Raw genomic sequence first — 108,200 nt, 5'->3', positions numbered from 1 at the left:
TGAACAATTAATTTCTTTCTTGGCAGAAAATTTCTCCTAACAATTATCTGGAGCACCACATAACTACATGTATCAGTGCGTGACAGAAGTAAAAAAGTATGCTGATATCAAAACTTCTTCTGCATGTGCAGGCATAAGTATACATGTATATCTTTGCGAGTACACAGTAGAATATCATTATGATCTATATACTATTACTAATTAAACAAGCATTCTGTGAGTATTGCATGGCAATACATAGTCCCTACCGGTTAAAAATTCATTGTATTGGAACAAAATTCTAACTTGATCTATAACTTGTCATGTAGTAAACTACATAAAAATATCAAGTCAAAATATTCAAGCATGACGAAAAAAAACTGTTGAAAACTGATTATTTAAGTGAATTTTCTATGTCCAAAGACCATAACTCTGCACAAAATCATCATACCGAAACAAATTTCCAACTTGATTTGTAACTTGTCATGATAAAACTATATACTTATTATCAAATCAATATCTTCAAGAATGACAAACAAACCTACCACTAAATTCTTCAAACAAAAGGGAGAGGACGTCACTAATGTTGTTATAACTTGTGTCCAATCCCTTTTGCTACTTTTGCAAATAAAATATGTTTAAACTAAACTTCAAACAATTTACCAAAGAAAAGGACAAAAATCCAAAATGTCATTTTTAAAAAATGAGTTATTTCCATTTGAACAAAAATCTACTAATTAATAAGTATTTCATCAAAATCTAATTCTAGGGAAAGGGCTTTAACTGAAAGAAGAGAAAAGCTAAAATCGTGAAAATTGAACTTGACCTGTAACTTGTCATGATAAAACAATAAATCAAATATCAAATCAATATCTTCAAGCACGAAGAAAAAAAGTCTGGAAAACTGATTTGCCGCACTGACAGATGGACAGACAGACGGAGTGCAAACCTAAAGTCCCCTTCGACTTCGTCGGTAGGGGACTAAAAACTGGTGAATTTAGATTTATCTGATCCCATATCTTCATTGACATTGTAAATTATATTTTTTTGGTAGGAGAATGCGTTGGAAGACTTGCAATGTATTTTCTGGTATATTGTCATGTTTTTTAAAGTACACTGTGAATCTTCACAAAAAGTTTTTTTTATAAACACTTGAGAAGTTGCCCATTTGTCATGATAGAAAAATGTCAACCTTTAAATTTAATACTCTAATTTCGAGAATTTACCTTTGAATGCGGACTACTATCCATTGGAAATCCACACCGACCAAGGACGAAACTTCGACAGTGACCTCTTCAAGACACTGTGCGATGCACAAAACCAGAACAACTCCGTATCACCCGTCATCAAACGGCCAGGTAGAGAGATATGATACGATCGTTTTAGCAATGATAAGATGTTTTATTGAAAAAAATTGCCGAAACTGGGATAGAGACTTGCCCTTCTTGGCCATGGCAATGCACTCCATGGTAAATAGACAAACGGGATTTACGCCAAATCAGATGATGTTCGGCAGAGAGACTATCCCACTATGGCACCTGGGGTCTACCTTACATATGAGGGCAGTCTCATTTTAGACCCGGAACCATCACCATCAGAGCCGTTTATATTTGTGGATAGCCATTTTCATTTGGATCTGGTGTTGAAGCGGCTCCATTTTAAAACATTTCTACATATGAGTTCCGAAATCTCCCCAGCCGAAAACAACAACTCTTTTTATTATGGGATCGCAAACTATGTTTTTCCCAACCACTGGAATGACTGGGCTGTACAGGTTGGAGTCGCTCATTCTGTTTACGTTTACTTTGGGATCCACCCGCATATTGCAGCAAAGGGACTGGAAGATCTTGAGTACCTACTGGGAAGTTACAAATGTGTTGCTATTGGTGAGATTGGACTTGATTTTACCACCCGCTGTGACTGTAGAAGATGCAATACCCCGGAACAGTGCAAGAAGCGAATGAGGGAATGCCAAGTGCAGGCACTTATACAGATGTTGGAAATTGCACAGCGCCGACAAATGCCTGTCATATTGCATTGCCGCGATGGGGGAAGTGGAGAGGCAGCAACCTGTGTGCTTACTCTGATCCGCGGGGGCTTCGCCAACCTGAAGTACCACCGCCATTGTTTCGTAAAGTGTGGAGGAATTGAGACAGTGGCAAAGCCTTCTCGATGTAGTATTCGGGATCACCGGCAAGTTTTTAAAAGATGCAAGCGCTACATGCAACACAGAGGCGGTATCACGAATCTTGCCTCACCAGCTAGTACTCGAAACAGATGCTTCGTTTCTATCGCCATGGTCCTGTTGTGCAGTAAACCATCCATGGAATCTTCGAGAGGTGGCAATAGCCGTAAGTGAGAGGCGTAATGTCCCACTAAACATTTTGAACTGGTCAACCAATGACAACGCCCTATAATTATATGGTATCCCAAAGCCGAAACCGGAGTCAGCTATCTGGGGCCCTAGGCCCTGTTAGTTGGTTCCGCCGGACATCAATCGATTTTGTACATATTTAATTGCCACCAAGAAGATGTTGACATTCATATGTGTAAATATATATATGTATATAAAATTATTGCTTTATTTTATGACTTGCACAGGGATCGTTCAAGTTACTCAGCTAATTGACACCGAAGTGTTTACGACATTTGTTTTACCTTGTATTTGAGTTTCTTTTATAGTTTGAGAATGTGTCTGGTTCTACAGGAATGGGGCGGATGTGGTGCCGTAAGTGTGTATAGGAAGAACCAGTCCACATTCTACAGCATGCTATAGTATTCCCTATGTTGAGTGACGTCACAGGATTCCCTTAACTTCCGTCAGGCTTTCTAATATAAAAAGATATTACTACTGTTCAATTATTCGGTGTCGTACTATAGGGGCGTCGGACCATCGGGGTGTCGGAACAATGGGGCGTCGGGCTAATGGGGTGTCGGACTAATACGGAGTCGGAATATCGGGGCTGCCCCATAGAAAGGGGATAAACAAGTTTTTTTTTGTTTCACCAGCAAACCGGAAGATTACTAGATAAGTTCGGGTCAAACTTATCAACGTCGGTTCATAAATTATGACGTCGCTGATATGAGCAGAGTGATACAGACCATGGGACGGCCGATAAGTCATCATATCTATCCATCTGTTACCCAGTGATGCGTTTATATATGTGACCGCCACGACATGTCCAGGCTTCTGTAGGTAGAACGTCATTGTGAGAAAAACGCCGTTAACTATATGTGACTAGCCACTTCCAGGCTTATGAGGGTATATTGTCTAAAATTAGTTTTTGTATATTTCTCTAGAACGGGGTCGGGGCTGCCCCCTCTAGAACATTATGAAACAGAAAACACTGTCATGTTATTATGACCTATTTGTTGTAATAACAATGAAACGAGTCCTTTCGAATACCGGCATGATAATGTGCCTGTTCGATGACGACTTTTTATTATCGAAGGCACTAATTTACAAAATTGTTGTATTTTATTGGCGCTTAGTAATCTTCAACAGTGTATTTGAATTAAAATTTCAAACGCAATAAATTTGCTACAATGCAAACAATTCTTAGCCTTATTTAAAAAAAATAATTTAAACTTGTTGAAATGAAGTTAGTATAAAATCTGTCAAAGAAAGCTTTTAGAATTGCTTTTTTTATTGTCTTTTAACTTAGATTTAGGATGCATGTCTCTATACATAGTGTGCGAAGCGTAACAGTTTATAATGTTCTCATATATATGCATTTAATACGGTGCATTTATTATGGATATATTTTAGACTCCATTTATGAAAATCTATAGAGCAGAGAATTTTGATTTTTTGTATCAATTTAAAATGTAGATTAAATTATTTTTCACTTTAAACGATAACGTAAAACATCTTCAGAAATTATAGCAGCTGCTATTCAGAATTTGTAAAACGTCACAAGTGTCTAACCAGAATGTTGATGAACCAGGGTTATGTCAAAGAACGTCTCGTCCTTTTTCTAAAAAAGTTCATCAGAATATACCAAGACCTTGTGTTCTACGTACGCGAGTATTACTAGAGTTAAGTTCCTCGTTTGGGCTACCATACATAACAGTTACCTTGTCGCGTATGACGATTATATGTTTGCTAGGGAAAATCGCGATGTCGTTCGATGACATGAAAGGGATACCGGCGAGTATATCAACGTCCAAGTCGTTCACTACTAGGGCCTCTAACTGTAACTCGATTCCGTCTCTCGAAAGTGTGAAATGACATTTACCAACTATATTTAACGGGGTAACGCCGTCAGCTTGTAGAGCGGAATGGTTGCTTTTCTTGATTGTTACGCCGATGTAATCCGCGGAAGAAGCTTTTATCATACTCACCTCAGCACCCGTATCTAGTGTTAGCTCAAGCGGAAAATTTTTATAAAATGCCTTAAAGTAAGGGGACTGTTTAGTGCTCACCCGTCTTAAAGCAGATACAACTTCAAGCTTACTAGGACCTACATTAGCATTTAAAAATGAGACTTGTTCATTATCAACATTGTCCTCAGACTCACTATCAACTACTTCTGTACAATAAGATTGCCTAACTCTGGACATATATTGTTTGTCTTCATTAGGTAAATATTTACAAGTACTTAAAAAATGTTGGGACGGACGACCTGCTTGCTTACATAAAACACAACACTTTATTTGACGACCAGTTCTTATACTACCTGTCTTCTTTGCACTTCTGTCAAAATGTTTGTCTTTTATTGACGCCCGTAAAACCTTGGCATCAGTGGCTGAATGAATTTCGTCAAGTAAACTATCAAGTGCCTGTGAAATTTCAGGTTTCAAAGAAGCTAATGTTTTTGACCGTAATTCAGTTCCATATCGCTGCTTCACTAGGTTGGGTAAGTCACGATTAATAAGTCTTAACCAAGTAAGTACAATCAGGTTTTCCAAAGAAGGTGATAGTTCTTCGTCGGCTTCAGGTACTTCTCCGTGGTGATGAATATTGCCACCGGCACGAAGCAAATTGTCTTCAATAAAACTAGCCAATCGCTGAAATAAGTCCTCAGGACGCTCATTTGGTTCCAAAAAGATGCTATTAAAATCAAGAAAGTGTCCACCAGTAGACTGAAATCCGTAGTGTAGACGTATTGACTGCCAAATAAAATTAATTGATGTAGAATTTTTAATTATAGTGTTTCTTGAAATAATCGGACAGTAATTTGCTATTTGACCAAGCATAAGGTCCAAATGTGTGCACTTTTGGGCTGCTGTTCGTCGGTTAGCTTCGGCAACCTCCTCGCCATCGTCAGCAATGCCACGCAAAGGATTGGCGTTGGTTTTCTTTAGCCATGTAAATCCATCTACAAGGAACGCTGCGAAGTTTTGATCAAGGGACAAGGTATATTGTAAGTTTTGTCTCCACGCTTCAAACGATGTTATTGTTTCAACTTTTGAGAGTGACCATTGTTTTGGAGCACGTGTGCCTGCCATTTTGTAAAGATCAGTTAAGTCCAACAATAGAAAATGTTGTCGTGTTAGTCAAAATAAATGACAAATTTTCCTGCTCACCTTTTACTTCTAGAGTGGAATAATGTTCAAATTCTTGAGTTATTTGAGATGTGGGTTTCTTAAACCGCTGCCGCCACGCCAGTAAGCAGAGAAAACTATAACACATGTGATCGTTAGAAAGGCACATTTAATAATGATCGTGAGGCGGTAAACAATAAAGGGAAATAACCCATCAATAATCATACATGTATATGACACATGGAGTAAGGGAGATAATACAAATCAATACATGTAATCAATACAATACACTGGCGCAGGATGAATTTATTTTTCTCACAAAGCATTAAACTAATATTTAATGAACACTCAAACACTAATTGCCATTCTGACCCACTGTGGCCGAGTCCAAGTATAGTGAACAATTAATTTCTTTCTTGGCAGAAAATTTCTCCTAACAATTATCTGGAGCACCACATAACTACATGTATCAGTGCGTGACAGAAGTAAAAAAGTATGCTGATATCAAAACTTCTTCTGCATGTGCAGGCATAAGTATACATGTATATCTTTGCGAGTACACAGTAGAATATCATTATGATCTATATACTATTACTAATTAAACAAGCATTCTGTGAGTATTGCATGGCAATACATAGTCCCTACCGGTTAAAAATTCATTGTATTGGAACAAAATTCTAACTTGATCTATAACTTGTCATGTAGTAAACTACATAAAAATATCAAGTCAAAATATTCAAGCATGACGAAAAAAACTGTTGAAAACTGATTATTTAAGTGAATTTTCTATGTCCAAAGACCATAACTCTGCACAAAATCATCATACCGAAACAAATTTCCAACTTGATTTGTAACTTGTCATGATAAAACTATATACTTATTATCAAATCAATATCTTCAAGAATGACAAACAAACCTACCACTAAATTCTTCAAACAAAAGGGAGAGGACGTCACTAATGTTGTTATAACTTGTGTCCAATCCCTTTTGCTACTTTTGCAAATAAAATATGTTTAAACTAAACTTCAAACAATTTACCAAAGAAAAGGACAAAAATCCAAAATGTCATTTTTAAAAAATGAGTTATTTCCATTTGAACAAAAATCTACTAATTAATAAGTATTTCATCAAAAATCTAATTCTAGGGAAAGGGCTTTAACTGAAAGAAGAGAAAAGCTAAAATCGTGAAAATTGAACTTGACCTGTAACTTGTCATGATAAAACAATAAATCAAATATCAAATCAATATCTTCAAGCACGAAGAAAAAAAGACTGGAAAACTGATTTGCCGCACTGACAGATGGACAGACAGACGGAGTGCAAACCTAAAGTCCCCTTCGACTTCGTCGGTAGGGGACTAAAAACTGGTGAATTTAGATTTATCTGATCCCATATCTTCATTGACATTGTAAATTATATTTTTTTGGTAGGAGAATGCGTTGGAAGACTTGCAATGTATTTTCTGGTATATTGTCATGTTTTTTAAAGTACACTGTGAATCTTCACAAAAAGTTTTTTTTATAAACACTTGAGAAGTTGCCCATTTGTCATGATAGAAAAATGTCAACCTTTAAATTTAATACTCTAATTTCGAGAATTTACCTTTGAATGCGGACTACTATCCATTGGAAATCCACACCGACCAAGGACGAAACTTCGACAGTGACCTCTTCAAGACACTGTGCGATGCACAAAACCAGAACAACTCCGTATCACCCGTCATCAAACGGCCAGATAGAGAGATATGATACGATCGTTTTAGTAATGATAAGATGTTTTATTAAAAAAAATTGCCGAAACTGGGATAGAGACTTGCCCTTCTTGGCCATGGCAATGCACTCCATGGTAAATAGACAAACGGGATTTACGCCAAATCAGATGATGTTCGGCAGAGAGACTATCCCACTATGGCACCTGGGGTCTACCTTACATATGAGGGCAGTCTCATTTTAGACCCGGTACCATCACCATCAGAGCCGTTTATATTTGTGGATAGCCATTTTCATTTGGATCTGGTGTTGAAGCGGCTCCATTTTAAAACATTTCTACATATGAGTTCCGAAATCTCCCCAGCCGAAAACAACAACTCTTTTTATTATGGGATCGCAAACTATGTTTTTCCCAACCACTGGAATGACTGGGCTGTACAGGTTGGAGTCGCTCATTCTGTTTACGTTTACTTTGGGATCCACCCGCATATTGCAGCAAAGGGACTGGAAGATCTTGAGTACCTACTGGGAAGTTACAAATGTGTTGCTATTGGTGAGATTGGACTTGATTTTACCACCCGCTGTGACTGTAGAAGATGCAATACCCCGGAACAGTGCAATAAGCGAATGAGGGAATGCCAAGTGCAGGCACTTATACAGATGTTGGAAATTGCACAGCGCCGACAAATGCCTGTCATATTGCATTGCCGCGATGGGGGAAGTGGAGAGGCAGCAACCTGTGTGCTTACTCTGATCCGCGGGGGCTTCGCCAACCTGAAGTACCACCGCCATTGTTTCGTAAAGTGTGGAGGAATTGAGACAGTGGCAAAGCCTTCTCGATGTAGTATTCGGGATCACCGGCAAGTTTTTAAAAGATGCAAGCGCTACATGCAACACAGAGGCGGTATCACGAATCTTGCCTCACCAGCTAGTACTCGAAACAGATGCTTCGTTTCTATCGCCATGGTCCTGTTGTGCAGTAAACCATCCATGGAATCTTCGAGAGGTGGCAATAGCCGTAAGTGAGAGGCGTAATGTCCCACTTAACATTTTGAACTGGTCAACCAATGACAACGCCCTATAATTATATGGTATCCCAAAGCCGAAACCGGAGTCAGCTATCTGGGGCCCTAGGCCCTGTTAGTTGGTTCCGCCGGACATCAATCGATTTTGTACATATTTAATTGCCACCAAGAAGATGTTGACATTCATATGTGTAAATATATATATGTATATAAAATTATTGCTTTATTTTATGACTTGCACAGGGATCGTTCAAGTTACTCAGCTAATTGACACCGAAGTGTTTACGACATTTGTTTTACCTTGTATTTGAGTTTCTTTTATAGTTTGAGAATGTGTCTGGTTCTACAGGAATGGGGTGGATGTGGTGCCGTAAGTGTGTATAGGAAGAACCAGTCCACATTCTACAGCATGCTATAGTATTCCCTATGTTGAGTGACGTCACAGGATTCCCTTAACTTCCGTCAGGCTTTCTAATATAAAAAGATATTACTACTGTTCAATTATTCGGTGTCGTACTATAGGGGCGTCGGATCATCGGGGTGTCGGAACAATGGGGCGTCGGGCTAATGGGGTGTCGGACTAATACGGAGTCGGAATATCGGGGCTGCCCCATAGAAAGGGGATAAACAAGTTTTTTTTTTGTTTCACCCGCAAACCGGAAGATTACTAGATAAGTTCGGGTCAAACTTATCAACGTCGGTTCATAAATTATGACGTCGCTGATATGAGCAGAGTGATACAGACCATGGGACGGCCGATAAGTCATCATATCTATCCATCTGTTACCCAGTGATGCGTTTATATATGTGACCGCCACGACATGTCCAGGCTTCTGTAGGTAGAACGTCATTGTGAGAAAAACGCCGTTAACTATATGTGACTAGCCACTTCCAGGCTTATGAGGGTATATTGTCTAAAATTAGTTTTTGTATATTTCTCTAGAACGGGGTCGGGGCTGCCCCCTCTAGAACATTATGAAACAGAAAACACTGTCATGTTATTATGACCTATTTGTTGTAATAACAATGAAACGAGTCCTTTCGAATACCGGCATGATAATGTGCCTGTTCGATGACGACTTTTTATTATCGAAGGCACTAATTTACAAAATTATTGTATTTTATTGGCGCTTAGTAATCTTCAACAGTGTATTTGAATTAAAATTTCAAACGCAATAAATTTGCTACAATGCAAACAATTCTTAGCCTTATTTAAAAAAAATAATTTAAACTTGTTGAAATGAAGTTAGTATAAAATCTGTCAAAGAAAGCTTTTAGAATTGCTTTTTTTATTGTCTTTTAACTTAGATTTAGGATGCATGTCTCTATACATAGTGTGCGAAGCGTAACAGTTTATAATTATAATTATATTGTAAGTTTTGTCTCCACGCTTCAAACGATGTTATTGTTTCAACTTTTGAGAGTGACCATTGTTTTGGAGCACGTGTGCCTGCTTTTTTGTAAAGATCAGTTAAGTCCAACAATAGAAAATGTTGTCGTGTTAGTCAAAATAAATGACAAATTTTCCTGCTCACCTTTTACTTCTAGAGTGGAATAATGTTCAAATTCTTGAGTTATTTGAGATGTGGGTTTCTTAAACCGCTGCCGCCACGCCAGTAAGCAGAGAAAACTATAACACATGTGATCGTTAGAAAGGCACATTTAATAATGATCGTGAGGCGGTAAACAATAAAGGGAAATAACCCATCAATAATCATACATGTATATGACACATGGAGTAAGGGAGATAATACAAATCAATACATGTAATCAATACAATACACTGGCGCAGGATGAATTTATTTTTCTCACAAAGCATTAAACTAATATTTAATGAACACTCAAACACTAATTGCCATTCTGACCCACTGTGGCCGAGTCCAAGTATAGTGAACAATTAATTTCTTTCTTGGCAGAAAATTTCTTCTAACAATTATCTGGAGCACCACATAACTACATGTATCAGTGCGTGACAGAAGTAAAAAAGTATGCTGATATCAAAACTTCTTCTGCATGTGCAGGCATAAGTATACATGTATATCTTTGCGAGTACACAGTAGAATATCATTATGATTTATATACTATTACTAATTAAACAAGCATTCTGTGAGTATTGCATGGCAATACATAGTCCCTACCGGTTAAAAATTCATTGTATTGGAACAAAATTCTAACTTGATCTATAACTTGTCATGTAGTAAACTACATAAAAATATCAAGTCAAAATATTCAAGCATGACGAAAAAAAACTGTTGAAAACTGATTATTTAAGTGAATTTTCTATGTCCAAAGACCATAACTCTGCACAAAATCATCATACCGAAACAAATTTCCAACTTGATTTGTAACTTGTCATGATAAAACTATATACTTATTATCAAATCAATATCTTCAAGAATGACAAACAAACCTACCACTAAATTCTTCAAACAAAAGGGAGAGGACGTCACTAATGTTGTTATAACTTGTGTCCAATCCCTTTTGCTACTTTTGCAAATAAAATATGTTTAAACTAAACTTCAAACAATTTACCAAAGAAAAGGACAAAAATCCAAAATGTCATTTTTAAAAAATGAGTTATTTCCATTTGAACAAAAATCTACTAATTAATAAGTATTTCATAAAAAATCTAATTCTAGGGAAAGGGCTTTAACTGAAAGAAGAGAAAAGCTAAAATCGTGAAAATTGAACTTGACCTGTAACTTGTCATGATAAAACAATAAATCAAATATCAAATCAATATCTTCAAGCACGAAGAAAAAAAGTATGGAAAACTGATTTGCCGCACTGACAGATGGACAGACAGACGGAGTGCAAACCTAAAGTCCCCTTCGACTTCGTCGGTAGGGGACTAAAAACTGGTGAATTTAGATTTATCTGATCCCATATCTTCATTGACATTGTAAATTATATTTTTTTTGGTAGGAGAATGCGTTGGAAGACTTGCAATGTATTTTCTGGTATATTGTCATGTTTTTTAAAGTACACTGTAAATCTTCACAAAAAGTTTTTTTTATAAACACTTGAGAAGTTGCCCATTTGTCATGATAGAAAAATGTCAACCTTTAAATTTAATACTCTAATTTCGAGAATTTACCTTTGAATGCGGACTACTATCCATTGGAAATCCACACCGACCAAGGACGAAACTTCGACAGTGACCTCTTCAAGACACTGTGCGATGCACAAAACCAGAACAACTCCGTATCACCCGTCATCAAACGGCCAGGTAGAGAGATATGATACGATCGTTTTAGCAATGATAAGATGTTTTATTGAAAAAAATTGCCGAAACTGGGATAGAGACTTGCCCTTCTTGGCCATGGCAATGCACTCCATGGTAAATAGACAAACGGGATTTACGCCAAATCAGATGATGTTCGGCAGAGAGACTATCCCACTATGGCACCTGGGGGCTACCTTACATATGAGGGCAGTCTCATTTTAGACCCGGTACCATCACCATCAGAGCCGTTTATATTTGTGGATAGCCATTTTCATTTGGATCTGGTGTTGAAGCGGCTCCATTTTAAAACATTTCTACATATGAGTTCCGAAATCTCCCCAGCCGAAAACAACAACTCTTTTTATTATGGGATCGCAAACTATGTTTTTCCCAACCACTGGAATGACTGGGCTGTACAGGTTGGAGTCGCTCATTCTGTTTACGTTTACTTTGGGATCCACCCGCATATTGCAGCAAAGGGACTGGAAGATCTTGAGTACCTACTGGGAAGTTACAAATGTGTTGCTATTGGTGAGATTGGACTTGATTTTACCACCCGCTGTGACTGTAGAAGATGCAATACCCCGGAACGGTGCAAGAAGCGAATGAGGGAATGCCAAGTGCAGGCACTTATACAGATGTTGGAAATTGCACAGCGCCGACAAATGCCTGTCATATTGCATTGCCGCGATGGGGGAAGTGGAGAGGCAGCAACCTGTGTGCTTACTCTGATCCGCGGGGGCTTCGCCAACCTGAAGTACCACCGCCATTGTTTCGTAAAGTGTGGAGGAATTGAGACAGTGGCAAAGCCTTCTCGATGTAGTATTCGGGATCACCGGCAAGTTTTTAAAAGATGCAAGCGCTACATGCAACACAGAGGCGGTATCACGAATCTTGCCTCACCAGCTAGTACTCGAAACAGATGCTTCGTTTCTATCGCCATGGTCCTGTTGTGCAGTAAACCATCCATGGAATCTTCGAGAGGTGGCAATAGCCGTAAGTGAGAGGCGTAATGTCCCACTAAACATTTTGAACTGGTCAACCAATGACAACGCCCTATAATTATATGGTATCCCAAAGCCGAAACCGGAGTCAGCTATCTGGGGCCCTAGGCCCTGTTAGTTGGTTCCGCCGGACATCAATCGATTTTGTACATATTTAATTGCCACCAAGAAGATGTTGACATTCATATGTGTAAATATATATATGTATATAAAATTATTGCTTTATTTTATGACTTGCACAGGGATCGTTCAAGTTACTCAGCTAATTGACACCGAAGTGTTTACGACATTTGTTTTACCTTGTATTTGAGTTTCTTTTATAGTTTGAGAATGTGTCTGGTTCTACAGGAATGGGGCGGATGTGGTGCCGTAAGTGTGTATAGGAAGAACCAGTCCACATTCTACAGCATGCTATAGTATTCCCTATGTTGAGTGACGTCACAGGATTCCCTTAACTTCCGTCAGGCTTTCTAATATAAAAAGATATTACTACTGTTCAATTATTCGGTGTCGTACTATAGGGGCGTCGGATCATCGGGGTGTCGGAACAATGGGGCGTCGGGCTAATGGGGTGTCGGACTAATAGGGAGTCGGAATATCGGGGCTGCCCCATAGAAAGGGGATAAACAAGTTTTTTTTTTTGTTTCACCAGCAAACCGGAAGATTACTAGATAAGTTCGGGTCAAACTTATCAACGTCGGTTCATAAATTATGACGTCGCTGATATGAGCAGAGTGATACAGACCATGGGACGGCCGATAAGTCATCATATCTATCCATCTGTTACCCAGTGATGCGTTTATATATGTGACCGCCACGACATGTCCAGGCTTCTGTAGGTAGAACGTCATTGTGAGAAAAACGCCGTTAACTATATGTGACTAGCCACTTCCAGGCTTATGAGGGTATATTGTCTAAAATTAGTTTTTGTATATTTCTCTAGAACGGGGTCGGGGCTGCCCCCTCTAGAACATTATGAAACAGAAAACACTGTCATGTTATTATGACCTATTTGTTGTAATAACAATGAAACGAGTCCTTTCGAATACCGGCATGATAATGTGCCTGTTCGATGACGACTTTTTATTATCGAAGGCACTAATTTACAAAATTATTGTATTTTATTGGCGCTTAGTAATCTTCAACAGTGTATTTGAATTAAAATTTCAAACGCAATAAATTTGCTACAATGCAAACAATTCTTAGCCTTATTTAAAAAAAATAATTTAAACTTGTTGAAATGAAGTTAGTATAAAATCTGTCAAAGAAAGCTTTTAGAATTGCTTTTTTTATTGTCTTTTAACTTAGATTTAGGATGCATGTCTCTATACATAGTGTGCGAAGCGTAACAGTTTATAATTATAATTATATTGTAAGTTTTGTCTCCACGCTTCAAACGATGTTATTGTTTCAACTTTTGAGAGTGACCATTGTTTTGGAGCACGTGTGCCTGCTATTTTGTAAAGATCAGTTAAGTCCAACAATAGAAAATGTTGTCGTGTTAGTCAAAATAAATGACAAATTTTCCTGCTCACCTTTTACTTCTAGAGTAGAATAATGTTCAAATTCTTGAGTTATTTGAGATGTGGGTTTCTTAAACCGCTGCCGCCACGCCAGTAAGCAGAGAAAACTATAACACATGTGATCGTTAGAAAGGCACATTTAATAATGATCGTGAGGCGGTAAACAATAAAGGGAAATAACCCATCAATAATCATACATGTATATGACACATGGAGTAAGGGAGATAATACAAATCAATACATGTAATCAATACAATACACTGGCGCAGGATGAATTTATTTTTCTCACAAAGCATTAAACTAATATTTAATGAACACTCAAACACTAATTGCCATTCTGACCCACTGTGGCCGAGTCCAAGTATAGTGAACAATTAATTTCTTTCTTGGCAGAAAATTTCTCCTAACAATTATCTGGAGCACCACATAACTACATGTATCAGTGCGTGACAGAAGTAAAAAAGTATGCTGATATCAAAACTTCTTCTGCATGTGCAGGCATAAGTATACATGTATATCTTTGCGAGTACACAGTAGAATATCATTATGATCTATATACTATTACTAATTAAACAAGCATTCTGTGAGTATTGCATGGCAATACATAGTCCCTACCGGTTAAAAATTCATTGTATTGGAACAAAATTCTAACTTGATCTATAACTTGTCATGTAGTAAACTACATAAAAATATCAAGTCAAAATATTCAAGCATGACGAAAAAAAACTGTTGAAAACTGATTATTTAAGTGAATTTTCTATGTCCAAAGACCATAACTCTGCACAAAATCATCATACCGAAACAAATTTCCAACTTGATTTGTAACTTGTCATGATAAAACTATATACTTATTATCAAATCAATATCTTCAAGAATGACAAACAAACCTACCACTAAATTCTTCAAACAAAAGGGAGAGGACGTCACTAATGTTGTTATAACTTGTGTCCAATCCCTTTTGCTACTTTTGCAAATAAAATATGTTTAAACTAAACTTCAAACAATTTACCAAAGAAAAGGACAAAAATCCAAAATGTCATTCTTAAAAAATGAGTTATTTCCATTTGAACAAAAATCTACTAATTTAATAAGTATTTCATCAAAAATCTAATTCTAGGGAAAGGGCTTTAACTGAAAGAAGAGAAAAGCTAAAATCGTGAAAATTGAACTTGACCTGTAACTTGTCATGATAAAACAATAAATCAAATATCAAATCAATATCTTCAAGCACGAAGAAAAAAAGTATGGAAAACTGATTTGCCGCACTGACAGATGGACAGACAGACGGAGTGCAAACCTAAAGTCCCCTTCGACTTCGTCGGTAGGGGACTAAAAACTGGTGAATTTAGATTTGTCTGATCCCATATCTTCATTGACATTGTAAATTATATTTTTTTGGTAGGAGAATGCGTTGGAAGACTTGCAATGTATTTTCTGGTATATTGTCATGTTTTTTAAAGTACACTGTAAATCTTCACAAAAAGTTTTTTTTATAAACACTTGAGAAGTTGCCCATTTGTCATGATAGAAAAATGTCAACCTTTAAATTTAATACTCTAATTTCGAGAATTTACCTTTGAATGCGGACTACTATCCATTGGAAATCCACACCGACCAAGGACGAAACTTCGACAGTGACCTCTTCAAGACACTGTGCGATGCACAAAACCAGAACAACTCCGTATCACCCGTCATCAAACGGCCAGGTAGAGAGATATGATACGATCGTTTTAGCAATGATAAGATGTTTTATTGAAAAAAATTGCCGAAAATGGGATAGAGACTTGCCCTTCTTGGCCATGGCAATGCACTCCATGGTAAATAGACAAACGGGATTTACGCCAAATCAGATGATGTTCGGCAGAGAGACTATCCCACTATGGCACCTGGGGGCTACCTTACATATGAGGGCAGTCTCATTTTAGACCCGGTACCATCACCATCAGAGCCGTTTATATTTGTGGATAGCCATTTTCATTTGGATCTGGTGTTGAAGCGGCTCCATTTTAAAACATTTCTACATATGAGTTCCGAAATCTCCCCAGCCGAAAACAACAACTCTTTTTATTATGGGATCGCAAACTATGTTTTTCCCAACCACTGGAATGACTGGGCTGTACAGGTTGGAGTCGCTCATTCTGTTTACGTTTACTTTGGGATCCACCCGCATATTGCAGCAAAGGGACTGGAAGATCTTGAGTACCTACTGGGAAGTTACAAATGTGTTGCTATTGGTGAGATTGGACTTGATTTTACCACCCGCTGTGACTGTAGAAGATGCAATACCCCGCAACGGTGCAAGAAGCGAATGAGGGAATGCCAAGTGCAGGCACTTATACAGATGTTGGAAATTGCACAGCGCCGACAAATGCCTGTCATATTGCATTGCCGCGATGGGGGAAGTGGAGAGGCAGCAACCTGTGTGCTTACTCTGATACGCGGGGGCTTCGCCAACCTGAAGTACCACCGCCATTGTTTCGTAAAGTGTGGAGGAATTGAGACAGTGGCAAAGCCTTCTCGATGTAGTATTCGGGATCACCGGCAAGTTTTTAAAAGATGCAAGCGCTACATGCAACACAGAGGCGGTATCACGAATCTTGCCTCACCAGCTAGTACTCGAAACAGATGCTTCGTTTCTATCGCCATGGTCCTGTTGTGCAGTAAACCATCCATGGAATCTTCGAGAGGTGGCAATAGCCGTAAGTGAGAGGCGTAATGTCCCACTAAACATTTTGAACTGGTCAACCAATGACAACGCCCTATAATTATATGGTATCCCAAAGCCGAAACCGGAGTCAGCTATCTGGGGCCCTAGGCCCTGTTAGTTGGTTCCGCCGGACATCAATCGATTTTGTACATATTTAATTGCCACCAAGAAGATGTTGACATTCATATGTGTAAATATATATATGTATATAAAATTATTGCTTTATTTTATGACTTGCACAGGGATCGTTCAAGTTACTCAGCTAATTGACACCGAAGTGTTTACGACATTTGTTTTACCTTGTATTTGAGTTTCTTTTATAGTTTGAGAATGTGTCTGGTTCTACAGGAATGGGGCGGATGTGGTGCCGTAAGTGTGTATAGGAAGAACCAGTCCACATTCTACAGCATGCTATAGTATTCCCTATGTTGAGTGACGTCACAGGATTCCCTTAACTTCCGTCAGGCTTTCTAATATAAAAAGATATTACTACTGTTCAATTATTCGGTGTCGTACTATAGGGGCGTCGGACCATCGGGGTGTCGGAACAATGGGGCGTCGGGCTAATGGGGTGTCGGACTAATAGGGAGTCGGAATATCGGGGCTGCCCCATAGAAAGGGGATAAACAAGTTTTTTTTTTTGTTTCACCAGCAAACCGGAAGATTACTAGATAAGTTCGGGTCAAACTTATCAACGTCGGTTCATAAATTATGACGTCGCTGATATGAGCAGAGTGATACAGACCATGGGACGGCCGATAAGTCATCATATCTATCCATCTGTTACCCAGTGATGCGTTTATATATGTGACCGCCACGACATGTCCAGGCTTCTGTAGGTAGAACGTCATTGTGAGAAAAACGCCGTTAACTGTATGTGACTAGCCACTTCCAGGCTTATGAGGGTATATTGTCTAAAATAAGTTTTTGTATATTTCTCTAGAACGGGGTCGGGGCTGCCCCCTCTAGAACATTATGAAACAGAAAACACTGTCATGTTATTATGACCTATTTGTTGTAATAACAATGAAACGAGTCCTTTCGAATACCGGCATGATAATGTGCCTGTTCGATGACGACTTTTTATTATCGAAGGCACTAAATTACAAAATTATTGTATTTTATTGGCGCTTAGTAATCTTCAACAGTGTATTTGAATTAAAATTTCAAACGCAATAAATTTGCTACAATGCAAACAATTCTTAGCCTTATTTAAAAAAAATAATTTAAACTTGTTGAAATGAAGTTAGTATAAAATCTGTCAAAGAAAGCTTTTAGAATTGCTTTTTTTATTGTCTTTTAACTTAGATTTAGGATGCATGTCTCTATACATAGTGTGCGAAGCGTAACAGTTTATAATGTTCTCATATATATGCATTTAATACGGTGCATTTATTATGGATATATTTTAGACTCCATTTATGAAAATCTATAGAGCAGAGAATTTTGATTTTTTGTATCAATTTAAAATGTAGATTAAATTATTTTTCACTTTAAACGATAACGTAAAACATCTTCAGAAATTATAGCAGCTGCTATTCAGAATTTGTAAAACGTCACAAGTGTCTAACCAGAATGTTGATGAACCAGGGTTATGTCAAAGAACGTCTCGTCCTTTTTCTAAAAAAGTTCATCAGAATATACCAAGACCTTGTTGATAAATATTCCGTATCAACTTCACAAATAATACACGATTGTCTTGACGTAGATTCTAGGTACTGACGTTGTTTGTCATCTTAATTACGTGTTATAGTGTTCTTTTATTTGTCTTTGTAAATTTTTACTTTTATTGTTTAGTCTATTTTTGGTAATAACCCTTTGACGTGGTTCGGTACTTATACATCCTGTCATTGTGTTATTGTACAATGGTAAATTTTTGTATTCATGTCTTTCGTTTTTGCTAATGTGCTTTGTGTTATGCCTTTTTAGTTCACCTGGCCAAAGGTTTAAGTGAGCTTTTCTCATCACTTGGCGTCCGTCGTCCGTCGTCCGTCGTCCGTCGTTAACTTTTACAAAAATTTTCTCCTCTGAAACTACTCAGCCAAAGTTGGCCACAACCATCATTGGGGTATCAAGTTTAAAAAATATGTTTGATGACTCGGCACGCTAACCAAGATGGCCGCCATGGCTAAAAATAGAACATAGGGGTAAAATGTAGATTTTAACTTATTTCTCTGAAACTAAAGCATTTAGAGCAAATCTGACGAAGTAAAATAGTTCATCAGGTCAAGATCTATTTGCCCTGAAATTTCAGACAAATTAGACAACCCGTTGTTGGGTTGCTGCCCCTGAATCGGTAATTTTATGTGTCTAACGACCCCGCCAACTAACCAACATGTCCAATACGGCTAAAATTAGAACACAGGGGTAAAATGCAGATTTTGGCTTATATCTCTGAAACTAAAGCATTTAGAGCATCTGACAGTAGTAAAATGTTCATCAGGTTAAGATCTATCTGCCCTGAAATTTGCAGACAAATCAGAGAATCCGTAGTTGGGTTGCTGCCCCTGAATCGGTAATTTTAAGGAAATTTTGCAGTTTTTGGTTATTATCTTGAATATTATTATAGATAGAGATAAACTGTAAACAGCAATAATGTTCAGCAAAGTAAGATCTACAAATAAGTCAAATGACCAAAATAGTCAATTGACCCATTAAGAAGTTACTGCCCTATATAGTCAATTTTTAACAGTTTTTCTTAAATTTTTGTAATCTTTTACAAAAATCTTCTCCTCTGAAACTACTGAGACAAATTTAACCAAACTTGGCCACAATCATCATTAGGGTATCTAGTTTACAAAATGTGTTCGATGACCCCGCTTACCAACCAACATGGCCGACATGGCTAAAAATAGAACATAGGTGTAAAATGCAAATTTTATCTTTTATTTTTTGAACCGTTACAAATAGAGCAAAAATGTTCAGAATAATGAGCTCTACCAATTGTCCATTTACGTCAAAACTGTTAGACAAATTCCTATAGGAGTTATTGCCCATAAATGACAAATTTTACATTTTTTTTTTCATTTTTGCCTATTATCATGAAAACTATGATATTAAGAGAGAAACATTTTTTTTCCGTTATGCGTTATATGATTTTAATTCACAAAAATGATCAACAAGGCAAGATCTATTAAAAAGTCAAATTTTGCCGATATAGTTAGTAGACTGTCACTCTTCGTAGGAGTGATTGCCCCTTAAATGAGGGTTTTTTTTAATTTCTTTTGTGTTTTGAGCAAAAAAAAAAGAAGATAGAAAGAAACTAAACAGACTAAGAAATCAGTAATACAAGATAAACAAAATAGTGATTTTTGTCATGAAGTCTATTCTCGTCTACAATGTTGGAGAATGTCCTTTATTTGATATGCACATAGACCAAGATGAGCGACACAGGTTCTTTAGTGTCTCTAGTTTGTTTTTCTTTGTTGACATATTTGTTTATTTTTATAGTGATTAAGATTATAACACAATGTTGACTGCTGTACCCCTATTTAAGACATTTTTACCTATTATGTCTGTTTTGTAGTGGGAGGATTACCTAGCTAGAAAACCAGGTTTAATCCACCATTTTCTGCATAAGAAAATGCATGTACCAAGTCAGGAATATGACAGCTGTTATCCATTGGTTTGGTGTGTTTGAGCTTTTGATTTTGCCATTTGATTGGAGACTTTCCGTCGTGAATTTTCCTCGGAGTTCGATATTTTTGCTATTTTACCTTTTTCCATCTTCTGTTATATAAAACTGTACCCCTATTTTGGACATTTTTACCTATTATGTCTGTTTGTTTTGTTCACACAATTTTATGCGACTGTCATACAAGTGAGAGGTTTTCCTAGCTAGAAAACCAGGTTTAATCCACCATTTTCTGCATAAGGAATGCATGTACCAAGTCAGGAATATGACAGCTGTTATCCATTGGTTTGGTGTGTTTGAGCATTTGATTTTGCCATTTGATTGGGGACTTTCCGTCGTGAATTTTCCTCGGAGTTCGATATTTTTGTTATTTTACTTTTTTCCATCTTCTGTTATATAAAACTTAAGAACCATATTAACAAAAGTACCTTCGTTTTATACACTTAAAGACCATACCCTTTACCGTGTCCCTCGAGAGGTATATATTGACCATAGCTATCTACAAACTCATCCTATATCCATATAAACATCTAAACACATATTTACTGGCATTTTATGACAACGTTAACACTGAGTTTATCCATCACATATAAAACTAAAAGTCACAAACATGGACATATTTACAAATATAACTAGTACATGAACACATCTTACATTATACACAAATGCACAAAGAAAACACAAAAAATACAGATTAAAGAAGATGATATATACACAAGTAAAAGCTTCATTCACACCACAGTTCTATTATGCATGAAATGAATAAAAGTAAAAGTTGGTTATATGTCAATGAGACAATAACCAAAAAACACAAAAAAGACATCTACAGGTTTTAATAGTAGACAAAATGTATACAATATGTCGAGATCCAAATTGACAGGAGTGTAGAATAACTAGAATTTATGACAAACGTGATGATTTCAATTTTCCTATTGTCAACTTCCCATTTGTCAGCAGAATATGAAAAATAACCTCTGCTCCATCGTATGGGATTTACATATATCTCAGTTATTGAGTTAATACGTTATGCTCGTGCATGCTCACATTATGCGGACTTCGTTAATAGGGATGTGCATCTGACACAAAACCTGCTGCAACGGAGTTTTGAAGAAGAACGACTGAAATCAACCATACATAAATATTACGGTTACCATCTCGAATTTAGTTGACCGCTACGATGTGTCAGTGTCTCAACTTACTAGCGAAATGGATCTTTAGATCTTTTGGATAGTCGTCTGATTTGTAAATATACCGATTATGTCTTATTCCGGATTGTGACATTATGACTGAGTGTGGATTCACATGGCGGGTGATGCATGTATAGCAGGAGACGCACTTGGTTCTCCTCCCTTTAAAGTTCGTGCGATTTCCTCAGTTTTTGTTCGTTACCTTAATTTTGCTGTTCTTAATCAATTTACGAGATTTGAACATCGGTGAATTACTGTCGTCTAAATTTTACATTTGACTATTGAAACAAATAGGTATAAGTCGTTTCGATTTGTGAACATATATTACCCGTGTTCTCGATGTATTAGCATTTAATGTTCAATCGGAATAATTCCGTTTGAATTTGCTTTAAGACTTCAATTTCAAGAGTTAATCATTCCTGGTATTCTGTAATCAATCGATTGCGTCTTATTTTTTCGATTATTTTTTTATATAGTAGACAAAACATAGTTTTAATATTTCTGTTAGTCGTTTCAAAAATAACATTTGTGTTTCACAATTACATGTAGCATATCATTTTCTCAGAGACTATTTACATGAGATTTTCTGATTGATATTTTGACAATTACACACTTTTAAAGTCATATGAAACTTCAAATTTAAAAAAAGGTGATTATGTTCCTATTTACACCTTATGTAAGAATCCTGGGTTTTGATTGGTTGATAGCAAGTGTATTTTTCACCAATTTACTTTTATCAAATGAATATCGTTCATTTTTAAACAGCGCCGGGGTATATACAAAAAGGATATGCCTTGTTTACCCTCTCTGTCGTACGCGTGGTATTTGTCAAAAAATACTCTATCCGACTAGACGCTTGTAATGTCACGATCATCAATGCGTTTTGTACGTTAACATTCGGTGTAATTAAACAGATATAGCATGTTCTTAAAGGGTATTTGCGAAAAATACCAGTCTTGAGAATGAATTTCCCTCGCCTTACGGCTCGCGAAATTTAACATTCTCTTGACTGGTATTTTTCGCAAATACCCCTCCTTAACATGATATATCTGTTCATAATACTTGAATGGCTAAGTTTTACTATAAAACAAGTAAACGTGAACTTTCTTTTTAAAAAAATCCTTTATATTATCAAAATCTTCATAAATGTACCGATATTGAATTATTGACTTCCCAGGCACATATTCGCCGATATTTTCCCGTATGCAGTGACCTTAACTACGAGACCTCTCGTTACACCTTCGGCCACCACACAGCGCAAGTGCGAAAGGTAAAACCGTGATGAAAGAATGTAAACAAACGTGCTCTGGAAAGTAAATAGTAATGACTGATTCTTTAAAAACAAATTTAATACAACAAATCAGATACCAACTGTTAAGGAAAAGTTTGATTAACAAATGGGAACGCATGGAAAATATAAAAACAAATGTCATGGCTCTTTTAATTTACGTATTTGTCAGATTTTCCACGTGCTTTAATTTTATAGTTTATCAATGTCACGATCCGGCAATTTTTATGATTTTATTATCATTACTTTCATTTGATCATATTTTGGATTTTCTGTAATATAATATACTATATATATTTTGATATTTGGGTGCTGACAAAGGAACTGTTATTAAATAACTTGCAATATCGCTAACCCTTAATAATGTTTATCCATCTGCTAGTTTCCATAAGAAATTTGATATCCGAACATCGTTATTTAGAAAAATAAATTATATTCTACCTTTTTAAAAGAATTCTATTAGTTTTCAAAACACAAATTCTTTTTGAACAATCATGAGTATAATTGATCGCTAGATGAACCGTCTATCTCGCTTTTCCATTTCTGAATAAATTGATCACTCAGAAGTTTCCAAATAAAAGTTGTTGTATCTAAAACTGTCAAAGGGCTCTGACTCTTCCATACATACATACATAATTCTCGTTTCAAAAACTGAATCTGTACCTTTTCTATCATATCATTATTTGCAATTCCCCCAACTTGACATTAATAAAGTAATATTAAGTTAATTGCTTATTAAATGATATAGAAATATTTCTGTTCTTTTTATATAGATACATATGCATAACTTTAAAGATCTAAATATAAAGAAAAATAATCAAATAATAATATAGAAAAATAAAAATCTTAAAGAAAATTTAATAGTTGTCCTAATCTTTTCTTTTATTCATATTATCCGATTGTGCTAAACATACCCAGTATTGCTACATAGAGCTAAAGGTGATATTTAACGCGAATAAATCAATGAATCAGTAAGTTTTTTCATCACTTTCATTTTCGTTCTGATAACACTTGTCGTCTGAACACTAGATAATAATTTTTTAAGGGAACTCTGTTATTAACCAAACTTTGATATTCACTTAATTTTAAAATTTGAAAAATATACCATGGCGATTATTTAAGGTTCGTGTGGACAAATAAATGAAACTCAAATGCATTACTAGTATATGGTTTAGAAAATTAAAAACTTAACTGGATTTAGCAGTGCACATTTTTCGTCCCAGTTGAAGATGATAAAATTAACAAACAGTTGAGATTCACTTGATTATGTCCACTCAGTCATACAGTTTAAATCACCAATTATTGTCAGGTATCCATTGTCCCTCTATTGTCCCTTTCAATCAATACAGTTCACTTCAATTATTACCTACGGGGAAGTTCTGTAACCTCTTTCTCAGCTTTGGTTATATTGGCACCTTTTGTAGGAACGAAAAAAAAAGTGCATTGCAAAATCCAGTTAAGTCGTTAATTTTCTAACACATGAAATGCATTTGAATTTTATTTATCTAGGGCATGCTATGCGTTAAAACTTTTCCAGATACTCGGGTTTGTCTGTACACAGAGTAAATTTTGAGGTGAAAATGCAACCATTTTAGCCATAGGGTACACATGAACCTTGAATCTTGTATACTTGATGAGTTCTTACCGGTTTTATATCTTTGAATTTGTAAATTAGAAAATTGTGCTTGCCGTTGTTTCTATATCCTTTAATGGAGCCCCTGGTTTTTTGTCGGCGTTTTTTATTAAGTATGTCCGGTTAACGTTTAGTAAATAGAACTTCCATTTAAAAGTCTACTCCATTTCATTAAGTTCACGGTATAGCAAGTAAAAAGAAAGAACTTTCATAACATAAGATCGATTTGGGTATCTCAGATAATTATTTTGCGTTGAATAACAATGAAATCTCTGCGGAAAGTTTTGTGAAATATATTAAACTACTAGTAAAAAAATTTCAAGGTTAATATACACACATGTCATAAGATAATCTCTTTTTAAAGTTTTATACCTGTCGACATAAGCATACATTAAGTGTCTGTATTGTTTAATTTCATAACATGTCTAGTAAATGAAACTTTTCTTGTATATGCGTATCATGATTCTACAATAGGTGTTAAAGTAAGATAGAATCATGTGCAAAACAGTGTAGCCGAGACCATTGATTGGCGCGCTAAAATATCCAATTGACTGGGTCAGATTAGGTGAACGTTCGTCTGTAACGCCCACAACTCACGACGTATTTATTATAGACATTTAAACTGTGGGGTCACCAAAGGGTCTCAACGCCTAAATAAAATAATTCGAAAAACTAATCAGGAATAACCTTTGTGTTTTGATTTATATTGAATACTTAAACGTTCTTTACTTGTGTTTTTGTTATGTTTTGATAATGAATTTTTATGATATCGGACGTTCTTTCAGCAAAAAAGGATTTAACTGGCTTGAAAAGTTACAATGGATGTGTTGATTATTATCTTTTTTTCGGACGTCAAAGCGATTTAACAATTGCGGTTGTCCAATTATGTCATCTTTTAACTTTTATCTGGTCAAAATTTTATTTTAGAACGAATGCGTGATCAACTTTGAAAAGTGTGCAAACACAAAACATATAGACAAAATATACTTCTTTCCTGTCTTTTTCGTACTTGCAAGTTATTAGACAGTAAAAAGGCTATTTGGATCAAGCCTTGTGAAATTTGCATTTACGTTTTTGAATAGGTACAGTCAAGTTTAGCGATTGATAATTCATTGATAACATTCTGGCGTATCACAAACAAACAACTTGTAACGTCTCATTTCATTGGCCGAAAGATTTAAATACAACAACAATTGTAGTGTGCACGTGAATTGACACAGGTGACCGACAATGGAATGTACTACGTTACTACGAACGTAAAAAACAATGATTTTGGTCGAAATAATTAAATAAGTATTTTGTGAATTTCAAATAGTGGGGTCGAAATATTATACTAATAATTTGTGTTAAGTAATATTCTTTATGCATGCAGCACTTGTACCGCACTATGAAAAAATTAAGGATAAAATAAAATACATGTGCCGCTTTTATACGGATGAATGTATGAACCACTTTAATTTCTTTCATATTGACGCTAGGTTATTATCCTGACAATTTCGTAGTTACTTATAATAAGGATCTCATAATACTGATCCATTTCAAATTTATGATGGGTTGCACATTCCTCTTTTATTGTTTTCATGCTATAAAACGAAAATAAAGTAGCTAAGCGTTTGGTCATTCAGAAATGACGTGTCATAAACGAGCAAATTGTCCCCGAAAGATCGTATCATGTGTGCACGTGAATATAGATGTACTATGCAATGTACTATCATGGTCACCACGAAATTCAAATGAATTCAGTGAAGGCATGTTGGTGTAAAAAGGTTTGAAATGTTTCATCGGCGAAGATTTTATTTTTGCATGTGTGGAACTAAAAAATAAAAAAATACTTGTGAGAAATGTCGTAGTTTGTAAGGAACTATATAAATGTACTGTTTTCGATTTTAATTGGTTGAAAATTTATCCTTTAATTTCATACCGTAAGAATAGAGCTTTGCATAACATTGTTGAACTATCCGCCAAAGCAACGTGTGGCATACGTGCGTATTAAAATGAAATACAAAATCATACATGTATGATAAACTTATAAACGAAATATTAAGAAATTAAGGATGACTACTGTAAAAGTATGTACAAAAATGGAGTCACCTTTTATCAATACATTTAGTGAATAACCACACTGTTTAAAACTGATTGTTTTCTATGCAACTATTTAAATATTTACAATATATAATTTCCAACCGAGGATAGCAAAACAGTTAATTATAAATTAAGAAAGTATATCGCTGGAGTTTATAAAGTACATTTCCTTCCACTGTGCCATGGTTTGCCATCTCCATTTTTTCTCTAAACAAAGCATGGCTGGGTACATGTTCTGAATTTACTTAGAATTTCGGGATTTTTTTTTCAAAATCAAGTAAACTAAATCAGAAAAAATCACACTATCCTAAAACTTATGAAAGAATATGAATAATGAACATGACAGTTTATAACACAAACCCATTTACTATAAAAATCGAGCAATATCTTTAGTATGTAATTTGGTTATTTTTGTAGTTAAGTACGGTTTCATTTCAAGTACAACGTTAATTCATCAAGTCCATTGAATAAAAGATAAGGCAGGGTGAGCAACTTGACAAAAAAAAAAGGCAGGATGACGATTTATGTAAAAAAATCAGGATAAACTAATAAATATAGTCAGGACCTAACAGACTGAAAAATAGAAAGACAGGACAGAGATAACAACTAAACAAAATGCAGGACAAAATGTTTCATCCAAGTCCCCCACCCCCAATCAAAATAAATGGTAGCTCCCTTAATCCAGAACCAATTGAGAGGAGACAGTTGAATTAAATATTTCGACGTGACTGTTAAGATTAAAGTTTAAAATTTTACATGCACATGTATAAAAGCTAGAATTGCCATGGGATAATCAAGAACACAATCATGTACGTGAATACGACGATGGAAGTTTTTAACGACCTTGACCGGCTACGTGAATACTGATCAGTCCATTCAGCTTTATAGTACGCGTGTTCTATTTTCGCAGGTGTGAGGTCGAAGGTTTGAATTGACCAATGAAAACGATCGTTCCTTAACGAGTTAATCTAATAAAGTTTGTTTGACTGATTATGTTGCACAACCTTTCGCTAAGCTTGGCCGCAGTTCAGTATACAATGTATAGTTTGATGACCTTTTCTGCTAACTACTATACTTGTGAAAAACCCTTGGCAACAGAAACATATTCAGCTTTTTTTTAATCGACCCAATTTACATAGTAATGGACGACTTCGTACATTTTATGATCGCAAATAAAATATGTATATAATATACTGTGCACTGTAGTACGTATATATACTGAGACCCTTTGGCAACCCCACAGTTTAAATGTTTATAATAAATACGTCGTGAGTTGTGGGCGTTACAGACGAACGTTCACATAATCTGACCCAGTCAATGGGATATTTTAGCGCGCCAATCAATGGTCTCGGCTACACTGTTTTGCACATGATTCTATTTGTTTGATTATCTTTATTTCAAGACATATTCTTTCTAGTTTTTTGTATGTTTCAGAACGTGATCAGTTTTAAAATAAATCGAAAAGTGTGCCGTTCATTTGAACAATATCTTAATACTTCAAAAGTATAAATAAATAACATTTGATAAAGTCATTAACACTGAAGGAAGCCATTTGTTTGCCAGAATATTTGTTAAATTGAAAATGATTTATATTATATATATACGCCTAATATTGTGAACACAACAACACATTTTTTTAAATGTTTTTATAAAAAAAAGTATCAATAAATGTTTCGGTTAACCGATATCCCTCATCATTATGTAAAATAAATCTTATCAATATATGCTGTCTCATCTCAAGTAATGAAACGAACTTTTCATAAACGAGTATTCATAACTTGATGCTTATTGTAAGTGATGGGTGAATTCTTTATAAACAAAAGCCTGTTTTAATATGTATCATATTTTCTTAAATGAAACAAGAAGTATGTGTTTTAATTATTGACATTTCAGTATTCGCTAATGTCAAGTGGCTCATATTACATGCGTATTCAGGACGAAAGGATTTAAACAATTGTGTTTCTACGGAGAGATAATAAATTCTTTGTTTGGTCTGGCTGTCTTCAAATTCAAATTTATGATATATATTATAACAGAGACTACCAACACGGTGTACAAAGTACTTCGACAAAAAATGCAGTATATAATATCCAGTACGATGACGGACGACCTACAGACATAGCTATATATAGACATGGTAAGATGTTTGTTTATCTTTTTCTTATTTGTATGAAATTGTTAAGTATTACTATAAATATAACTATTTTCGATTTATATATATATTCTACATCCGTTCTAGATTAACAGAGAAAGAAGTAAAAACGCACAGCAAAATGATAGAGTAAACCTGTCAACGTATATTTGTTCCGCCTAACAGAAGTTCCCTGCACTGGAAACTTTGTTATAAACAATGTCATAATATCTGTTCCTGTTGGAACAAATATTCTATACCATTTATTCCGTTAGGAATATTTACTGTAATATTTATTCCAGTGGAACTAATATTCCAGAATATTGTTTCCATTTGGAACTTATATTACGAAGGAACTTCTATTCCGTGACGAACCTTTCATTGATTTTTCAAAATTTCTCATTAAATAGAGCTCATTGTATGAAAAAAGAACTTATGGAAAGAAGGATAAAACTGGGATGTATATACATTCAAAACCGTGTCCTTTTATTTTGACATGGCTAATGTGTTTGGCTCCATGAATATTGAAATACAAATATTTGAGGTGTAAAACGTAACTAATCTTGCAATCTCTATGTACATATCTTTCTTTTCGTACGTTTTATTTTTATAAAATGTGCACAATTTAATGATAAATTAATAAAAGTCAGCAAAAGGTTCACTCTATTTATCTTTTTGCCGTGTATTTTTACTTCTAGAACGAATGTAGAAAATATTACAGTTCATAATCAAATATAGTTATATTTGTATTTACAATATACAATTCAATACAAATAAGATATAGATAAACAGAAATCCTACCGTTTCTATGTCTGTAACTGGTCCGTCATCGTACTTGACTATCGAGTCGAAATATTTTTTGTCACTTAAGACACGGTGACCAATGATCTGTCATCAATATTGAATTTCATAACGGAACAAAAAACATAAAGAGAAGTCCTCAAACAGACAATTTTAATTTATTGAAAAATACATTTGTTTTTATATAAGAATATATAGATGTTTAAAAATATCAAGTCCTGCTGTTCTGACAAAGTCGAATAAAATTTGCTAGATTTATGATATAAATGTATCCAAGCTTAATTGTTCTTATACATTTTCAATTATCATTACAGTAAACATATTTGATTAATTAAATTTATGTTAAATAATGTACACAATTTGGCATTAACACATTAATACAACTGAATTATTGATAGGATCCGGAAACAAGATGTTAACTTATATTAATGTGTTTCCTAATTCAAATAAGATAAAATTGAGAATGGAAATAGGGAATGTGTCAAAGAGACAACAACCCGACCATAGAGCAGACAACAGCCGAAGGCCACCAATGGGTCTTAAATGCAGCGAGAAACTCCCGCACCCGGAGGCGTCCGTCAGCTGGCCCCTATACAAATATTTATACTAGTTCAGTGATAATGGACGTCATACTTAACTCCAAATTATACACAAGAAACTAAAATTAAAAATGATACAAGACTAACAAAGGCCAGAGGCTTCTGACTTGGGACAGGCGCAAAAATGCGGCGGGGTTAAACATGTTTTTTGAGATCTCAACCCTCTCCCTATACCGCTAGCCAATGTAGAAAAAAAACAAACGTACAACAGTACGCACAGTAAAACTTAGTTTAAGAGAAGTCCGAGTCCGATGTCAGAATAGGAAACAAAAGAAAATAAACAAAATGACAATAATACATAAATAACAACAGACTACTAGCAGTTACTGACATGTCAGCTCCAGACCTCAATTAAACTGATTGAAAGATTATGTCTTCATCATATGAATATCAGGCACAATCCCTCCTGTTATGGGTTTAGTATTATACCGTCATAAAATATATGAGAAGAACATAACCCGTGTCATGCCAACAACTGGTTTTAGAATAAATATGTTTAATTCCGATGCAAAGACCCTATAAGTGAATCAATATTAAAGCCAAAATATGCAATTTTTAATGACCTGACAACAGTATCGTAACTATATCCCTTCTTAATAAGCCTGTTTAAAGGTTTTATAAGCTTTTGAGGTGAATACGGACATTTTTGTGCTTTGTAAAAAATATTACCATAAAAGATTGGATGTGAAATACCCGAACATATAAGATGTCTGCATGTTGAGTTATATTTACGAATGATGTCCTTATACCGATGATAAAATTTAGTAAATGTTTTGACTAGTTTATGATATCGAATACCCTGGTTTAATAATTTTTCAGTAATATATTAATTTCTCTCGCTAAAATCTAATACGTAGTTACATACACGAGCGAATCGTACAAGTTGAGATATATAAATATACATACTGAAGTTGTCATTATTGAGAGCCAATATATCATCCAAATATCTAAAAGTATTGTTAATTTTTTGTATCAGATGTTGTTTCGATGGGTCTTTGCTGATTTTAGTCATAAATTGTAACTCATAACAATACAAAAACAGGTCCGCAATAAGTGGTGCACAGTTAGTCCCCATTGGAATTCCGATAAGTTGACGATATACGGAATCTCCAAAGCGAACAAAAATGTTATCAAGTAAAAATTCAAGGGCAGATATAGTATCAAAGCATGTCCAATTGACATAGCTCTTTTGTTTGTTGCTACTAAAAAATGACCTAAAAGAGTTTGAACATATGTATTTTCATTCCGACTTTTTAACTGCCCATTTAATTAGGTGTGTGATTTTTTTCTTAATAAGAATATGAGGCAAAGTAGTATATAGGGTAGAAAAATCAAAACTTTGAACAGATTCAAAATCACCAATATATGCATGCAATTTATCAAGTACTTCCAACGAGTTTTTGACACTCCAAAAGTAGTTAATTCCACTATTTTCAAAGGCCTTATTTGAACAATTTATTATTAGGTTTTTGATTGTACCAAGTGTACTAGAAAGTAGAATAGACAATTTAGTAGTGGAACAATGACTTGAAGACGAAATAAATCTATATTTGTAAAGTGATTTGTGTAGCTTCGGAAGCCAGTACATAGTTGGGACTTTCATTTTATTTGGTTCTGCTTGTAAAGAAGAAGCTAATAGTTTATGTTTGTTACAGATATCGTTCTCTGAAAATGAAGTCAGTTGGAATGTTGGTGAATTCGTGATTTCTTTTTGCAGAACCTCAATGTAAAATTTACGTCAAACTATAATGATATTATTAGCAGCTCTATCAGCCGGGACAAAACAAATTCCTTGGCTAGTTCTTTTAGTTTATGGTTGATACGAGAGATAGTATTTTTATGGTTGTTGTTAAGAGTAAAATGTTCTTTAAAATGTTGTATACGTATATCAACTATCTTCATTACTGAATTAAAAAAAGAGTCCACAGATTTTTTGTAAGCTTTTTCCCGTTTTATCCATTTCAAACAGTAAGCACGAAGGGAGTCGTGGATGATATTACGACACCCATTCCAATTAATAATTGACGGGGGACGATATTTAGGTCCTTTACTGAGGAATGATTTTAACTCTCGGTCGCGAACGATGTTAAGGTCTCCTGTTATAACATGGAAAATGGGACCATAAGTGTATTCGGAATTACTACAATTACATGACGGAGGTGTATTTTCACTGATATTTACATCTTTACAGACTTGGCTATGATTAAACACAAATTTTCGGGTAGATTTCTTGTAAATATAACAAATAAGAGGGAGTTCAGTATTATCAAAATATCCAGGAAATTGTTCTTTAACAGAATGGTCGTTAAAAATACCGGCAATATTTACAAAATCAAAACCTTTATTGACATATTTTATTTTAATAAAATGTGTTTTTTATGATCTTCAGGGCGATCAATTTTGGGAAACAGTTTAGAATAACAATATGCCATTATAATTTGAACGATTTCATACTTAGGACTGCAATATGAATTGTGTTGCAATCCTCTAAAATTTTATTTAATTTATTTATAGGTAAAGAACAGAGTTTGGCAAATAGATAATGTCTGCCGTTGTTTTTTGAAATAGAAATTGGGTCCGAAATATTTGTATGGTTGGTCCGAAATTTTCTTCGATTGCGATTTTTTCTACGCCCATGAGAACGGTTTTTACGAACAGTTTTAGAAACTTTATCCAAAATGTTAACAGAATCGGTTCTTGATATATTACCAATTCCCATGATATTATCATTAAGACCGAGAGGGTAGACTGTCTGTAATTTTTTAATCCAATTAAAATCAATTATTTCCCGCGATCGTACAAACTTTGAATGAGATTCACCAGGCTGCTTATTTACTACTTCTAAAGGTTGAACTGTTAAATATTTAATAGGATGATTGTGCTTTTTAAGATGTTGATAAATGATACTTTTGAACTTATTGGGTCTTTTAAAACGATACAGGTGTTCTTGCGTGCGTTTAGATAAATATCGTCCAGTTTCACCTACGTACTGAATACCGCATCCCTGTTTGCTTCATGTGAGTAAATAAATAATACTGTTTGTTTTTCAAGTTATATCAGTATCAAAATTTAAAGAAAATGTGCGACCATTAAACGTAGACCTTACCGTATTGTTGGTGGAAAGACGGGGACATGTAAGTCATTTTTTGGCATGACACTTATCGATAGAAGGGTAACCACGATTTTTATTGTTAAAAATGTTAGCGATGGTAGTAATTTTAGATAAGCGATTTTGAAGATTAAGACGTGTAGATACCCTTTGAACGAGTTTAGTATTTAATATTTTTCCATTTCTAAGCTTCATATTTGTTTTTTGTTATGTGGATTTTATTAGAAAGGAGCAAAGACTGGCGTCCAGAATATGAACCAGCACACAATAAATTGAATTATGTGAATATGATAAAACTGTTAGGCTAAAGACGTCAAACGCTATCCGTCATAAATTACTCGAAAAATAAAACAAAAGATAGGGTATATCAGGGTAGCGACTGACGTCTGACTACATAGAAGAATGGGGCTGAATGTGAAATACTACTTTTTGATAAATATTTCTAAAGTAATGAACATAGAGAAGTTCTCGCTCGGACACACACTCCATAATCTAGTATATTATAAGAGCATAAACCTGAAGCACGGGGAGGCACTATACTGTCTCCACACGGCACTAAAGACACACTCTGTAAAAAATAAAATTGAGAATGGAAATGGGGAATGTGTCAAAGAGACAACAACCCGACCATAGAGCAGACAACAGCCGAAGGCCACCAATGGGTCTTCAATGCAGCGAGAAACTCCCGCACCCGGAGGCGTCCTTCAGCTGGCCCCTAAACAAATATGTATACTAGTTCAGTGATAATGGACGTCATACTAAACTCCAAATTATACACAAGAAACTAAAATTAAAAATGATACAAGACTAACAAAGGCCAGAGGCTGAAGAACTTTTTATATGTGTAATAATCAAGGAGTAGAAATGCAGTATAACATTAAATTATCTTAAACTAGATGGAAAACAAACAAAACATATAACAATGTTGTGGACACAAGAAGAAGAAAAAAATATCAGATACATCAGCAATACAATTATAGTAAAAAGCATGTTTTTGAAAGGATACAATTATTTTAGATATAAATATGTACTATAGACCTGTTGAACAAGATGTTTATTGAATTATTATTGAAGTTGGTAAATTGAAACATGGACAACCTGATTAAGGCAGAACTACTTAAAGGACTTTTAGGAAATCCAGTGCATATTCCAGCATGGTACCCTTATGACGAAGAAGGATCTCGGTTAAATGATATTTGTATGGAACAGTGCAGATGGTACTACTTTCATCGTTTTGAAATGAAAATTCTGAATGACATTTTAACAGTACGTACTCATATGATTTTTTTTGTAAAGAAAAAACCACGTTGTTTGAATAGAAACAGATATATAATATATAGAAGTTATTATATAATATCATTGATTCCTAACTAAATATTCTTAGTTATTGTAAAAATAGTTGTTTTACAAGACAAATCTAGACAAGAAAGGATGATGTAGTATAATTCTAATGAGACTATCATCCCATGATACAGGCATTGTTAGAGACTTAAGAACACAGACGCGAACTAGATTGGGCATTGCACGGTCTTCAACAGTAAGCAAAACAAATACATAAGATATCAAAGGCCTAGGGGAAAGAACATTTGACTTTTTTATAAATTGTTTATATATTCCGTTATTGTAATTCTTATTCAATGTTATGACTTTCGGCCTCATTTAATTTTCTTGTTACCCTTAATTAATCATGATTTTACGAAATTGCAAGAAAACAATATACACCAATCCTTCAAGGATATTCACGTGCTCAAAAAACCTCATTCCCAATATAAATTCAACCGCCGTCAATCGAAATTCCCCTTCTAAATTTAGCATTTTTTACACTTGTGTCAAAGGTGGCAATGCTGCTGCAGCCAGATTATTAAATAAAAATGCACGTGGATATCCACAAATACTCCCGTGCAATGCTAGAAAATGACAAACCTGAGCTAGATTATTTTCTGATAATACTGTTAGGTCAACTGTGAACGGGAGAGCTTTTTCGCTTTCCTTTTCCTGTGACATTACATGAAAAACTCAAAGCCTCATTTATCTGGTTACTTGAACAAAATCAAAGTGCGGTATACAATATGTAGGACAAACAGGACGGGATTTTTTTAAACGAACACAGGAACATCTATACCGCTTCCGAAAACTTAAGAAATTCAAAAGCATAATTTACCAACATTTAGGTAAACACAACCACAATATTAAATTTATAAGGTTCCAACCACTCGAAACGATCCAGAAACAATAAAGGCAATCGCATAAACAATTTGAAGATTCCCGTGAAATTATCGAACTGTCTTGGATTAAACGACTTCAGACAGCTTATCCCCTGGGTCTAAATGACAATATACTTGGACAAGGGAACATATCTAAAACTTCTTCTATTGATATCATGAATATTGTTGATAAAAGACAACGTAATAATAGGTTTCATGGCAAACGTATCAATCGAAATCAACGAATTAATACATTGTATAAATTATACACTTGATAATCTCCTATCTATATTTAAAACAATGATAGGCATCAATTGTTATGTAAACTGGGTCAAATACCAATTAGTAAATTACATGATATTTTCAAGGAGTGTGACACAATCTCTTTCTTCAGCCCACTCTATGAATATTCGCGTATAATTACAGCTTTTTGCCACCATAGGCTGTTCCCGCGTATCGATAAACCTGAAGATCATAAACGGCACTTTCTAAAAATTAAATATATTAACAGAGGTATTGATTTTATCAACTTATCGAGTATATTTAATGACTCTACCATTCAAAACTTTATACCTCCCTATTTTGATAACACAGAACCACCTATTATTTCGTACACATACAAAAAAAAAACAGCAGAAGTTTAATTTTTAATTATACGTCAGTAACATCAGACGTCAATGTAGAAAATAATACTTTAACTTGAAACTGTGAATCGTCTAAGTTTAGATATGATCCCTATGGCTATGTTATTACGGGGGACCTGAATATCGTCCAAGGCAGAGAGGTTAAAAACTTTTTGAGAAAAGGTAAAAAATATCGTCCTCCATCTAAAATAGATTGGAAACAGTGTTGTCATGTCACAAAAGACGCTCTTTCCTCGTTTTGTAAAAATTGGTGTAAACGGGAAAAATCTGATAAAAAGTCTCTTGATCCTTATTTAAATAAATAGGTATAAGAAGATGTGGTATGAGTGCCAATGAGACAACTCTCCATCCAAGTCAAAATTTATAAAAGTAAACCATTATAGGTCAAAGTACGATCTTCAACACGGAGCCTTGGCTCACACCGAACAGCAAGCTATAAAGGGCCCCAAAAATTACTAGTGTAAAATCATTCAAACATGAAAACCAACGGGTCGATACCTCTGCTGATGGACTATCAGTCCCCGAGGATATCATCAGCTCAGTAGTCAGTACTTCGGTACTGACATGATTTATAACAAACTTTTCTAAAATTGCCCGTTTATAAATTTTGAAAAATATAAAGAAACTAAGGTTTCAACTCCCTCAGGCAAAGTTGACCTTAGATGGATTTGGCTATTTGTTTTAGGTATTTTTGTCATATAGCTCTTCAACTGTTTCGGTACTTATACATCCCTCGGATTTCAAATGTTTGGCTTTGAGCGTTCCTGATGAAGGTAAACCCAGAAAAGCGCTTCGGACGCATGAAATTATTAAACGTGTTGTTTTTAATTTTTTGTGGATATTCGAATATCATATTTTGAAAATAATTCAGAAATAAATAAAAGAGTACATAATACGCCTATTTCCGGAATAAGAAATAAACTTCAAGAACTTTCAAAGCGGTTTGTGTTTGTACCGGCCGACAAAGCAGCCAACAATGTGGTGGTGGTATGCCGTAAATACTACACGGACGTTCTTAAGAATGAAATGTTAAATTCATCTTCATTCAAGTCCGTGCGCTTCACAAAGAGTCATATAGTAAACAAACATATCATAACCACATCACAGCTTAAGGCCTCTTCTGAACATTTGAAGGTCCCTACTATGTATTGGGTACCTAAACTACACAAAAAAAACCCAGTAAAATATCGTTTCATTTCGGCCTCTAGTTAGTGTTCTTCAACTAATCTTTCAGTGCTTTTAACTAGTTCCTTAACTACGATCAATAATAAAATATATAAAAATAGTGGAATTAACTATTTTTGGAGTGTAAAACTATTCCTTGGATGTTTTAGATAAATTACGTGCTTTTGATGGTCCTTTTGATTCTGTTGACAGTTTTGACTTTTCAACTCTTTACACTACACTTCCACACAATCTTATCAAACAAAAGTTTTCCTATTTAATATTTCCTATATATTTGCTGCAACTCATTTAAAGCCTTCTTTTGAAATGAGAAAAGTAAATATGGTAGATATACTTACTGGTTTTCCTTTTTTGGATGGTGATGTTCCTTTGACACCATCTTACGTAACGTAATAACGTAATCTATGTATTACTGGTAAATTATTAAGTCGGAGATTTCGTTACCACAAATTACTTAAAACCTTTACGAAATTATTCCATAGATATAAAGATTTGGTTTTGAAGTTTGGTTGTACCTGTAGAAAACTTATTTCAAACGGGATAGCACATCTTCATTTTTACTGAGATGTTGTTTACCGTGCCCGGAAATTTAGAAACGATCCTAGTAAACTTATCGATCCTTTAAATAAACTTACTCTAAAAGGTTACCAATTCAACACTGTAATGAGATCTTTGAATATTGTTTTTATTGGTATTAATATTGATTTTGTTATCAGTAAATTAAAAGCAAACTAAATACCATTGTTATATATGCACTGTCATGGATCTACAATCTGTCGATACCTTTATCTTGGCATTGCACAAGGTCATGTTTTTCTCTGACTGTTTATGACGTCTTTACACTAGATCCATTGGATGTTGGATGTGTATTGATTGATAACTAGTCTTAGATGCATGACTTTGTTTATTAGTTGTTATTGGCTTTGACCTAGCTGTCAGTAACTGCGAGTACTCTCAGATCTGTACTTAGTGTCTTGTTGTTGGGATGTACAAGTACCCTGCCACGTGTTTTTGTTAGATATATTTCTATTTGTATCTATCTGATGAGTTAAGCCTTTTTCAACTGATTTTTATAGTTCGTTTTTATGTTGTACTGTTACACCACTGTCCCAGGTTAGGGGGAGGGTTGGGATCCCGCTAACATGTTTAACCCCGCCACATTCTGTATGTATGTGCCTGTCCCAAGTCAGGAGCCTATAATTCAGTGGTTGTTGTTTGTTGCTGTGTTTTTCGTTCATTTTTTTTTATATTAACATTAACTAGGCCGTTAGTTTTCTCGTTTGATTTGTTTTACAATTGTCATTTCGGGGCCTATTATAGATGACTATGCGGTATGGGCTTTGTTCATTGTTGAAGGCCGTACGGTGACCTATTGTTGTTAATTTCTGGGTCATTTGGTCTCTTGTGAAGAGTTTTCTCATTGGCAATCATACCACATCTTCTTTTTTTATATTTGAAACAATTTAGATACTAAAACAAAAGGCCTGCATTATACTTAAACAATAAACGAAGAACAAATATTGCAGACAGCAAACAATGTGTCAGGGTTAAACAGGTTTGTGGGCGCTAATCACTCCTAACCACATGAGACAGTGATGTTACAAAATAATATAAACAATTTGTAAAAAACAACCTCATTTAAACCAAATTAAAAAGAATATTGCCCTGCAAATATAATTTTGTAGATCGCTATCCTATTTCTACAAGTTCCGTCATCACATGTATGGCGTAGGGTTGAATAACATTTGCATAAATCGAATTCTGTTTTAAATGTTGAAAAATGTTTCATAAATTTAAAATTTCTTACATTCAAATTCCATTACGTTGAATTCATAAACGTTCCAACATTGAATCTTGTCATGTGAGTAAAAAGAATACAGAGGCCACATTTCTTTATAAAACCTATCTAGTTGGTAGATTAAATATTGTGTTAGGGATATGGAATAAGAGTTAGAGATAAGAAACACATAATAATTTCTTCGGCAAGAATTTTCATTATTTAGTTTAGTTGTATTTTGAAGGAATTAATAGAATATTTGAAAGATTCGAGAATGCTTGTTGACCTTGGTAGTGGAAATGCAACCAAGACAATGTTGATCTTAGATAGACTTTTAAAGACGCATGAATCTCTAACTTACGTCCCAGTAGATATTTCTACAGGTTGGTATACAAATTGCATATCTCATGTTAAGACAGCATATGAATCTTCTTTTATTTGCGTGATTCAAATTTGAGTTATATTGAAAAGAAATGCGATTTTTTTTATGCTGCAACATTTCTTGATCAGTATAAATACTACATTTTAGGCCAGATACTTAGATTCATAGTATTACAACTTCTTGTATCTGGTGATTTATTCTAAACCACAAAGTCACTTGTTTGATTTATAATTCTATAATAAAATTGGGATAAAAACGATTTTATCATATTTCTTTTAATGGAAGATATCTGCGATAGCTCCAGAAATAAATATTTAAAACGACTGCTCGGATTTTCTGTATTACTGTACACTGTATTTTCTTATATTCAATGTAATGTACGCCAGATTATATACATTTAACATTATGAATCAATATTTCATAGAATTTCTCAACAAAACCGCTGCCAACCTGAAAACAATATATGGAAATAAATTAGAAATCCAGCCAATCGGAGAGGAATACATGGTAGCACTGAGAAAAATAAAGTACGTTTTCTGTATATTCTATACTTATAAAAATGTCTATGGATAGCACTGAAAAGAGTATTGATTAAAACTGGTCTTTTAGAGATACATACTTTATATGATAATGAAAAAACGAACCTGGTTAGATTCTGTCTATTTACTGTTCGGAAACAATTTTAATTGGTTTACAAAAATAATTGTATGGTTTGGAAGTTTGCAGAGTTTATCGTATGGAAAGCAGTTAGATTATCTATTGGAAATACGAAACACTATGCAAGGTACAGATATGTGTAAATGGTAAAAAAAATTAAAAATTCCTCAAAAATATATGTCGTGGATACAAGGTTTAGATATGAACATATGTCTCTACCCCCTGAAATGTGTTCACTTGCATTGGAGACAGTTGCTAAATCTTTAAAACAGTAGAAGATAATATTTGTCAAATATCGATTTTTAACAGGATTTCCAAAGGAAAATATCGGTTATAAATTTGTTTATGTACGGCGGGGGCCGGCTGCCAAACAGTGTCCGTGCAAAAAAACGCTTTGACGAAATCTTTTAAAATTTAGATATGTTGTTTCCTGTGACTAAACGAAGGTCAAATTTGATTGTCTTGCAACTAATAAAATATCATTTGCTGGTGCTGCTGTATATGATGATCTACGCGTTGCTTAAACATCTGCAAAACAACAGCATCGAGTTGTTCTGACCAGAATGTCGAAAATTGCATTGTCAACCGAAAGACTCTGCACATTTACACACTTTGTCTTAAATAAATCTTAGTGTAACATTTTCATAAATATTTGTTAGCATATATTTACCCTGGAGAGCAGAAAACAGCCCTGACCACAAATGGGTCTTCAATGCAGCGAGAAAATCCCGCATTGTTGCATGACTTTTTTGTTCCTATCCTGAATCATTTACCTCGTCAGTGGTGTCTTATATTACATCTTTATCTTTTTGTCATTTCATAAATGTTTTTTTCAAGGCAAATCTTTGATAATTTCTGTTTAATTTATTCACAACTTTTTGACTTTAGTCTTGTGACAATGTAGAGGCTGACATAATATATGCCCCCCGCCTGAATCCCCACTTGGTAATATTGGAATTTTGTTTCATTCACCTATACCACACAACTTATTTCATTCAATTACAGAACTACTGATGTAAATTAATTGTTAACATTTTTGTTGCAGTCGATGACAAATTATTGATTACATTAGATGTCACAGACACTACTTGTAAACAGACGATAGAGCTTGCCTACCTAGATCCTGAAGGTTAATATAAGTCTCCATTCATTTGACAGTACACAAATTTATCACATCTCATTTCCAACCTCTTTTGATTTTATTTTTCTTACCTTAAACGTAACGTACAATTATGCTTAAACTAACATATATAAATGTCAAAATCTTTGATTTTTATTATTTGTCCATGAACTTATAAAATAAGTTGCTCACTTTTGATTTAAACCTCGTAAAAAAGGAACAATACAGCATCGCCGTGTGCCACTGGTTCGTTGAATTTTTCCCCTTTTTTGACTGGCTACACTCCCTAGTTTATAATGACATGAAGCTAAAATCTACTGCTAGTATTTCATATACACAATACTGCTAGTATTGTGTATATGAAATCTGTCATATAAGAGAACAAAATAATTATATAAAATAATGTTATATCTTACATGCACTTTTGTATATCTTCTCAAAATTGATTGTGATAAATATTTTTTGTGTAGGATACAGCGAAAATTTTCATCTGAATTCCATCCATCGCTTGAACAGGGAAATGAATGCTAATATTGATATATCAAAGTTTAAAATTAGGAATGAATTGGTTGTGAATTCAAGGTCAAATAATTGTAGCTACGTGAATGTGTGGATAGAGGCAATCGAGAATTGTGATGTTCACATAGGTTTGTATAAAATAAAGATGACTTAAGTTTTTGTGCCTGTCTGTATAAATTTTGTTTTCGATCGTTTTTAGTACATGGCTTAAAAATATTTTTGACATGCTCTCATCCTTATTTATAAGCTTGGATATTTTGTCCAAATGATGTGTATTTAAGCAACTATAGGTCACTATATAGTCGTTAAAAAGAGCAAGACCCATACTGTAAAGTCAGCTATAAAAGACCCAAACATGATAAAATGTGAAAAAAAATAAAACGAACAAACGTACGGCCTGATTTATGACAAAACAATAACCGAAAATAAAAAATGTGACAGACAGCAACCAGCGACAACCATTGCATTGCTGAATCTATCAAATTATCACTCGGATTGGAACAAGATCTGCTCTAGTTAATTTGTCAAGATTCAGTAGATATATCAGAATGCGCAAAGGTTGCAAATTTCTGGCCGAATATAATGTTTACTGTTGGCAATTCAGTATCATCAACTGATCGCCATTATAATGTATTACAAAACTTAAAATTTTTGGAAAAAACTAAGGACCTTCTACCCCAGAATAGATTATCCTAGCTGTATTTGGCAAAATTTTTAGAATTTTGGGTCCTCAGTGCTCTTCAAATTCGTACTTTATTTGGCCTTTGTAGCTTTTTTGATCCGAGCGTCACTGATGAGTCTTTTTTTAAGACGAAACGCGCGTCTGGAGTGCAAAATTTAAATCCTGGTATCTATAATGTGTTTATTTATTATATACCATGAACTTTGCTAAATGTTTAGCTATGCATTTTATACAATCTATGCCTCAACCTATTATATGAATGCACTTTTTTTGTAGTAGGATATAACACAATTGCATAGCGTTAGTAAAATATTCTTATATTTCTAGTTAATAAGAACAACGTTATTTTGTAAAACCTGTTAGCATATGACAATATTGTACACACAGACGGCATATTAATCTGGTGTAAAAAGACATACGTTCACTACACAGAAAAACAAAACATTAAGCAATACGAACCCCACTAAAAACCGGTGGTGAGTTCATGTGCTCGGGAAGGGTCAGCAGTCCCGGCAAATTCATTCGCAAATATCTTTCTGCGTACTTTAATCCATATCCTTGTGAATACAGGACGCAGTCAGTACGGGATATTAATTGAAAAGAAATCGATTTGTATAAAAAAGACAGCTAGAATCTAGAGTCGTTTGCAATTTTTTTTGGAACCGATCTTCTTTGACGTTTTTGTATGTTGGAAATATATGTCCATTAATTTCTTTTCATTTGTAAATAATTTGATATTCAAAATTTTGAAGTAAAATGACACTCTCTAGCAAAACATTTTATAAAGGAAGCAACAACTATTTTGCTTCAAAGTCAAAGAGTAATGTTTCTGTTGAAAATGTTTTTCGACTTTGTAACAACTCTATTTTAAATGATTGAATAGTGTAAGAGTGCAAAAAGCTATAACTGTTAAGCACACCTCAAATCCATGTACTTGCCTAAGCTCAGGAACTATACAAGAGTAGACATGTACAGTGCCACCTTATTTTGAAAGTTTATTATTGTCAATCCTCTGAACAATAAAGAAACTAAATTTGATTTGTCGCCGCCAATTGTTCAGTCAAAAAAATTTTGAAAATAAGGAGAAAACCTCAATATACTCTGTAGTGACGTCGCGTACGCTGTTGGTGATAATACAGGTTTTGCTTTCCAGTTCGTCTTTATTGTATTTGTTGTAAGTTTCGGAATTGATAACAATATACATGTATACATCAAAATGTGCGTAATTAAAAGTAAAAATGTAATATGCCTTAAAATCAATACTTTTTTTCAATTTGTAACTCGAATGATCCCTAATAACACGGATTTTGGGCGTGTGGACAAGTAACACGCAACATATGACCAGCGTTGTTTTAATGCTTTTTCTCATCTTTGTTTAAAATATTTTTTAAAAAGAGGTATAATATATAATAATTCCTAGAAAGAGCAGTCTTTGGTGTTAATGATGAATGTTTTACTTATGACGTCCTCGTTACCTGGACGCGTCTAACCAGGACGTAAAGTGTGTTTTAACGACACAGTCAGCGAATACCTTTGTCTGGTCATAATGTCACACCATGTTTTTTTACTAGTTTTAACGTTACGTTCTGCTTAACTTGACATGTCGTGAATGTCTAACGTCGCAAATATTTCATGCAAGACCATGATTTTTCAGATTTTATTTTTGGAAACAATTTCTCAACAGATTTTTAACGAATCTAATTAAAATTAATAACTGTATCCGTTTACTTGTTCATAGTTGAGATTAACTTTCCTTTTATTTGCAGTTGGCAAATTCGATTAAATTATTTTTGTTGTTTTAAATTTTGAATTTGCTTTCAATAATTGATAATTAACCTTTAATACAGGTGATGAAATACACGCTTCAACTAATGAAAGTGTTATCCGGAAACTATGAAAAGCAGATAAAAGAAACGAAAGAAGTATGACGTTATCATGGTTATGTATACAATATGTATACAAATTAACGTTATACCAAAACTAACAACAAAACCGTACTCGACGTCATTAGTCTTGACATGATGTTTAGTAAAGTCGGCTTATAGATTTGATAGTTTTTTTTCTCAATTTGGCATTACAAAAAAAATGAATGGTTCTCCCTATTATCAGAAACTGTAATTGTAATCATTATCTAAGGTTGCTAATCCCACATGCAAAATTGGCTTTGGCATTTGCGTAAGACCCTTTTGATAGCCCATACTAATAAGCCCACACTTTTTATTTAACTTCACAAACTTTTATCCTCGAGCGTTCTCGCTGAATATTATTCAGAAACTCGAAATCGCGCAATGAAATTTCTAAAAGAGAGACGGAAGATAAAACAGGACTATTCAAACTCTAGGCTGGTCCTCTCCCTTGCAACATACTTATATCTGTCAGAGCCAAACAGATAAAGTACAGGGAACCAGTCTATTCAAACTCACAAGTCGATGACAAACTGACAATGCAATCGCAAAAAAACGAAAAATGACAGAAAGACAAACAACAGTATACAAAGCACAATATAGAAAACTAAACACTGAACAACACGGACCCCATTAAAACCCGGGGATATCTTAGGTGCTCAGGAACGTTTACGTTTTTGAAAGGAAATACGTTTGTATTTACTAACGGGTGCTACAAAGATGATATAGTTTTCATTTATTTAAGGAAACGTAACTTGAATTCGGCAGCAACGTGTAAGAAGGACCCAAACTTGTCCTCAGATTCTTTACACGAATACAATTTTACATGAAGAAAGTAAAAAGTAATAACAAGGCAATGCCTGTACAATAATTTAAATAGTGTACTTTTTATTTTTTATCTCTTAAATGTAAGGACAATGTAAGGACTGCATGCTTGTTTGCACTTGCACATCTATATCAATCCTTCAACGGGATTCGCGAGACAAAGAAAGGAATGATTTTCAAGAGGGTTCACATTAAAAGCATGTTCAACACATTGGAAGTATACAAATATTTAGTGAAGAATCTAGTAATACCTCTTCAATAACATTCTGATATCGATACAATGACTTTATTGGGTGAAAACAGAGAACATGTAGAATTTCACCAAATCTGGTTTATCTTCAGAGATTTTAATGAAATTAACTCAATTATAAAGTTTTATAAATATTTCATGAAGATTGAGAAAATCCTGGACCTTAACTATGATGACTCAACATAAATTCACAGTTTACAGTATGCATAGTTTGCTTAAAGCCCTGTATGCAGAGTGAATTCATAATGTATGCATATTTGTAATTTAAATTGTTTAAAAGTGCTTATATTTACTCTTCGCGGTCATAGAATCTCATAGATCCTTGATGAATATTGTTTTGGGGTGTTTCTGTCCCGTCGATAACCCCAAAATACCTCAATAAAGTATAAGTTTAAACTTTTAGATGTTCGGGGCATATATGTTGAAAATATGCTGCACAGCCCTATGTTTTGACCTTTGAATGAAATAGTAGTGCATATGAACTTTCCATTCTAGGATATAATTTTTTACGAAACTTCAAAGTAAACGTTGCACAATTTTAGCCTATGGGAAATTGCATTGTCTATATTAACAAGTGCAACCTACGCAGGGATTGCTCTATATGTATATGTTTTAACCCTCTTAAATATACCCAAACAACATATGAACTGTATGTTTGCAACAGCAAAATCGATATCGTTTTCTCAGCGGGATTCAAAATCATTAACATGATTAAGAAAGAAAAACAATGAGAAAATAATAAATAAAGAATAAAAAAGTTAGATTATTATATTACAAAAGGACAAAAGAATAGAAGGATAGTCAAAAACATTTGACATGCACGCGTTTTACGTCAAGAATGAAACACGTCTTTTTACAGTTTTTAACGAGCGGTATGACAAATATTTACATGCTTTAACTTTAGAGATCATTTTGGTTTTAAATTCGAAGGTTTGTAGGCCCTGTTTATATGCCGCGCTAAGGTCAACGTCATTTGAAGCTAAACGTAAACCAATGGTATTACATTCATCATATTCGTGTTTATATATTGATGAATATCAACAGTATTTTGTGGCAAACCTAAATGGCAAACTTCAGTGTTCTTAATTCCAATCATATAAGACTGAGCATATATTACATAATATAAAAATTTTAACAACAGAAAGGATCCAGGTTAATGGGGCGCAACGCCAGGAATGTTGCCGAGCGGAGCGAAGCGAACACATTTTGAACGTTTCAATGGCAAAAACAAAGAAGATATTTTCCAGATTTCTAGGAGAAGAGCACGTCCTATGTGCGATATTTTCTAAGGATTTTCTAAAATAAGAAGATAGTATGAAGCATTTTAGGCCATTATGATAATCTTTCAAATAGCATCCTGCAGAAGTGCATAAGACTATTAGTCTGTCAGATATTAATAGTTATTTTTCATCTCGTCTTAATACTAATATTTGTTTACAACTACAAAAACTGCCCAAAATAGCCTCATGCTGAGATCCTTTGATGATTATATATATATAGTCACTGCAATACTCAAAAAGATATCATTTTACCAATACAAAAATGTCATTCTGTGTCAAATATATCGATGTTATGTCTTTAACATCAGAAATTATATAGTGACATATATGTGATGTCTGCATTAAAGTGTCTAAACTATATCATCCAATTACATTTGTATCAATAATTTTAATTTCTTTTTTAAAGGTCGATAAATTGTTCTATTTTAGCACTTATCATACCTCTCTTATTTAAATATATCTATTGAGTTCATATTATTAATATTATAGGACAATTAGATTTAACCAGGGAATTTCAAAAGGGAGAACGATTGTACCTCCACGAAGAGAACGGAATAAGCTGCAAATATACTATTGAACAATTAGAATATCTCTTGAATAAAGCGTCACTGGGAATGGAGAAATACTGGAGGAACGAACATGTGGCAGTGATATTAGTGAATCGGAAATAAAATACGAATAAATGTATATTGGTTTGCATCAGTTATCGTTTGTTTTTTTACTCTTTGTTCGCAATTGTAATTAGTCAACATAATATTAGTATAAGATGTGATTACATTAACCTTTTGGTCAATTATACGACGTTAGTCATTAATAAAAGTTAAAATCCCAATCATTTAATCGTTTTGACAGCCTTTACTTCTTTCTGTTAGTTTATATAGTCGTTTTTTTCTGCTTTAAAACTTGGTCTAGGTCGAATTCTATTTTTCTATGTTGTTTCTTATTTTTAGTTTATTACCATCACTTGTTTTTGAATAGTTCTATCTTTTTAAAACAAACTTTGATATTTTTATCCTGGAATATTTTGGACAGTTCTGCCCTAGAACATTTTTGGATATAAATATAAAACACCAGACAAGACAGACAACACCTTGACCAAAACAAACTAAAAACGACAAACAATCTACAAACACTACATAAACAAAACTAAAACTAGAGCAACACGATCCTAAATAAAAACTGGGGGTGACACCTGTACCCTGGATTGGTAAACATATCTTGTTCCTCATGTGACCCCTGTCGTTTTGATACACGATAAGTACAAAAAGAAGTGTATTTCCTCGTTGCTTAAACATAGTCAAATTATAATTAAAACATTTTTGATTAAACATTAAGACCAGAACTAAAACATATATCCGAGACTGTAATTATTTTTACTATCTAACCCTCTTTATCTTAAATATGACTTATGTGGAAAATCCGGCTAATATGTTTTAGAATTAATGTCTTGAATGAGATAATTTAGCACTAATGGTCGTAAATCTATATAAGAATAAATGTTTTAAAAGTAAATAATTACATGTATGTTTCGTTATAATACGTTATTTGGCTAACAGCAATCTCGCGTCATTCTGAAATTAACCTTCACTTCAAAATGAAATGTAACATTCATGATGACACGACCTTCCACAATAAAGTGCACAGGTAAATTAAAGAAAAAGTTGATAGAAATCGTGTTTTCATGATCCTAGCAAAAAAATGTAATTATCAGTATTGAATTCTTCTTTTAGTAATTGTATAGGGTTGGAAAAGCTTTGACCGTGCGCACATTTTTAGAATGAAGCTGACGCGCTTCATACAAAATGTACTTCGGTCAACGCTTTTACGCCCCAATAAAGTTACAAAAAGAAGCATGCAATTCTTAAATAAAAAAAAGAAAAGAAAAGCAAAGGGTTAACCGAAGCGAATACTTGAACTATGAACTTGGTATAATTAAGGCACAAAACGAAAAGGAAAAAAATACAGATTAAGTGTCAATCTGCCTAAGAACCAGGCAGTGATGAAAACATGACGAACAAAAACCCACTCAAGTTGACATTAATTTATGTTCAAAATGTGTAATAGTGCACGAATATAACATTCGTTTCCTTCTCCTGTTCTGGTAATTCAAGATATAATTTGGTTGAAATGCACTAGAAATAAACAATTAAGGGTAGCTAACTCCGTAATTTGCTATCATTCTAACCAAAAGTTTTCTAGAGATTTCTCGAATTACCAGACACGCACAAATGAAAGACCTACCATTTCTACTTCAGGATAAGGGTAATTTCAAAATAGGATTGTTAGGTCGGTGGGTTTTTTCCGGCCTTGTTTTGATTTTTTTCAAAATTGCCTGATTCTTACAAAGACTGGCACTTAATAGCAGGAAATAGAAATAAAGATTCCTAACTGTAATACTATAAATTTTCAAAAAGCCCTTTGTATTTTACTCTTATTTTTATTTTGCTAGAACTTGCAATTGATCTAACGAAATCTATTATTGACTGATATCTTGATCTCCTCATTTGGTTTCAGTTGTACAAAACATTCATTAGATTTATCAAGAAAACTACATTTATTATTACAATGCACATGTAGTTTTTTTTAAAATTGTTTAGAATACGAACCTGATATAATATGGAAGTGATTATTCCTCATAAACGTACAATATCTAAATACAGATATTTTAAGAATTCAAAACATTTTGCATCATACTTCCTGTCTGCGAATTGAAGACAAAAAGTGTATTTATATTTATTCTTCAAATATCAAGATTAAATAATTGACTAAGCTACAAAATTGTCGATATTTATAGAACTAAGATGATATGGTATGATTGCCATTGAGACAACCATCCACCAGATAAGCATCTAGGTCGCATCAAAATTTATACCCAATACTTAACTACAAAAGGCTCCGACATGACAAACTGTTAAACTATTCAAACGAGAAAAATATATATGACGAACAGTCCCAAACGACTACCGTTACCACCAAATTACAGGTTCTTGACTAGGAACAGGGAACATATAGAATGTGTTAGGTCATACATGTTTGCGATCGTTCAACCCTTTCCACACCCCTTCACCTTACTCTCGGGACTGTTGTGAAACAGTACAATGTACAATCAGTTAGGAAGGGCTTGACTCATCAGATCGGAACGAGTCTGTTGTGTACATTTTATAACAAGACAAGTATGGAAACATTAAACTTTAAAATATTTTTCTTTTATCTTTTTCGATACTGAAAAAAGTGTCATGCAAATTGATTAATGTTTACCAATAAATGTTTATGAACAAAGAAAAGTGGAAGTTTTTACTCCGGGGGCTTTAAAAGACACCGGCAAATAAAACAAATGGTATTTGCTAACCCTTCCTGAGCACCTGGGATCACCCTGTGTTTTTGATTTGGTTCGTGTTGCTTAGTATTTAATTTTATTTTGTTGTGTATAGTAAATTGTTTTTGTCCTATGGTCGATTTTCGTTTTTTGCCATGACGTTGTCAGTTTATCATGAATATCCCTTTGGTATCTTCCGCCTCTCTTTTAGAACTCCTTTTCATTTAACAACTTTGGACTAGTTAAGATATGAATAAATGAAGTTGTGGGGTAAAAGTCATGGAGAACGAAACCCAAAACTAGACAAATAACATACAATCAACCAACATTCGTACAGTATGTAAATACTCCTTATCGTTTATCAAAATAAATTGAACAAATTTTACAAGACCGATGGAGATACGAATGAAAGGAGAACCAAAAAACAAATAGAGATATGCAAACAGTCATCAGCAATACACAAGTCGAACTCTGACACATCTGGACCAAATTTTACCAAACTTGGCCACAATCATCATCGATGACCCCGCCTTCCAACCAGGATGGCTGACATGGCTAAAAATAAAACATAAGGGTAAAATGCAAGTTTTGTTTATTATTTTGAAAACTTTTTTTCAATAAAGAAAATCTGATTGGGGCAGGAACGTTCAGAATGTCTATTTACGTCAAAATTGTCGAGGGACTTCTTATAGGAGTTATTGCTCTTAAATGTCAAATTGTTTCTTTTTTGCTTAATATCTTAAAAACAATAATAGAGTAACTTTAAATACAAAAATGATCAGGAAGATAAGATCTACAAATAAGTTCCATTGTCGAAATCGTCTATTGTCTTTTTATTAGAGGTATTGCCCTTTGAAGACGATTTTTACTCTTTTTTTGCGTGTTTGTCTTATATCTTAAAAAATATAACCGATAGATAGAAACTTTTATTAACAAAAATGATTAGCAAGGCGATATCTATAAAAAGGTTCAACTTTGCCATTATAGTTAGTAGACTGTCATTCTTTATAGGAGTGATTGCCCTTAAATGAGGATTTGTTTAACCTTTTTTTGTGTTTGAGCAAAAACCAAGCAAGATAATGAGAAACTAAAAAAAAAAAACAGACAAAACGAACAGCAATACAATAAAAAAAAAGAAGAAAGTTTTGTTATGAACTCTATTCTTGTCTACATTGTTGGAGAGTGTCCTTTGTTGAATATGCACATAGACCGAGGTGAACGACAGTCTCTTTAGAACCTCTTGTTTCTTTATCTCTCTTCCGAAATAACTTTGGTTCATAAACATACAAATTGTTGTAATTTTTCGGATCATGCAAAATGTCGAATCATCGAATGAAAATGTCAGTTACAATGTGTAATATATTATGCTAGTTGTCTTTGAACTATTTTGTCATGCAAATGAAAAAAAGAAGGAAAATCGACGTATTGACAAACATTTTGCGTAACAGCATGCAACTGCTATCAAGTACACAGACTATTCATCTCCACGTACATAATTTCAATGAGTTCAACAATTATCTGGGGCTTTTATATATTGGTAAAAGCAAACAGAGTTACCACCTAGGACAAATACATTTTGCATATATTGGGCCCAGTTATCACTTATCTACAGTTAAGAAAAAAATGTTCTTATAATAATACATCTATAGTTCGAGAAGTTGTGAGAAAACGAACCAAACACATTGTTTTATATGATGTTGCTGCTGAAAAACCATAAAAACTACATGTAGTTAGAAGTGCTGTGGGAACAAACACATGTACATACTACATTCACAAAATTGTTGGCTATTTTTTGAAAGCCTGCCACGATAGCAAGACAGGCGTGTCATGAAATGGCCATACATTAATGTAGATTTACGGTTATTTATTCGATATAATACGTTTGATTGTAAAATACAGGTGTTGAATAGAAAATAACGAAAATTATCGACCTAGTATCAATGTACTTAAGTGCAAGTAGAGTACCTTGGGTTATATAAATGTATATAGGTAAAAAAAATCAGACTAAAGTGCCTGTGTTCAACTTAAAGAAACAAATTGTTGGTTAATAGTTGGAAACTTAAATAAATTGTACCTATGATTTTACATATTACGACTTTACTGAGTGGCACAAATTCCGGTTTACAGAAAAATGTTGAATGTTGTACGTCAATATGCATATACATTGAGGTTAAAATACAAAGCAACTTAAAGCAGTTTCTTTCTTTTGAAAACACAAAAAATCTAATGTGAAAGATAATGAACCAAACTATGAGTTTAATTTTGGAGTTACACGTTCTAAGATCAATAATAAGCACTTTTGTTAGTCTTCACATTGCATTACATGTATCTGCAGGCATAACGCCGTACAGAAAATAAATTGTTACATATATTCTGCAATGCGCCGTACATTCTTTTTATGAGAGATTTTCCGAAAAAGAATTCAAATTATTATATTCTTCAAATTCAGCACTGAAAGTGACAAACAGTCAATTGTATATCGGGGTGGCGGGTCGATTTAAGATTATTGAAAAAACAGTTTTTTTTCGGCAAAATATTCTTAAATTTGGTACATTGGCTGCAAGTGTGACCGAGAACGCTTCTTAAGTAGGAACGACTGTGTTAAAGTGTTTGAAAAAACCGACACTTTCTTTATAACTTTCTAAACATTTAGGCGATTATCATCATCGGATACAGCACAATGCACACAATCTGTTTTGCGATAACATTGTCCCCAAGAGATAAAAAATCAAATAAGTGTTTTGTCTCTATTTTTGTGTGTACGATTAGCCGCATGTGTCGTAGATTTTATGGTAGTCAGCACATTTGTGTTGACGTGGAGTATAATTGATATATACAAATAAGGATATGTGGTATGATTGCCAATGAGAAAACTATCCACCAGAGTTCATATGAAGTAGATATAAGTAATTGAAGGTCATTGTAAGGCCTTCAACAGTGAAATAGAAAAAAAACCATACCGTATTATTTACTGTAAAAGGTTCCGACATGAAAAATGTAAAACAATTGAAAGGAAAAAACTAACGGTATAATTTTTCACAAAACAATGTATAAAAAGCAAATTAGACAGACATGAACCCACGACAACCACTGAACAAAAGGCTGATGACTTGGGACAGTCACATTAAGGGCGTGGCAGGGTTAAACATGTTTGTGAGTGCTCCATCTCCCCCTCCCCTACATACTGACTTAGGACAGTGGTGTAAACAACACCGCATAAGAACAAAATGTAAAAATCAGTTAATATTGTATTTTAAGAGTAAGAAGATGTGGTATAATTGCCAAAAGCACAACTCTCCAGAAGAGACAAAATGACACAGAAATGAACAAGTATAGGTCACCGTATGGCCTTCAACAATGTGTAAAACCATACCGCATAGTCAGCTATAAAAGGACCCGAAATGACAATGGTAAATAAATTCAAAAGATAAAACTAATGGCCTGATTTCTGTACAATATAATGATCGAAAAAAAATATGATATACAGCAGCAAACGACAACCACTGAGTTAAAGGCTCCTGACTTGGGACGGCACAGTTTTTATCTTATTTTTAATTCTGTTATATTTGGTTTCTCAACTGAAAAGTCGTGTTCGTTTTTTATCTTTAAGAGAAACATTGATACTTTATTATTCTGATTGACTATGATTGGGATATTTCCAGTACTAATTTATATAATGTTTTCAATAACTGGCGAGACAGTTGGTAAGAACCATTATATTTACAGTTCAACATTGAATACAGAATATTTTTGTCACATTTTGTCATAAGAGGCCTTTTATTACTAGTTATACTTAATGTGTTTTCTCATTGTTCAAAACCGTACGTTGACCTTTTATGTTCATATCTTTAGTCATCCTATCACATTTTCTTATTTATATATTGCAGTCCATATATATTATAAGGTCTGAGTATGCACACATCATTAAAAGAACAAATATCACAGATAATTTACAATAAAAGCATTCATTACCATACTCTTTGGTCTTTTCGCTTCTTCATTTAAATTTCTATATTAATTGCAGATATTCCAGTAATAATTGCAAATGAAACAGTTATCAATGCACAAATTGGGAGTAACGCAGAAATGGTGGTCACTATTGTCACAGCTGTGCCTCCATTAAAAGCTGTTATTTGGTCAAGAAATGGTAAAACCTTTTTTGGCAGTACATTTAGATACATCGGTGGTAATATAAAAACACCTTCTATAAGTATAAATAACATTACAGCCTCTGATGATGGTACTTATCGGTGTTTTATTTACAATGAAGTTGGATCTACGTAAGTGGATATTTTTCTGTTTACATGGAGTAAGTACAATTGTTATCGTATTTATACATTGTATTATTCAGTGATTGTCGTGAAACAATCAATCAAACTTAGTTCATATTTTAAATAGCTTTTTACTTTTTAAAAACTCAATAGCTACAGATACCCTGACCCAACGGGGTTGTCGTTCGTTAAACAAAATTTCGTCCTTTGAAGATTTTTGGTAAACATCTGAAACAAGCACATACGTTCCGGAAAATATAATTTGGGAGTCATTTTAGCAATGTTAGAGAACTATTTTGTCATAAACAAGTAAACATAAACTTTACATTAACACAATATATCACGATGTATATTTTTTTATTCGGAACAGTTCCGTTTAGTCATTAATTTTGGTATTTTAATAACGTACACAAAGTCGTTTGGCACTTTTGTTTGTTCAAAGTTAAACTAACACAGAAATATTCAGAACGTTAACAAAAAAAACCTGGTTTGTAACTCATTTGCTTCGGAAAAGTGAACAGTTTATGTTCCTCTTATGACGCCCGACGTGTTGTGTCTATATAATTGTAAAAATCGGTTGATTAGTTAAAATCGATGAAAGCAAAAAAAAAAGGATGATAGTAATAAAGTTAAGAAAATTTAACATTGTCATAATTGATATAGATCTATATTTCAAAACGGTCAACGAAATAATGATTGCGTCATTAAATATTTCTGAAGCTTTACATCACCTTTACCATTAAGTATCTTTATTTCAATGGATTCCTTTCAAGCATCAACTATGTGAAATACACCTAACTAGAAACAAAGCTCTAGAACATCGTACCAAATACAAGATAACAACTTCATATTCAATGGCGTTGATATAAGCAACCAAAGGTCATCGTACGGCCTATAACACTAACCAAAGCATTTTTATTATATATATAAAACAAATTAGATGTATCGTTGATCCTGCTATACAAATTATGTTATTTCCTCGTTCGAATGTTGGTGGTTGATATGATATGTTATACTGTCCACTATTGTTCTCTAACTCCTATCCTTTTTATTACGTTTCCCAATGTCAATTTTGCCTTAAATCCCTTCAACCATTAATGTGATGCATGCGGAATTAGGCGGTTTTTCTGGATTTTACTATTTTGAAATGATTGTATCTGTGAAATTATAAATACAGCACATACCAATATTCGGTTTAGATGCAGTCGAACGAGGTCTAAATGCGTAATAAATAATACAAAAAAATCTGAATGCCAACAAGGTAGTCTCACAGTAACTTGAGTGACAATTTTAGTTCTGTCTAGTTTTACTTCTTGTCGAAAATATATTTCTGAAAATATCATGCCATTTAAAGTTTTCCGTTTTATAAATTAAACACCATGGAATGTTGGTTATTCTGTGTTCAAAATCTCACAGTACACCATGACTTCTAGCATGTTATACTCAAATTTGTTTTACAGGTAAACCATTCATTCGTATGTCTGGGAATAATGTAGCTGGAATAGGTAGCACGGTTAATCTGGAAGGTTTAATAATATCGACACCAAACATTCGAAAAAATTTGGAAGAGAGAGTACCAGTACAAGTGTTGTCATAGATTTTTACCGAAAGTAGTAAATTTAGAAGATCAGGAACAATATTTCATCCAATACTAACGATAACCAATTTAAAAAGGAACGATGAAGGTTTGTATATGTGTGCTGCAAGCCATGATTTCAGCGAGGGTGTAGGAGAAATATTTCTTTAGTATAGGAGGTATCATCTTTATAGCACTGATTCGACTTTCTGTGCCCTGCTGTATATAACTTCTATTATAGTGGAGTCACCAAGCCAACGAATGTTCAGCTTAATGGCAGACCCTACCTTCATGCTAAACTATGATTTTGCTTTTACAGAAACGTTTAAACTTCAATTTTGTCCTGGTCGTAGAATCCATAAATGGTGCAAATTTTTAAAACATAAGATAAAAGTTGGATAGTTGAGTTTTTAATTATGAGTATTTTTTTTGTTATTAATTTACTGATATATGATGTATGGAAATGTTCATATTCTTATGCAATGACTTCAAAGAAGAATTAAATTCCTGTATGCTTATCTTGGACGGAATTCTGCCATGAAATTTAAAAAATTACATGAAAACATATATATTGCAACGAATAACATGATTTTCTTGAGAAAAGTTATGAATAGAGAAGCAACATAGAGAATAAACATAACAATTTGACAATTAATAAATTTATACATGTCATATTGCTTAATGAAACGTTCAATTTCTTCACATATTTTTTCAGTTGTTCCTCTTGTAAGCAGCGAAGAAACCGACTACCAAGATAAAGTCGGCAATGATATAAAACTAAATTGTTCATATGATTCAAACCCGCAAGCAATATTACTGTACTGGCTCAAAAATGGTACCAGAATTATTCTTGATTTTCAAAGAGAAAAGTACAGCAAGAGCAATATTTCTTACCCAGACTTGACGATATTTAACGTCCAGCTGAATGACACTGGTATATATGTGTGTTGTGTCGGAAACGTTATTGGTGTAGGCTGCAGCGTTTATATATATTTAGATTGTAATAAAAGGTATGCTTATTATAAAGAAAATGGTGATTAGAAGATATCAATCAAATAGTGAAAGACATCAATAGAAGCTATCATATCATATTAGAGCCAAAAGGAAAAAAAACCCCAACTGTCCACTAAACATATCACAATTGGATCCTGCTTTATTAGATGTAACACCACCAAATAAGGCCCGGTCAAAAAAGAACATACTGTGGAAAGTAGTACACATTTAAAACAAAATATTTCCTACTCATAGGTTTGTATATCAAATTGTGTAAAATACATATTGTAGTAATTAAGGTATCAAATGAAAGGTGAAAGATTGGCGATCCTTGTAGAACACATATTGATTGATAATTTTGAATAATACAAAAATGTATGAAAAACTTATAAAATTGAAGGCATATATTGCCTGTTTCTCAAATATGAAGTATCTGGTTTGGTGTATCCAGAGTTCCAGAAACCAGTAAGGTCTGATGTGTAAATAACGGTATATTGATTTCGCCAACCTTCAGGTTGGATTTGTGCATCATCTAGGCTGGCAGACATTGACATTTTCTGCAAAGCTATTATTTTGATGCTTAATAACTCTGAGAATTGATAGATGAACTACGTGATATTGTATTTTTGGTGAATTTACGGGTCGGGGCAAAATACAATCTTAACGAAGATACCAGGCGTATAATTGTGTACACCAAACGCGGGTTTCGTCTACATACCATTAACTAATGACTCTCGAATAAAAACTATTAGAGAGCCAAACCAACTACAAAGTTGAAAAGCATTAAAAACCGAAAATTTCAAATAAGTCTAAAATCATGGACGGGAAATAGCATGGTACATGTATATTCAAGGTAATAATTATTATTGATCAAGACTGCTGAAAAAAAACTTGACGCAGGTAATCGTCAAAGTTTTTTAACCAGGTATGCATATAAACCAGAACTAAGTATCACATAAAACTTAGATACAATCAAAATAAGATCGTGAGAGGTGAAGTTTACGTAGAATCGAGACTGAGCTGTTTCGAAATGTATAGAATTTTGAAAAATGACATGAGCTTTTATAGATTTTTATGTTACAAAATAGATGAAAACACGTTTGGCACAAATGAATCAGTAACTTCTAAAAAAGTCTGAAACTATAAAAACAAAATGTGTTCACATATTGGAAGCCAAAGTAAAGATTTGTTTCCTACTTTCGATGCACCGATTGGGGACTTTCCTTTTTGAACTTTCCTCGGAGTTCAGTATTTTTGTGATTTTACTTTTTAATAGCTATAGATATATCAAATTACGTTAAATGTATTGTTAAGCTTGATATATTATAACAAGACTATATATATACTATAAATACTTTCGATAGAACTATAAATTTCTTTACTTTATAAAAACAACATTTTCTTGGTAACTTATTATTCAACTTAAATATTCTATTCTTTACAAAGTGTATACGATGGATGTTGTTTACTGTTGATTTTCCACCTTAATAATCATCTAGAATTTGGATGCAAAAATACCCTTTTTATGAAATACAATAAAACAACATTATATATCAAATAGCTACTGTCTCATTGGCAATCATTCCACATCTCCTTATTTCTATACTAACACGAATAATGAGAAGTAATTGGACCTTCCCCCCTCCCAAAAAAAAAACAATAATGATTAACAATGTTGATGCGTCCACTGCGTAGTTTTTGGTTTCATTTTCACCAGGTACACTCAAATTTTAAAACTTTGAGACCAAGGATGAAGGAAAAAAATATCACACTTGCTATCAAAAGTTTTTTTCATTATTACAGAAAATATGGAGGAGACGAATATTGATCTACTTCCCGTCATTATTGGAACCGTAGTAGGGCTGATTGATTTTGTTCTGGTGTGCCTTTGCTTAATAAAAAGATATGTTGCATACAAATAAAACAAGTCTTTAATGATTCTAAAATACGACATCAACATATAACTGCAAATTTAATTAAAAAAAAACAAAAAACAAAAAAAAAAACATCTGTACATTTAATTGCACTCTTCAATACATTACAAGAATAGGACATTTGTTTGTACGCTTTCTTTCAGTCAGGCTGAAAAATTATGAATATATTATACTTTTTGATGGTATGTGAGGTCGTTGTTTCAAATAAGAATAATAAACACTTTTTTGAAAATACTTGACATATGTATCTACAAACTCTCAAATGTTCCTATGCATCTGTCATACCTTCGTGACACATATGCTGTTGGTCCTACAGAAAAATCTCCAAAAACCATACATGTGTGCGTGAATATAAACTATATCTGAATAATATACTGCTTATTCACATTGAGAGTAAAAAATTATACACCCACAAGACTCACAAAAGAGGGGAATCACAATGCTTCATGTTCCTTTTGAGTAGCAGGAAACAGCATCTTCATATAATTTATAGAAAACCGAATTGACCCAAGTGTCGTTTCAAGCAAGGATACTTGTGAGTCTGCCTTACGTTACACGAAACGTCTTTCCAAATAACTATGTTTGTTCTATCATCAATACAACATTGGCTACGTAGAGGTTACATGTATATTGGTTAGGAAAGGATAAAAAAATGCTTTGTTGAAAGCAATTAGTTGATTTTAAACACAACTGTTTTTAAATGTTACCAACATTCTTTATTGACAACCTACTTCTTAAACCTGGTGAACGAGTTAATGAAAAGACAGTTTCCATATCTATAGGAATAATGACAACTCTATAAATATTCTCGGACGCCGAAATTCATTGGTTTTCAGCCACAAGAGTATAAAATTATACTATTAGAAGAGCAGAATGGTTGTATATTTTGATTTACATGATCGTTCTCCAAGTGCCTTAGATATCTGTGTTTTTTGTCTAAGTTGTTAACACCAGTTATGTCCTTGTTTATCCTTTGTTTTAATGATTAAATTTGCACGTTCATTAAGCGACATTTCTTTCCTGAAGATTTATGTGAACAGATATGTAATGTGTTGTTAGTTGTTTTTTGTTGTTCGTCGTTCCATCTTCTTTTTGTTTTGTCTTTGTGTTGTTTATCCATTATCTTTTGATTCTGAAAAAACACCATTTGCTTTAATATGTACGTATCAAATGTATTTTATTTTAAAATTTGACTTACTCTGCTTTTGTTTTAATCATCTGTAGTATTTTTGTATTGTTCTTAACGATAAGTATAAAAGCCTTCACGCAAAATTTGACCTGAGTTATAAAGCAAAGTTGAACAAAAAGTCTTTTATTTGACTGGCCAGTTTTTTGTCAACTGTTTACCTAATTGATCCTCCTCATCAAACGCGTTTGTTGTTCTGTAAAACGTATGTGCATGTTAATACAACTTAGTTAATACAACTAAATATGATATCAGTTGTCTACTACCTACCTCGGTTAATCAAAACCAACCTGATCAGAGTATATGCCAGTTAGACAGCACATGAATAACATAAAACACAATATAATGATAATGTTTGTATTTTCAGTCTATGTAAGATAGCAAAGACGCAATTACATACGAATCGGACAAGAAGACAGTTTGTAAGTAGTGGTTTTATTTTGGTATACACATTGATTTTAATGTTGTACTGACAAGCACATACAGTTAAACTTGTGGTCAACAGTGTTGATAGGTCAGAGAAGAAAATTTACCTTCATTTGAAATAAGGATACAGTCGAAAAAGGTTTACCAGTTTATTACACAGAAGCAATGACAACAGGTGAAGTCAAGGTTTGGGTTAGCAGCAGCCTGATACGCAACTATCCTTATGCCTAGGTCACACATTCTCGGATTTGAAGCCGGATTAGCTACGGATACGATTTGGCATCATTCGTGGCAATCTGTATTAGTCCGTATATCGCCGTAGTGTAGCCGTAGTCATACGTAGTAGTACTTGTATATCCTTGACAATTTTTTAACATGCGCAAAATTTGACCACGGATCAAACAACCGTACTTTATCCTTATAAACCGTAATAGTAATAGAACGTTCTGATCCGTTTCAGTCCCTATCAAAATCGTATTAATCCGTACTTATTCGTAGACCCGAAGGATTTCTACGGTTATTTCCGGAGAACTATGTACTTATACGGTTACATCACGTATTTATTAAGGGTACAATACGATTTCATTACGTTGAAATACGGATATCTAGGGATCAGCCAGGGTTCTCAAAGTCTGTCACGGTTTACTACGTTTCAACACGACAAAATACGGAATATTAGGGTCTACGACAAACAGACATAGGGCTTTTGTATAAATATTCCCTATTTATTCTGTATCTTGGCTAAAAGGTATACATAACATTATCCAACATGAATAATCAACAACTGATGCTTGCAATTAATTGGCTGGAACTGGATATTGATATGGCACAAAACGCCAGGGCAGTGGTCGAGCTTCTTGATGACAGACACAGAGGTGACCGGAGGCAGAGGAAATGGTCGACTAGGGACTGGCTTCTCCGAAGACCTATCCATGGCCAGTAGGTCCGATGACACAGTTATTGTTCTTTGGTCGAATATAGTCTCTAGTGTGAACAGTGTATAACTTGCAAATTTTTTTCATACGCTTTCCCAATTTATTTCTTGATATCTTATGCATGAAATATTAAGTAAGTGGATGAAATTACATTTTAAAAAAATTTGGTGCTGAAACTTTATGTTAAGTAGTGATTAGATTCAGTTAAAAAGGGTAAAAAATTAGTATGTCTGAAGCTGTCAAACTGTATTTTAGACCCTTTTAACATAGAATTGTCCGTATTTTGAGTTTTAGCTGGGAGACTGTTCTTAATTTTGATACTTTTTGTCCCAATAGTAGTACAATACACTGTAAAAATTTTGTTGACATAGAGCAGGTGTGATTTTTTAAGAATAGTCCATAATATGTGTCAAGAACTGCTACATGTCGTTGGTCCAAGGATTACGGAGAACACCACCTGGTTCAGAAAGACAGATAAATAATTTATTAAACAAAACAAAAAAGATCATCGATTCACTGCCATAAATAAATGATAAATCACAAGCTTAATTAAAATGATTTCCGGCTTAGAAAATGTGGCGGTTCGTACTTCCGTATCAGAACGTTTTCATCCGTACTAACCATTACTCATGTCGTAGCAAAGCAAACCACTGTTTATCCGCATTTCATACGCCCCGACACGTGTCGTTGTTTATTAAACCGTGTCATTTCCGTATTAAACCGTGTCGTACCGTAAGAATCCGTCTCACTCATGTCGCAAAATGACCCCTTTCCTACATTACCCGTGGTAGATACGTAAAAACCCGTAGTCATACCGTTGTGCATCCGTATCGTATCCGTATCGGACTAAGGAAACTGCATTTCCGGGATTATCTGTGAGATTTACTCCAAAGTGGAACCGGCAAGGTGATCCGTGAATGTGTGACCTAGGCATTATGTATATATATCAAATAGGTTTTCGTTTAAGACAAAGATATAAGAAAAAAACACAGATACAAGCTGTTGTTGAAGCAGTGACTTTTTTCTAATCATATTGTACAAGAAACATGTTTATATCAGTTATAAATAATAAGACTGTTCCTATTGATATACTGTGTTGTTAATGTTCATATGCACGAGTCATATCTGCACATATTCAGAATAACTGTTCTGATTAAAACCACCCTTTTCTACTCATTTTACCTTGGTAAATATATTGTTATATTTTTTTTCAGTGGAAGGAAAGTGTAATGAAACAATTGATTCAGATCACGTGTACAGTACTCTTATCATATACAATGCAACAGTAAGTGAATAACGTTTATTCATTTCTTGTTTATATGTCATATATAAATTTATGAGTAATTACTGTATATATGTTGTTAAATATCTTATATAAATTGTGAAAGTTTATCCAGAAAAGATTTTTTGACGCAACTTATTTATACATCTTTGTAAACTGTTATTTCTGATGTTGAACTGTACTAGTCACCTTTGAAAAAAAAACATGGACATTAAAACTAGTAGAAGTGGAAATTTGTAATGATTATGAATATACATAACCTTCCAATATTTGTTTTTGTAAACAATATACAAGTATGCCTTTTGCTGGAAAACTAGAAGCCAAAACAAAATAAATTTCGTTAATAAAATGATAGCAAAACACGAAATGAGAAAACGCTTTTAACACATTTACGTCTCCATGAGTGACGTTATTTGCAATGCTTACTGGAGAGTAGCAATGGAATTTTACTCTTCATTAATTCAGTAACTACTACAGGTTAATGAGACGCGTATTACAGGAATTGATTGCATGTTGAGAAATGATAACTATCTTCCATCAATAGTTCTAATGCAAAAAAGAAGATTAAAATACAAACATAATGACAAGCAACAATCCACAAAACACACCAAAGAAAACTAAATAAAGAGCCTCATAAACATTAGGGTTGAATGTCTTTGTTATAGTAGAACTAGAATATCAATTTTGATATGAAACGGTCATTTAGAGCTGCACAGGTCTTAAAATACTGAACAATAAATTATAATGTCATTTTCAGTCTTTCCATCTATCATCAGGTAACTTCACTACTGTTCAGGCAATTTGCCTGCAGTCAATTCAGATCTGTTATTTTTTATGTTAACACTGTTCAGTAAATTTTTATCTACTTGTACATATCAACATCAAACTGAATTGTCTGAGAAAGGTACTATACAGTCCTGAATGGACTGCAAAATGGTCCGAACAGTACTGAATTTATTGCGGCGAATAATTCATAAACTGGACTGAAAAACTGACCATGAATGAACAACTAATTGTTCGGTCGTTTCAGGTGATGTTAAGATCAACATGACTTTTTCAGAAAAAAAAAATCGTTTACTAGTGTCGACATTCTTTGATCCGCCAGTGACACCGATCCTGTTTCGAATGATTCAATGTATCGTTAGCGCCTTATATGACACTTAGAATTTCCTAAATAATAAATCATTGGCACATAAACATTTTCGTTTCCTTATACATGAATTAATGTTGAAGTTGAAATTAAACACAGTTTTATTTAGGAAGGATAATAAGTAAGACTGTTTCCGATATAAGCAAAAAAAAAAAAAAAAAAACAATATGTGCACGAATCTCATGAAAATAACAAACGAAGATTAGAACTGTAATTAACGTTCAATTGAAAGCTCTCAAGTATAATATAATTTTTTTCAGGCTTCATAAGGGGTATGCAATCCTGTCCCTTGTTAATGCCCTATATCCACTTCATCTCATACTATCTGTGAAGAGTTCAAATATAATAGAGAGTACAATGTAAAATTCAACAATTAGTACATAAGGTTTACACGCAAATGCTCACAAAATTGTTGATAACTTAATGTGTTTTGCTCTGTTTTATAGTACGACTATTCAGGAACTACTGACGCACGCAAGTCTTCCCATTTCTATGAAGACATTGATATCTTAAACGAAGACATTTAAAGACTTAAAAAATTATATCAGGAACATTGATTTATTGAGATGCACCTGAACAAAGCACATTTTATTCATTTTTTATCATGATGTTCTTTCTGAAACTTTAACGGGTGCAACATGTGAAGCAGAATACGCTTACCCTTCTGGAGCACTCGAGATCACCCCAAGTGTTTGTGGGGTTCGTGTTGCCCAGTGTGTAGTTTTATAGAAAATGAAGTTTCCTATTCTCGTTTCCCAAAAGGTCAAACTAGCTAAAAAGTAATTTTTTACACATAAGGGAGTATGTAAATTAAATATATCTGAATCTGTTTTGGACTTTTATAGAAAACAAAATAGTTTACAAATAATTTGCTTCAATTCATCACATACTCTGAAACTAACACAACACAATTAAAGGAGTATGAGCTACGATTACAAAAACACTTTGAAACATGATTTCGTTTTGTTTAAAATACTTACATAAGTCTAAGATACAAGCCTTATAATTCTTCATAAGACTCATCAATCACGTTAGTAGTGCCCGAAACAGTTAAAGGGCAGACCGAATACGAATTTGAGGAGCATTAAACATCCTACAGTTCCGAAAAGTTGTGCCACTAAAATAAGTTCAAAATCATCGATAAATTATTATTGGCTTGCAAGTAAATAATTCAACCTCATTTGAATGTGACCTTTTTAAAAACTTTTGTTGGAGATTGATTACACATGAGCTCAGAATGCATAATGTTTGAAATGAATCTCAACAGGAAAAGTAAAACAAGGAAAGGCAGCAACAGAAGGACGTTCACTGATTACCAGGTTATAATTGAATGGTTTATTTGTAATAACTATGTTTTTATCGATCAATGTGATCAAACAAAATTCAGAAATTTCTTGTCTACCGGTTTAAATTTATAAGTATGACGGGTTAAAACGGACATTGACTTTTGTTGTTGTCATGTCGATAGTTAATCAAAGTTGTCCAGTTATGGATACACACATAATGTTGACATTTTTAATTCATCAAGACATTTTGTACATTTTTTTACAGCATTTTTTTTATAGTTCTGAATTACGTTTTAGTATATATTTAATCATATTAGAGAGTATGAATAATTTCGGGGGTATAAGTTTTAGCAGCGCATGTCCTTTTGTATGCTGATTATTGTATACTGCGAAGAGAATACGGGATAAAACTCAACATGTCGTATGTATTACTGACCATGCATAACATCATGGGTGCATCATGTGTAGTAGAAACTGTTTTCCCCTCCAGGGAACATGAGTTCATCGCTGTGTTGCTCAATCTTAAGTTTTTCAATTTTGTTATTGTCATGGCGTTGTCAGTTTTTTCGACTTATAAGTTTAGAATGTCCCGTAGTATCTTCCGTTTCCTTTTTAATGTTAATTTCACATGTTTTAGTCAAGTCCGTCATTTGACTTATTGTGGATAAGTAAAGGACATCTACCTAGATACATCCTGTTTTCCCTAAAATCATCATATGATTCAGAATGTATTGCCCTTATATGACGATTCTTTACTAATAGATATAAAAAGATGTGGTATGAGTGCCAATGAGAAAACCCTCCATCCAAGTCAAAATTTATAAAAGTAAACCATTATAGGTCAAAGTACGGTCTTCAATACGGAGCCTTGGCGCCCCCGACCACTCATCCAACTTAGTTAAGATGAAAAAAAAGAAATATGGTATATATAAATGTCATCATTTCCTTCTTTATAAGACAAGGAGTGCAGTGACAACTTCCGTATATAAGAGCTTTGAAAAAGAGAGGCGAAAGAAACCAAAGGTAAAGTAAAACTCGCAAGTCGAAAACAAACTGACAATGCCATGATAAAAAAACGAAAAACGACAAAAAGACTAAAAGACAAACAACAGAGCACATGACACAACATAGAAAGCTAAAAACTGAGCAACACAAACCCCGATCAAAACCCGGGATGATCTCAGGCGCTCTGGAAGGGTTAGCAGATATCACAGTTTATCTATGCAGCCAGACCAAAATTGATAAGTCCCCTACCCCGTCCCCATCCAACAAAATAAATATGCACAAAAGATGAACAGCCACTTTTTTAATTTAAATAATATTAAAAACAGCGTGTTCGAAAACTTTTTTTTGAAAAATAATTAGGATTTCGGGAAATTATATCATACTAAGGACCATGAGAGAAATTTGAGGGAATGCGTATAGATAGACGTTTAGATTTTACATAAATAAAGGCAACAGTAGTATACCGCTGTTCGAAACTCATAAATCGATAGAGATAAAAACAAATCCGGGTTACAAACTAAAACTGAGGGAAACGCATCAAATATAAGAGGAGAACAACGGCACAACAAAAACACAACATTAAAATGTAACACACACAGAAACGAACTATAATATAACAATGGCCATTTTCCTGACTTGGTACAGAACATTTTAAGAAAAAAATGGTGGGTTGAACCTGGTTTTGTGGCATGCCAAACCTCCCGCTTTTATGGCAACGTCAAACACAACACCAAAACGACAACATCACATGACAGGACCACAATACAAATAAATGGGAGGACATATAGGACAACGAAACACACGAATAATAGCTAACAAAAGGTACTAGGCTTAAAATTCAATACGCCAGACGTGCGTCCCGTCCACACAAGACCAACCATTGACACTCAGATGAAAACAGTTTGAAAGCCAAAACAAGTACAAAGCTGAATAATAAAAACGGATACATTACATAATACAATTTAATCCAACACAGCCGAGTTAGCCAAAGCCTCAACGCACAAAGTGACTTCACATTTTAAATTCTAAAAAAAAACACACAAAGTGACGTCACATTTGAATTTGTAAAAATATTTCCCAAAAATAAGATAGGATTAGGATTGATTCAAGATAAATTTTGTAATACTGACATTACATTTATTAATAACGATGAAAATTACAATACTTATTAATATCAAATTGTGGTAGTAATTAGATAATTAATTGTATTATCTAGCTATGTCGGTGTTTCTTTTTCAAAATCAAACTGTAAACCAAATATATCGTATAAATTTCGTTGAACCAAACTTAAATCTAATAAATGAAAGGGGTGATTAATTATATTTACCATAACACACGAATATAACAGAAAAGACGTTAAGACATTTGACAAAATCCGACGAGAATAACAAATATAACATCAAAATTAAATACATGAATTTAGGATAGAAAAGTACCGTGATACGTCTTAAAGCAATGCGGTTTCACACTCAGCAAAACAGTCACAATCGGGAATAAGTCACGTTCGGTAATTAAAAGATCAGACGACGTAATGACAAACCACAATCTAACACGTGGTAAAATGTCCTTAGTTAGTTTGGACAAAGACACATCGTATGGATCAACCAATTCGTGATGGTGTCCGTAAAATTTACGGAGTGTCATTTTTAATCTGTCCTCCTCATAACTTTGTTGGAGCAGTTTCTGCGTAAGGAGCACACTCCTGTATATGAAGTCCGTATAGTGTGAACAATCACGAGAATAACGTATGAATTGAGATATGTAAACACCATACGAAGAGGCAGAGGGTATGTTACTGCTGAGAAATGGGAAATTGATAATTGGGAAATTGAAATCGTCCCGTTTATCATAGATTTTCGTGTGAAGTCGTCCATCTGTGTCAATATTGAGGAAAAGATCAAGGTATGAAGCAGTCCTTCTAGTATCAGTAGTATCCTTAATTTCAAGTTCACTGGGATATATGAGATGTAAGTATTGGCTGAAATATGGGTTATTCAATGATAGAACATCATCAATATATTGGAAAGTAAAATTAAAGAATTTCGCAAGGTGCTTTTTCTTTTTGTCTCTAGAATGTTCTGAATAAATTCTGCTTCATACGAGTACAAAAACAAATCGGCCAGTAGGGGTGCACTATTAGTTCCCATTGGAATACCGACTGTCTGTTGAAATATAAATCCTCCAAACTCAACAAATATATTGTCGATCAAAAAGTCCAGCATTTTGATAATATCATCTTCAGTATATTTTCTGGTAGATTCAGTGTGGTTTTTCACAAAATAACTATGATGTTTTTCTTTTCTTTTATCGATATCCAAAAAAGATTGAATATTAGTGTACCTAGGAGCTAATGTAATTCTCCGTTTTAATGATGATAATAAGGCAATATGAATTACATAGTTTAACGGATTTTTTGTCTTTAAATGAACGATTGTGTTTTGAAATAACTTTTAATCAGAATGGTTACCGACGGAATTCAACTTTTATTTCGTCATTTTCATCATCTATACAATTGTTTAATGTCCCTCATCCAGTTTTCACACTACACAATTCAAAATTATAGCTTTAACACAAGTGACATAAAAAAGCGGTTTGATGCATCCTTTTTGCTGCTTTTGATTGATTCATTTTCAATTTTGAAGGTTTTTCACTAAGTATACTTTCAAATGTTTAACTATGTAGTCCTTGGTTTACAAATTTAAGCAAGTTATTTCCACAATCAATATTGTCATTGAACTCTTATTCATCCATTATTGTCTACATTTTGACTTTGCGGATAGTTTTTTAGTTAATAGTTTTTTTTAAAATTCTTACCTCTTTGCATTTCACATTTGTTCTTTATATAAAAAAGAAGATGTGGTATGATTGCCAATGAGATTGCCTTAAGAGACCAAATGACACAGAAATTAACAACTATAGGTCACCGTACGGCCTTCAACAACGAGCAAAACCCATACCGAACAGTCAGCTATAAAAGACCCCGAAATGACAACGTAAAACAATTCAAACGAGGAAACTAACGGCCTAATTTATGTACAAAAAATGAACGAATAACAAATATGTAACACATAAACAAACGACAACCACTGAATTACAGGCTCCTGACTTGGGACAGGCACATACATACAGAATGTGGCGGGGTTAAACATGTTAGCGGGATCCCAACCCTCCCCTAACCTGGTAACAGTACAACATAAGAACGCTAACGATAGATCATTATGCGGCAAAATGTAGTTATTGTATATTGACAAAATTAATGATGCCCTTAAAAATGTAGATAGTAAAAATTTTAATAATCGTTAAAGAGTAAGCCTAAAATATTTAATAAAATCAAACGAATTAATAGATAAATGGGGACATATAAACCCCTAAGAGGTCCAATATACATGGAGACAAAAAAGAGAGGCGAACGATTTTTGTTTAGGGGCCAGCTGATTTTCTAGCTGTGTTGAAGACCCATTGGTGGCCTTCGGCTGTTTTCTGCTCTTTGGTCGGGTTTTTGTCTCTTTGACACATTCTCCATTTCCCATCTCAATTTTATGATAGGAAATACAAGCCCTGGAATATCGTTTTATCTGAAAGATATATACTCGATATGCAGGCTGGAATGGTGCTACATAGAAATTGAAAGTTCACAATTGAAAAGCTGAAATCATCTCTTTTTTCGTAAAGTTTTGTTTTCAACCGACCCTCATTGTTAATTTATAGATGTAAGACAAGACATGAGGGAGACGTAACTGTATCTGTTGTATCCTTTATATCAAGTTCGATGGGATAGATGCGTTCAACATAGTCACCAGACTATGGATTATTTAGTGAAAGAACATCATCTTTATAGCGGAAAGTAAAGTTAAAGGATACTGCTAACTTCTTTTCTTTCTTTCTAAGAAGTTCCTGTATGAAATCAGTCTGATATGAATAAAAGAACAAGTCAGCAAGAAAAGGGGCACAGTTGGTTTCAATGGGAATGACTATTGTTTGTTGAAAAAACGTCCTCCAAACGTAACAAATATGTTGTCAATCAGGAAATAAGCATCTTGGTAATGTCAGTTTCCGATCCATTTTTTTTTGAATCAGAGTATTTATTTACAAAATAGGATTTATCCCTCCCTAAGACAAAATACTTGTATCTGTGTTGGCCATTCTTTTTTATGAAACAAAGCAGGACCAACTCTTTGATGGTTTCGTGGAGCACTTTGAAGACCCAGCAATATAACGTTGTTTGTAAGAACACTTATGTAGATGAGGTAGCCAATACAATGATGGAAGATCCAGTTCTTCATCTTTGGTTGAAATTCAAAAGGAACATACAAATGTAGAACAGACCTGTGTTTATCCAGGATTTCCTTTTTGGTAAATGTCATGGGGGTATATGTTGAGTTTCCAAGTGAATTTTCAATACCTAATTCATTTATCAAGCAGTTTATGTTATGTGATTTACACACACAAACGATGTTGTTTGGGCTTTATCTGTGGGACAACGACATATTTGTCATTATGGTAGATCAAGTTTTTTTGCAGGATGATTGCTATAGCATTGATATATATATATTCATAGATCCATTCAGTTTCTTAATTCTCATTTGTATCAACGACCTCACAGCCTTAATCCATTCGGAAAGAGTATTTACGTCTTCTTGCTCGCGTTTCACCCGTTGACTGACACAATTCTCGACTGAATCCGTATGAAGTTGAGTTTCCAATTGATGGATTAAAGCTTTCTATATTTCGGGCCTTTGGATAACACATTTCGCCGAGGAGTGTGATTGACAATGTTTAGGTCACCAGTAATAGCGTGGCTAGCCTGGTTATATATAAATAGGGGGAACTAGAGCAGGTGCAATCAGGAGGTGAAGACTTGGAGTCGTCAATTTTGAGATCCTGCAACACGTGTTTGTAATTGAAAATTTTAATGCAATTGGTTTGGTATAGATATAAGAAATGATAGGTACAGAGTAATCTTTAAAATAGGGAGGTATTTTCGAGTGAACTGATTTATGATGAAGGATATTACCTAAGTTGATGGCATCGAGACCTTTGTTTGCAAAGAAAAGTTTAAGAAAAGATCTTTTCTCCTTTTCATCTTTTCCAATGCGAACTGGTTTGAAAAGTTTGTGACTTGCAATATCCGAAATGATAGCTGTAAGTTTGTATTTGTTTGAATGATGATTTGTAACAGTGGTTTCCAAACATAAGTTTTGAAAGGGGTAATGAATAAAGCTTCGTAGAAATGTGATGCATACCTAACGGCTATTGTATAAATGGCAGCAGGTCATTAATAGAGACATCATGGAGAGTAGATGATGTTTAATGACGATGACCTCGACTGCGTCTACGTCGAGGAGTAGAGTTAAAAATGTTCATCACATTCACCGAGCTACAGAAAGGACCAGATAGAATACATATACCATCAATTTTGTCATTGCAACCAGATGGTGTCGCAGTTTCCAATTGTCGAATCCAGTAGTCATTTTTTTGTTTACGGAGAGGTGTTGTAAGATGAGGATTGTTAGTCCTGTGGTATACTTTTTTCGATGAAGCGAACTTGCATAGAAAGGATTGAACTATTAGGGTGGTTAAAATGCTGGTAACAAATGTCGCTTGCATTGTTGTTGATATCTGATCTATTACCGCAAATTCTTTATTTAGCCTTCCTTTCGTTTCATCGACATATACCAATCCGTAAAGGTTACACTCTAATCCGTAGACAACATTTGTTGATTTACAATTCAGATCATCGTAGCTTCTGGTAAAATTATACATTTTATTTTGAAAAAATCCAGTCCAATCTAGTCGAATTGAGATGTTCTTGATCAGAAAAGATTTCGTTTTGAACGTGACGTCGTGTGACATTAAACTTATTATTATTAAAAGCACAGACCATCAAGCAGTTTCCATACAATTACAATTTGTCTCAACTGGAACTAGAGGCCCGGGATACTGGAAAACTAAGAACGGTATTCTCGACGAGCAAGAGTATGAATCTAATTTATAAGAAAAATGATCCATTGAGACTTGCAAATTACAGACAAGTATCACTATCAAAAAGGGATTATAAAAATTTCCTACACTTTAGCTTTAAGAGTAAAATAATACAATAAACATAGTAAAGAGATAGAAAAATGAAGTAGATTCAAGACTTCATTGGGACGCCCTCAAATAAAAAATAGAGTGATATGGATTTAAGTATACTAGTAGTAGATTTAAAGCAAAAAATAGAAGAAAATAAATACGTGATTTAGAATCATAACTAAAAATATTATATGAGAAAACAAAATAGGAGGAAAATGATTTTCTAAAAGAAAAAATATCCACATTAGAAAAAGAGCTAGAAAAACAATATGAATACAAAGCTAAACAAATAAGATTAGGATAAAAGTGGGTAGAAAAAGGAAACAAAAAACGCGTATTTCCTAGGACTTGAAAAATCTAAAAAAACGAAAAAGACAATACTTAAGTTGAAAAATGATAAAAGTGAAATAGTAACAGATCAAGATGAAATAATAAAGCTTGCAAGGGATTGTTATTATTATTTATACGAAACTTAACAAAAACCGGATATAGATGTTAAAAATTACATTACTGAAACAACACTCAAATACAAAATACAAGAACAGGAAAGTAAATCTTGTGATGGATACGTCATGCTAGAAAAATTTACTATTGCTGTAAATAATTTAAACCTATCAAAGTAAAAGAATAGACGGGATAAGCATTAATTTTTATAAAAAAAAATTGGGGACCTCTACTTGTAAGATTTTTTAAACTTAGCTGTGAAAATAAACAACTGCCATTTTTGCAACGACAACGTTTACTGAATCTAATTTATAAGAAAAATGATCCATTGAGACTTGCAAATTACAGACAAGTATCACTATAAAAAAGTGATTACAAAAATTTCGTACACTTTAGCTTTAAGAGTAAAATAAAATCTAAATCTAATCATTATTTTTGATCAAACAGGATACATCAAAAACAGATTCGTAGAATTTAATCTACGCCAAATACAAGATGTAATAGATTACGCAAATAAGTTTTATGAATATGTAATTTTGACAATTATAGGATTTGAAATCTACAAATCTTATTATGTATCAAACCAAAGAAATAAATCTACTAATGTGTTCAATCTTTTCAAACCGGAATTTGAAGAATACGAATACGTTTTATCATTCAACCAAGACAAAAAAAAAACATCACAACAGTCCGATTCTTTCAAAATTTAATTTAAAAAGAAAAGAAAAATCTAAATAAGTTTAGTACATTGATTTTTCATATTTTGTTTAAGTTGAGCATGATTGTGTTAAGTGTTTTGATGACAATCAATGACAGTATATAAACATTCAGATATTTTGCTAAAGGAACTTATGAATATAAATTCAAGTTGGTAAGTATCTTTCATTTATAGCTAATATGTTAGTACATTTAAATTTGTTGATTAGTTGATAATTTGACGCAGAATATGCTTGCTTATGTCAAAATTTAAAAGCTGCTTTTTCGTTTCTCATGAATTAAAAAGTGATTTGTCTTCTGTTTGTTACATGACATATTTCGTTATAATATAAAACTACCGTCAATTATATCGAAAAAAAGTTATTTTTTCACACAAATTAAGATTACTAAAAATTGGGTGTCATGGTTTGGTTCAGTAGTGTCATGGATAAGGATAAAAATGGGTAGAAAAAGGAAAAACAAAAAACCGCGTATTTCCTAGGACTTGAAAAATCTAAAAAAACGAAAAAGACAATACTTACACTGAAAAACAATAAAAGTGAAATAGTAACAAATCAAGATGAAATAATAAAGCTTGCAAGGGATTTTTATTATTATTTATACGAAACTTAACAAAAACCGGATATAGATGTTAAAAATAACATCACTGAAACAACAATCAATTACAAAATATCAGAAAGGGAAAGTAAATCTTGTGATGGATACGTCATGCTAGAAAAATTTACTATTGCTGTAAATAATTTAAACCTATCAAAAGTCAAAGAATAGACGGGATAAGCATGAACTTTTATAAAAAAAAAAAAATTGGGGACTTCTTGGACCTCTACTTGTAAGATGTTTTAAACTTAGCTGTGAAAATAAACAACTGCCATTTTTGCAACGACAACGTTTACTGAATCTAATTTAGAAGAAAAATGTTCCATTGAGACTTGCAAATTACAGACAAGTATCACTATAAAAAAGTGATTATAAAATTTTCCTACACTTTAGCTTTAAGAGTAAAATAAAATCTAAATCTAATCATTAATTTTGATCAAACAGGATACATCAAAAACAGATTCGTAGAATTTAATCTACGCCAAATACAAGATGTAATAGATTACGCAGAAAAGTTTGATATAGAAGGTGCTATACCATTTATATATTTTTCGAAAGCTTTCGATACATAAGAATGGAATTTTATGCATCATACTTTAGAATATTTTGGTTTTAATAAACCCATGATTAATAAAGGCAACAGTAGTATACCGGTGTTCAAAAGTCATAAATCGATGGGGAGAAAACAAATCCGCTTTATAAACTAAAACCGAGGGAAACACAGCAACTATAAGAGGAAAACAAAGGAACTACAGGAATACTGAAGTGCTACAAAAACAAACGCCAACATACATAAAAACGAACTATTTGATAACAATTGCCATATTCCTGACTTGGTACAGGACATTTTCAGAAAACATGGTGGATTGAACCTCGTTTTATGGCTAGCCAAACCTCCCGCTTATATGACAATGTTAAAAAATATTGCTAAAATGACAACACTACGTGACAAAAATACAGCACACACACGCAAGAACACTCATCACAGAGAAACGCACAAACAAATAATATATTAGTCGACACAACATGCAAACTGCAGAACAACAACGAACATCTTCCATCAACGACAGACACCACAGGACATCACAAACAGTGACGCACTTACGTAACGAACATGCAATTTCAAACTTTATACAATTATTTTCACAATACCAGTCCAAACAATTTTCATGACAATGATGGTATTGAAAGGCTGTTTTATAATTATTTGGACTACAAACGGTAAGACATAACATATTATCCAACCGAAACCATAACAGAAACATTAAAAATAAATACATGTATGTTGGATGTACAAAATACCGAGACACGTCGTTTAGCAATGCAAATTCACACTCGGTATAACAGTCATATTCGGGAATAGGTCACGTTCGGTACTTAGCAGACAGACGACATAGATGTTAAACCACAATCTAGGACATTGTAAAAATGTCATTAGTTAGTTTAGATACAGATACATCGTATAGATCAACCAATACGTGATGGTATCCATACAATTTACGGGGTGTCACTTTTAATCCTTCCTCCTCATAACTCTGTTGGAGCAGTTTCTGCGTAAGGAGCACACTCCTGTATATAAATTAAATAAGAACATTATATACAAATATAAATAGCTCTATATTTAACAACGAATGAATATCGGCCCCTTTTGGATCCCTTAGGGGTATCCGTCGGGAATGCCCGTGCTCTTCTTCTTTTCGTAATGTCAGTAGAAATAACGGCTGACCAACTAAGACAAAATAAAAATAATTGTTCAACAGTATATTTTGCAGCTTATCCCGTTCTCTTCATGGAGGTACAATCGTTCTCCTTTTTGAAATTCCCTGGTTAAATCTAAATGTCCTATATTATTAATAATATGAACTCAATAGATATATTTAAATAAGAGAGGTATGATAAGTGCTAAAATAGAACAATTTATCGACCTTTAAAAAGGAAATTAAAATTATTGATACAAATGTATAGTTTAGACACTTTAATGCAGACATCACATATATGTCACTATATAATTTCTAATGTTAAAGACATAACATCGACATATTTGACACAGAATGATCTTCTTGTATTGGTAAAATGATATCTTTTTGAATATTGCAGTGACTAAATATATTTAATCATCAAAAGATCTCAGCATGAGGCTATTTTGGGCAGTTTTTGTAGTTGTAAACAAATATTAGTATGTAAGATGAGATGAAAAATAACTACTAATATCTGACAGACTAATAGTCTTATGCACTTCTGCAGGATGCTATTTGATAGATTATTATAATGGCCTAAAATGCTTCATAATATCTTCTTATTTTAGAAAAACCTTAGAAAATATCGCACATAGGACGTGTTCTTCTCCTAGAAATCTGGAAAATATCTTCTTTGTTTTTGCCATTGAAACGTTCAAAATGTGTTCGCTTCGCTCCGCTCGGCAACATTCCTGGTGTTGCGCCCTATTAACCTGGATCCTCTCTGTTGTTCAAATGTTTATATTATGTAATATATGCTCAGTCTTATATGATTGGGATTAAGAACACTGAAGTTTGCCATTCAGGTTTGCCACAAAATACTGTTAATATTCATCAATATATGATTAGTCAATCTAACCAAAATTTACAAATAACGTTTTTTTTGTAGTAACCATGAGCAGTAAACATTAGGGGTCGGTACAAAAAAGGGTCACACATGATTTTCACGACTAAATGTATAGTATATTACTAATAGCCCCAGCTCGTGTTCATTTTGACAAATAATCAATACCCCTTTAAAAATAGTAAAATAGAATTCCTTTTTTTACTTTGTTTTTATTCCTTTATTCGCTTTCGAATTAAAAGTATGCTGACGAAAAAAAGAGGTCATAGGCCAAAATAAAAAAAAACTAAATGGAGGTGGGGAGGAGGGGATGGGGAAGAGGATCAAAACAGGTCCTCACATACTACAGACAGATCTTTATGTGTGGGGGAAGGGGAAAGAATATCACTTACACAGCACTAAATACATATCACATTCATTTATAATGGCTCCGTTGAATGACTTAATTGAATTACATTTTTCGAATGACCATACTATAGTCCGTTTGACTTCTTTAAATCTTCTGAAAATAATTCTTAAAAATTGATTTTTACAAATAAACATTTTTTTTCTTGATGTTAACATTAGTGTAAACTATAGCCTTTCGTAATGTATGCATTGCCATATAGTTCACGGATATTTATCGAAAACGATAGAAAGTAATGTTGTTCACGATAAGAAAAAATCATCATGTCGCACTTTGTAAAGATCGAATTGGTTTTAAAAAGTATGCAAAATAATTCGTGTGTGACTTTCCTCGATGCAGTTGATCAGAACCAGGTAATTATTTACACAAAATACAAATCAAAACAAAAACACGCTGATTCTTGAATTATATACAACCACACCACCGGTGGTAAAGCCTTTTTCATAAAATGTCAAATCCAGCACGATGTAAGTAAACCTTTTTAACTACAATTATTAATATTATTAGATTGGTATATGTTAATAAGTCAATCTCACTGTGTCTAAACTACCCCGGCAAAAAATGTTTAGACTCGATGGTATCTAATATCCGGCACGGTGACGGAACATCAGTAGACAGAGAAAAGGTAGTTTTCTGTTTATTTATTTGTTATTTTTATGATATCGAAGAATATATATACATACATTGTATATATAACTATTTTCTATTGTGAGATGTAATATTTTCTACAACCGTTCTAGATTAACGGAGAAATAAGTCAAAATGCACGTCAAAATGACGAATTGAGTGAAACTTGTCTCGAATTGTTTAATTTCTCCTTAAATTATTCACATGGTACGAAAAGAAAGGTACGGAAAGAAAGATATTGACATTGAGATTGCAAAACTAGTCACTATGAGCACCTCAATCCTTGTATTTCTGCTTATGGAACGAAGGAAATAGGCCATGTCAAAATGGAAGCACCCTGTTTTGTCTATGTTGTTTACTACACAATGACCCGGTTTTGTCTATGTAGAGAACCCGGTTATGAAAAACAACGTTAACACTGGTAACCTGAAACAAACAAAAAATAAATTAACAAATGGCTGATCATGTGGGTTTTCAAATCAGATACCTCAATAAAGCGTGTGGCCAAGTTTTAATCATTTTTGCTATATAACTTTTATATATTTCAAGATAATAGACAGAAATGGACAAAAAGGAGAAATTGATCATTCAAGGACATTAAATTCTATAAGAATTCGTGTGAGAGTTTTGATGTGTATGGACAAAAGGTAGAGCTCAACATTATGAACATATCAGCCCCTATTAAATTTTCTCCATCTATAGCTGTTTTCAAATAATAGACAAAACTTGCATCCCCCTATGTTCTATTTCAAGCCATGTCAGTCGGCCATCTTTGTTGACAAGCGGGGGTCATCAAAAACTTTTTAAACTAGATACCCCAATGATGATGAAAAACAGTTAAACATAAGTTCGTTAGACCTTTTAAAACCGACATAAGATTGTGGATAAGGTTTGTTAAATGTATTGTAGCCCAGTAATTTCAGAGGAGAAGATTATGTAAAAAATTAACGGAAGACGACGGTGAACGGGAGCTAAGTGATGAAAAAAGCTCAGTTTTCCCTTGGGGTCAGGTGAGCTAAAACCAACTTAGAATTCCAAACAAGATTGCACCGTTCTTGAATTAAAAAAAAAAGTCTAACATTTCATAATTAAGGCTTACACGAACGAGATATACTAATCAGACATGGCAAAACAACTTCAATTGCGTTTTTTTTAAAACAAAAATAAATACTACGTATTATTTATACAGGAGTGACTACACGCACTGACATGTCGCGACTGCTGGAATGATCGTTATCGAAATTACGTTGAAAGTCTGTAAGATAAATAATTTAATAAAAGTATCTCATAAAATTAACATTGTTCATGGAACCATAAAAAAAGTCAAGGTCTGATGAAACCTGCCAGACGGACATGAACACATTACAATCATTAAAAAAACCAACCAAAATAAAAAAAACTTAACATTTACCATTTAATCAAGAAAATAAGTTCAAGGTCACTTAAATAGTCATGTGCGCCATACGAGCAAATATAGTTGACCTATTACTTATGGTATTAGATACACGGACTTGAACACGAAATGTTAACCTTAATCATAGATATCAACCATTATCAGCTATTCATTTTGTTAGGTAATCACTGAACCATGAAAATGAGGCCAAGGGCAATGGACATATGACATATAGAAACATCGTTACATAAAAGATCTGTGTGCGAGGTATGTTGTAGTCAGTCCTTCTAACTTCTGACATATGAAGCTTCATACACATAGTTCAAGCCGCCACGAATTTGCATCCCTTGGTCTCGCATTCCGACAAATCCCAAAAATCAATGTGAATTTTTAGAATAAACATGATAATCCTACTCACATACATACAATTTTGCTTTCTTATTTCTTATAAAATTTTAAGTTGGTATACGATTCAGTTATATAACATCAGTGTCGAAACCAGGCGGCGTATTGGTCAAACGCCCCCCCACCTTTGATGGCCCAAAAAAATGAAATCTTTTTTTTACGATTTTTTTTAGCATAATTCGTCCAAAACATTGTTCGCTTCGCTACGCTCTGCGGTATGTAAGCTGTTTGAATTACGCCCACTTTGAAAACACCTGAATCCGTCCCTATATATTGTCAATAATATATTGACCAACGTCAATGTACGATAATCATAACACAATGGAGAGATAACAGAACCGTTTATCTATACAACTATTAATAAACTAATCATTATTGCATTTACTCGATGGCCTGAAACTATTATAATACTAATTTATACTTAGTATTATAGTTACAATTAGAAATAGATAGATTTGATTTTTAATGCATGATTATTGTAATCCTTTTCTCACCATAAACATTCATTTTCTATGGCGATTCTGCCAGCATATATACATTTGTTTGATTATAATGCCTTATAATGAACATTTAGCCTTAAGAAGATTTATTTTAAACGGTCATAGGAAATATAACACCCTAGGTAGATTGGATTACTTATAAAGATAACCATCCTGTTGTGCAAGGAAATCACATATCAAATGTGCGTCCTTCAATTTTTAAGACCATAAACTCTAATTTTAAGTTTAAACACTAAAATTTACATAACTCATATACAATAAAAAAATGTATTGAGAGCTTAAAACTCAATTTGCGGTTTAACCTTCATTTCTATCTATTTCGCAGTTAGATTTTTTTTTTTTAATGCAAAGCAAAATTATAATTATTTTTGTTCCAATAAAGTAGGAATTCAAGTCTTTACAGATTTAAATAAATAACAGGTTATTCTCTGTAAGAAATCGTTTTCTAACCAGCCACCAAACTCCTTTTAATTGCTGAAGTTCAATTATGTTATGCGATTATGCATTTTTTTTCTTTGACAAAACCGGGTTCTGCCTTGTGAAATCTAGGACAAAACCGGGTTGTACACATTGACAAAACCGGGTGCTTCCATTTTGACATGGCCCATTTCTTTCGTTCCATACGCAGAAATACAAATATTGAGGTGCTCAAAGTGACTAGTTTTGCAATCTTCATGTCAATATCTTTCTTTCCGTACCATGTGAACAATTTAAGGAGAAATTAAACAAACTCGAGGCAAGGTTCACTCAATTCGTCATTTTGACGTACATTTTTACTTATTTCTCTGTTAATCTAGAACGGTTGTAGAAAATATTACATCTCACAATAGAAATCAGTTATATATGAATAAATATTCTTCGATATCATAACAATAACAAATAAATAAACAGAAAACTACCTTTTCCGTCACCGTGCCACATATTAGATACCATCGAGTCCAAACATTTTTTGAAGGGGTAGTTTAGACACAGTGAATCTACCTGGTTTGTTTTTTATGTAATTTTTGTTTTGTAACCACGAGAGAGATTGTGGTATATTACTCTTAGGCTTGTGTTCATTTTTGCAAATAAATGAATGTCACTCTTAAGGTTCATCATATCCTTTTCGCAAATATGGCCGTATTTGCAACACAAATTTCACCCCGAGTACAGACAAACCTGGACCTAGATAAATGAAATTTAAATGCATTTTAAGTTTCAGAATAATAAAAACTTAACAGGATTTTGCTATTCATTTTTTTCATTCCCGCAGAAGGTGCCAAAATAAACTAAGTTGGGAAAGATGTTTGAGAAGCTCCCCTCATATAATACATGTTGTGAGTTGTATTTATTTAGATGGACAATACAGACATCTCCAAACAATAGGCGATTTAAACTGTGTAACTGAGTGAACCGTATCAAAAGAAACACTCGGGGCCTCGGTGGCCGAGTGGTCTAAGTAGTTACTACTGTAATCACTAGCCAGTCAACACTGAGGTTGTGAGTTCGAACCCCGCTCGGGCGGGTGCACTCGACTCCAATCTTAATTGACTAGGATTGTCAGTTTTCCTATCGAAGGTCGGTGGTTTTCTCCGGGCAAACCGGCTTCCTGCGCCAATAAAAACTGGTCGCCACGAAATAGCCCAAAAGCGGTGCTTAAAAGTGGCGTTAAAACACCAAAAATCAAATCAAATCAATTTATAAACACGAATATGATGAATGTTATGCCATTGGTTTACGTTTAGCTTCAAATGTCGTTGACCTTAACGCGGCATATAAACAGGGCCTACAAACCTTCGAATTTAAAACCAAAATGATCTCTAAAGTTAAAGCATATAAATATTTGTCATACCATTCGTTAAAAACTGTAAAGTAGACGTGTTTCATTCTTGACGTAAAACGCGTGCATGTCAAATGTTTTGACTATCCTTCAATTCTTTTGTCCTTTTGTAATATAATAATCTAACTTTTTTATTCTTTATTTATTATTTTCTCATTGTTTTTCTTTCTTAATCATGTTAATGAGTTTGAATCCCGCTGAGAAAACGATATCGATTTTGCTGGTTAAAACATACAATTCATATTTTGTTTGGGTATATTTAAGAGGGTTAAAACATATACATATAGAGCAATCCCTGCGTAGGTTGCACTTGTTAATATAGACAATGCAATTTTCCATAGGCTAAAACTGTGCAACGTTTACTATGAAGTTTCGTAAAAAATTATATCCTAGAATGGAAAGTTCATATGCACTACTATTTCATTCAAAGGTCAAAACATAGGGCTGTGCAGAATATTTTCAACATATATGCACCCGAACATCTAAAAGTTTAAACTTATACTTTATTGAGGTATTTTGGGGTTATCAACGGGACAAAAACACCCCAACAACAATATTCATCAAGGATCTATGAGATTCTATTACCGCGAAGAGTAAATATATGCACTTCTAAACAATTTAAATTACAAATATTCATACATTATGAATTCACTTTGCTGCAGGGCTTTAAGCAAACTATGCATACTGTAAACTGTGAATTTATGTTGAGTCATCATAGTTAAGGTCCAGGATTTTCTCAATCTTCACGAAATATTTATAAAACTTTATAATTGAGTTTATTGCATTAAAATCTCTGAAGATAAACCAGATTTGGTGAAATTCTACATGCTCTCTGTTTTCACCTAATATAGTCATTGTATCGATATCAGAATGTTATTGAAGAGGTATTACTAGATTCTTCACTAAATATTTGTATACTTCCAGTGTGTTGAACATGCTTTTAATGTGGAGCCCTCTTGAAAATCATTCCTTTCTTTTTCTCGCGAATCCCGTTGAAGGATTAATATAGATGTGCAAGTGCAAACAAGCATGCAGTCCTTACATTGTCCTTACATTTAAGAGATAAAAAGTACACTATTACAATTATTGTACAGGCATTGCCTTGTTATTACTTTTTACCTTCTTCATGTAAAATTGTATTCGTGTCAAGAATCGGAGGACAAGTTTGGGTCCTTTTTACACGTTACTGCCGAATTCAAGTAGCGTTACCTTATATAAATGAAAACTGTATCCTCTTTGTAGCACCCGTTAGTAAATACAAACGTATTTCCTTTCAAAAACGTAAACGTTCCCGATCACCTAAGATCACCCCCGGTTTTTAATGGGGTCCGTGTTCAGTGTTTAGTTTTCTATATTGTGTTTTGTATACTGTTGTTTGTCTTTCTGTCATTTTTCGTTTTTTTGCGATGGCATTGTCAGTTTGTCATCGACTTGTGAGTTTGAATAGACTGGTTCCCTGCCCTTTTTCTGTTTTGGCTCTGGCAGATATAAGTATGTTGCAAGAAAGAGAGGACCAGCCTAGAGTTTGAATATTCCTGTGTTATCCTCCGTCTCTCTTTAAGACATTTCATTGCGCAATGTCGAGTTTCTGGATAATATATTCATTGAGATCGCTCCAGGATAAAAGTTTGTGAACTTAAATAAAAAGTATGGGCTTATTAGTATGGGCTATGAAAAGGGTCTTACCCAAATGCCAAAGCCAATTTTGCTTGTGGGATTAGCAACCTTAAATAATGATAACGATTACAGTTTCTGATAATAGCGAGAACCATTCATTTTTTTTAATGGCAAATTGAGAAAAAAAACTATCAAATCTATAAGCCGAGTTTACTAAGCATCATGTCAAGACTAATGACGTCGCGTACGGTTTTGGTGTTAGTTTTGGTATAACGTTAATTTGACGTTATATTTCATGTATTGTATACATAACGTCGTACTTTTTTCATTTCTTTTATCTGCTTTTGATAGTTTCCGGATAACACTTTTATTAGGTGGAGCGTGTATTTCATCACCTGTATTAAAGGTTAATTATCAATTATTGAAAGCATATTCAAAATTCAAAACAACAACAATAATCTAATCTAATTTTCCAACTGCTAATAAAAGGAATTTAATCTCAACTATGAACAAGTAAGCGGATACAGTGATTAATTTTAATTAGATTCGATAAAAATCTGTTAAGAAATTATTTCCAAAAATAAAATCTCAAAAATCATGGTTTTGCATGAAATATTTGCGACGTTAGTCATGCACTACATGTCAAGTTAAACCGAACGTAACGTCAAAACGAGTAAAAAAGCATGGTGTGACATTATGACTAGACAAAAGTAGTCGCTGACTGTGTCGTTAAAAAACGGCGTTTTGTGACATTTTGACTAGACACAAACAAAAAGATCGTGTTTATTTTCTTTTTAATATATTTCCTTGAAACTTCTACATATTTTTTTTCATACACTTAAAAAACATCTTTTCAAGTTTAAACAAAATTTCAGATCGAAAAAAAGACCGCAAATGCCTATTGTTTTTCATTAGCCACTTAACAAATACGCCGAAAACGTCAAAAACGGCAAGTGTGACAATTCAACGGATTTAATAAAATAAACAATATAGGACATAATTTAGACAATAATAACCAGTGGAAGACATAGACAGTTTTATATTTATTTTATAATTTTGACACAAGAAGGATGGATATGTAAATTGTGATTTGTGTCTGCAGCATTCGTTCGAATTTTGAAGAACTCTTTATAAGATGAGAGATTGGTGTGTTGTGACAGAAAAAAAATCAAATAATTCTGCGACGATCTTTTGAAATATTGTAAGAAAACTTTTTAATTTTTGTTTCTTTTCATATCCGGAATAAAATGATATATTATTTCCTGAATAATCTATTCGGATTATTTTTTAATATTACTCTTACCTTCTCCCCTACTCATATTTTTTTTTACTTTTTTTGGCTTGTCCACAAAACAAAGTGAACTTTTCGTCCTGGTCAGACGCGTCCAGTTTACAAGGACGTCATAAGTAAAACATACGTCATTAACACCAAATACTGCACTTTCTAGGAATTATTATATATTATACCACTTTTTAAAAAATATTTTAAATAAAGATGAGAATTGCAATAAACAACGCTGGTCATGTGTTGCGTGTTACTTGTCCACACGCCCAAAAATCCGTGTTATTAGGGATCATTCGAGTTACAAAATGAAAAAAAGTATTGATTTTAAGGCATATTCCATTTTTACTTTTAATTACGCTTATTTTGATATATACATATCCGAAACTTAGAACAAATACAATAAAGGCGAACTGGAAAGCAAAACCTGTATTATCACCAACACCGTACGCGACGTCACTACAGAGTATATTGAGGTTTTCTCCTTGTTTTAAAAAGTTTTTTGACTGAAAAATTGGCGGCGATAAACCAAATTTAGTTTCTTTATTGTACAGAGGATTGACAATCATAACAGAGTCCGCAAATGAACTTTCAAAATAAGGTGACACTGTACATGTCTACTCTTGTATAGTTCCTGAGCTTGAGCAAGTACATGTATTTGAGGTGTGCTTAACAGTTATAGCTTTTTGCACATTCACACTATTCAATCATTTAAAATAGAGTTGTTACAAAGACGAAAAGCATCTTTTCAACAGAAACGTTACTCTTTGACAATGAAGCAAAATAGTTGTTGCTTCCATTGTAAAATGTTTTGCTAGAGAGCGTCATTTTACTTCAAAATTTTGAATATCAAATTATTTACAAATGAAAAGAAATTATCAGACATATATGTCCCACATACAAAAACGTCAAAGAACATCGGTTCCAAAAAATATTGCAAACGGCTCTAGATTCAAGCTGTCTTTTCAATTAATATCCTGTACTGACTGCGTCGTGTCATCACATGGATATGGATTAATGTACGCAGAAAAATATTTGCGAATTTGCCGGGACTGCTGACCCTTCCCAGAGCACATGAACTCACCACCGGTTTTTAGTGGGGTTCGTATTGCTTAATGTTTTGTTTTTCTGTGTAGTGGACGTATGTCTTTTTACACAAGATTAATTTGCCATCTGTGTGTACAATGTTGTCATATGCTAACAGGTTTTACAAAATAACGTTCATAGATACCAGGATTTAAATTTTGCACGCCAGACGCGCGTTTCGTCTAAAAAAAAGACTCATCAGTTACGCTCGGATAAAATAAAACTAAAAAGGTCAAACAAAGTACGAATTTGAAGAGCATTGAGGACCCACAATTCCTAAAAGTTTTGCCAAATAAGCTAGGGTAATCTATTCTGGGTTAGAAAATCCTTATTTTTTTCCAAAAATTCTAAGTTTGTAATACATTATAATGGCGATCAGTTGATGATACTGAATTGCCAACAGAAAACAATTACATTCGGCCAGAAATTTGCAACCTTTGCGCATTCTGATATATCTACTGAAACTTGTCAAATTCACTACAGCAAATCTTGATCCAATCTAAGTGATAATTCTCTAGATTCAGCAATGCAATGGTTGTCGTTGGTTGCTGTCTGTCACATTTTTTAATATCGTTTATTGTTTTGTCATAAATCAGGCCGTTTGTTCGTTTGAATTTTTTCACATTTTATCATGTTTGGGTCTTTTATAGCTGACTTTACGGTATGGGTCTTGCTCTTTTTAAAGACTATACAAGGACCTATAGTTGCTTAAATACACATCATTTGGACAAGACATCGAAGCTTATGAATAAGGACGAGAGCATGTCAAAAATATTTTAAGCCATGTAGTAAAAACGATCGAAAACAAAATATATACAGACAGGCACAAACACTTAAGTCATATTTATTTTTATACAAACCTATGTGAACATCACAATTATCTATTGCCTCTTTCCACACATTCACGTAGCTACAATTATTTGACCTTGAATTCACAACCAATTAATTTTTTATTTTGAACTTTGATATATCAATATTAGCATTCATTTCCCTGTTCAAGCGATGGATGGAAATCAGATGAAAATTTTCGCAGTATCCTACATAAAAAAATATTTATCACAATCAATTTTGAGAAGATAACTAAAGACTAATACAAAAGTGCATGTAAGATATAACAACATTTTATATAATAATTTTGTTCTTATATGACAGATTTCATATACACAATATTACATTCTGTAGCTGTAGATTTTAGTTTGATGTCATTATAAACTGGGGAGTGTAGCCATTCAAAAAAGGGGAAATATTCAACGAACCAGTGGCACACGGCAATGCTGTATTGTTCCTTTTTTACGAGGTTTAAATCCAAAGTGAGCACCATATTTTATAAGTTCATGGACAAATAATAAAAATCAAAGATTTTGACATTTATATATGTTAGTTTAAGCATAATTGTACATTACGTTAAGGTAAGAAAAATAAAATCAAAAGAGGTTGGAAATGAGATGTGATAAATTTGTGTACTGTCAAATGAATGGAGACTTATATTTACCTTCCGGATATAGGTAAGCAAGCTCTATCGTCTGCTTACAAGTAGTGTCTGTGACATCTAATGTAATCAATAATTTGTCATCGACTGCAACAAAAATTTAACAAATAATTTGCATCAGTAGTTTTGTAATTGAATGAAATGAGTTGTGTGGTATACGTGAATGAAACAAAATTCCACTATTACAAAGTGCGTATTCAGGTGGTGGGCACCCGGCAACACCCCTAAAAAAGATTTAAAAAAATGTATATATCAAAGGTAAAATTACAGCCAATTTTGTGTCAAAATAAGGTCCTCTAATTCTTAATTCTCAGGTGCGTACACTCTAGCATCAAATACGAATAACCAACGATAACTGTGTACAGGTGTTTATATATTATGTCAGCCTCTAAATTGTCCCAAGTTAGTCTAAAGTAAATTAAACAGAAAGATTTGCCATGAAAAAGAAATTTGCAAAATGACAAAAAGATAAAGATGTAATATAAGACACCACTGACGAGGTAAATGATTCAGGATAGGAACAAAAAAGGCATGCAACAATGCATGATAAATCTTTCCAACAAAATCAAATAGTTCAACGATTGCCGTTAGTGTTGTTGTGGTTCTTGTAGTATTGTGTGGAGAAAAAAAAAGAATGACATTGACGTAATATTTGTCTTTCTGTACAATACAATTTCATCTTGTGTGTATGGTTGTCTCCTTAATGCTCGTATATAAATGTATTTAGTAGGATATTTAATTGCTCACTGGAATTATTAGGAGGTCATGAGTTTGATCCCCAACATTATTTGACGTTCGAACAAATACTGGCAACATATCAAATAAGTGTGGCAGGTCGTCTTTATTACATTCATCGTTTTGAAGAAACACATTCAAAATCCAACTTCGCGTTTAAAACTATTACATTGTACAAAGCATATGCAAATGTCTATATTTACAGTGGTCGCTCATTTCATACAGATACTGATTTTTTAATGGCTGCAGGACGAATGAACTGATCCGTCATATGTTTCCAATTTATGTATACGCATTCCAAAATTACAATTATAAGCTCTGTCACCCTTATTAATCAATATAAAATTAAAGAGATGTAATTTGATTGCCAATGAAACAACTATCCCCAACAGTTCAAATTGCGTGTATAAGCAATCATAGGTCACTAGACTGCCTTCAAAATGAGATCACCCCAGACCGTGTAGTTTTTTAGGATATGAAAGACCACGATCTAAACATGTGGAACAATTCAAAAGAGAAAGCTAACGGCTTAATGTGTATCAATACAATTTACGAAAAACAAATATTGCTTACTTGAACCAACGACAACCTCTGAATTACTGCCAAACAAAAATGCGGGGTTAAACATGTGTGTGAGCGCTCAAGACGCCCTCTAACCTGGGAGACTGTTTTCACTAATTGCTCGTGTGCTTGTAGCAAAAATTAATGGTTTGTTTCTCATTGTAAGTATAAACACGGCAATAATATTTGTTGACAAAAGAGGAGAGGATTGTGGTTACATATATGCATCCACAGTCATCCCCAAATGTTTATAAACGGTCAGCCAAATCAAGATGGCCACAGTAAAACGTCGAAGGGATGGCGTCAAATTTACCATTTAAAACCATTGATGCAATAGCTTCATTGTAAGCAGTACACAAAAACGTCAGTAACATGTATATTTTATTGAATTTTTGGTTTTTAAAATTCATTCGAGATAAAAACCAAGTGACGATCAAATTTTTAGCAAAAAGCGCTCCAGGTTTCGACCCAGTGCTAGAAAATGGAAATTCAATTATATATCAACGTGTTATTAAAAGTCTAGCGCTGGAGATGTAAAGTACTTTGTACCTGCAGTGCTGGATTTTGCATCTCTCGTGCTGGACTTTATATCCCAAGCGCTTGACTTTAGATATCCAGCGCTTGACTTTAAAAACCACAACTGTTTATCTGTATGAGAACAACATGGCTCCGTACATTTTAGTATGTGAATCTTTGACAGACATTGTGTCAGTCCATGGATCGAGATAGCAATAGTAGGTATTGAGATTTCACAACACTCATGCGTCTGCCCCAAGTCAGAAAGTCCTCCAGTTGTTTTATCATGTCATATCTTTTTTTGTTTTTGTCAAGTAGACAATTGGTGTTGATTGCAAATTTTGAATTATTTCTGATTCATGTATTCACAATGGTGATGCACTCAACATATTGTATAAACAATTGTCTATTGTTGAAGGCTGTATGTTGCTATATAAATGTCTTTTATTTATTTTCGTCGCTGTTTTGGTGTCTCATTAAAATACAGTTTACCCCAAATGCCCCTTTGTTAAACAAAATTTGGTTTTATATGCCAGATGGACAGACGAACAGACGAACAGAAGGAAGGAAGGACAGAAGAAAGGAAAGACTGACGGATGGTCAAGGTTATCACTTCATTCCTTCTTCGCCTAGCGTACCTTGTATAGTGTTTCGTATTTCCAATAGATAACCTAACTGCTTTCCATACGATAAACTCTGCAAACTTTCAAACCATACAATTATTTTTCTATCTGTCAAAGTTCTGTGAATGAAAATAATGGGGGGAAAATTACTATTAACTAAATGCTTTGGGAAGCTGGAATCAACTAACACATTCAAGACACGTAAGATGTTTTTTGGAAACATAAATCAGAAATTATAACTGTCTAAAAAATGGCTGTAAGTAAACGAATTATTTCAAGACAAATTATTTTTTTCACTAACAAAGAGAAACAAGAAATCTTCTTTTTTTTAATAGATGTATTTTTTTTTTTTTATAATTTAAAAAAAAAAAACAAGCAAGAATTAAAAAAAACTTAAATGCCATCGCTCCCCACACGCTAAAAATGATGAACGGTCGGTACCTGTAAAAGTTTTCACTGGAAAAAATTATTCTTCTTATATTATTTGCATAATTATAAATTCTTTACCATTATTGGATACACGCGCTTTGGTAATGGTTTTTGTGGGTGGTTACTTTTTTGTAAACAATACAAACAACACGACAGCTTGAATATAAATCCATTCGCGATTCTATATTGTCTGCATTGCCTCTGTGTTAGGAAACAATAAATCATAGAAATGTGGAAAGAGGGCTACTATGAGCTCATAAGAGCCAAGCGACGGTCTCCATTTGACAATTTTCCTATCTTAAAATAATCATTCAAAAGGGTAGGTCCAACTTTATTCAATAAGGAACTATGCGTCGTTTTCGTAGATTTTCCCCTGAAACATTAAAACAAATAAGGATGCAACATTTTTAAGACAATTAAGATTGAGTCCCTACAGTATACAAACAGAATCTACCCGGGTTTGCAAGCTCATTTTCTGTATCTCTGAGAGACAGAATTATATTCAGTGTTATCCATAGACATTTTTATAAACATACTAATTTTACTTTTCTCAGTGCTTCCATGTATTCCTCTCCGATTGGCTGGATTTCTAATTTATAAATTGTTTTCAGGTTTGCAGCGGTTTTGTTGAGAAATTCTATGAAATAGTGAATCATAATGTTAGTGTTTAGAATCTAAGCCAAATACAAGAACATTAGAAAAAGTAGTACATTGTGCAGTAACACGGATAATCCGAGATGTCGTTTTTAATACTTATTTCCGCAGCTATTGCTGTTGCTAATATGTATCATTGGAAGAAATATGATAACATCGTTTTTATTCCAACTAAATTATAGAATTATAAATCAAAACAAGTGTTCCTTTGTTCTGTAGACTAAATCACCTGAAAAATGATTGTAAACGTTGTTGTAATTCTTTGAATCTAAGTATCTGGCCTTAAATGCAGTATTCATACTGACCACGAAATGTTTCAGCTTACAAAAAATCGACTTTCTTTTCAAATATTTCAACAACAAAAGGAGATACTTTAAAAACACATTTGAAATCCCGCAAATAAAAGAAGATAAATATGCGTTCATCATTACATGAGATATGCCTAGCACGTGATGATTTATATACCAACCTTTAGAAATATCTACTGGGACGTAAGAAAGAGATTCGTGCGTATTTAAAAGTTTATCTAAGATCAACATTGTCTTGCTTGCATTTCCACTACCAAGGTCAACAAGCATTCTCGAATCTTTCAAATTATCTATTAATTCCTTGAAAATACAACTACATTAAAAAAGAAAATACTTGCCATAGAAATGATAATGTTTTCTTATCTCTGACCCTTTAGCGCTTACAAAATTTTATCATCTACCAACTAGAAAGGTTTTATAAATTTAGAACGTAGCAATTGATTTTTATTTACTTGCATGACAAGATTCAATATCACCGGTAAACGTTGATGGAATTTGAATATTAGATTTTTTTACATTTGTAATAAACGAAAATAAAATAACATTTAAAACAGAATCCGATTGATGCAAATGTTATTCAGCCCTACGCCATGATACATGTGATGACGGAACTGTTAGGGATAGGATGGCAATCTACAAAAGTATATTTCCAGGGCAATTGTATGTAGTTAACATATTTATTGAGAGAAACATGAGATATGCCCACTTATATTGCTTAAAAATGAAATACAGCTATTTGTTATTAATGCCCAATAATATTGCTAAAAATGAACTAAAGTTATTTGTTATTAATGCCCACTTATATTGCTAAAAATGAATTAAAGTTATTTAAGAAATAATTCATAGCCCAGGCCATGTGTAAATTTACAACAAATCTATGGCTTCCATGAATAATTTCGATTCTAACAGGACAAATACGGTCATTAAAAAACTGAAGCGAGAGTGGGTATGCCGTGTGTGGGGCTGTTCTTTTTTTACTCCCTGTTAGATAAAGCTAAAACATTCTAATAAATCTGTAGCTTGCACAAATATTTCGTAAATAACAGCAAGAAAAATTGTTTTTAATTCTTTTAATTTTCAAACCCAACATTTGCAATTTTTGATTTACATGTTTTTCTCGTAATCCAAAGTTGAAATTTCGTTACTAAGGAGCCGCCATGTTGACTTGCTGAAATCAGTAAATATGCAAATAATGCAATACAATAGAAAACAAAACAAAACCTACCTCAAAAATGCATTATGCAATATTATACGAATTTCGATGGTTCACGTAACGGAAAAACCTTCAGCTTTAGCGTTTTCATTTGTATGACGTCATGTTTTGAAAGGACTTAAATGCGCCAAAAACATTAGTGGACTTCCGCGGAATTTTATTTTATTTGGATTTTGTAGATTTCGCCGAGCACTTGTGCATTATTCCTTTTTGTTATGCATCCGAATAAAAATAAAAGTTCTGTAGTCGTTTTTTTAATTGCAATTTAAAAAAACAAATCGGCATAGCGTTTGCAAATAGGTTTCGATACATGTGAATTTATGTGGGAGGTATATTGTAACATCCATTATTATGTATATCTCTGAGTCTGCGCTAAGTATAGATATATCGAGAATTTTATCACGGTGTTGTTTACAAAGCGAAAGAAGCATGTCATATTAGAATTGGTATTAATGCTCACTATTGTTGCTAAAAATGAATTAAAGTTATTTGGTATTTTAATGCCCACTATTTTTGCTAAAAATGAATTAAAGTTATTTGGTATTAATGCCCACTATTGTTGCTAAAAAGGAATTAAAGTTATTTGGTATTAATGCCCACTAAAATTGCTAAAAATGAATTTAAGTTATTTGGTATTAATGCCCACTAATATTGCTAAAAAGGAATTAAAGTTATATGGTATGAATGCCCATTAACATTACTAAAATGAAAAAAAAGCTTTTTGTTATTGTGCCAAATATTGACCAAATCAAGTCCTTTTTTACAGATTGTTTTATGTTGGCCTGTAACACCACTGTCCGAAGTGGTTTGAGAGTGTTGAGCGGTTACAAACCTGTTGAACTCTGCTACATTGGTTGCTGTCGGCAATTATTATTTTTTTCGTTCGTTTATTGATTTAGCTGAATCAGGCTTTTGTTTTAAATTTGGTTTGTTTCAAATTTTCTCATTTCAAACTTTTGAAAGATTTATATATGGGATTGTTTTTGCTTACTGTTGAAGGTCGTGCAATGCCACGTATTGTTCACATCTTTGTCCTTACGTCCTTTAACAACTTCTGTGTCAAGAGATAATTGTCTCGTTAGAATTATACTATATTTTTCTTTTTTTATAAAAAACAAACTATTTTTACAATAACTAAGAATGTTTAGTTATGAATCAATGTTATTATATAATAATCTGCAAAACGTTATATATACAGATTATTACATGGCCTTTTCCATATCGACTGGGGTATCATTCCGTGACTTTAGTCGAGTGCTAATATGGGTCGAGGGATGATACCCGGGTCGATTTGGAAAAGGACATGTATAATTAATTTTTATATCATATACTACCGATGTGCGAACGCACCCAGGCTGATAATCCCATATCAGCTCGACCACGTGACGTCACATAGGGCTGATATGGGTTATTGGCCTGGGTGTGAATGTATGGCTAGTTTACTTCCGCTCTTTACACATATGCAAAAACTATCATAGTAATGCTAAGTATATGATAAGTTATGATAATCTACAATACAATGCAGTACGTAGTCGTTTTATTTCGACATTATATTGCATATATAAGATATCCATTTCTATCTAAACAACATGTTTTCTCAAAAAAAATAATCCTAATTTACGAGTACGTACAGTTAAAATGTCATTCAGAATTTTCATTTCAAAATGATGAAAATAGTACCATTTGCACTGCTCCATACAAATATCATTTAACCGAGATCCTTCTTCGTAATAACGGTACCATGCTGGGATATGCACTGGAATTGCCGAAAGCCCTTTAAGTAATTCCGTCTTCATGTTGTCCATACTTTAATTAACTCCTTCAACAATAATTGAAAAAGTATAAGAAGATAAAGCTTGCGTACGTGTATATCATAAATCCACCAAAGTCATTGAACGTTATCATAACAGTAAATGTCTGACTAAGGGTCGCGGTGCTCTGTGATACGGTTCACTGGACGGCGTTGTTAATGTATCTGGTGTCTGTTATTCAACTTGTCGTTAAACTAATACGATGATTAACATTAAAGAGTCGTTAAAAGTCGATAACAAGATTAGTGAATAAAAGGATTAAATTGTGTTAGAATATAGCAAAGTGCTCGGAGCCAATGAAATTGTAGGATTTGATGTGCCTTAATTGTGAAGAATTGAAGAATGAATGAAAATCATGTTCTTAGTAAGGGATTGTTCTTTTGTTCAACCCTACATGTACTTACAGTCCAAAACAAGGAATTTCTATAAATGAGATACAGCTGCCCAAAGCCATTTATGAGCTTAAGAGGAATAAGTTTTATTATTGAAATTGATTAAAAATTAAATAGTGAACATCTACCTAATACTTCTTCAGTTGAAAATGTTGAAGATTACAAGAAGTTAAACATACAAATATCAAAATAGTTGAATTAACTGATGCAGTAAAAATTGGTACGTTAAAGTTATAATTTGAATACAAATAACTTCGAAATTACTATAAAAAATACTTTAATCAAAGCAACCCAAAAAGGAAAAAAAGAAAAAAGGCCATTCTTAATATAACTTAATCTTAGAGCTTATACACTTACAAAATTTCAGATTACTGGATCCGCGGTTGGTAAAAATATAGTATTTACATACAGGGGGTTACGTTAACCTTTGAATTATTTGCTTAACGTATTAAAAGAATTGAAATTTCAATTTCAATTTAAAGGCATTTCATTTGATCATTTCATTTTAGTTAATTACCTTACATATTGAAACCATATGTAATGTAAAGAATTAGAATCAAATATTGGCTATGGAATAAACTTCAATTGTAACTAAAACATAGAATTTATCGATTTTGAACTGTAAATAAACAAACAGATACGTTTTCACTAATAGATGACATGGTTTTCATTCATACTCACGACAAACAATGCCTTCCATTTCATCGTATCTGTTGTGTACATGTCATATGCATAAACTCAATTGATGAAACTTTCCGATATTATAAAATAGTCCATAAATTACCAAGACCTATCCATAAATGAATTGCCTAAAACGGAAGTCACGCATTAATCATAATGATAATCCCTGTCTTTATGATAAGTACTCGCTAATGCTCGTGCTTTATCATGAAGAAAGGGATTATCATTCTTATTATTCTCTTACATATACTTGTCAACTAATTTTAATCATTGTATTAATTAATTACTGAATTAATTTTTAATTATATGATTATGTTTTACTAGGGCTACTTACTATGTGCATTGTAATGAGCTCGGGGGACACTTCAATATTGAATTGATAGGGGTGCCGCTGGGGTTCTGTTACCCCATCCTTTTCAAATAATTTAGTTTTTAAAAATGTAAACCTTTTTGTATATTGCGTATGTAAAAATGTAACCTTTTCCCATAACGGTTGGGTTTCGTGTGGAACGAGAATCACATTCAGGCATAATCGAGAAATTTATCACCTTGAACGGAAGTTGGGGACCTTGGGCCTGCTTAACCAAAATTTCCAGGAGGGGTATAGCACGGATTTATTTTTAGAATAGGTCCAAAGTTAGGATATGACCTCCTACCCCGACCTAACTTTGAGAGTTAGTGAAAAAATTTCCGACTGCAATTCTTTTTTCACCACTAGGTGCAAATTAAACGGAAGTTGGGGACCTTGGGCCTGCTTGACAAAAATTTCCAGGTGGGGTATAGCACAGATTTTTAAAAAAAGGTCCAAAGTTGGAATATGACCCCCTACACCATCCTTACTTGGGAGTTAATAAAAAATTTCCTACAGCAATACGTTTTTCACCACTTTTCTATTTAATACTCATAAGTGTTGACTGTTAAAGTTTTAAAGCGTGCAGCACGCTGTTTGGTACATTGAAAGCATAATAATATTGTATTCAAATTTTTGAACAGGAAATGAAATTTATAAATTCATTGAATAATATCTTCTATATAAAACAGTTATTGTAGTTATTATATATTAATAAAAACGTTTTTTAAGTAAGTTTGAATCATTGCAACTGTTGGATTATTAGACATATCTGAAAACTGGCTGCTAGCTTGAGTCTAGTGAGGCGCTTACCAACGTCACAACAAAAACAGATAAAAGTATATTTATTTTCAAAATAAATGGGTTAGACACAAAAGATAGTCCTTAAGTCATAAGTGGTATAATTAAATATACAAATCTTCAGTTCGCTTCATTGCTCTGCTTTCAGAAAACGTTTGTATTAGTTACGTACAGAGTATATATATTTAATAACCTTCGTTTATCGATAGAAATGAATTACACGACTATCAAAAAGTAGTATCATATACAATAGACGTGTGTTATGTTAGCTTGGGACTGTTACTCGTTTAATAAGTTATTTTTCACCGCAAGAAAATTATCTGGTTCTAGCTGAATGCTGAACTACACGTAAGATTTACTTTTTTTTTTCATATTTGGGTATTTTACACATACAACGGTATTACAATTTACTTTATACCATTCTCCACACTGGGTAAATGCATATACAGCTGCATACAGATTCTCATATATATGTTTAAAGCACTGTTATTGTAAATTATAAATTATGTGCGTAGGCTAACTGTGCTTGATAATTCTAAATATTATAAAACAATGAAAAAATATGGATTGGTCATCCATTCCTATCAAATAAAAATAAAAAAAATCGACATTTTGAAAATCATAAGATACAAGTATATAGTGAAATCCTATAAAATGGGCATACTGAGGAAAGCACTTTTGAAATAAGGAATTATCTAAAGAAATGCATATGCTTAATTGATCTTTAACAATACATACATGTGTCCAATTTAATTAGAAAATTTAAAAAAATCTAAAAAGTAACGAACAATATACATTTTAACAATAACACAAAAATTACACACGCTTCAAATAATTATAGTCATTGAATCGACTTCACTTTGCTTTGCTCATCCGAACATAACAATTTTGTGATTACTTCGAAATAAAAGAACTGAAGACTTGTAGGATTAAGAGACGCAACAAAGCAGTTTTAATAAATACTATTGGCTAGCATGTAATGCTATACAACATAACATAATCACAAAACATCTCACAATCCTTGAATCACAATACATAAATACGAATAATATGAACTAGCAATAGAAAAAAACTTATATACAAAGGCATTATAGTAAATATAATCTGAATACAGCTGTTACACTCGCTATATATATGATATTACTTTCGATAATAAGAAAAAGGCGCCAAAAAGAATCATATAATAGTAAAGGTCTAAACCGGATTACTTTTTATTATGCAGGGTAATGTAAAATCGATATTTTGATAAATAAGAAATATTATTATCAAAATACAATATATGATCGAGATCAATTACCTGATTCGATTTTGTAAATCATCCGAATCGAAATGTTTTAGAAAAAGAAGTCAAACTTTTGAGATGTGCCAATGTAGAACAAGAAAGAAATGTCAGATCTAGATAATAATTAAATCATTGTTCTTAATTTTATAATACCATGTTCCTACTTAAGTCTGATTTTAAACCTTAAAATACCCACATCGGTATTCATAAATGACCCATTGGAAATATTAAGCTGTACGGCTTTCATAGGTTATCTATGATGCCACTATAACACAGAGATTGGTCACTTGCGATATCTGGTTCATTGAAGTCAGGTTATGATGTCAAAGTTCCCGGAAATTTCCACAGGGATATACACTCATTTATGTTAATTAGTATCCTTCAAGGATATTGGAGTCATCTTTAAACGTAGGTGAGCAGCACGTGGCCAATATGTTATTGCTAACTTATCATTTCACTTTTCAGAAAGAGGAAAAAAAGTATGATGTACTCAGACGAACAAAGTCGGTACTCTGATGTAATGAGAGTTTGCAACCAAATAATTATATCTTCTGCGGAGCCCATTCTCAAATGCATAGGTATGTTGATTACGAAAAAATTAAATTTACGGTATTTTTGATTGTGCTTATATTTGGTTTACAATTTTGACAAATCTTCTTTATTCTAACGTTTTCGTTTTTTTCATATACATGTATATACAAAAAAGTTATTTAGAAGAAAACAAACTCATCAAACAGGGTATAGATTTTTATAAATCAAATAATAAGAGGTTTCAAAATGTTTAGGCTTGTGTATTTTCGTTCTTTGCTTCGGAACTGTCCTTGAATAGTGCATAGCTATGAACAGTGTCGTTATAAGGATTAACTCTCGTTATTGTGACCTCATTATGAGCTAAAGGCCATCATCTGAAGGTTTACACTCCATTCTTCTTTGCGTCAAATGTGTTTTTTCTATACCTTACTTCAACGGTCATCAAATGGAACTGAACACTTGAACAAGGAAATTTTAAATTACCACTTTTTTCATATTGTTAGTTTTAGAAGAGATGACGATTATGCACAAAAGTTACAAAATTTAGAGTTTGTGTATAAACTGTTTTTCAAATAAATATTTATGTGAAATAATATTATGAAACGTGATGCCATTGAACAAGTCTTTTTGCGAATATGAAATTTGTGTACTTTTTCCGTCTTTCTCTCAATCGCTTTGCAATTGAAGCGGCATATCCGGTTTACACAAAAACAAAGAAATCAAAACAATTTTCTGTTATTCTATAATAAATATGGTACAATCGAACATAATTACTCGAACAGATTCAAGGCTAACGAATTTGGTCAAGATATGACCAGATGTTTTGCCTTTTATAAGCATTTAGTCTGTTAATTAATTGAATTCTAAGTATACTATATATCTTTGAAAAGGGAGTAAACAATGCTTTATTCATAATTCATTCATTTAAAAACACTGTTTTTGCAATAACTTATTCCACCAGTCACATGCTTTTGTAATAACAAATAGGTCGGGAAATTACAACATTGAAATAAGTAGGGTTATCAAAATCCAGCTCTATTCTGAAATTAGAATCCATAATCAGTAGTCAGACAATACAGGAGCACAAAAAAAAAAATCAACAAAAAAACAATGAAACATCTAATGATGATAATGATGATAAACTCTGCTTTATTATTATTTCTTTTAAACGAGTACAACACATTTTGTTCAGAAAAAACTTTCGTTACGTATACTCATTTTAGAAACATTGTGCAAGCATTTTGAAGATGACGTAATAGTTATTGCTGATTACTGTACGGCGGATGGAGGGAATTCGGTTGAAATACTTAACAAAATGAAGGGTACGCATTCTTCTTTAAAAATAAATTTACGCTAACATTTATTTAAATACACAACAAAATGTAATATGTATTTATTGTAGAAATCATTGACATATTTTCACATCCGTTTATTTGGCTTTGTTCTTCATTAACTTATGTTATAAAATTGAGAATGGAAATGGGGAATGTGTCAAAGAGACAACAACCAGACCAAAGCAGAAAACAGGCGAAGGCCACAATGGGTCTTCAACACAGCGATAATATGTTTACTGATTGTTTTGCAAATATTTTTTTTGTAATGTCTTTTTTTTTAGCTAGACGTTTCCAGTTTGTTCTTGAGCTTTCCGGGTGCGGGATTTTTCTCGCTGTGTTGAAGACCCATTGGTGGCCTTGTGCTGTTTTCTGCTCTTTGGTCTGGTTGTTGTCTCTTTGACACATTCCCCGTTTCAATTCTCAATTTTATAAATTGAAGAAATGCGCATCTGATGAAGTAAAATTAGTACTGTTGATATTGTTACTATATAATATAAGGAAATGTGGTATGGTTGACAATGAGATGTTCAAATGAAGCGAGTGTCTGCAATTATAAGTCAACGTACGCCTATAACAATGATCAAAATCCATACCGTAAAGTCAATTGTGAATACCCCATATGACAAAATGTGAAACAATTCAAACGAAAAAAGAAGCAGCCCGATTTATAACACAACTATAAGTGAAAATCAAGTAAGACCGACAGCAACCCTCGGCAGATAAATAGCTTATAATTTGGGAAAGGCAAATATAGAAAGTGGAGGGGTTCAACATGTTTGTGGGCGTTCGACCCTCCCATAACCGGGCACAGCACAAGATACGAACAGACTGTAAAAAATCAGTTGGAAATGGCTTGACTCATCAGATCGACACGAAACACAAAAAAATAACAGAAAGACGAGAAAAAAAAACCCCACAAAGTACAGATATAAGAGTACTCGCAGTTACTGAGAGCTACATAACAACTAAAAAAAATGAGTTCTTCCTGATTAATTTATTCGTCAGTACACACCAAACTGATAAAGTGTAAAGACGTCACAAACAGTCTGATATAAACCTTAAATAACATGAACTTGTGCAATGATATTTATAATATCTTGATATATATGTTAGAATCAGATCGACGTCCGGTCTCTAAGTGACGTCCGTTCCTCAAATAGAAGTCCAATGTAAAAGAGGGACGAAAGATACCAGAGGGACAGTCAAACTCATAGATCGAAAACAAACTGACAACGTCATGGCCAAAAATAAAAAGACAAACAGACAAATAATAGTACAGATGACACAACATAGAAAACTAAAGACTAAGCAACACGAACCCCACCAAAAACTGGGGGTGATCTCAGGTGCTCCGGAAGAGTAAGCAGATCCTGTTCCACATGTGGCACCCGTCGAGTTGCTTATGTTATTACAAATCCGGTAAATAGTCTAATTCGGTAAGTCACATTCGTGGAAAGGGAAGGGTATTGTAGTTACGACATAAAGTCACGTGTCCAATATTTTAACCTTTAATCGACGTCCAATGTGACGTCGTGTAATACCAAAACGAAGTCCGATTCATCAGTCTCCTCTCATCGATGTCTAATATCATTTAATCATTTATTTTGAGTATGATCTTTGTTTACATTATCTGTTTCTTTTTGTCTTTGTGTAAAGCTGCTTAAAGAAACTAATTGTTTTCATATATATTTTTACTTTACAAATCATAATGGCTTAGTTGACATCTTTGAAAACATGGAGAAGGAACAAAAAAGTAGGCAACAACCCGTCCCTAATAGTCAGCAAAATAAAAATAAAAGGACAAACATCTATAAATGACAATAAGACAAACACCAACATCATATTGCATGTACATGCATATCAATATTTTGAGGGAAAAGTTAACTCGCAGTTCGTTGTCTTATTCCTTTCATATTCATATAAAAACTTGGCATGTGGATATACGAAAATGAGACATCAATCCAACGAAAAAGATATCCAAAAAACATCTAGTGGACAATATGCAGTCTCAAACAATAGACAGAATAAAGAAGTACAGTCAATTGTTGAACAGTAGTTTTATTTGGACTCTGCCAGATTTGATGTCTTATATTTTTAACAACCACTTGAGTTTTAGGTTCAGCCAACCATTTGCATTCGGAAAATGCCTGTATCAAATCAAGAATATGTCAGTTGTTTTCGTTAAATAAAGTTGTGCTGTCCATAAAAAGATTAGAGAAGCCAAATATTGGACGTCGATTTGAGAACCGCAAAAAAGACGTCGATTACAGGGATAAAGAACTGGCTGTCGTTTTAGAATAATATTTCATTATGACGTCATGCAGATTTAAAAGTCGATTTGAGGAACGGACGTCGATTAGAGACCGGAATTCGATCTGAGTTTTACATATATCTATATCTATATAATGTCTAAAAGTAGCAACAATCGACATTCAATCTATCTAGGCGTGGATCAGTTTGAAAATAAACTGATGCAGTTACTAAATTAAATTATATAAATGCCCAAGAATGTAACTTTAACACGCTAATTTGTGTTATAATATAGTTGTTATATTTTATATATTCACGCAATATTTCGAAAAACGAATTAGCTCCATCGGGCGCATGCAGCCATCCAGGTAAAATCGGATGCTGTTAAGAAATTTTTGCAATCGCACATGTCAGGTAAATATACTTTTGCAGCTTATTGTACATCATGTACATTGCGGTTAATAGATCAAATCAAATAATTGTGATAGTTAAATAATATGAAGTTCAAGATTATTCCTTTGTTTTTTTTTATAAAACTGTTTTTCATCTCTCTCATTTAGTCCACCAGGTTCAAAAGTACGCACTCTAAAGTGTTAAAATTACATTCCTAGGCATTTATCCGGATATGGTGTAAACAATTTAGCACCTCATGTTGTGGTTGACCATCTTTGTCGCAAGTTTATTGTTTTCTACTTAGTATTAAATTAATATAGAGATCCATTTTGTTACACCTTGTGATCAATTTATTTGGCAATCGTCAATGGCAGTCAGCAGGGTTTAAGAACATCAGTTGTTCGACCTGTTAGTCACATGCGTTTTGTAAAAATATATTTTTTCACTTTTTTGGTCTTTTGGAAAATGTTGTTTGTGCTGTATTTAGACCCCTCTAAAAACTAAATTTGTTACATGCACACGTATAAAAATTGCTGTTTTTATCCAACGCAATCATAGGTTTGAACGTTGTTTTCAATTTAGACTTGTTTATATATATATATTGTAGTGCTAACAGTTGCCAAACTTGTATTTATTGCAGAAAAAATAGATGAACATTCAAGACAGGTGTTTGTAATATTCGAAGATCATCCGAATAATAACTTTAGTAGTCTCTTCAGCACTATAAATGGTATGTTGATACATAAAATACTTAATACATCTACACAGTTCTCTCATAGATACAAACACTTGCACATAAAATACTTAATACATCTACACAGTTCTCTCATAGATACAAACACTTGCATATAAAATACTTAATACATCTACACAGTTCTCTCATAGATACAAACACTTGCTTTTGGAAGTTTGACTTACTAGTGAAACTGTATTGCAAAATGGATATCCTTTGAATACATTTATTTGTATACGTTATAGATTAAACACTGTAATAAAAACTCATCAAAGATACCTGGCTTATAATTTAGTACGCCTGACTTGCGCTCCGTCTACAAAAGACTCATCAGTGTTGCTCGAATCAATACAGTTAAAAGGCCAAATAACGTACGTAGTCGAAGAGCATTGTGGACCTACAATTCAGAAAGGTTTTACGACATACAGCATAGATGATCTGTTCTTGAATATTATCTTCAAAGGTACTAACATTGATGTGGTTCTTAATAAATTAAAACATAATTAAATATTATTCAAATAGAGTTATAAACACTAATATACATAAAACATATCACTATTAATATTTTCACATTACACCAGGTCATGTTTTCTCGGACGCTTTATGAAGTCAACATTAAATCCATTGGACTAGTACTGGTTAATATTTAAAGTCTAGGTGAACGTGATTTATTTTAAAGTTGTAATTGACCTGGAACTAGGTTTCAGTAACATCGAGTATTAATTTTAGATCGGAAATATATGTGTTGCTAGTTGTTCAAACATGCTATTGTTTTATGATCGGGCGTTTGAGTTTCGTGGAGCAAAACGGACCACGAAAATACTTCAACATCGGAATGAATCCAAACGTCCTGGACCTAAAGTTTTTTTACGTTTCTCATTCGAGTGCAGGATGCCATAGGGTCATTCTCAGCTGATTTCATCATGATGATATACAATCGATATTTGATGTTTTGATATATTGCATTTAGAAGAGACAGCAAGGAATCGAATAATAAGTATGGAATCATAATGATAACATTAATCCGTACATGTATATTAAAACTAGTATTCCTGTGTTGTTACCATATGGGCTTAAACTCGATTAAGTGTGTAGTACTAGGTGTAGTAAAAATATATGATATATTCGAAATTATCAGACTATTGTCCGAAATCTTCATGTAATACCTGCTACTTAATATTAAGCAAACATTCATTCAGGGGGAAAACATAAGAAGCTTATAATGTAAGTTGTTTTTGAAATGTTATGTGTTTATAGGACCACGATTGAAAGCTGGTTGATTAACAATTTAAAATCAAATACTGCGCCTTAATATATCTACCGAAAATTTGTGTAAATCATGAGGAAGTAGTCGCTGTGAGCGAAATGCGCTCAAAGTGAAGCTCATTGTTGAAGGCCGCACGGTGACCTATAGTTGTTTACTTCTATGTCCTTTGGTCTCTGGTGGAGAGTTGTCTCGTTGGCTATCATACCGCATCTTCTTATTTTAACATGTATATAAAAACGCCTTTGAAACAGAATTCATAGATCTGACTCAATCACTGATATACCGAAGACTTAAGCATATCGAATGGTCAATCCATTTGTGGGATTAAATGATAGAAAGTGTGACGAGAACAATAATACAAACGTTCTGAATGTGATACTTGTATACATATATACTTAAAACCCGTCAAAGAAATATGAATTTGTGTTTAAAACTGAGAATTAAATTACATAAAGCTTAAAAGCTATAACCTCGGATCGCTCTATTTGTTGGACAAACTCAATCAATGTTTTTGCTTATTGTTAATATTTGAACTGTTAAATATACATTTAAATCATTGACCTAGTGACATAGGTTATAAATGTTAAGTTTTTTGCTTAGGTGGTTTTATTAAGAAGTGCTTATTATATACATCTACATTTTAATATTTTGGTTACTGCACATTGTATACTATTCACATGATTCAAGCACTCTGGGTTCAAAAATAGGGTTCTGGTTGATGGCCATTTTTTTAGTGACATTGAATTTAGATATTAACCAAATGTATCTAATCACATTTGTCGAATGTTTCATTTTCTAGTAGACTTTGAAAACTTGGTTTTACATTAATTTTGAGATGTTAGAAAATCTGCTTATCAACCTCCTGATCATAATTTACTGACTTTAGATTGTTGACATTTTTCTACGCTTTGTTTCTTATTTCTATTTTTTATGTAAAACACATAATTTGTCCTCCTTATATATATAAACGTTGTTTTCAATTTAGACTTGTATATATATATATATATATATATATATAAAAACAAGTCTAAATTGAAAACAACTTGCAAACCTATGATTGCGTTGGATAAAAACCGCAATTTTTATACGTGTGCATTCAAAACAAATTTCTTGATAGAGGGGTCTAAATGCAGCACAAACAACATTTTCCAAAAGACCAAAAAAGTGAAAAAGTATATTTTAACAAAACGCATTTGAGTAACAGGTCAAACAGTAGATGTTCTTAAACCCTGCTGACTGCCATTGGCGATTGCCAAATAAACGGATCACACAATGTTACAAAATGGATCTTTTGAAATTACTAATTTAATACCAAACAGAAAACAATAAACTTGCGGGAAAGATGGTATACCGCAAACAAAAGGGGCAAAAATTAGTACACCATATCCGGATTTCGACAATTAATGTCTCTTCAGTGATGTTAGGGATCGAAACGGTATTTGGAAGGCCATATAATTTACCTCAATTTAGGATAGACTCTTGAATTTTGAAGAGTCGAAATATTAGAAATAGGATGAACGGATCATATAAACCCGATGAAAAATATAATACAAGCCCAAACGAAAAAATATAAACAAGTCTAAATTGAAAACAACGTTCAAACGTATGATTGCGTTGGATAAAAACCGCAATTTTTATACGTGTGCATGCAAAACAAATTTCTTGATAGAGGGGTCTAAATACAGCACAAACAATTGAATCACACAATGTTACAAAATGAATCTTTTAAAATTATTAATTTAATACCAAACAGAAAACAATAAACTTGCGGGAAAGATGGTATACCGCAAACAAAAGGGGCAAAAATTAGTACACCATATCCGGATTTCGACAATTAATGTCTCTTCAGTGATGTTAGGGATCGAAACGGTATTTGGAAGGCCATATAATTTACCTCAATTTAGGATAGACTCTTGAATTTTGAAGAGTCGAAATATTAGAAATAGGATGAACGGATCATATAAACCCGAAGGAAAATATAATACAAGCCCAAACGAAAACATATAAACAGTCTAAATTGAAAACAACGTTCAAACCTATGATTGCTTTGGATAAAAACCGCATTTTATTTACGTGTGCATGCAAAACAAATTTCTTGGTAGAGGGGTCTAAATACAGCACAAACAACATTTTATTCAAAAATCCCAAAAAGTGAAAAAGTATATGTTAACAAAACGCATTTGACAAGCAGGTCGAACAACGGATGTTCTTAAACCCTGCTGACTGCCATTGGCGATTGCCAATAAACCGATCACCAGATGTAACAAAATGAATCTTAACTATTAATAAACCGATCACCAGATGTAACAAAATGAATCTTAACTATTAATTTAATACCAAACAGAAAACAATAAACTTGCGGAAAAGATGGTATACCGCAAACAAAAGGTGCAAACATCAGTACACCATATCCGGATTTCGACAATTAATGTCTCTTCAGTGGTGTTAGGAATTGAAACGGCATTTGGAAGGCCATATAATTTATCTAAATTTGCTCTTGAATTTTGAAGAGTCGAAATAGGTTGAACGGATCATATAAACCCGAAGGCATATATATACATAATTACTCTAAATATCAACACAACAATGTTAAATCTGCAAATTTGCGGAAGCAATTTTTTGTTCTTCCCTCGCCGGGATTCGAATGCATGCAATTGGGATTTCGTGACAACACCGATGCACTGTGTCCAGCGCTCTAGACCACTCGGCCACCTAGACTGAACTTAAAATTCATCTTTCGATTACCAAGTGTTACCTTTCCTCGTCAGTAGAACCTAGAGTTGTAAGTTAGAGTAAGAGTTGATATATTAGGCATGAAGATGGAATTGATTGCAGATTAGCTAAGTTATTTGTCGTAAAGGATCGTAAGATGCAGTAACAGAAATAATAACATTTAACATTGTTGTGCTGATAATTATGAATATAGTACGTGTTTTCAGCCGTGTATCACCTTCACTGGTGATCCAATGTTTGGATCTGTCGTAGAGTTGTCACTTGATATTTTTCGTTTGGGCTTGTATTATATTTGCCTTCGAGTTTATATGATCCGTTCATCCTATTTTGACTCCTAAAAATTCAAGAGTCTATCCTAAATTGAGGTAAATTATATGGCTTTCCAAATACCGTTTCGATTCCTAACATCACTGAATGGCTTTCCAAATACCGTTTCAAATCCTAACATCACCGAAGAGACATTAATTGTCGAAATCCGGATATGGTGTACAAAAACCTTTGCACCTTTTGTTTGCGGTATACCATCTTTTCCGCAAGTTTATTGTTTTCTGTTTAGTATTAAATTAATAATTAAGATCCATTTATTACATCAGTGATCCGTTTAATTGGCAATCGCCAATGGCAGTCAGCAGGGTTTAAGAACATTTGTTGTTCGACCTGTTAGTCAAATGCGTTTTGTTAAAATATACTTTTTCACTTTTTCGGTCTTTTGGAAAATGTTGTTTGTGCTGTAACCCCTCTAACAAGAAATTTGTTTTGCATGCACACGTATAAAAATTGCGGTTTTTATCCAACGCAATCCTAGGTCTGAACGTTGTTTTCAATTTAGACTTGTTTACATAAACATTGCGGTTTTTATCCAACGCAATCATAGGTTTGACCGTTGTTTTCAATTTAGACTTGTTTATTTATCCAACGCAATCATAGGTTTGAACGTTGTTTTCAATTTACACTTGTTAATACATTCTTTTTTTAAGTTTACCCTCGTCCTGATTTATAAATGGTAGGTCTTTTGTTTCTGCGTGTCTTGTAATTTGAGAAATGTCCAGATAACTTTTGATTAGAATTGTAGCAAATTACGGAATTAGCTCCCCATAACTGGTAATTTCTAGTGCATTTGAACCAAATTATATCTTGAAATACCAGTACAGAAAAAGGAAACGAATGTTATATTCGTGCACCATTATACATTTTGAACTTAAATTAATGTAAACTTGAACGGGTTTTTGTTTTTCATGTTTTCACCACTGCCTGTTTCTAGAATAGACGATACTGCACAGATAAGGAACACATTATAAAAGTCTAAAGATTTGCTCAACGGTACTAATATAAGATGGTAATATACGAAGATGATGTTATAAAATCGTCAGTGTAAATCATTTTAACAATACTGGTATTGTTAAAATTATCAACACGATTTTATAACATCATCTTCGTATATTTCTATCTTTTATTAGTACCGTTGTGAAAATCTTCAGACTTAATATATATACTGTTTACTTTTTTTTATCATCACTCTTATTACTTAATCAGCAATTTAGTTCCGGATTCTCAACGATACTTCAGTGACTTATCATTTTTCTTTTCATATGTAAAAGCTTCACTGGTTAATTATCCACGTGTATGAGTTACTTGTAAAAGACCATTGGTGTTTTAA

At 33.3% G+C, this 108,200-nt stretch overlaps 2 protein-coding genes and 1 long non-coding RNA gene across 3 annotated transcripts; 2 read left to right on the top strand and 1 right to left on the bottom strand.

Annotated features, from left to right (window-relative positions):
• Positions 1-24,782: 24,782 nt before the first annotated feature.
• LOC127706694 (histidine N-alpha-methyltransferase-like) lies at positions 24,783-47,224 on the top strand. The gene is made up of 8 exons (XM_052211353.1): positions 24,783-24,884; positions 34,199-34,390; positions 39,179-39,317; positions 39,741-39,854; positions 39,969-40,100; positions 41,019-41,102; positions 41,564-41,740; positions 47,043-47,224. The coding sequence occupies exons 2-8, from the start codon at positions 34,214-34,216 to the stop codon at positions 47,222-47,224; spliced, it is 1,005 nt and encodes a 334-aa protein (XP_052067313.1). The 5' UTR covers positions 24,783-24,884; positions 34,199-34,213.
• An 11,562-nt stretch (positions 47,225-58,786) lies between these two features.
• On the bottom strand, positions 58,787-93,782 carry LOC127706693 (uncharacterized). The gene is made up of 3 exons (XM_052211352.1): positions 93,618-93,782; positions 90,935-91,073; positions 58,787-58,791 (listed from the first exon to the last, which is right to left on the bottom strand). Exons 1-3 carry the CDS (start codon positions 93,780-93,782, stop codon positions 58,787-58,789), a joined length of 309 nt encoding a protein of 102 aa, XP_052067312.1.
• Positions 93,783-97,764: 3,982 nt separating this feature from the next.
• LOC127704250 (uncharacterized) lies at positions 97,765-102,535 on the top strand. The gene is made up of 3 exons (XR_007983203.1): positions 97,765-97,880; positions 99,057-99,155; positions 102,451-102,535. It is a non-coding gene; the product is annotated as an uncharacterized LOC127704250 (long non-coding RNA).
• Positions 102,536-108,200: the final 5,665 nt, after the last annotated feature.

The sequence above is a fragment of the Mytilus californianus genome, unplaced genomic scaffold, assembly GCF_021869535.1.
Source record: "Mytilus californianus isolate M0D057914Y unplaced genomic scaffold, xbMytCali1.0.p SCAF_6, whole genome shotgun sequence".
NCBI lineage: Eukaryota > Metazoa > Mollusca > Bivalvia > Mytilida > Mytilidae > Mytilus > Mytilus californianus.
This window is presented reverse-complemented; position numbering and strand designations above follow the sequence as displayed.

Coding starts and splice junctions, on each gene's coding strand:
- LOC127706694 (XM_052211353.1), top strand. CDS start 34,214: ATGGACAACCTGATTAAGGCAGAACTACTTAAAGGACTTTTAGGAAAT. Junction 34,391..39,178: donor TTCTGAATGACATTTTAACA/GTACGTACTCAT, acceptor TGTATTTTGAAG/GAATTAATAGAATATTTGAA. Junction 39,318..39,740: donor CCCAGTAGATATTTCTACAG/GTTGGTATACAA, acceptor AATATTTCATAG/AATTTCTCAACAAAACCGCT.
- LOC127706693 (XM_052211352.1), bottom strand. CDS start 93,782: ATGAAGACGGAATTACTTAAAGGGCTTTCGGCAATTCCAGTGCATATC. Junction 91,074..93,617: donor TTCTGAATGACATTTTAACT/GTACGTACTCGT, acceptor TGTATTTTCAAG/GAATTAATAGATAATTTGAA.